This window comes from Zingiber officinale, chromosome 10A, assembly GCF_018446385.1.
Source record: "Zingiber officinale cultivar Zhangliang chromosome 10A, Zo_v1.1, whole genome shotgun sequence".
Lineage (NCBI taxonomy): Eukaryota > Viridiplantae > Streptophyta > Magnoliopsida > Zingiberales > Zingiberaceae > Zingiber > Zingiber officinale.
In genome coordinates, this window is record NC_056004.1 from 31,448,506 (window position 1) to 31,592,684 (window position 144,179).

A 144,179-nucleotide genomic window follows, 5' to 3' on the forward strand; every position below is an offset into this window, starting at 1 on the left:
CGGCTTCACTCACCGGGACTTGCTCCTAGCTTCACTCACTAGGATTTTCATCTGCCTAGCTTCACTCACCAGGACTTTCCACATAGACGATTGCACCTACAATCTCCACGACCTATCAGTCTCCATGTATTGTCTCAATGTATTGTCAAACATCGAAACCCAAACATCAAGACTCAAGCTTGAGCCAACTCAAGCTTAGTCAATCAGATCAACCTTGACCTAGGGAATATTGCACCAACAATCCACACAAACAACACAAAATGTTCAGAAGTGAATGTGGAAGAATGGTCTTGGATATACATTTATAAAGAAACTATGGATGTCTTGTCTATTCGAGATGGCAAGTTACTATAAGGAAAAGCTACCTTACCTCCTCGAAAACTTAAGCAAAATAGTGGAATGCTTTGTGATTCTTTGAATAAAGACATGACTCTTTGACGGATGATGTGAATTATAAAAATTATCATGTTCTATTATGTTTCTTTCTTCTCCCTCATTATATTATATTTATTGCATATATTTATTATTAATTGATAATTTTTTTTATAAAATATTATACAAAATGATTTACTATGACTATTCTGTAAATTTTATCATTTTTATAATAATACTCTCTCATTGTCATTTAAAATTTTACTAATCAAATTAATAATGTTATTGCTATGGGACCTAATTGATCAATGATTTTGAATTTTCGATTGTGAAAATATTATTTGACCACGTAAAAATTTATCCTTTTTTAATTTGTACTAATAAAATTACTTGTTAATTAATCCTGTCTGAAATCGGTAGAGATGGAGAATACTTTTACACTTGATTCCATCAGGAAGTTGAGTCGGATGGGGGGTCGGTGATGAGGGTGAAAACGTTGATAGGGAGAGGACCCGGGCTTTGGATCGGTCAAGAAAAGAGGGGTAATGATCGCAATTATTGACCTCCACGTCATCTAGATTATTGACCTTATGCTATCCTTGGGGTCACCCTTTATATGTCATATCACAAGCTTCCCCTCCAAGTCTAGTCGAAGGACGCTCGTGTCCGACTGACTAGATCATGTTCTGTGATGGCATGCCCCTTTGCCTTCTGCTGTTGCCATAAATATTGCTCCTTTCAAATACCACCATTTCTCTGTCTTAGCGATTCACCTACCCTGTGATCGCATGGTCCTGGGAGGCATCTCTTCTCCCAATAAGATCGTATGGTTTGTGTCTCCTGATTTCCCTTAAAAAAGGACCCTCCCCTTGCTCCTAACACCCTCCTCTCCTTTATCCTCACCATGCCTCTTGTCTTTCTTCGACAAATCCCTCAAGGTAATGGAGTCAGAATCTCATCCTCAATCCCTAATTCAAGAGATCCAATAGCTACAACTAGAGGCAAAATACCAAACTCAACTACTTGCGAAGAAGAAAGAATCCTTAGTAGAGGCGTTGCAAGCCCTGAATCTCTACCACTCGAACTAGAAGGAACTTAAGGTGCTTCTATTTGTTGCCCAGTCCAAAGTCTGAGCTAAGATTTCCATGAAGGAAAAAAACCTCTCTAGACTCAGCTCAAAGGACTATGGAACTATATGACCTAAGAATGAGGCATGCTTCTGCGATATCCTGCATGACTAGGGAGGCAAAGGCTAAGGCTAAGGATCTAATAATACTACAACAACAGCAGGACTTGGACCAACGAGAAATCGAGTTGAGCTTCATACAAACTGAATTAAAACAAACCAAATCTGAGCTAGCATCTTCTCAATTTGCTCGTAGGTCTACAAGGGTGAGTCAAACAAGCGTTTGAAGATAAGGCAAGCGGCCTAGTTCTATTTAGGTTGTAGTTCAACCACATGTTCGTACCTAGGGTTGGAGGAGCATTCGACACCCCCGCAAGGAAGGGCTCCTAATGACTAATCCACCTGATGAAATCATGAAAGAATTGTAGGAAAGGGACCAGAAGCTACTTTTTTGGGGTTTGATTAATCAAACTATCCTTGTATCGTGTGCTAGTTGAGGGCATATTGACTTCTGTGTCAGCTTATTATCCTTAATTGTTATTATGTTTACTCTTTCCTTCTCTATAGAAAAATGATTAACTCTAGTGTTCGAGTGTCACCACAATCATGCTCTGTGTAGCTTGGCTATGAGTGGAGCTACAAGTCTTTGCCCTTGACTTTGACCGCCTCCTCACCTTGATTTTGACCACCACGTCACACCTAGATCAACTCATAACATCCCATATCATTGATAATATTATTTGTTTTATTTTTAATTTTGCAAGAATAGCACTAACATGGTGTTGGTTTTGCAAGACTAGCACCAACGTGGTGTTGTTGTTAGAAGATCAACATCAGGGTCATTAATTTTGCACTCGATCCATTCATATACACTGAATCCATAATCTGACCCGTTAACTTCATAAAGAACAACACCAACGCATAGCTGTTCTTGAAGCATTTGTTATAGCACCAAAGTTTGGCGATCTTCATCTCCAGTGTCTCCTAACTCTCCTTCAACCTTGTACTATACTTTAGTTTGATTTCACCTCCTGGTCTATCCTACATTTTTCAATATATTTTCTAGTATTGGTGGATTAGAATTTATGTCGATATGAGAATAGGGTTTTATTGTTCATTGCCTAAATCTGTGTTTAGAGTTTACAAAGTCTTACATCAAAGCACTGAACTCTCCTATTCTATATACATCATATTCACTAGTTATTTATGGTTTAGGAAGTATCAACATCAATGCTTGGATTCTCCTGTTGTAAATACAACATATTCATTGGTCATTTATGGTTTTGCAGTTTGAGATGGATTCAGAATCATGTAGTGAGGATGTTGGTAGAACGAGTCAGCTAATGAAAGGGCGCATAAAGAGAATGGATTGGAAAAGCAAACATTTCCCACTTCAAAAAATTTATTGCATCAATGCCCCAACTACTGAACAAACAAAGCTGATTCAAAGCTCCCCCTTTGGTTAGGTGTTGGACGTCCTTGAGAAAATATATATTAGAAGTCTCATGCAAAATATGTTTGATAATTGGGATGTTGAGCAAAAGGGATTCATTTTCTATGAAAAAAAATTGAACATTAAAAGGTCTGATGTGGTAGTTATTCTTGGATTACTATACCAAGGAGTACCAATACCAATGGAATCAGATGATGCCTCCAACCCACTATATTTACAGCATTTCAAGGATATAGTTTGTATATACAATGAGCTGGAAAAACTTATTAGGAGTTCATGATACCCTGAAAATACAGTATCTGACAAGTTGTATTGCTAGCTCCTAATTTTGTATTTTTTTTGTATATGTATTTTTTTTTTCTACTACCACCATCATTCCTAAGTTACCCATGCTATTATTATTAGACTCCATAGATGATTTTAACAACCTAGGTAGGTATAGCTGGTGTCATGCGATATATAGTTATATGGCTCCTCAAATAGAGTCAATTGGGGTGATTTTTACGTTGAGGAAAAACCATAGCACGTTGGTACGAGGCCTAAACCTTTGCTAAAGGGTTTTTTGATTTTATTAACTATAAGTTAGAATGTGTTTTCATAGTACTAATGTTTATTATTTCCTTTACATATTATGATCACCTTGTAGATGTGGATGTATGAGCATTTCCCTACCACTAATCCACAAAAGTCGTATGTGTTTCCCAGGTTGCTGAGATGGATAAAGTGTGCCTCTCACGTTAGCAATGTCAAAAGGATGATAGATCGTCTATTCCTAGATCAAGTACTGATTTACCTGATTTCAATAGAGGCAGGGGCCTTTCTAGTATCAACAATTACAAAACCAACTCAACAATTTGGAGATGTGGTTGTATCAACCTCACACCAGTCCCCTACTACTTCACAGCATGACCTAAAAACTGTGTATTATGTCAGAAAAAGAACCTTACAATCTCGCAGAAGGAAAAAGAAATTGAAGATCTTGTTCAACACATAGATGCGGTTAAAAGAGAATGCTCCTTAATCATCATTGAGAAGGAAAGAGAAAATCAACTGCTTCTTAATCACATTGAAGAGGTGAAAAAAGATATGGAGAGTGCCATATCTGAAAAAGATAGTATCATAAATGAGCTCTAATTGTTAATTGCTAAAAAGGACTGTTTAATAACTTCTCAAGGCTTAGTAAATGATTCAAATGAGGGTGTAATAGGTCAACCACAAAAGGAAACAAATCAGTCCAAGTCACAGAACCTTGAGGGACTAGCACCAACACTCTGATAGTCTATCAGTATTGCTAAAAAAAGAAGGGGATGTGCTAAAAAAAATGTGTCTAGTTATTTATAATTTAGTGGAGAGGATCACTAAGTTAAAGTGAGATAACTTTAACTACCATTACTATTTTTGTTGTCCTAATTTGATTTGATTCTACTTTAATGCAAGACTGATTTATTCCTCATTTTTTATCTGGTGTAGATCGACAATACAGCCTGTATGATCCACAGATGTTGTCATATTATACATAAATTCATTGTTAATGATATTCGACTGGAATATATTGACTGATGGGGAATGCACTGATGCTTACCTTATAGTATTAATCGATGAGGGAAAGCATAGTGATCGTGCACACCACCCATCGATATTCTATGCACCTGACTTCCCTGTAGGTTGAGTTTCCTTTTCTTTTAACCATAAAACTTTCTTACATTTGAAAGCTCTGACTTTGTTTTTTACATAGGTTATGTACCCTGTCATGGGGAATGATGCATTTGTAAATACATTTCGAACCAATGTCAATAATGGCGTCAGATACATATTCTGTGCAATCCATCATGAACAAAATAAACAATCCCTTTATAGTGTTTGATTTAGAAAAACATGATATTATACATTATAATTATGTAACTAAAAAATAAGTATACATAGAGAACTCTATTGGTTTAATAAGTATTATGTTTCTTTTCTTTTACTACAACATTTTTTTTCTAGTTGATGACTTGTGTGTCTTTGATAGTTGTAGATTCAATTATTTTTAAGTATGGAGAAATCAACATATGGCAACTGGCACTCTACCCTCTATGCAACAATGCATGCTCACCCATTCACAGTCCGAGAAGTGTGTTCCCAAACAAATTTCATCGTAAGTAATTATATTACTTTTCATAGTTAATCATCTTGACCTAATTCTTTGACATCTTTCTTTACAAATATGACTATAATTTTTTGGTATTACGATTCATTAAATCTCTCTACTATGAAATTACTATAAATTTCATAGAAAAACATATGAAGAGTTACAGATTTTCAATTGGGAACAAGATAATGTGCCACTCAGCTTTCAAGTTTCCACCATAACAAATCTCATCCAGTGATTTAAGCTTGAACATTGTGGTATTTTTTGGGGGATAATAGTACACATTACTGGATATGTTACATTATCATGTAAATAAATCTTTTCAATCTAATTTATAAGCTATTCTTGAATGTGTGAAGAAATATTCTCAGTATGGATTGTCAAGGTCTTATAAGTTAGCATACAGTGCGTAAATTTGGATATTGAGTGTGTAGAATCTATTTATACCCTCTAAACTAGCTTTGTTGTGCCACCATACTTGTAAAACCAACACCACTATGTTAACAAAGCTTTAACCCATTTGGACCAACATTGAAAAAATAGTTAAATAGTAATTGAGGGTATATTCTGACATGTGTGAGCCATATGAATCCATATAATTTGGAATGGCTCTGATCTGACCCTTTTAGATCCATCAAAGAATTTTGACCGAACCCCATTGATTAACCTAGATGCATTGGATTTCTAAAATTCTTATATTAGATGGAAGGAGTGAGTGTGTAGAATCTATTTATGCCCTCTAAACCTGGTTCTGAGCCTCCAACCTGAATTTATGGTCACTTGCCAAGTGGCATGCGACTATGGCGTTGTTTTTCCAAAACTAGCTAAAAGTGGCATTGTTCTTGGAAAACCAACTTCACTGTGCCACTGTACTTGTAAAGCCAGCACCACTATATTAACAAAACTTTAACCCATTTTGACAAGCATTGGGAAGATAATTAAACAGTAATTGAGAGCATATTCTGACTTATGTGAGTCGTATAAACCCATATAATTTGGAATGGGTCTAATCTAACCTCTCTAGCTCCATCAATGAGTTTTGATCGAAATCCATTGATTGACCTAAAAGCATTGGATTTCTGAAATTCTTGTATTGGATGGAAGGGGTGAGTGTGTAGAATCTATTTATGCCCTCCAAACCAGGTTTTGAGTCTCTAACTTAAATTTATGTTCACATGCCAAGTGGCACACGACCATGGCGTTGTTTTTCCAAAACCAGCTAAAGAGTGCCATTGTTCTTGGAAAACCAGCTCCGCCGTGCCACTATACTTGTAAAACGAGCACCACTATGTTAACAAAGCTTTAACACGTTTGGACAAGTGTTGAGTGTTGGGATATGCCCAATGGAGGTGCGTGCTAGAATACGTTTCATAAACATATGTAGTGGAAAATAAAATAATAATAATTTCTAATTATTACATCACACACACCACACGCATACAAGGATACAACATGCCAAACATGATCGCATAATTAAAATTTTATAGGAAGTAAATTTACACTAGGTATACCTTACAGATGACCTGTAACGAGAAGGACATCAACCGTAGCGACGTTGTCAAACCTCACCTCTATTCGTATCCACGCCGAGCTCCTTAAGACAACTCCTTGAGTACAAGCTTCTCTTTCAGAAGTTACTAGCCACGAGTGAAGAAGAGGGATCAAGAGGAAGAAGAAGGAAACACACAAGGGAGAGTTTTTCTCCCTTGTGGTGGTCACGGCAACAAGAGGGAGCACCCTCTTGTTGGTGGCGGGAGAGAGAGGAGAGGGAGAGAGCGGAGAGGGAGAGGGGGATTGAGTTTTCAAAAGACAATCAACTAAATAATGAAATTTGTATATAATTCTCTCTCAATTATATCGATATATAATCCTCTTTAATGAGTTAATTAGAAAGCCCAAATCCAACCCATTATCTTAACCAAAAATTAGCCCATTAACCCCTTGGTTTGGTTCACAACTAAACCAAGTTAGTTCATGACTAATTCATAATTAAACTAAATATGGTTCAACTCTACCATAAGATATGTAGCTCATCCGTGTTTCCATCATAATAAATATTTTCATATTTATCTTATGTATGGTCCAACTAAACATTTATCTCTTAATCTAAGAATCCTATTGTTTAACTTGTTTTACGTCTTTTAGAGACTCGTTAGTGCATGTGACCCAATAAGTTCTCAGTTTATCTTGACCGTCCATAATTAACTACTTAATTATAGAACAATCATGAGTGGCACATAATCCCCAATTTGTCAAAAAATTATAGTTAATCTTAGAATTAATTCTAAATCCTTTAGCAGTTATAGTGAATCGTGCCTTGTTCCTTTCACTCGTCTTATACCCACTTGGTTCAGGACATGATCTATGTGTTTGTCTCCACTAGACTAACTACGTCACACCTAGTCCAAGTAATACTTCCTTGTTCTACGGATTCAAATTACTCATACATGTGTCTAAGAGTCTTGCACTCTTAACATGTGATGCTTTGGCCAAAGACTTCGAGTAATAATCCTAACGAGTGGTGATAGGGTATACATCTCCTCGCAAGGAGTGGTGAATCCTCTATGAGCTATCCAAACATTTTCAGGCATTTTGACTTATACCCAATCATTCTAGGTCTACACCTCAATGAAGTACTTGCTTAAGATGTCAAAGTATAAGTCTTCATGACCAAGATGACTTACATACCTCAAGTCAAAGGAAACTTACATTCGAGCTGCAGTAAGAGAGCCTCACAGACATAGTCATATATATAGATAATCATATGAAGTCTTACAGCGAGTCACTCCAATGAACTAGTTACCATAACTAGCATCCACATTTAAGTCTTGACATCCCAATGTCTCCAGCCAATGAGAAAATGGTTGCTTGGCGAACCGAGTATAACCCGTACTAGTCTTACAGAATTGATGATGTCTGAATACATCAATTCGATGACTAGGAAAATTTTAATACGTTCATAATTACACATGTAGAGATAATCACTAGTTGTGATCTAATCACAATTTCTCTCATGCTATGAATTATATTATAGATATTTAGTAAATGAGTTTAAGACAAATAAACATATAATATGCACTCAAATAGTGAATCTATATTTAGTAAAAATCGTAAGGCGCTTAGGGCATCTCTCAAAATCTAACATTGAGAAGATAATTAAACAGTAATTAAGGGTATATTTTAACTTGTGTGAGCTGTATGAACCTATATAATTTGGATTGGGTTCTATCTGACCCTTCTAGGGCCATTAATAGGTTTCAACCGAAGACCATTGATTGCCCTAGAGGCCTTAGATTTTTAAAATTCTGATATTAATAGGAAGGGGTGAGTGTGTAGAATATATTTATGTCATTTAAACCTAGTTCTGAGTCTTCAACCTAAATTTATGGTCGTGTGCCAAGTGCTACGCGACCATAAAGATGTTATTCCAAAACCAACTATAGAGTGGCGCTAATCTTGGAAAACCAACTCCCTCATGGCGCTATACTTGTAAAACCAACACCACTATATTAACAAAGCTTCAACCCATTTGGACCATTATTTGAAAGATATCTAAACAGTAATTGGCGGGCATATACTGACTTATGTGAGCCATATGAACCTATAAAATTTAGAATGAGTCTGATCCGACCCCTCTAGGGCCATCAATGGATTTTGACCTGAACTCATTAATTGACCTAGAGGCCTTAAATTTCTAAAATCCTAGTATTGATAGGAAAGAGTGAGTATGTAAAATCTATTATGCCCTCTAAACCTGGTTCTGAGTCTCCAACCTTAATTTATAGTCATGTGCCAAGTGGCACGTGATCATGGCTCTATTATTCCAAAACTAGCTATGCCATGGCACTGGTCTTGGAAAACCAGCTCCCTCGTGGCGCTGTACTTGTAAAACCACCACCACTATGTTACCAAAGTTTCCACCCATTTGGACAAGCATTGGGAAGATAGTTAAACCGTAATTGAGGGTATATTTTGATTGTGTGAGTTGTATGAACCCATATAATTTAGAATGGGTCTGATCGTACTCCTTTATGACCATTAATGGGTTTTGACCAAAACCCGTTGATTTACCTAGAGGCATTGGATTTATAAAATTCTTGTATTGGATGGAAGGGATAAGTGTGTAGAATCTATTTATGCCCTCCAAACTTGGTTCTGAGTCTCCAACCTGAATTTATGGTTGCGTGTCAAGTGGCACCCGATCATGGTGCTGTTATTCCAAAACCAGCTATAGATTGGAGTTGGTCTTGGAAAACTAGCTCCCTTGTGGCGTTGTACTTGTAAAACTAGCACCATTATGTTAATAAAGCTTCAACCCATTTGGACTATCATTTGTAAGATATCTAAACAATAATTAACAAGTATATTCTAACTTGTGTGAGCCGCGTGAACCCATATAATTTGACCGAAACTTATTGATTGACCTAGAGGTCATGGATTTCTGAAATCTTAGTATTGATAGGAAGGGGTAAGTGTGTAGAATCTATTTATGCCCTATAAACCTAATTCTAAGTCTCCAACCTAAATTTAAGGTCGCATGCCAAACCAGCTATGGCGTGGCACTAATCTTGGAAAACTAGCTCCCTTGTGACGTTGTACTTGTAAAACCAACACCACTATGTTAACAAAGCTTCAACCCGTTTGGATCATTATTAGGAAGATAGTTAAACAATAATTGAGGGCATATTCTAACTTGTGTGAGCCGTTTAAACCTATATAATTTGGAATGGGCCTGATCCAACCCCTTTAGGGCCATCAATGTATTTTGACCAAAATCCATTGATTAACCTACAGGCATTAGATTTATGAAATTCTGGTATTGATAGGAAGGGGAAAGTGTGTAGAATCTATTTATGCCCTTTAAACCTAGTTCTGGGTCTCTAACATAAATTTATGGTCGCATGCCACAACCTGAATTTATGGTAGTGACCATAGCGCTATTTTTCTAAAACCAACTAAAGAGTGGCGCTATTCTTGGAAAACTAGCTCTGTCATGGCACTGTACTTGTAAAACCCGCACCACTATGTTAACAAAGCTTCGACCCGTTTGGATCATCATTAGAAAGATAGCTAAACAGCAATTGAGGGCATATTCTGACTTGTGTGAGCCGTATGAATCCATCAAACTTGGAATGGGTCTGATCTAATATATCTAGCTTCATCAATGGATTTTGACTAAAACCTATTGATTGTCCTAGAGACCTTAGATTTATGAAATCATGGTATTGATAAGAAGGGGAGAGTGTGAAGAATCTATTTATGGCCTCCAAACCTAGTTCTGAGTCTCCGACTTGAATTTATGGTCACGTGCTAAGTGGCACACAACCATGGCACTATTTTTCCAAAACTAGCTAAAGAGTGGTACTGTTATTGAAAAACCAGCTCCGCCATGACGCTGTTCTTATAAAACCATCACTACTATGTTAACAAAACTTCAACTCATTTGGACCATTATTGGGAAGATAGTTAAATAGTAATTAAGGGCATATTCTAACTTGTGTGAGCCATATGAATCCATCGAACTTGAAATGAGTCTGATCTGACCCCTCTAACTCCATTAATAGGTTTTGACCGAAATTCATTGATTGACCTAGAAGCATTGAATTTCTAAAATTCTTATATTCGATAGAAGGGGTGAGTGTGTATAATCTATTTATGCCCTCCAAATCTAGTTCTAAGACACCACACTAAATTTATGGTCGAGTGTTAAGTAGCACATACCTTGGCACTATTTTTCCAAAACTAGCTACAGAGTGACACTGTTCTTGGAAAACCAGCTCCCACGTGGCGCAAGTCTTGGAAAACTAGCACCACTATGTTAAAAAATCAATTATATAACAACTATTTCATTAAAATTGGAATGAGGCAACCTTTACTAATATTGTTACAAATACAATATAGAAATATCACAATACTAATGAAACCATAACTCTTCTATATTTTACAAAACCAGATATACAAGTAACAAAAGTACACAATATTATCTTTACAATCCCTACCCAAGTAATCAAGTTACAACACAATATATAATTATATTGAAAATATTGAGAACTTGCCCCTCATTATTGATACTGATACATCTATTTTAAATCTTTTCATGTCTGCTTGTTTGAATTCCATCTTCAGATCATATAGTAGACATCTAAGGTATTGTATCACAAAGAAGCTATAATCATTACTATAAATAACATGAGCAATTAGTATTTTAAATTTAAGATAAATTTACATATTCACACTGACTCTTATACTGACCTAGCTTTTTGTTGTGGATAATCAACTGTGACACTCATCCATTTGGCAAAGGGATAGTGATATTCTAAACCAGGATGAATAGAAGTAAGTTGCTCACAAGAAAAATCTTTTATTTGAGATACTTATTAGAATAAAAAGCAAAAACTAATATCAACTATAATTTATATTGTAATAGTATCATAAATAGGATTATTGTTTTCTCACCAATGCTTTAAAATATGATGATAATTTACAAGTATGTGTAAGAGAGTTGTAATGATTGAAAGTCATAACTTTTGTATCCATAGACAGCAAGTGAAAGTGTGCATCACCTTTGGTAATAAGTATAAAAAAAATACTTAACCTCTCCCCCTACCATTTCAGTTTTTTTTTTATTTGTGTCATGACAGTCTTCCATAGATATTTCAATATTGACTACAATTGTAAAAAGAGAGATATATATATAAGTAACCAATTAATACAACATATTCAACCATTATATATTATTTGATAAATTAAATTCCTTACAGTGAAACTGGTTGAAAATATATAAAATTGTTATTTGACGTACTAGATAAGAAGGCCCCCTAAATAGAATCAAACAATATGTATCAATTAACTCCCATCTTGTAAACACATTGACATTTACACCCGTGAATAAGGAAGTCATAGTTAAACAAAAAGGTGGTTCATCTTAAATATGTTCTGTAGTAGGCTTGAAAAGAAAAGCATTTACTTTCAATTAGGTAAATAAATATTATAATCTATGAATTTTTATATTTGTTACTAAATTAAAATAGTTGTATAATAAAGGGTTGAAATTAGCATATTTTAGTTTTTCTAATGCATTTAACAGATAGGTCACATCTTAATCTTATTTTTTCTTCTTGGGAGGTTTAAATTGTTTCATCAAATGCTACCATAAAAAAAATTATAATTAGTGATTGAAATCAAAGAACTATAACTAAATGATGTGTACATATAGACTTACTATAATGACTTCCATTATTATTTTGTTAAATATGCCAATTCTTTCAATCTCCTTCTTGACATCTTCTTCATAATTTACTTCTAGAATTAATATAAACTGTCTCTCATCTTCTTTATCATCCATATCAATTTTTTCTTTTTCCTGGTTAAGACCGGCTATATGTTGGTGCGGGAAGCATTCGACGATCGAACCTGTGTTTTGATTATGTCAAAGGGTCTAAAGTTAAGTTGTCTTATGGTCTAACGAGTTTGAATGAGATTGCAGGAAAGTCCTAAGTGTACTTAGGCAAAAGTCCTAGCTGTGGTTAGGCAGGTGGAAAACCCTAAGGGGTGGTAACCCTAGGTCCTAGGAGGTGGTAACCCTAGGTGAGGAGATATCCTAGCTGAGGTTAGGCAGGTGGAAAACCCTAGGGGGCAGTAACCCTAGGTTTTAGGGGGTGGTAACCCTAGGTGGAAAGACTTGTCGGGTTGAAGGCTTTGGGAAAAAATCCTAGAGTCGGGGGGACTCTAGGTTGAAATCCTGGTGTCGCGGACTGGGTAGAAGACTGGATGGGTCGTGGAGCGAATGTCCAGTAGAAAGTCCTGGAGATTCAGATGCTGAGCAAAAGTCTAGTTGGTCTGGAGGATCAATCTGGCAAACATGTAAACTCTCCTGAGTGGAGTAGGTGAGGACAGGTTCCTCGGTGAGGGAACAACAGGCGTCGATTCGACCTAGGGTTTCCGAAGGTGAAATCCGAAATCAGAACTGGACAGTCCGGAGACTGTCAAAATTACTTTTTATCTTATTTTATTGTGCTAACCTTATTTTGCAGGGTATACTTTGTTTGTAGACTAACATGCCTTGCAGGATGGAAATTACACAAGGAAACCTCAGATGAATAGTCCCGAGGCGCCCTCCATAGAGCTTGGAGGCACCTCGGGTGACTTGGTTGACAGCCCCGCAGCAAGGCGCGAGGGCACCCTCCATGGAGTTTAGAGGTGCTTTGGACGCTGATGGAGGGCGCCCTCCATGGAGCTTGAAGGCGCCCTAGGGCGGATAAGCAACGAAGATGCAAGAGCCTATCAACGCTACGGATTCGGCGGGATTAGAGGTGCCCTCCATGAGGTTGGAGGCACCCTCAACGGGCTATATAAGCTTGATTCGACCAGCAGTAAACACAACACTCCAAATTGCGATCCTTCTTCCGTGTGTTGCTCAAAAAATGATCCGATAAAGATGTAACTCGACTCCGACGACAAGAAGCTTCAAGTTTACTAATTTTTGTTGTTGGTATAATTTTCTATTCTTACTTTAATGTTGTATTTCAAATTGTAATTTTCTGAATTGATAGTGATTGCCCAAAGTAAACACTCAACGAGTATGGACCTTGGAGTAGGAGTCGTCATATGCTCCGAACCAAGTAAAACCTTAGTGTTCGTGTGTTGTTTTGTTTTTCCGTTACGTATTTTACTCTTAACAAATGAAATAGTCACGAGCGTTATTCACCCCCCCCCCCCTCTAGCGCTTTTTATCCTACAATTGGTATTAGAGTGGGGTCGCTCTGAATCAGTACAACTACGGTTCGAGCATTCTTATTCGTCACTTTTTTGTCCATTTTTGTTAAACTATTTTTATTTTTTCCCACCAAAACTATTTTTAAAAAAATCATTTTCATCTTTTCACAATTGGTCAATATTAGCGAAATATCCCATTTTCAAAATTTTGTAATAATATATTGTTTTAAATATTTTTATTAATATTTTATTATTTTTTTAGTAAATTGCTATTTTTATTTTTCTCCCGCACTACTAATCCAAAACCAAGTCTTGGAACATTTGTTATTGTTTATTTTATATGAGAGATTCTTTTTTAAATGGCCTACCAAGATGGGTATAGCACTGCATGTCTACCACTTTTGTCCAACGAGAATTTCGGATACTGGAAAGACCAGATGGAGCACCAACTAAAGACCCAAGTGGAAATATGGACCATAGTCTAGATCAGATTTATACTCCCCACCGAAGATGGTGTGCCCATCGCCTATGACAAGTGGGATGCACAAACAAGAAGAAAAATCGAGGCAAATGCAAAAGCAACCTGTACTCTCCTACACGGACTAACAAATTCAGAGCTTGATCAAGTTGGAAAGTTCAACAATGCTAAGGAGCTTTGGGAGAAGTTGATCAAGCTTCATGAGATTCCTTCAAAGCTAGAAGACCAAGTTGAACATGAGTTCGAATTTGAGTATGAATCTCTAGAGTCAAACTCCGAACCATACTTAGAAGAATCATATCAGATCAATTTCTTAGCACTGATGGCCAAGGAAGAGATAGCTGAATCTGAGTCTGAATTCGAGATGGCAACAGTCAAGAGGGAGAATCCTATCATAGATCTAAAAGATAAAAGTGTAAATTCAAATTGTAAATTTTACATAACTTGTTTTAAGTGTATGGAGAGAGGGCACTATAGAAATAAGTGCCCTACTCATAAGGTTCGGCCGGCACAACCGGAGGAGAAGGAGAAATCCGTCCGGAAAGAGAAGAAGCACATTGAATGCTCCAAGTGTAAATGAGTAGGTCACTACAAAGGTAAATGTCCAGAAAGAAGACCCAAGAATCTAGGGGGAGAAATCAAGATAAGTAAATTTACATTACATAAAAATCTAATTTTTGCAACGCATGTTTGTCCCCTAACTAATTATGCTTACTCTTGTATAGATTTCTCTAGAAAATTAGATATACATGCTAATAATACAATGAATAAATTTGATGCAAATATAAATAAGAATAACTCAAAATTATTTAATAAACATAAGAAATTAACTTTTAGAAAATTAGATAAACAAAGTAATATTTTAAAAGATAAAATAGATAAGTTAGAAAAGATTATTAATAATTTAACTAACCCACAAAATCTAGACTTGGGTTACAAGTCTAAGGTAAAACTTAAACCCTACAAACCAAGTTATAATCAAGTACCTTATAATTATAAAACAAACTTAAATTAAATCTAACCTAAACTAAAGTAAATCTAACTTAAATCTAAACTTAAATTAAATCTAACCTAATCTAACTTATATCTAACCTTAAATTCAATTAACTTAGATCTAAACTAAATCAAATTAAAACTCAACTTAAAAGTTAATTTAAACTTATTAACTTAACTAATAAATTGCTTGACTTGGTTGATCCATGCAAATTACCATGACCATGCATATGCTAAATTGATAAATGTCAATCATGATTGTATAATCTAGAATGGTTAGATAAGGACTTAGGATTGATCTATACTTGACTAGTTAGACCTAGGATTTTCAGAAAGAAAATTAAATATTCAATTTCTTTGAAATGCTTTGTCTAGAAGTGGTGGATAATCTCATACCCAAGAATGCCTAGTGCCTCGCTACAGCCTGGAAGCCAATCATTGAAATAAATATTTAATTGACAAACTGTAAAAGCTCAGTCTAACTCAATTATAAATTAATCCTTAGATTGGAATTTAAATTGAAGATTAAATTAACCATCTCACAAAAACTATTAAGGTTCCCTAATTGAAAATCTAGAAAAGGCTGAGATGGACCTAAATTTAAAATACTTAACCAAACTTAAATTAATTAAATTAAAGCTAACTCAATTAAAATTCATAATTAATTTCTAATCATAATTAATTTCAAAAGCTTAATTAATTTTGAAATCTAATTAATTTTAAAATCATAATCAACTACACAAGTATAATTAATCTACAAAATCTTAATTATTTTCAAATGTTCAATTAATCTTAAAATTTTAATTATATTTCAAAATTATATTTTAAAATCTCAATTTTAGTATTTTCAAAATCTAAATTTAACTTAAATTATTTTTGAAATATACTTTAAGATCATAAATATTTTTTAAAGTTAAAAATAAAATTAACTTAATGTCATCCCACACACACCCATAAGTTGAACATGTTTGATAACCTAGAATGGGTGAGCTGAAAAATCAGGAAAGTAAATAATAACTTTTATGTTTTTTACATGCTTCGACTCTACGACTCTAAAAAAAATTTTTAATTAAGGAGGACTGCAAAGAAGTTTAAGAAATTATTTTTTATTTTGTTAAAGCATTATTTTTCAAAGTTAAACTTTTCAAAAAGAGGAAGTTCAATTTTTTTCTATTTTTGAAAAGAAAAATAAAAAAAATTGAAAAGACAGAAATCAAGTATTTGATAAAGTATATTTAAGTATTTTTCAAAAAAAAATCATTTACATAGCTAAGTATTTTTACAAAAAAATTATTTTTTTAAAAAAAAAGCTAAGTGTTTAAGCAAAAGTTTTTAAAAAAAAAGCTAAGTTCTTATCAACTTCTTTTGAAAGCTAAGTATTTGACAAAATAATTATTTTTAAAATTAAAAATTAGCTAAGTTTTTTTTAAAAAAAAAGCTAAGTATTTTTCAAGTATTACTAAATTAGCTAAATATGTTTCAAAGCACTAATGTTCAAAACCTAAGTTCAGCTAAGTTTTTTTTAGCTAAGTTTTCAAGTGCTACCTTCAAGGGGAGCTTAAAGTTAATAGAATAAATATTTTTTATGTAAAACAACATTCTCTCTGTGTATTATTTTTTTATTTATATCAAAGGGGGAGAGAAAAGTCAAAATTAAGAAAAAAAAGTTAAGAATTTAAACATAATTTTTATGAAAGGGAGAGCATAAGGAGATTTTTTATGAATTATTTTATTTATGCTCATGCTTAAATTTCTTTATTATTTTGTTATGTTTTACTTAACTTTGAACCATGTTGCCATAATCAAAAAGGGGGAGATTGTTAGTGCCGGAAGCATCCGACGACCAAATCTGTGTTTTGATTATGTCAAAAGGTCCAAAGTTAAGTTGTCTTGTGGTCTAACGAGTTTGAATGAGATTGCAGGAAAGTCCGAAGTGTACTTACGTAAAAGTCCTAGCTGCGGTTAGGCAGGTGAAAAACCCTAGGGGGTGGTAACCCTGGGTGAGGAGAAGTCCTAGCTGAGGTTAGGCAGGTGGAAAACCCTAGGGGTGGTAACCCTAAGTCATAGGGGGTGGTGACCCTAGGCGGAAAGACTTGACGGACTGAAGGCTTCGGGCAAAAACCCTAGAGTCGAGGGGACTCTAGGTTAAAATCCTGGTGTCGTGAATTGGGTGGAAGACTGGACGGGTCATGGAGCGAATGTCCAGCAGAAAGTCCTAGAGATTTGGATGCTAAGCAAAAGTCCAGTTGGTCTGGAGGATTAATCTGGCAAATAGGCAAACTCTTCTAAGTGGAGTAGGTGAGGATGGGTTCCTCGGTGAGGGAACAGTAGGTGTCGGTTCGACCTAGGATTTTCGGAGGTGAAATCCGAAGTCTGAACCGGACAGTCCAGAGACTGTCAAAATTACTTTTTGTCTTATTTTATTGTGCTAACTTTGTTTTGCAAGGTATACTTTGTTTGTAGACTAACAAGACTTGCAGGACGGAAATTGCACAAGAAAGCTTTATATGAACACCCCGAGGCCCCCTCCATGGAGCTTGGAGGCACCCTGGACGCTGATGGAGGGTGCCCTCCATGGAGCTTGGAGGCGCCCTTGGGCAGATAAGCAGTGAAGATGGAGGAGCCTATTAACTCTGTGGATTCAGCGGGATTGGAGGCGCCCTCCATGAGGTTGGAGGCGCCCTCAATAGGCTATATGTTGGTGTGAGAAGCATCCGATGATCGATCCTGGATTTTGATAATGACAAAGGATTCAAAGTTAAGATTATTGGTGATCTAATGTGTTGAATGAGTTGCAGGAAAAAGTCCTAAGGTATCTTAGGCAAAAGTCCTAGCTGTAGTTAGGCAGGCAAGAAAACCCTAGAGGGTGGTAACCCTAGGTCCTAGGGGGTGATAACCCTAGGCGGAAAGCCTTAGCGGGTTGAGGTCTTCGGGTAAAAGTCCTAGAGTCGGAGACTTTAGGTGGAAAGTCCTGGTGTCGCGAACCAGGTGAAAGACTGGGCGGGTTATGGAGCGGGCGTCCAGCGGAAAGACCTGAAGACTCAGGCGCTGAGCAAAAGTCCAGCGGTCTGGAGAACCGATCTGGCAACATGTATACTCTCCTGAGTGGAGTAGGTGAGGACGCGTTTCCCGAAGAGGGAACAGTAGGCATCGGTTCGACCTAGGGTTTCCGGTCAGAAATTCAAAGTCAGAACAGGACAATCCGGTAATTGTCAAATATCTTTGTTTACCTTATTATTATGTGCTAACTTTGTGTTGCAGAGTATTTTTAGGACTAACATATCTTACAGGGGCAAAGGAGCAAGCTTTGCTTCGAATGAATAGTACTCAAGGCGCCCTCCATGGAGCTTGGAGGCACCTCGGGTGCAAAGGTTGAGGGGTGCGCGCAACGGAGCTAGAGACGCCCTCATGGAGTGCTGAAGCGCCTCAGACGGCATTGAAGGCGCCTTCCAAGAGGTTGGAGGCACCCTCAAGTGGATGAGCAACGAAGAAGTCAGGCCTTATCCACGCGCGGTTGACCCAGTGATTGGAGGCGCCCTCAACAACTTTTATAAGGCAGTCTCGACCGGCAGTTTGCATTAATCACAATTTGACAACCCTTCTTCCGTGTGCTGCTCAAGAGACGTTCCGGCAAAGCTATAACAAGACTCCGACAACCAGAAGTTTCAGTTCACTATTTTTCATTGTCGGTATAATTGTTATTTCAGTTTTAATATTATATTTTTAAAGTTGTACCTTTTTCGAGCTTATAATGATTGCCCGAAGTAAACGATCAACGAGCATGAGCCTTGGAGTAGGAGTTGCCCAAGGCTCCGAACCAAGTAAAAACACTTGGGTCTTTCTGTGTTGTGTTTTAATTTCCGCTGCATTTACTCGTTGATTCTTCCAATACATTAAGTGCAAGCCACGAGCCTATTCACACCCCCCCTCTAGTGCGTCTCAATCCAACAATTGGTATCAGAGCGGGGTCACTTCGATTTGGTGCAACCACCAGTCAAGCATATTTTTCGTGATGATTTTTAGTTTTTCGGAGTCGATCGAAATCGGTATTCTTGCCGCCCTCTGATTTTTTTCATAATCGAATTTTTCTCGAAGTTGGTACAACACCACTCGAGATCACATGTTAGTTTTTCTGTTAACCCACACTACTAATCCAGGATCAAGTCCTGGGACAAGTTTCTTTTGTTGTTTTTCTTGTGCTAGTTCTATGGCTCTTCAAGAAGGCTACAATACAGCCCGACCTCCACTCTTCACCGGAGAAGACTTCGGCTACTGGAAGGGTTGAATGGAGTCGTACCTTCAAACACATTTTGAATTCTGGATGAATGTCAAAATTGGTCTTGAACTCCCAACTGACAACGACGACAAGCTGATATCGTACGAGAACTGGGATGCATCTCTGATAAAGAAGGTAGAAGTAAATGCCAAAGCAACCTGTACACTTCAGTGCGACTTAACCAAGGAGGAACTGAACCGCGTTGGCCCCTTCTCGAGCGCCAAAGAACTATGGCAAAAACTAATTGAGCTACACGAGGGTACATCAGATACGAAGGTAAGTAAGAGGGATCTCATTCTTAATAAATTATATAATATAAAGTTGCAGGAAGGTGAAACGGCAAGCCAACTGCATGCACACATCCAAGACCTCCTCAACGGTCTCCATGCAATCGAAAAAAAGGTAGAAAATAGAGACATAATCAGGTATTCACTTAATGCTTTCCCGAGGAATACTTTGTGGGCATCAATGGTAGATGTTTACAAGGTATCCAAGGATCTCTCTTCAATTAAATTAGATGAATTATTTGCTGAATTTGAATTGCATGAACAAATTAACACTCGATCGGCTGAGAAAGGTATTGCTTTAATTGCAGGTACAAGTAGAACCCACGAACCAAAAGCAAGATGCAGAACCGAATCGGAGTCAGAAGAAGAACCAGACTCGGACGATGACGATGACGAGATCACAGCCAAACTCGTCAGTCTGGTAAGAAAGCTCTACAAATGGAAGAAGGGCTTCAACAAGAAAGACATCAAGAAGGTGATCCAGTCCAAGGAGGCTCAACCAAGTTCCAAGATGAAGTTCGAAGTAACCTTCTACAGCTGCAAACAAAAGGGGCATATCAAAGCCAACTGTCCAAATCAAAAGGAGTCAAAGAAGCAAAGAAAGAAGAAAGCTTTAAAGGCAACTTGGGACGAGTCTTCTTCAGAAGAGTTCGATGATGAGCTCAAACAGACGAGTTTCCTTGCATTGACGGCCCAGGACCAAATCAACGAATCCGAAAGCGAGGACGAATCAGAAGCTAAGTCCGAGAGAAGCCACGTATCCGTATCCGTTTCCGAAGAGCCTAACCCCTCTGTAAGTATCTCTCGGTTGTATAACTTAGTTAATTATCTTATGCATAAATTAGCTAAGTCCAACATTTGGATCAAATCACTTCTAAAGGAGATAACATCCCTTAAAGAAGTGACTAACTCTGAATCCTTAACTGACCCTATTCAGACTGAAACCTTAACTCAAGTCCAAAAGATTGAGGAAGATAATTCTAGCCTGAAAACTTAAGTCAAGGATTTGAAGATCACATTAGAACGGTTTACACTGGGTTCCAAGAATCTTGATTTGATTCTTGGAAAACAGAAGGTTGTATACAATAGATCCGGACTAGGATTTAAGACTAAAAAGAAATATCGTTCATATCTATCACTTGTTAACATACCAAATAGAAAGATAGTCCAAGCATGGGTACCTAAATCCAACTTGGTCAATCAAATTGGACTAGGTCATTATTGGGTCCCCAAGGATCAGATACATTACCTTCATAGATCATATCAAGGCTATGATCTAGGGGGAGCCAATAGAAAAACTATCTTTATAAATAAATAGAATTGTTTGATGATTGTTATTTTCTTTCTTTATAATATGCATGCTTAGATTATGCTAGATTAAGGACCTAGGCGTAATTTACACTTGATGGTTAGTCCTAGAAATTTTTAAAATAAAATTAAATATATAATTTCTTTGAAAAACTCTGTCTAGAAGTGGTGGATGATCTCATACCCAAGAAGGGCTAGTGCCTCGCCACAGCCTGAGAGCCGGTCCTTGAAATGTGTATTTAATTGACTAATTGAAAAACCTAAGTCTAAATCAAATGTAAATTAATCCTTAGATATAATCTAAATTAAAGTTAATCATCTCACAAAAATACATAAGGTTTCCTAATTGATAACTTAGAAATTGGTGAGATGGACCTAGGATGAACTTAGTCGAATTTAATCAAACCTAATTATTTTAATTAACTTAATCAAATTAACATAATTAATTAACCTACCCAAATTAATTAACTTAACTATTAACTTAATCAAATTAACTTACCCAAATTAATTAACTTAACTTAATTAATTTAACTAACAAAAAAAATATTTGCTTCTGATTTACTATTTAAAAAAATATCTTTAAAAATTCTAGGAAAAATAGTTTCCAAAAATCCCAATTTTGTTAGTTTTCAAAAATTTGGACTTAGCCTAGAAATTTACCCCCTAGAAATCATGTACCCCTAGTTTCAGCCAGAGTATCTCACAAGCACACTAGGTTTAACTTGTTTGTGTATGAAAATACTTAGAATGGTGTGAGATGCATAGGGTACTGCCTGGACTTAAGAATGCTTATGTCTGTGCATCGACATAAGTCTAGGCAATAAATACCATATTTACATTAATCAAGTTAAGTTATCTTATCTCAGTCAAATCTAACTAGATCACTGACTTAATTTGACTAACCAAGTGAAAATTATTGCCTTTTAGGTAAGCAGCTAGTAGCTAATTGTTAGACATTTGGCTAAGGAAATTAAGTATTTAGTTTTAATACTTTTTTCTCATGCTTGGACTTTAGGATTTTTGGAAAAGAGAGCTAACTTTTCTTTAAAATTGACTTACTCTTCTAAGTGAAAGTGGACTTAGCTAAAATTTTACAAGTTGATACTACTTAAGCTAAGTATTTTTCAAATTTAACTAAGTAAAATTAATTTTTGAATCTCTAAAATTTTTTTAAGTTTTATCATAGATTTTTGTTCGTTCTTTTTACACTAATTTTTTTTTCTAAGTTACTTTTCAAAGTCAACAAACTTAGATAAAAACTTCTTTCCAAACTTAGTTTCTGGAATTTTTTTTAAGGAAAAAGTTTTGTTAATCTAAGTACTTTCTCAAAAAAAAAAAAAAAGGGAAAAACAGATTATTTTTAAACTAAGCTCCCTGCTTAACTTTTGATTAAGGTTTTTTTTAATTCACTTAGCTAAAAAGTCTACAAGAAAATTTATTCTAAAAGCTAAGTGTTTATCAAAATATTTTCAACCTCCTATTTAAGCTACGTTAGTTTTAACTAAAATACTTACTCTTTAAGGTTTTAAAAATCTTTCTAAAGCTAAAATTTTTACAATTCATCTATCTTTCTAAAGCTAAGTTTTTTTATAGCTAAGTTTTGGTTCTTCAAACCTACTAAAAAGCTAAGAAAATTTTCCTCTTCTCTATTCTTATTTACTTTACTTTCTTTTTGTTGTTTCTTTTGATATATGGTAAAGGGGGAGAGTATAAGAAAATTCAAATCTAAAAATTTATATAAAGAAAATTAGTATAAGAAAATTCAAATATAAAAATCTATATAAAGAAAATTTAGAGGAGCTTTGTGCTTAAATTTATTTATGCAATTATGTTGCCATAATCAAATGCTTGTATTGTTCAGTTATGCTTGCACTGTCATTGAAATTCTTTACAACATTATTTCTTTATTTCTTTATGTCTTTTTACTTAACCTTGAATTTCTGTTGCCATAATAAAAAAGGAGGAGATTGTTGGTGCGGGAAACATTCGACGATCAAACCTGGATTTTGATAATGGCAAAGGATTCAAAGTTAAGATTATTGGTGATTTAATGTGTTGAATGAGCTTGCAGGAAAAAGTCCTAAGGTATCTTAGGCAAAAGTCCTAGCTACGGTTAGGCAGACAGGAAAACCCTAGGGGGTGGTAACCCTAGGTCCTAGGGGGTGGTAACCCTAGGCGGAAAGCCTTGGCGGGTCAAGGTCTTCAGGCAAAAATCCAGAGTCGGGGACTCTAGGTGGAAAGTCCTGGAGTCGCGAACCAAGTGAAAGACTGGGCGGGTCGTGGAGCGAACGTCCAGCGGAAAGACCTAAAGACTCGGGCGCTAAACAAAAGTCCAGTCGGTCTGGAAGACCAGTCTGGCAATAGATATACTCTCCTGAGTGGAGTAGGTGAGGGTGCGTTCCCCGAAGAGGGAACAGTAGGCGTCGGTTCGACCTAGGATTTTCAGTCGGAAATTCGAAGTCAAACAGGACAGTCCGGTGACTGTCAAATATCTTTGTTTACTTTATTATTATGTGATAACTTTGTGTTGTAGGGTATTTTTGGGACTAACATATCTTGCAAGGATAAAGGAGCAAGTTTTGCCTCGGATGAACAGTACCCGAGGCACCCTCCATGGAGCTTGGAGGCGCCTCGGGTGCAAAGGTTGAGGGGTGCACGCAGCGAAGCTGGAGGCACCCTTATGGAGTGCTGAGGCACCTCAGACGGCATTGAAGGCACCCTCCAAGAGGTTGGAGGCGCCCTCAAGTGGATGAGCGACGAAGAAGTCAGGCCTTATCCACGCGCGGTTGACCTGGTGATTGGAGGCGCCCTCAAGGGACTTGAAGGCGCCCTTAACAGCCTTTATAAGGCAGTCTTGATCAACATTTGCATTAATCACAATTTGACAACCCTTCTTCCGTGTGCTGCTCAAGAGACATTCCAGTAAAGTTATAACAAGACTCTGACAACCAGAAGTTTCAGTTCGCTATTTTTCATTGTCAGTATAATTGTTATTTCAGTTTTAATATTGTACTTTAAAGTTGTACCTTTTCCGAGCTTATAGTGATTGCTCGAAGTAAACGCTCAACGAGTGTGGGCCTTGGAGTAGGAGTCGCCCAAGGATTCGAACCAAGTAAAAACACTTGGGTCTTTTTGTGTTGTGTTTTAATTTCCACTGCATTTACTCATTGATTCTTCGAATACATTAAGTGAAAGCCATGAGCGCTATTCACCCCTCCTCCTCCTCTAGCGCATCTCGATCCAATACTATATAAGTCTGATTCGACCAGCAACAAACACAACACTCCAAATTACGATCCTTCTTCCGTGTGTTGCTCAAAGAACGATCCTATAAAGCTGTAACTCGACTCCGACGACCAGAAGCTTCAACTTTTCTGATTTTTGTTGTCGGTATAATTTTCTGTTATTACTTTAATCTTGTATTTCAAATTGTAATTTTCTGAATTGATAGTGATTGCCCAAAGTAAACACTCAACGAGTATGAGTCTTGGAGTAGGAGTTGCCACAGGCTCCAAACCAAGTAAAACCTTGGTGTTCGTGTGTTGTTTTATTTTCCCACTGCGTATTTTACTCTTAACAAACGAAATAGCCATGACATTATTCACCCCCCCCCCCTTCTAGCACTTTTGATCCTACATTATAGATATTGTAATGTTCTCCGAAGGCTTGCTAATTTCTATCTTACTTCTCTTCTTCAGAGGTACCAACTTTAACCATGTAGGACTATCAATAGGAGTATCCCTGTAATCATAGTAACTTCAATCACGACCTCTAATATTCCTTGTTCTAGAAGCAACAGGTTCAAGATGAGGATCCACTATAGGGTCGCTTGATTCAGCCAAGATGCCCTAATTTTCTATTATTCTAAGTAATTATTTTACCCTTTCATTTAGCTAATTGTTCTTCATTTTTAGCTCCTTGATTCGGTTATGATGAATAATACATTTAGGGCATTCACTGTCAGTTCAGCAACTGCCTTCTATATCATGTACTGGTAATGGCTCTAATGAATGTGGAGTAACATCGAGTTGAGGGAGATTTTCTACTAATGCTTTTTCACAAGGGGTAGGGACTAGTTCACTAATAACCTATCAAATTAGAAATAATTATTTAACAATTGCAAAAATGAAATTAGGTGATAGCCGTAGATATTTACTTGGTTAGGTGATACTTGCTCCAATAAAGCTCTCACCTTATGATAATCCCAGTTAGCCTCATTAACTATCTTTGGAGATGACCGATCCGACCTCACGGAAGTTTTCCACTGGTCACTAGGGTAAATCGGGAAGCACACGCGATGGCCAGCCCAAAACCCAGCATCCTTTGGTTACACCCTCCATTTGGAGGAAAAAAATCCTATAAATATATGGCAGTTGGGGTTCGAACCATGGGTGCCTATGTGACAACCTAGATATCATATCGTGGCACCATGGCCTCGGGGACACATATCTTCCGAAAATATCTCACCTTACTAATATGAGAATGAGTAGACCTCTACTTATTTATTCATGCGCCTTAAGTATTATATGGTTTTTGGATTGAGACATGCTCTAAAAATCATGCCTATAACATTAGACGCAATCTTACATATATAATAATGTCCATATAAAAAAAATCACATTTTCCATTGAAACAAACTTACAACTAAAAGACCAGCAAATCCCTTGAGGTATGAAACTAAAGTACTCGTATGGGATGTCAGACTTGATGCAAAAAGATCCTTGATGGTAGGTAATTGGAGAACAATAAATTGATGAATCACTTCAACCCAATTGAATCTACCTAGATTTTCAAAATCATCTACAATATCTACAAGATCTAATGGAACTTTATATGTACTAGATGAAAATAAAACACAAATAAATATATACAAAATATATAATTTACAAAATAATAAAACATCATGATCTATTTGAACTCTATAAGAATAGAGTTTCAGCAACTCCTCAATTCTTGATCTAGTAGGTTCTTTTTTATTAGAGAAGTAAGGAAGAAAGAAGTCACCTGATACATTAGTTTAGTTCATAGGAACAGATGCACCTCTATCTGAAATACCCAACAATAACAATTGAGATACATCTCTTCTAGTGAAAGCTACTGGGACACTTAAAAATTTAAATTGATTAGCTTTCTATTATGCACTTCTAACTTTCAATGCTAGAAAATGTACCTGAATATATAAAGGTTTGAGGTGTTGAATCCCAACTAAAATATATTCATGAGTAGACTACGAATTTGTTGAATATCTTGTATGTCAAAAAAACAAAGGGGGATTGTTTAATGATCATTTTATATCGATCATATAAACGAACAGAACCACGATCTTATCTTTTCATTGTTGGGCGGCCAAAAAATTATTAAAGTGACCTAAAATACTATTTCATTAGAATTTATGATTAAGATCAACTAATGATTAGAATCCCATGGCAAAATATCAATTATTAACATAAATAAACAAATATATATATACAAAACATTATTTCTATGATTAAGGAAAACCATTACATGCTGTGCTGGTTTTTATAAACCATCATAATGTTGTAGCTAGTATTGAAAAAACAACATCACATTGTAGCTGGTTTGTAAACATCAACATCAAGGTTGGTGCTAATTTGCAAAAACCAGTGCTGGTGTTTGCAAACCAACTACAATAATGGGTAAAAGAAAAACACTCAACATACATTTTGCAACTCCCGTAGAATGTGCTATTAGAAACACAAGTAGAAAAGGGGGAAGGGGGATGAGTAGTACAGGTTGAATGAAAACCCTATCCCACACTCCACACGATCTGGTCACTAAAGAAGATGGCCTGCGACTAGGATCTAACGCGGGGAAAGAGAGGATCGAGATGAGAGAGAAAGAGGGTTTAGAGCTTTGGTTTTGAAGACAAGCGATTGGAAACGAATGGAAGGTAAGAGAGAGAGCCAAAATATGTCTGTACATTTTGAAGAGGGGGAGAAAATGTTAGATTTTTGTCTATATCAACTAGCCACGTTGGCTGTCATCCATAATCGCTCGTATAAGAGTATGCAAGATAATAAGCTTGTACATATAGCAAAAGGCACTTATATGATGTCCAGCCCGTTTTTAGATTATATAAAATTTTAATTAATATATGATATTTAATTTATATCGATTAATTATGATAAATTTATTCGGAATAGTTAAATTCAAAGAATAGAAAATTTAGGTGATATATTTATGGTACTAACCTTTGATATAATTTTTAATTATTTTTGCAAAATCGATGTTTATCTAGAGCCTTCAAAATATTTAAATATTTTATAGATTTTTAAAACTATTTTTTATATATCAATTTCATTAGATTCATCTTAATTACTTTTCGACAATATTATGTCCTCAGAATTTATACTGTCACGATAACATATCCAAATTATGATCTAGATATTCATGATTAAATTTTCAATTATAAAATATTTATAAAATTTTTTCTTCCAAATAAAAACGTAATAAAAAAATGTCAGAATCTAACTAGCTAAAATGATTTTTTTAAAATTCTTTTTAAAGCTATTATTAAGGATGTTTAATTAATATCATATTTTATAAATAAATTATATTCTTTCTCACTTATTTTCATATTTAATTTTTAAAAATATTATCTAATTAATTTTTATTAATAAATTTTAATTAATTTTTTAACTAACTTAATTAATTTTTTAATTAAATAAATTTATTTTCTAACTTACCAGATTCTACAAGCCATTAAAATTTACCGATTACTTTTTCCCGTTAACTTATAAATTATTTTTAAAAATATTAAGTTATCCAAGCGGATAACTGATGTTATTTTTAAAATTTAAAATTTTTAGGATATTTAAAAGAATTAATAATCTTTTTGGGGGGCAAAACTAGAATTTACCAATAAAAACAGGATAATTCTATAAATCGCCGCTCTATCTGAAGTTTGCCCTTCTCTGCCGCTTCAGTCGTCCGTCTTGATTCCAGTTGCAGTCGAAAGCCCGCTTCATGGTTCGGAACAAGAACCCCCTCTCTCGATCTCGATCTCGATCTCGATCTCGAATAATCTTCGGTTTTGGACGCAGGATGCGGCCAAGGCGGCGTTGGTAACGGTGGAGGAGGAAGAAGAGTTCGAGCCTCTCTTCAATTACAACCGCGTCGAGCCCGTGGATCTCCTCTCCTTCCAGGGTTAGTTCCTGTTTTCTTCTCGCTTCACTCGAAGTCCATTTCTTGGCCGGCAAGTGATTTCTGTATTCCGCACAGATGACGCCTTCGATTCTTCCCCTATTGTCACCTTTGTCGAGCGCAAGAAAGCGTCGGATGCCTCCGTCAGTGCAAATAAGGTTCTTTCTTCACCGGTGGATCATTCTGGGGGAAATTGTCTTTGACAGTTCTAGTGGTTGTGTAGGAGGGGAACGTGAAAGGTAATTACGGAGCCACTGTGGTTGTCCTTGACGATGACGAGGAAGTAGATGGGAAAGGGAAGAAAGGCGGGGGTCAGGTGCCGCCTCGTAAGCCTCCGAATTCGGTAAAGGGATTAGGTGAGAAGGCTAACAATGATGAGGATTGGCTGCCTCCGCCGCCCCCTAGGGTTCCAAACCCCAGATTAAAATCACGAGAGGAGAAGACTCTCCAAGAGTTGCGGTATGATCTAATCCTTGTTTACCTGAGATTTTAGATATTACTCTTCTTTTCTTCTTCTTCTTCTTCTTCTTCTTCTCTTGTATGAAGAATTGAATGCTAAAATTGGCAATCGAACATTTATGCTGTGCTTACTTCGAATTAGGGGAAATGTAAGATTGTGTTTACTTTGAAGCAAAGAAACATGAAGGAAAGGCAGGAGGAAATGGGAAAGTTCATTACAGAGACTAAAACTTAAGAATGATTATAAAGCTTATAAGTTTAAATTAAACATAATATAAAAGGACCTAAAAGTAATTAACTACCAGTTGAACAAGATATTAAATAAATTGAAAAATTATGCACAACCTAAACTTGATCAAAGCTAAGTAACAAAGTTATATTTAATCTCCATTCATAAAAATATAGGAAACCTTCAAGTTGACCAGGGTTGGTTTGGCTGACTTTGGATAGGATAGAAGGGAGCAGGTTGTGAAGGTGGCCTCGTTACCCACACATCCGGCCGGATGAATGGAGCACGGGTTTGTTTGAATGAGCCTTGGCAGGTCCTAGAATGCCTGTCAAGGGCGTGAGCACATACCTCAGAGTAATCATCACCACCTGGACCTCACATCTCGGCACAGTGGTATGTGTAACCTGCCTGCTGTCCAAGTTAACCACAATATTTCCTTTAATTCATAATGCCTAACAGAACGTTGCAGCAAGGGAATCTCTGAAAAAATTTGGATATACAAAACTTAAAATGAAAGTAACTGTTAAGTATTTTAAAAAAGTCTTGAAAAATCTAATAATAATTAATCATATCAAAAATTGAATGTAATCATCACTTAAATAAAATCGATCTGGAAGATGTGAACCAGACAATAATTGAAAATCTTCAATGGATTAATAGGCATTTGGATCAAAACTCAGAAAGTCTAGAAGCAATCATTCAAAACTAATTAAAACTAAACTAAGTCGGTAATGTAATTCAAACTCCCTTTAATATCTGACTCACTTGTACAAGTGATTATGCAAAATAGTTAATTGAATCCCCAACCTAATAAGAATTAAGCCATTGTACAAAAAATGTGAAAAGAACCATAATATATGGCTCTCTTCTTGCCCCTTGAATCAACTATCTTATTTCCTATAAGTTGCTTCAAAACTTTATATGAATGCGGTATGTCACACCATCCTTTATAGATCAAAATCTTTTGGCTTTTATATAGCAACATCTACAAAATGTTAATGTAGATGAAATGAGAATACTAAGATGGATGTGTGAAGTTTAGAAATCAAAAAATAAAATTACTAATAAGTGAAAAAGGTAGAGATGGTATGGGCATATTCAAACAGGCAATAGATTCTCTAGTTAGTAGAGTTAAATCTATTAAAGTGATAGGGTAGAGTGAGACCAAAGAAAAAAAAAGTAATGTAATAAAAAAAAGTAATATGAATACTACTAATGATATAGCTTTGTATAGAGTAAATTTGATGTTAAAATTAATGCAGTCAACCCCAAATAGAGGGGATAAACATGGTTGGATGGCAATGGCTCAAAGTTTGACTACTTAAACTGACATTTGAATCACAATAAAGAACTGATATTGAAAATCCTATCTATCCAATCAACAAAGAAACAAATAGTTAATGAACACATGACTAGCCCAAAAGAAAGAAACATAGTATAGCTTGAAATGGCAACATATTGTATCACGTATCACAGTCATTTGAAAGCACAATGCTAAATTGACAGTCCTATATAGCACACATACGTAGTTATCAGTTGGTGCCCTCGGAAAAGCTATTGCCTTTTTTTTATACTGATCAGGAGGGGGAACTAAGAAGGGGAAGGAGATTTTTCTGTCTGTGCATAAGTGTATCGTTCGTAGAGGAAGATGAGAAAGAAATCATCAATGCTGGTTGATACTGTGTTGTAGCTAGGGCTTGCCATTTTAGAATGGAAATTGGGTGTCATGTCAATTGTGTATTAGTTCTGGTATTTTACTGGACTGCTTGCAAGCAATGTTTAAACATAGCCTTTGTAAAGAATTAATATACATTTGTGTCTTTAATTCACTCCAGGCTATGTTTTCTTGGCTCATCTTCACTTGACGTTTGTTTACTTGCAGGAGATTTAGAAACATGAAAGATAAAATTATCAAAAGAAAATATAACATATGTAATTTATAGAATTTTACAGTATTATTCAAGCAACCCAATTAAGGAAATAATAAAATAAAATCCAAGCATGGAACTTGATATGCGAACCATTTTCCTCCACTAAGAAAATTGCCAGTCCATGTGATAGAAATCAGATTGATATACCATAGATCTATAATCTGATTGAAATTTCATAGAAATTGATTATTAATCAGCAAATTTATTTCTTTTCCATTTCTTTCCTCTTATGTTTGTCCAAATAAACATACAAGTAACTGCAAAGACACACAAGCGCTGTTCGAACTGTGCTATTTTTGTTGATCTCACAAATGTTGAAATTCTTTTGAGCTAAAGTCTAACAGACCTCAAATTGCTTCATCATTATTCTTTGTGGCACTCTGCTGTGTACCTTTTGCAATGTGTAAGGCTTGTTTAACTTCATGATTCCATTTAGCTTTGTAACTTTGTTGCCTAATCATTTTTGATTGGATTGGAAGGGTAGTGTGTTTCCTGTTTTCAGTGGACAAGACTTCTGGAAGCTATGCAAATCTAATGTTGACTACCTTCTGCAGAAGCTGTATTCTTTCCTTTCCTTTCCTTTCCTCCATGTTTATGTAACTTAACTGTTAGACACACAGCATCCGATGGTCCCTTCATGTCAGCTACTAAGTCTTTCGCTCTTTCATAATTTATAGCACACATAGGTACTTATCAAATGGTGCCGCGGAAAAGCTATTGCTTTATTTTATACTGATCAGGAGGGGGAAATAAGAAGGGTAAGGAGATTTTTCTGTCTGCGCATAAGTGTATCGTTCGTAGAGGAAGATCAGGAAGAAATCATCATTGCTGGTTGATACTGTGTTGTAGCTAGGGCTTGCCCTCGTAGAATGGAAATTGGGTATTAGTACTGGTATTTTACTGGACTGCTTGCAAGCAATGTTTAAACATAGCCTTTCTAAAGAATTAATATACATTTGTGTCTTTAATTCACTCCAGGCTATGTTTTCTTGGCTCGTCTTCACTTGACCTTTGTTTACTTGCAGGAGATTTAGAAACATAAAAGATAAAATTATCAAAAGAAAATATAACATATGCAATTTATAGAATTTTACAGTATTATTCAAGCAACCTAATTAAACAAATAAAAAAAAAATCCAAGCATGAAACTTGATATGTGAGCCATGTTCCTCCGCTATAAGAAAATTGCCAGTCCATGTGATAGAAATCAGGTTGATATACCATAGATTTATAATCTGATTGTTTGATGATCTAAAAAATTCACAGAAATTGATTATTAATCATCAAATTTATTTCTTTCCTTTTCTTTCCTCTTATGTTTGTCCAAATAAACATACAAGTAACTGCAAAGACATGCAAGTGCTGTTGGAACTGTGCTATTTTTGTTGATCTCACAAATGTTTGAAATTCTTGAGCTAAAGTCTAACAGACCTCAAATTGCTTCATCATTATTCTTTGTGGCACTCTGCTGTGTACTTTGTAACAGACCTCACAAATGTGTAAGGCTTGTTTAACTTCATGACTCCATTGAGCTTTGTAACTTATTGCCTAATCAATTTTGATTGGATTGGAAGGGTAGTGTGTTTCCTGTTTTCAGTGGACAAGACTTCTGGAAGCTATACAAATCTAATGTTGACTGCCTCCTGTAGAAGCTTTATTCTTTCCTTTCCTTTCTTCCATGTTTATGTAACTTAACTGTTAGACACACAGCATCCGATGGTCCCTTCATCTCAGTTACTAAGTCTTTCACTCTTTGATAATTTGAATGGAAAGCATTAGTCATTCACTTGTTTGCTAACATATATGAAAATTTCGTCGCTGTGTATATGGTACAACACTTAGTTATATTTTGCAAGTGGCCTTCTAGCACTGTGCAGACAAATAAATGGTTCTTAAAGAAGGAAAACCATCTACATTTTTGGAGTTTATGAAATATAATATTAAAAAAATATATTTTCTAAGTAGCCTTGTAGCACTGGGCAGACAGATAAATAAATGGTTCTTAAAGAGGAAAAGTCATATGCATTTTTGGAGTTTATGTAATATAATATTAAAAAAATTAGCGCACACCATGAATTGTGTCATTTAGTTTGCTTAATACAAGTTCGTCAAATGCTAATTTTCTTTTATTAATTTCAACCGTTTGATTTATTTCTTCTAAATTTAAGACTATCATTCTGACATCTCAAGGAATTAGTGATTACTTCTAGGATTGAGTGTTTCTGTAAATCAACTATGATATAATTGGTCAGTATTCTTTCGCTTTGGGTCATTGAAAAGCCATTTTAAGCAACTCATGCCAATATACTATAATGCACTATAATATTTTGGTTTATTAAGCTCAAAGACTAAGAAGATCTGGCTTTTATATGCGTGATATGAAATTTTTCTTTGATAGAAGGAATTAGCAGACATGGGCATCACATCCACATTTAACCAAACTCAGTTCTAAAATTGATCTATAAACCAGCGATCAAGCTTCAGTTTACAGTTACTCACTGTAAATATTCACTAATCAATGTGGCAGGGGCTGGATTTTTAAACTTTTTTGGTTGAAATGCAGTGTTTAATTATGTTTAGCACCCACATCAATGCTTTCTCAACATTAAACTACTGTCATTTGATGCTTTTTTTTTTCCACTCGAGCTCTATTTTAAGTTTATCTGGATAAGGAAAGTGCAAAAGTTTTATGTAATTTTTTTATGTCCAGAGCTTATCATTTTATTGTTATATTGTTCCCAGTTGATGAATGCAGTCATTCCTGCCATTCAACCGACTTTAATACTTACAACTGTATGTGGTTATGTAATTTGATGTGTTTTTCTCTCTAATTTGTAGATTACATAAGCAAAATCTAGCTTCGATTGCTCAGTCAGTGCAAGATGTACTGCATCATGTAGAGGAAGCTGAGATAGAGCAGCATAACAGATCAAGAAAACCCGTTGAGCAACCATCAAAAGAACAAATCCTAAGACAAAAGATAGTAATATCAATCCAAGACAAACTAGGACAAATGCAGTTTCGTGTCTATTTGGTAATGTTTCTTGCTCATGTTTTACTTTCTTCAAATGTTGCTATCTTATTATGGGTTACAGGTTGATCGAGGTTATATTGGCATATATTTTACTGTACCATACTGGATTTTAAAGGAATGCTATATTATGTATGAGTAAGTAGTAACCAAGGTTTATTTTTTATCCTAAGGAAAGTTCAGTATTTGTGGAGTACAGTGCTTAGAGGTCTGTGTCAATATTTTGGGTCTATATGTATTACAGTGTATTCTAAGCATGATTTTTCCTTCAACAATATCGTATTATGAATATTGGGATAATAATATTGGATTATTATTTGATAAAATCTCCTTTTATAATTCTAAATAATATTAGATTATTGTATCTCATTAGGTTATTAGTAATTAATAAATCACATTTTTCATATAGAATTAATAAATATTACTAAAACTACATTATGATGTGATAAAATCATATTTATTGATATAATATTATCTTATATATTATTATTTGATAGCATCAGCTCCATTTATAGGTGGGACTTGCCATCTCAGTTAAATCCAAATCGGGTTTTATATGAAAGTGATTTTAAGTGATCAAGAGAAATATATTGTCTCCTCCATGGCTCCATCAACTATAATCTTTTTTGAGAGACATTGATAAGAGTAAGGCAGTTTCAAGGCTACTATTAAGGATCTAGATCTAGCTTGTGAAAGATCATGAGCAGTGACAAGATTGAACGATTATCCCTTAACCTTGCATAAATCTTGAGGTTGTGAGATTGTGTTTTGAGTTAGAATTGATGTGAATGACTAAAATTGTCACTCCCTCGCCCATGTGTTTATTAGAATTTAAAAAATTCAAGCTGAAATCAGTGAAAAGTCAGCTATATTGGTCCAGTTTTCTCCCCTCAAAATTTAACTAATTTGACCGTATCTCAATAATATTCTTTTTTTTTATTTTGATTTAACCTTGAACAAATTGCAGCTTATTTGCATTGGAATCAAATTTATTTCCTAGCTAATTTCTTCCTAATTGTATTTTTTTTTAAAAATCTTTTGATTAGGCTTTGTAAGATGACCAATTTCTCAATAAATATTGAAAGGGCCTTTGCTAATGCCAATATGATACCTTTATTGCTAACTACCCTTTTTGGTACATCAATTGCAGACTTATTCATGTAGTGGATAGGATTCTAGGCCCAGATAACTTTATTGGTTTTGGGTTGTTTTTGTCTTAGACTTTTAAGTAATAAAAATATATATTTTTAAAATGTGATAAAATACTCAAAAAGATAAACCCAATGGGTTGATGTGTGACATGGTCTTTCAGTGTGGCTCCCAAGTTGCAATAATTTTATCAGTTTGAAATAATTGTAACCAAATACAACCCCTTATTATACTTAAGGTTTACCTCCATTTGCTGCTTCCTTATTTGTTCTTCATCAAATGTCTCCATGTAATTGTAAATCAGACAAATTTGTAATGTCATCATTCGTGCTAAGTACTTTGCATTGGACTTTATATTGATACTTGATAGCGTCCTAGGAGTGTCAGAGTAGATTGGATGTCCTTCTATGATGAAAGAACTTATCAACAACCTGAAGATCCTTTTCAATTTCCATCACTAGTTATTTTATGGATGAGCCTATTGAATGGATGTTTTGATGCCTCATTGAACCAGATGGCGGCATTGCTTTCTTGCTGCTACTTGCTAGCAGCAAAATAGATGGATTGGGCTCTCTAGATTGACCTTGGAATATCTAATTTTCCCAGTTATTATCAGATGCTGAAAACATCCAACACAGAAAGACTGGATTATCTTAATGGAAAAGAGGTAGGAAAAGTGGGAGGACAGCTCCCTTTCCTAGTTTACTTTGAATTTAAAGGGTGCAAAATCAAGAGAGTGAAAGATCGTTAATTTTCCAACATGTCCTTTCTGTTTATAAATGTCCATTGGACACAGAAGGAGAGAAAAACGAAGGGGGGAAAAGAAAGAAAAATCATTTAGACAAGTGATTCATTAACAAATGCGATTGGCTTACTGACGCAGTCTCTGTTATTAAAATATTATTAAAGTCAAGGTTTGAAGTGCCGTTCTGTGCCGTCCCGCACGGACGGTTTTTACCGTTCCGCCGGGCGGCCGAAACCGGCACGGGAGGCGTCCCCGTCTCGGCGGCGCCGGAGGAGACGCGGGACGCCTCCTTCGGCGCTAGAGGAGACGCGGGACGTCTCCGGCGGCGTCCCGCGGCACATTTGGCAGCGAAGGCGTCGCGCGCGACGCCTTCTGGGGCGCCAAAATCGTCCAGCAGGGTCGCCGGACGCTTCTGGCGACCCTTCCGGCGCCGCCGGAGGCGTCCGGCGACGCTTCCAGCGTCGCCGGACGCCCCCCGCGAGATCGCGATGATCGATCGCGATCTCGGGTACGCGTTTTTTTTTTTTTTCTGTTTTTAATAATTATTTATTTTATTTTATTAATTTAAACAATTCCTAAGGAGGATGGGTAGAGGATGTGTGATATTTCGAAGAGGCTTTTATAAACCTAGTTAAATTAACCTAATAAAATATATAAAAAAATATATTTAAAATTAAAATAAATTAAATAAATTTTATTAATTAATATACTGATAATATTTTAAATTTCATTTAAAAATTTTAAAAAATATATAATAATTCTTATTTATATTCTAATATATTTTTATTATTTTAAATTTCATTTAAATTTTTTAAAAAATTCTAAAAAAAATTAAAAAATTCTAATAAATTATATTTATATTCTGATTTTTTTTAATTTTTTACTTGATATTTTTTACTATTTAAAATATATATTATTTAATTAATAATTAATTAAATAAATAAATAGTTAATTTATATAATTATTATTAATATAAAATAATATCTTGTATTATTATTATTATTATTATTATTATAGATACTTCCATTTTAATCTGAATTATTGATATATCAATTCTATTTAAATAAAATTATTTTTAATTATTTTTTTTAACAATATTAAATTATTCAATAATTGAGAACTTATAATAAATCAATATACAACTTATTTTTATATACACAATAAACATATTTATCTTATCATTATTATAGATAAATAAAAAATACCGAAACTATATCGGCGCGGCACGATACGATACCGAAACCGTATCGTTCCGGCCTGAGACCGAAACCTCGGCACGGGTCGAAATTTTAAACCATGATTAAAGTATTTACCTTTATCTGGATTTCTTGTCTCTTGTCTAAGTTTGACATTTCTTACCTAAAAGAAATTTGATCTTTCTCTCAAATGATAGTCCATCTGATTTTTATTCGAACTTCACAATCCATGAGTTTTTTTTTTTTTCAAATTAACTTTGATTTCCAATACACTTGGGCCATTCATTTCAAATTTATCTATTTGATATATAATTGATCTTTGAAGTATGTGAGAGAATATTTTCCTATTGTATAAATCTAATCTTGGTAGTATTACTTGGTTCACCCAATAGTTGCAAGTAAAGCCTGGAACAACCTGTGAGAAAATTTCAATCTCACTAACTGACTTTATTTCAGCAAATCAAGTTTGCTCATGCCCATCATGTCATATCACCCAAAATTCCCTCCGATGTGGCAATCAAAGTGAAAAATAGTTTAGGATTTAAATATTTTATGATGTCCTTGAGTCACTTAGATTTGTGATTTTGACTATAATGTACTCACATAATATTGGGAGAGACTGGCATGAACCTTCTCCCACATAATCCTATTTTTATTAGTGAAGATATATGTTAGACATTGGTGATATTCTTGACGAGTTGACACAGATAGGGTTGTGATTACTCAGTGCAGGACTCTTGATTTTGTTAATTCAGATAGTAACTAATCAAGAGGGATTTTTGGTGTTAAGATGTGATCAAATGAAATTGTGGTTTGTTGAGACAAAAGTTTGATGGAAGGAGTTTTGGGGGAAATAAATTATTGAAAATGAATTTAAATTATCAATAAAATTAGATAGTAGTAATATCTTTGAATGATTGTGATTGTGATTGTATTGTATTGATGGGAGCAATTCTGCTATTGAGATTACAATCTGTTCTGTTCTTGACCAATCTAATGAAATTTGTACTTTATAGATCTGAAATTTGTACTTTTATAGTATTTTACAATTTGCTTTAAGGAATCAAATGAATTGGATTCCAATGTTTCTTTTTTCTATCACGACCTTCTCAAGTGCTATTGCATTTTTCTAATCAACACACTCAGTTACATTGAGGATGCAAGGATTGAGTCTTTAATGGTCACTTCGACACAATTGTTTTGGGATGGTGGAGGGGGCGAGATAAGGCTAGCCAGTCCCTACTGTAGTATTGGTGTGGTCTCTTAGCGAGAGACTTGGAATTTTGTGGTGGCTGTTTTGGCTAACAAACTACAGAGATGGGCAACTGGAGATGATGACAATAGGACATATAGGCTGTAACTACCACTACTTGTTTGAGGACAAATTAGTCCTTGTGACAGCGTGTCATAAGATTGGGTCAAATGATGTTGTCATCTGAATTTCATGGGGTGTTGAGGTGGAGAGTGAATTTGCAGATGGGGCACGTGCTGCTCAGGTAATCTGTGATGTTCTTCCTGTTGATGAGCACCAAATGCATTCTGAGGGTGAATGAACACTATGGAATTCTTTTATGGAATCACAAGAGGGAATGAGATGTGTATTGGGGTTAGCAAGCATAATGTGGCCTACTATCATTTGATATACAAGGTTTTGCCCGAGTTGGCATTCTCATGCCTAGGGAAGATAGGAGGAAGTAGACAACTTATCCAACACTCAATTTGTCTTAATGGCAGATCTAAGATTTTTTTAGGGTTTCTAAACCTAAAATGAAAGGGCAGTCTGGTGCATAATGCTCCCGTCAATACGGAGTCTCGGGAAGGGTCTATTATACGTAGCCTTACTCTACTTTGCAATTGACAGTTTTCAAGATTCTAACTTGTAACCTCTAAGTCACACGGCACTACCATTGCGCTAAGGCTCCTCAACTTTCTATAACCTAAATAATATAATAAATCTATATGAGTTATAGATGCTCAGAGGAATAGGAGCAACTTGGCCATTACTTTAATTTGAAAAATTAAAGAGAAAGACATGATATTTATCAGGTTTGCTGAATTGTTGCAAGTGTAACTGTTCTTCTAATCATTGTTTTTTTCCCCACTTTGTCTAAGCCTAACTAATCCTTGAATGGCTTTTATCCTTTTTGTCTTTTGACACTCAGTTGTGTTTTTGTTGATAAAGTAATTGTTTAGAACTTAAAGAGGGGCAATCATGTACATTGCAGGATGAAAATTTTGATAGGCTTTTCAAATTGTATGCTGAAAAGGTACAAGTCAAGCTGGACAAGTTAGTATTCTCTTTCGACGGAGAGAAAGTTAGTTCAAATGCGACACCTGAAGCCCTTGGCATGGAGAATGACGATATCATTGAAGTTTATGATAAATCATAGAACCGTTTTGAATCAATGGATGGCAGAAGTGTAAATCAAGAGTGCTGAACTATGATCCCAATATTTTGCTAGTTGAATTCTGCAATAATATGCAGATTTTTTTGTGGTGGCTGTCAATTTGACGCCAAGGCCAACGATGGAGTGATATGATGGTACAGTAGAAAAAATCTCTTGATTGTGGCAGAAAGTGATGCGTGTTCTTATAGCGTAACATAAAGCTCATCTGTCGTGTTTCTTTGCACAATTCTTGATAGATAATTTTTAGGTTAAAAATTACTGTTTATGATGGTGAAACGATGACAGTCATGGCCAATCTACAATAGCGAAAAGCTCTCATGCGTTTAATTAGTTATTTGTTCGCTTCCAAAATGAGCATGAAGTAGCATGAGAGCTTGAGATCTAATTTTTTGAGGTTCATTCCCCGTCGGGCTTATTCCCTCGTGTGATTAAATGCCCACCCAACTAGAAGGCGGTTTGGAATATGATTAACTTTCATTCACGTCGCCGTGGGATCGGCGGGAGGAACGAAACCAATTTTTTTTTTCATTAAGATCTATTTTTTTCAAAAAAAAAAATAATTACTAGAAAGAAAGATAGTAAAATAAAAGTAAAGAAAATATTTAAATATTAATTTAGAAGGTCAAAAGTAAAATATTGCTGTACGATCTTTTGCTTGGAGAGAATTTTAATTTTCACAAATATATTTGTTAAATAGATTTGAAAAAGATAATAATTTCGAATTATTTTGAGTTTGATTAAAATTGAGTTTATTTGGATCTGTATTTTATTCCATAATAAAAATTCTATACGGCCTAGACCGTCGTGACCATCTGGAACGATTGTTTCAAACGGGTGGACAATGAGTAGCTCCAGAAGTAGTTTTTACCATTGATGAATCTATAAAAATTTTCATAGAGCACCTCGGCAATTTGGAAAATTAGACCGTTGGCTCAAAACCAAACAAAGGAAATTAGAATTCTATTTATAATGTAGAAATTTCTTATCTTAAAATTTGATGAAATTAAAAACCATTTTTCAAAAATTTGAGATTTTAAAACGTTGGCGTTTGTATTTTTTTTTCCCTTCAGAAAAGAGAACTACATAATTCAACAATGTCATGCCAAATATATTTATATCCTCTAATTCCAAACATGCAAAAAGAGCAACTAAAGGATGTGCAGGGACAATTGTAACCGTGTTGAGCACCCTCGACGTCCACAATTTGGTTCTTAGGTTGTGACGAAGAGCTTGCCCCGAGAATAGTACCTTTGGCATAACTTCTTCAGTGACGCAACAGAATGCTGCATTCGATTTAACGTCGTATCCCTGAACATGGCCTGCAGGTTATGTTTTCTCAGCTATGAACCAGGGCATCAGGAAACAGAAACATATTGACAAAACACTATTAACTAATTTCAGAGTGCATAAAGGATACCTGATAATCATCACCATATTTTTCAATTAACTTCCCAACATGAACGCGTTGCATAAAAGTCAGTGGTTGAGTAGGTGCTACTTTTCCATCCCTACGCATCTTCCCAAGCGCAGACTTCAATTCTGCATTGTTTGAAATCAAGTCGAAGGTAAATAATGGAAACGCAATAAAATTATCTGGAAACGAGTTGATTTCCGTGAAAGAATAGTTTGCTCTGACTATATGCAGCATGAATCTACACAACCCACTAAACATTTCCTAACACTGAAAAAAAGAGAGATGAATTAGTAACAAGATACAGCAAACAACAATCAAGTCTTTTCCCCCTAGAAAGCGTAGTTTCGTTTCCTAAACAATAAACTTATGTCTTTGAAACTAATATCTCTCGGTTGATTAAGTTGGTTGTGTGCAGTTCATATTGGGGTAACTGGGACGTAACAATTAGTGTGCAGGACGATGCAGAGAGGCCATGCTCTAGTTTACAGTGAATATATGCTCAATTTACACTTGAATCAAACTGTTTCCTGCCTTTACAAGTCCCAAGCCTTCCTCTCCTTCCAAAGAGCTCTAAATCCTACTAACACAGTAAAATCTTAATCCAGAAGGCATTAACAGTTAATCACCACAGCAACATCTCTAGAACTGTGGAACTAGAGTCAGGCACATTAAAGATTTGGTAACTTAAATGCTAGAATCCCGCGATAATCAAGAACAAAATAGCTCCTTTCCTGACTACTTGAGTCCTTAGTCAAGTACATCAAATCATCACGATGGTGGAACAATCTCATAGTAGTTCAAGAGGGTAAAGATGTGGTTCCATCATCTCAAAAACAGGAGGTCATGATGACAAAATTGTACAGATCCAAGTTCCCATACTACAAGAAATAAGAGAATCCTTCTGCGAATTAAGCTGAAGCAAGCACTTCTTTTACCAGCCACAAACACCAGATCACGAGAACATTCTCCACGAGAACATTCTGTAGCTTCACCTAGTGGAAAAGTGACCTAATTAAGCTGATGAAAGAACTTTTACCAGCCACAAACACCAGATCATGAGAATGTGGCTGTAGCTTCACCTAGTGGAAAGGATGTGACTTTGGTTTATAAAATTTGTAGCAGATGTGTCAGACAAAGGGGAGATTTACAAAAGCTCCCATTGTTGTTTCAGACCCTCCATTCAAATCACAAAAATGTGGTAAACTATTGACACTACAACAGATTGGAACCACCCAAGCTTACCAACAGAAGTTTGAGCACTTGATCAGTCGATTAGAGCAGTTCCTTAAATTTTGAACAAGAAGTTGACATTTTTGTATGTGGTTTCTTCCCCTAATTTCTGCAGAAGTGCAACCAACAGGCCCCAAAATCTCACTGAAGCTACGAACTCAGCAAGTCTATAACAAAACAAGGGCTGGCACCAAATAATCGAGTGGGAACAGTAGAACCACATAAATAACACAATGGCCATCTGTGATAGCACAATCAACAGTAAAAGTGGCTACTCGTACAAAAACTATTGAAAGGAGTGTAAAGGGGTTGTGCATTTCCTGTAATGGCCAGTTCAGTCACACCCAATTATACAAGAAACTATTTTTGCTAGGACAGCCAACTTGGACCAACAAGTATGGATATTTCTTGTTGTTTTCATGGTTGTCACTAGTGCTAAGTTGATCTTTGATAGCATTTTTCAAGTTGCATGGCTTACTCAAAACAAATGTATGATTGGGACCTAACTTCACCAACATCTAGATGTTATTGTTCAAATTAAGTGGGACCACTCTCAAGTTCAGCTCCATAACTCACATATTAATGATAGGTAAAACAGGTTACCAGGCTAAGAATTGGTATGTATCTCATATGCTTTCTAGGAGGTCAACTTTTCATTGCCTATGTTGGACAGAAGCACTATATTGGACACTTGGACATATTGTGGACCAAGCAGCTTTCATTACATGAGGCTCACTTCCAATGGAGGCTTCTGCTTGCTTCCCTTTGTTGTTGAAGATGATCACAGTGCAAAGGGGAACATGGTGATACCCCCACCCTTCCAGCCAGGGAGCTCAATCTCATATTTTGTCCAGTGGAAGATGTACGTGCCCATGTTCTAATCAGTAGGTAATTTTCTGAATTGGGATATCTGACTGAAATCTCATATTTTGTCCAGTGGAAGATGTATGTGCCCATGTTCTAATCAGTAGGTAATTTTCTGAATTGGGATATCTGACTGAAATATTGTGAATTTATATATTCTATCTGGAACCGCCACATCAACGGCCCGGCCCCCCTAGAGCCGGTCCCACGGATATGGAGGGAGATAAATACAGGTACACAACTGAAAGCGCATAATCGGGATGATAACCCCAGGCAATGACACCCCGAGGATCGAACCCTGGATCTCTCGGCCATGAAACCATGCGCCCCCAGCTGTGCTACGCCCTGGGGACATGAATTTATATATTCTAGGAGTTACAGAACATGGTTTTTAGTTATTGAGAACCACGACAACTGTATCTAAGTAGCTAACCGTTCTCTAATTTGTTTCCAGAAGAGGGATTGTACCAGTTATCGAATCATCTTTTGAGTCAACCTAACACATCAGTTATAGCAAAGTACCATTGATTAGTCATAATAGAGAAAGTCAGAAATAGTTCCAATGATAAAAACTAGATACTCTATTGCACCAAAGCTGCAATAGATGCATTTAGTATGTGCGGGCATCTTCACCAGGTAACAAAAGGATAAATGCTTAGAACAAGGTTGTCAAATCTTACTACAGTTAGAAACCAGAACGGAGAAAATACGAGGTGGTTCAACCTTTATGCATTAAAGAAATTTAAAATCTACGTACAAAGGGACCGTGTAAAGGCACAACAATATACCTAATTTCCTAACTACAATAAAAAGCTAGAACTTGTAAATGACATAACCAAGGACATTAGTGTTTGAAAATACGAAATCATGTTTAACTGTAAAACAATTGAACTTTTAAAAGCAATCTAGCAGTCCAATCAAAGGGGGAAAAAATCTGTGAAACGTAAAAGCAAAATGTAAACGAAAAGCATGTGTTATATCAACTAACCATCGGATTCAAGATCGCTGCCGCTGTCAATTGAGTCGAACTCCGAAACAGGAGCAGATTCACGGTCAGGGAGCTGGAGAGCGGGGCACTCTGCGATCTGATGAGAGAGCGACACGGCGCTACGGATATTGGGGTTGGAGACTACGCCAAACGTCCTGTAGTTACGGATGACGCTTCCCTTGGCGTCCCACTCCCTCGTCCCTTCCTCTCCGGCATCCGCGTCCCCGTCGGGGGCAGCTAGAGCCTTCGGGATGATGCATACGGGCTTGAAGAGACCGGGTTTCTTGCGCGGAAGCCCGACGCGAACTTTAGCATGGGATTTCTTGATCTTCCTCCGTGATCTACCCATTGCTGCCTCTGGCTGCCGGCCGCGTCAGGCTCTGCTTTTTATAGCGGGCTGTCGCTAGGGTTTCTTGCCTTTATAATTGGTTATTTCATGTAATGACCATTAATATATATATATATAAACCAAATTATGAATTTTTTAATTCTCCCGACGATTACTATTTTTATTTATTTATTTATTTTTTAAGTTGATATCATTTATCTAATTTAAGTCATTAATTGCTGGGATGATCCATCTGAACTTATCAAAACACAGCGGACTGAGGGGGTAACGACCTTGGCCTCATCTCACAGCAGGTTAAGGGTGACGGGTTCGGCTTTTTATTCTCATTCGTTACTAAAATAAATTAAGAAACGCTAACCAATGATCAATTTGATCTCACACGAATTTTTTAGTTGACATCGGACATAGATTAATATTGAGGAATGTAAATGAGTCAAACTACTCGTGAACTATTCGAAGCTCGATTCGATAAAAATTTATTTGAGATCGTTTAATGAGACTCATTAAGATAAACAAATCAAAGTTAAACTTCACAATATTCGAGTTGTTAACTTGTGAACATATTCGTTAAGCTCATGAATTATTTTTTAAATAATAAAAATAATAATTTTGATATTGAATTTATAAATTTTATATTCTACTTATGAAAAATATAGATAAATATATTAAATTTATTTATTATAATAAAATTATAAATTTTAATAAGAATATTATAATTTTTTTAAAAATATATAATTTAATTTTTAATGAATATTTAAATTTATAATTTATATTTATTAAGCTCGTTTAGACTCGATAAAAACTCGAATAAACTCGTGAGTCATGAATATATTCGTTAAATAAAGATCGAGCTCGACTCGATTATAAATAAGTTAAACTCAAATATCCAAAAATTCAAGTTGACTCTATTACACCCCTAAATAATATTAGGATAATCAACCTCCCACTAATTTTTCACCGATCATCAAAACCGTTAAAAGCAATTGATCGGTTAATTCGCAGTTACGACAATGGAACAATATGAATGAGAGGCATGAGATACGGAGGAGCCCTTCCTCTTCCTCTCAACTATCGCCATGCCAATGCGTGTCTCAGTTCTCTCGTCTCCCTCTGCGGCAGAGAGAGGAACTATCGTCTCGGGACATCGTTTCATGCTGCTATTCTCAAAATTCTCGACCCTTTCGCCCTCCACGCTCGTAGCCACCCTATCCACGTCTGGAATGCGCTCGTCTCCATGTACTCCAAATGCGGCCAAATGGTCGCCGCGGCCAAGGTGTTCGATGAAATGAGGCTGAAAGACTCCGTCTCGTGGAATTCCGTCATTTCAGGTTGCTTGATCGGGAATGACTGGGAAAGAGGGATTGGCTACTTCAAGCGAATGCATCAGTCGGGGATCAGCCTTCCCGATCATGCTACCTATTCCACAGTTTTGTCAGTCTATGTCGAAATGGAGCTCTTCCTGGGGATCACCATGATCCATGCTTGCACAATTGTTAGCGGATATCTCGTAGTGGTTCCAGTAGGCAATGCCCTCGTGACAGCTTACTTTAGGTCCGGGTCTCCGAGTTGTGCCCGAAAGGTGTTCGACGGAATGCGGTGCAGAAATGTTGTTACTTGGACCGCCATGGTTTCTGGGCTCGCTCAAAACCTTCTGCCAGAGGATAGCTTAGCTATGTTTCACAACATGCGATTTGCGGAGGAAGCAAACTCTCTTACCTACACAAGTGCCCTCCTCGCTTGTTCTGGACTGCGGGCTCTTCCCGTAGGACGACAGATTCATGGTCTCATTCTAAAGACTGGGTTTCATATGGACCTCCATGTTCAAAGTGCTCTAATGGATGTGTACTCAAAATGTGGCATGATGGAAGAAGCACTTGAACTCTTTCAGGCCTGTAAAAAGACTGATGAGGTATGTGTTACACTGATTTTAGTGGGTTTGTCACATAATGGATTCGAGGAAAAGGCATTCAAACTGTTTGCTGAGATTGTCAGATCAGGGAAAGAATTTGACGAAAACATGTTCTCTGCTGTTTTGGGTGCATTTGGTCCCTCAGCACACCTCTCTCTAGGCAAGCAAATACACTCAATGGTCATTAAGAAGTCACTGGGATCAAATATTTTTGTTTCTAATGGGCTGATCAACATGTATGCTAAATGTGGTGAACTGTGGGATTCATCCAAAATTTTTACGCGGATGGAGGTTAAGAACTCGGTGTCGTGGAACTCGATCATAGCAGCCTTTGCCTGTCATGGATACGGTGGGGAAACACTCAAGCTATATGAGCATATGAAAGCCGAAGGCATGGAACCAACAGATGTCACCTTCTTGTCTTTGCTTCATGCTTGTAGCCATATAGGTTCTATCGAGAAAGGCATTGAGTATTTAAAATCAATGCACTTGCATCACGGGATCGTACCGAGGATGGAGCATTATGCTTGTGTCGTGGACATGTTGGGTCGAGCAGGGCTTTTGAACAATGCAAAGAACTTCATTGAAGATCTTTGTGCAGTTGCCGGCCCTAATGCTCAAGTTTGGCAGGCATTGCTTGGTGCTTCTAGCATTCATGTTGATTTGGAGATAGGAAGATATGCTGCAAAACGTTTGCTTGAAATTTCACCAGAATGCCCTGCAGGTTATGTTTTGTTGGCAAACATATGTTCATCGAAGGGAAGATTGGTCGAGAGAGCTAGAATCCTCAAGCAGATGAAGAAGAAAGGAGTGAAGAAGGATACAGGAGCAAGTTGGATTGAAGTGGAGAAGGAGGTGCATGTTTTCGTCGTCGAAGATAGGGTTCATCCTCAAGGCAAGGTGATTTATGAAGTATTGAACAACTTGGTTGCTGTTGTTAGGGACCAGGAGCATGAGGCGCGCAAAAGGTCTGTGTTGTATGATTTGGAAATAACCACCATGAAATGATTTTTAATGTACCATTTTGTATCAAAATCTTAGAATAAATTACTAGAAGAAATGATCATAATTCCCATTTCATTTTATTTTGTTTCACCCCGCCAAATCTCCATAAACCTATGTAAAACTAATAATATCGATGTTATCCTTGGAATCACATATAAATAATCTGAATGGTCTATATTTTGATTAAGATTTGATTAATAGGATAAAATTGAAATACCTGTATGTATATTAATAAAGATTTATAATTTTTAAAATGATAATTTTAAATTTAATGACTTTTAATATCTTACTATCTTACTATTTTATTAAAAATTTCTCCCCTTTACTAACTAACTTTGGTGAAGCCTAAAATGAATTTACGTTACTGTCTTTTTTTCTATTTACACTAAAAATAATTCCAAGGTTTATTAGTAATTTGACAAGCGAAACAATCAGTAATCTAGAGTTTGAGATTCAGCTACGACGTATTATTATGAATTTTTCTCATCATTAATTTTCTTTAGTTATTTTATATAAAAAAAATAAAATTCTCTTTAGTCCCACATCTTAGAATTGATAACACTATAATCAAAGAAGTTTCTATAAATATTTTAAGCCGACGATGTTAAAAAATATATTTTTCTTAATTTCTTTTACTAAGATAAGTATAATATTAAATTAAAATAATTTTTTTCATAGGAAAGCTCATTACAGTAGTTTATTGCTGGGTCCAAATAATTTATATATTATTATATTACACACGCAATGTGTGTGCACGATCATACTAGTATATAGAAATGTTCTTCTGATAAGGACCATGCAGTTTTTTTTTAAAGTTCAATAAAATTTTACCTTTAAAATTTATAGATTAGATTATAGTATTAAATATTTTTTAAAAATCTTTATTATGTTAATAAAATTTTATCTTTATAATTTAAGAGTTGGGTTATAATATTAAATATTAAAAAAATTAATTGGGCACAGAGTATGCAACATAAAGTCCTTAAAGTATCATTTATGATCAAATTTTAAGGGGAAACAAATTAGGACATCTCATCTTATTCAAATTATCAAAAGGATGTCCTCCATCAACCTCTTGTAAAATGGGAGGATACTCTCTCAATACATTGTTCGATATTATTATCTTCTATTAATATTCTATTAATCACTTGTATGAACCAAATAAGTCCATATTATAATAACTAGGGTTTACTTGTTTAACATGACAAATTCGAGTTGTAGCAATTATTTTATAGCTACTATAACATGAATATTATAGAACAAAATAAATTTGAATGGTAGTAGCTACGAAATCGTAGCTACTATAATGTGAATGTTAGATCAATAAGTCTTGAGTTGTAATAGTTACAGTTTCGTACCTGTTACAATATGAATGATCTGGTGGTTAGGTGGGATCCGCTCGACAGGAGGTCAAAGTGATCAACGTCTTAGGCAGGCGTCCGATCGGGCGAACTACCCTCGCGATCGGCAGGAAGAGTAGCCGGTTCAACACTTCTATAGCTCGGTCAGACATCGAGCTTCCGACGTTCATAAAGCTCGAAGCAAGGAGAGACGAAGGCCGAGCGGTCATCCCGCTCGGCTAGGCAGTAGACACAGCCTCGACCCGGCAGGCAGGGCTCCTTCGTCCGACAGGGTACTGGAGCTAGATAGCAACTCATTGGCCGAGTGTCCACTCGGCCCAGCAGTTGCATCACCCGAACGGCAGACTGGCTGAGTGGCTCTCCCGCCCGGCCAAATAAAAGACAAAAAGAGGCAGTTGACGATATCTTCCTAAGGGCTAGTGTCATCGACAGGCAGCATGGTTGACGGCATGATCAGACAGAGAATCGTATAGTGGAAGCTTCCACTGTCACGTCAGGGATATGCTCGGGCTGTTAAGGTAGGGCGTCAGACACGCTTTTCTGACATGTCCTTTCCAGATATACTTTGAGAAGCGTGCGCGCCTCGGGAAGCATGCACGTGTCTCCTGGGAGCCCTATATAAGGACTCCTAAGATTTCAGCGGAGATATGTTCACTACTGTAGCTACAGTTACGTTGTCGTTCCTTTCTTCTCCACTTCATTTGTTTGCCGTCGGTGACTGACTTAAGCGTCGGAGGGCCATCGCCGGGGAACCCCTCCCTGGCTCGACACTAACGACTTATGGTTACAAGCTCAGCTCATTGGAGGTCCACGTCATCTTCAATCGACATCCAGTCAACGTGAGCGCCACCTCCCCAGCGTCCGTCGACTCACTCTCGGACAGGATCAAATTTGGCTCCATCTGTGGGAACGCACCTGAATCCGAGCTGAGAAGATGGAGGAAGTTGGATGCCTCCACATCGTGACGCTCACTCCAGATGAGCTCGATGCGCTCATTCAAGTACGAGCGGCAAAGATAGTCGAGCAACAGTATCAAAAGGCACTAGCCGATTGGCTGGCGCAACAAGCGACCTCCGCCTCGGGAGGCCGGGCGGCGCACGAAGACCGGCCGGAGTAACTCTCCGTATTGGGATAGAACAAGATGTCGACTGGCACTCCAGGAGAGGTTCTACTGGCACCCATTCTGTTTCACCGGGCGTTATTTCAAATGCCCTCAGAGATTGCTCAGGCCAACCAGGACAGGAGCTCTTCTTCAGACGAGGCTCCCGTGCGGGACGCAGGAAAGGGCAAAGCGCCCCGAGCTGACTCGTCGCCCGAGCGGATCAACCGACAATTCTCCGAAGTCATTCTGCAGGATCCGCTGCCAAGGCACTATGCTCTCTTGGCGATCAGAGAATATAACGGGTCGACTGACCCAGACGACCATCTCGGCAAGTTTGATAACGCCGCTACTCTTCATCGGTACATAGATGGAGTCAAGTGCCGAGTTTTCCTCATCCACCCCCCTCTCTGGCTCGACACTAATGACTTATGGTTGCAGACTCAGCTCATTATAGGTCCATGTCATCTTCAGTCGACATCCAGTCAACGTGAGCGTCATCTCCTCAGCGTTCGTCGACTCACTCTCGGACAGGATCAATGAATATTAAATGAATATGTCAAATCTATATTGTATAGTAATTGTAAAATCATAACTATTACAATAATTAATACAATATAAATATTTTTTAATATATTAACCATGCGTCAGCTACAAAATTATAATGGTTATAATCATTATAACTGTTATGATTTCGTAATTATTATAATATAATATGGGTTATATGCAGTGGCATGGAAAAGAAAAAACTGAAAAAAAAAATCCGTTCTTCATGTCAATCTGAGTTTGGTTGGTTTGATGTAACTCCATGCTCGAACTGGAATCAAATCAGGATTAAAATAGGGATTTCAGGGTTAAACCAATTTAGAACCTGAGTGAACCGAACCAGAGGCCGATCGGAATATCTCGAAGGCCCGTCTCACCCGCGAGTTCTCTCCCCCCTTGATCGAACGCGTTGCCGCCGGAAAGCCCTAGCGCTTCTGTTCGTCGCTCTTCGCGGTTAGGTATTGCCGGCGAAGTCGTCGCTCGCAGCGGCCGCTGCCTGCGGAATCTTTTTCTTGGTTAGTACACGAAACCTTCCTTCCCTCCCTTTGTCTCGGTTTCGGCAGGACCTTCCCTTGAGCTTGTGGTCGTCATTCCTCTGCCTGTACATTGTCGTCGACCCGACCTTGCTTCTCACATGACCCGCCGTCGCACACTAACCCTACTGCTGCCATGTGATCCCTTCGCTTGCATCTAATCGTATGATCATTTGTTGACACCTTATAGACGCCATGTTGCAACCCATCCATCTTATCAGATCGTGTTCTGATAGTGATATGGTTCCAAAACTTTAATTTAGGATTTGTTTTGGCGTTTTAGATGGCGGGATAATAGTGATATCATCCATTAGGATGTTTCTTGGAGGAAATCAGATAAAGTAAGCAAATGCATCGGGAATCATCTATTTGGATTGCGGTAGATTCACACCCTATGAGGCGAATCTAATTATTGTGTTGCCATGCAGTATTGATGGTTTGTCATTGATACTTGTGGGGTAGGAAATAAGGTTTGAAGCATGACTTTTTGACAAAGTTTGGGATTGCATCCTGCCGACACTTGGCTTATTTACCTTTAACCATAAACTTTGATAATTAGAAAGCCAATTAAATTAAGATTTTTGAGAAACCAGTTAAAATAAGAACACTATCTTGACCAATGATTATATCATATACCAAAATGAGTAGCATGCTTTCGATAAGAGCATGCATTCTTACTCCTTTTGTTTGGGTAGTGCTCTCTCAGGTTCCCTCTTTTCTGTTTCTCTATTTTTACGGTTTCATTTCCATAGGATCAGTCATAGGGAGCAAATTCTTTCCTATCTTGATTTATTTGAGACTGTACTGGCCAATCGAGCCTTATCTCAGCTGGGACCATCAAATCAGGCCTATCGACATGAATGACAAAGTAGTGTACCCATGTTGACACTATAATGGTATTGGTCGGCAACCCTAACAATATGTTTCTATGTGTTGACTGATATCGATAATGTTTGAAGCTATGGTACGAAAAACATAAAAGTTTGAGCTTAAAGAAGAAAGAGAATCTAGGAGAGCTTTAAGGAGATTGAGAAAGATCAAAGAATGTTTTCAGAGAATTGATTGTTTAGAGATTAGAGAGTGAATCTGATGGAAATAGGTGTTATGAGGCTTGCATAAGTGTATAACAACGTTAGAATGGCTGTCAATGCCTAAAATAAGCATTGGAGATGTAGGAGAAACATAAAAGTTTGAGCTTTGAGGAGAAAGAGAATCTAGGAGACTTTTATGGAGACTTGAGAAAGATCAAAGAAAGTTTTCAAAGAATTTAATGTTTTGGAGACCGGAGAGTGAATCTGATGGAAGTAGGTGCTGTGAGGCTTGCATAAGTGTACAATAACATTAGAATGCCTCTCAATGTCTAAAATAAGCATAGGAGATGTTGGAGGTAACACACAACAACTAAACCCACTACACGAGCTAATAGGGATTTCACTGGGAGGTTGCACCCAATTTTACTTGTACAACTTATGTCTCTACCAATCATTTATTGAATCATTACATGTTAGCCCTTATTTGACTAATAAAAACCTCTTCTATGCATCAGCGCATTCCAAGAAATGAAATTTTTTATGTAATGGTTTAACATGCAGTTGAATTGACACAACCAAAATTAGGAACAAAAGGGGCAGAAAGGATGTTACTACGAGTCAGTTGGGACCTGGCTAAAGCTGGCTTTGGTAGCAGAAATCTCACACTGTGGAATATGGCTTCCAAGCTTGGACTCTTGTCACTGAAGCTCTCCACTACTGCTGTCAGCAGCAACAAAGTTGTAGATGTAGCTGCTCAAGAAGGTGAATTTAGGGTGTTCATAGTGGCTGGAGAGGTCTCTGGAGATTCTATTGCTTCTCGCCTAATGGTATCCCTCAAGAAGCTGTCTCCATTACCAGTCCGATTTGCTGGAGTTGGGGGGTCAGCTCATTTACTTCTCTTTAATTCTTCTTCAGCATTGATTATATGTATGTTTGAGAGTGATTATTTTTTTTTAAATTTCTATCTCAGCACTTCATTCTAGTTCAACCATTATGTTGAATCTGATTTTGATTATCATGCTAGGTTCTTGATGTCTAAGGAAGGTTTACAAACCCTGTTTCCTATGGAAGAAATTTCAGTAATGGGCTTATGGGAATTGTTACCACATCTAAATACATTTAGGGTGAACTCTTCAGTTGTACTTTATATGTTGTATTTACTGAATGAAATATTTGATCAATGTTTTAAGGTTTATGTTTCAGAAGAAGTTGAAAGAAACCACAGAAGCTGCTCTTCTTTTTCGACCACATGTTGTAATTACTGTTGACTCAAAGGGATTTTCTTTCCGCTTACTAAAGCAGCTGAAAGGTGCATAATTCTGATAATATCTTTCATATAACTTAATTTAAAATTGTCAAGTTGATAATGTTTTTTTAACAGCAAAATATTTGCTGGAAGACACGTGTCCTGTTCATGTTCACTATGTTGCACCATCCTTTTGGGCATGGAAAGGTGGTGAAGCTAGGCTTCAAAATTTATGTAAATTTGTGGACCATATGTTGTGCATTATTCCCTTTGAAGAAGAAATTTGCAGGTTGAATGGATTAGCTGCTACGTATGTTGGCCATCCATTGTTGGAAGATGCTCTAATGCTTAACTTGGTAAGGATTGTTTATTCAAATTTTTTTCCTAATTTGCATAACTTTTACAATTTAGCACTTGCTATTCATATGTTGCCTCTGTGTGACCTAGAGGTCACAAGTTCGAGTCTCAAAAACATCCTCTAAAGAAAGGTAAGGCTGCATACAATAGACCCTTCAACCCCGCATTGGCGGGTTTAGTGCATCGGGCTGCCCTTTTGGGCAGTCAAACTGATGAATTGCTGAGTTTGATTAATATCCACAAAGATGGATTTGACATTGAGTTAGAAATCATTTCTCATGAAGATCAATGAAAAAAATTGGAGATTTGAATTAGTTAGCTAGAAAAGTTCTAGACCCACTACAAAATAGATGAAACAATTTAACTTCAATCAAATCAAGTGTGAAAAGGATGGAAGTAGTTAAAAGTTTAATCAAATTAGGTTTGATAGGAAACATGCTTGATCTGCAATTTTTTTTAATCTTTGCTTAAGTCCTAGCTTAAGCAAAGATTAAAAAAAATTGCAGATCAAGCATCGTGCACCGGGCTGCCCTTTGCTTAAGTCCTAGCAAACACATAATTGGTCACAGAATCTTCATTGTTTGCTTGCTAGCTTAAATTATTTAGCCTCACCATGATTTGAGATATACTGTGACTTAAGATCAATCGTTCAACTACAAAGTAGATGAAACAATTGAACTTCAATCAAATCAAGAGTGAAAAGGATTAAATTAGTTAAAATTAAATCAAATTAGGTTTGCTTTAGAAAACATGCAGACTTTTTTTATTACCTTTTCATATCTTAGCAAACACTCGTGGTATGAGGGAGACGGTCTTCAACTGTTGTTTGCTAGCTTAAATTATCGAGCCTCGCTGCTACATGAGATTTATTGTGAGCTTAAGGTGGATCATTCAACCTTCTCACTGGCAATTTACCACTAGCTAAAGCTAGACTAGTGCTTCATCTACCTCTATCATGCTCAATGTTGATTGAGAGAGAATATGCCTTTTTTGATCAACACTGATTGTAATGCACCTTATGAATTCGATTTGGAAAGGATTGAAGTCTCAACTAAGTCCTCTAGATATAACAAAGCATAATAATCTAATGAAAATAATTTAATGTGATAATTTTATTATTCATTATGATATTCTTGATAAATCGTCTAATAGATATACATGTATATTAATAATCTAATATCGTGTAATATCTATATTATAAGCAAATAGTAATACTAATATGATGTAACCCATCTAATAATGCTAATAATATGATATTGTCAATATTATGGTAATATATTATATGTTACTATTACTGATTTAATTTTAATAAATTCTACTATTAGTTATATACACATATTATATGTCAGTAAAAACATAATATGCATCTTTTGTTGTCTCTTATCTGACAATATGTTATTTTTCTCTTTTGATGGCCTTCATGGAAGCTCACTTAATATGATGTTTGCCCAATGCCCTTGAACGTCAAAGTGAAGAAATTCAACCAATTGTGGGTAATTGGTGTGAGTAATTATGACTTTCTTAAGGTAGTCAAACTCCCTCATCTAATTAATGACATATCTGAATAGATTAATTAAATTTCCACTATGTTTGTCTACTGTCCAACAAAACCACAGCCAAGCCTGGCAAAATCAGCAGGGAAAGAGGACTCTGTTGAGCTCGACGCTAGTCCAACTTTGTCAAACAAGTCTCTGCTGATCTTGACCCCAGTCCAACTTTGTTAAATGATTTGAGAGGTGTAGAATAAGTGGGAGCTGGCTCGCCAAATCACTAACTAAACTTTATTTGAACAAAGGAGTTCTGAAGCAAGGTTTTAGAGCTACTGACCCCCACAATGGATCGGTGCCTTGGAGGCTGTTGAAAAGGTAAAATTTCCTTCATAGCTCCACTACCAAAAATACTGATCAGATGCAAATTTACCTCCAATGCTTGATTCTATTATAGTGCTTTATCAGAGTATCTTTAGCCACTGGTCAAGAGAACTTGAGCCTCTACAATGGCTGCCAGTATTGGATACCCACTACAATCATCTTTGAGCCACAGGAGACAAACATATCCTGAGACTGATTGCAGAACACCCTTTTATCCATCACATACACCAGAAGAGCTCTTGACTCAAGACACTTGCTTCAACTGGTATATTAGAGTAGCAGAAGTCCCATGCCTGCATGAATCCCTGCCATAAATGAGACCATTTGCCATCAGCTGATATTACCATCCAATAGCCATTTTGTAGATATGTGACTTAGTAGTTGAAACCAAGGCAGCAATGGCTTAATCAGCCATTTCGACCACCACCAACACAATAAGGCTAGATTGAACTCAACAACCCTATTCCACTATAGTCTTGGCCAACAAAGAAATTTCTATGATGCCAAATGCCAAACTTTAGAGCTTTTCATTGTATTCTGTTGTCCAAAAAAGTTCCTCAGCATCTGCTTCAGTTGCTTCGTAATCCTTTGTGGCAAGACATAAACTAGTAAAGAAGATAGGTGCTATATCCTTCTCTTAGGAAGCTATCTCATCTTGATTATGTTTAGCGTGTCAATCAGTCCATACACCAACTAATAAAGTATGATTTTGTTTTTCATTTGCTGTGCTATTAATAGTCGTGTATCATCATGATAATTTGTTATTACTAATCTGACTGTATTTGTTTTTTAATAATTTGTTTGTTTGTTTATTACTATTTGATCTCATTGATCTTACACATAGATCTTATGATTCTCGCCCAACAAAGTTACATTATCAATGGATTTTACCTACTCAATTCTCCTATAGGAAGAGTGACAACCTTTCCCTCAATCACCCTGAAATCATGATCACTTCAGCGATCAAAATTCCTTTGCGGTCGTCACTCAATGCCTCTTTAATCATCCACTGTTCTACCTCCACTTCCACCTTGCTTTAGCTTAACCGGAATGAACTCCTCTTCTATGAAATCTAATGCTTTTTATCCATTTTTTAGATCTATTCTCATCTACGTTTTCTTCTTTTTACCATGTCTATCCTTAGTTGTATACATTAAAAGACTATTGATTGAATGAAACAAGAGATCTTGATCGATTCATCCAACTTGTGTCCAATTACAGTCAATATTTCTAGTTTCCTCATGGTGTGTGATCAATTGATCAAGAAATTGGGAAAGCACAGCCTTGGTTATTTTCCTATTTTCAATCTATGGTTGGTGTTTTCATCCGACAAGTATTAATGATATATGGCTGACATGTTAAATATGTTATTATAGTTAAAGGTGGCCGACAGGAACTTATGAAATATTCACATATTGCCAAGTAGATACAACATGCAACCTTATGTGCAGATTCATAAAGAATATACCAGATTAGTTATATTCACAAGTAGTCTAATTTAATACCACTAATAATTTAGTCAAGATAACCTATCTCATATCCAAATTAAGGAAATGCTAATAGGATCTATTTTTGCAATAACCTAAAAATGTGTTGCCATCATTGCTTAATGCCATCATCATGATAATCACCGTTGAATTCTTCACAGTCATCATGCTTAGAGAGTCTATTAGCTCATAAGGAAACCATATCTCCCTTAGAAGTAAGTCTATCTTTGGTCTCTTATTGCTCTAAGCCATCAATCTCTTGTTCCTTTGCATTTGTCTTGTCTTTGTACTCTAACCTAATGATCTATTTGGTTTTGATCAACCCATGTCTGAGATAATCAAGCCATTCCGACTCAGCATTTTTTGACATCTTGTGTTGTTTATTCAAGCTGAAGATGAGTTTTCTGATTATTCTATATTTTATTGCACATAGCATCAATTAAACCTTGAGCCATTTGTATGTTTGATACTGTCATGCTCATTGGAACTGGTTTATTAGGAATCTGCTTTTATGTCAAATAATTTGAAGGTGCATAAGTCTGGTGATGTTTTTCGTCGTGAACATGGGATACCTCCTGGTAAGATTACTTTCCTTTGATAATCATTTTATTACTGTTTCCTCGAGATTAATATTTCTTGATTATAGATGGGAAAAAAATTCAAATCTGTTGTACACTTCTCTATTTTTATACTGTGGGGGTCCAGGGCTTGTACATGGCTCAGATTTTAATAAGTTAGAGATTGGTTATCCTTGGTAATGCTTATGTGACAATATGCAGTAGTATGGTTTCTCACTCAATAAAAGCAACTATTTTGAGGCTTTTATTACCAATCTCAATTTCAATCGTCATGCAAATCTGAAGAATAAATTATTTAGTTTTTACTTCAGTAGAGGTCATCTAAGTATGTTTTTCTGCTGTTCATTAGCCTTGATTTGTGGGAATTAGTTTACCTAACCTGAATTTACCTGGCAGGAGCAACAGTTATTACTTTACTTCCTGGAAGCCGACTCCAAGAAGTTAAACGTATTCTTCCAATATTCTTGAGAACAATAGAAATAATAAGAAACTCATTCTCAGAGTTATCAGTTATCATTCTTGTTGCACCAAATAATCATGTGAAGGACTTGGTGGACAAGATAATCAAGTCATCATCACTGCCAGCCATACTTGTCCCTGGTGCATCATTAGACCAGAAATATGAGGCATTCAGTGTATGCTTTATTATCTTTCCTTGGTGAATCTAGTTTTATTGATTTGCTGGGCCTACCATTTTTGAACAATTTTCCAGGTGCTCTTATTCTTGTTTAGTTTATCCACCTTCATTCTGTAGTTAGATATGGATATAGAGATTGATTGGAATTTAAAATTAAAGCTTTTTACAAATTTAATCAGTAAAAAAAAATTTAATTATATATTCCAGCTTCATATCTACAAAATTATTTTGAAATGAAATATTTCTCCCGGGCTGCACATTTTTTCCAGCCTCATGTACATAAAATGTTCTTGAAGTGAAATATTTATTCATATATCTGAAATAAAATAGTTTGACTAGAACTTCAATTTGGAACTTGGTTTTCAAGTTATTTAACCTCATATATGCATATTGTTCAACGTGTGCATAATAAGCTGTTCTGCACGTGTACCAACGCCAAAACCCATTCACTATAAAAAGTATCATTTTTAGTGACCGAATTTTCGTTTAGCGACCGAAATTCGATGTCGGTAATTTTTTAGTCGTAATTAAATTTAGCGATTGGATCTAAATGTCGGTCGCTATATTTAGCGACTGAATATTTTCGGACGCTAATATTAGCCATCGAAATTACCCTCGGTCGCAAATTAAGTAACTGTATTTTTTCAGTTTCACAAAATAGCGACCGCCATTTAAATTCGGTCGTTAATATAGTGACCGACTAATTTGCGGTCTGACAGTATTGTGATTGGTGAGCGCAAAACATAGCGACCGACACTTAAATAGCGGTTGCAAATTAACTACCGATATTTAATATTCGGTCGTTATTTAGCGACCGCTATTTAAATATCGGTCGCTATTTAGCTACTGAATTTTAAACATCAGTGGCTAAATAGCGACCGAGTTTTAAATAGCGGTCACCAAATAACGACCGAATATTAAATATCGGTAGTTAATTTGTGACCGCTATTTAAATATCGGTCGTTATTTAGTGACAGATTTTTAAAATTCGGTAGCTATTGTGCGACCGGTATTTAAATGTCGGTCGCTAAATAACGACCTGTATTTAAATTTTTAACTCCTAATTTTTATTGGTGAGATGGCACCATCGATCGAAATTTATAATTCGGTCGTTAAACAGTGACTGAATTATATAATTCGGTCACTAAACAGCAATCGAAATCACTAAACAACAGCCTAAATATAATTACATGCAATTGATGTTTTCGAAAATTTTACCCTGTTTACAACAAAATATCACACGTAAACAATACAATAACTTTTGTAAAATTTCACATATCGCAACCATATCCAACATCATATAAATATATCCAAATATATCAAATATCTAATATTAAACAGTAAAGTGCACGATAACATAATATCCACATGTCTACCGTCCAATCTCTCATATCCATATTAGAACCATATCAAAATGTTGATCACCAAAATGTCAACCTGCACAATAGAACCATAACAACATTTAGTGTTCAATCCTGTATAAAATAAAACACGATATATTATTAAATAAAACAAGCATATGAAACTTCATCATAAATATCAACAACTTCACCGTAAATAAACAACTCAAGCGTTATCTATTAAACAAATAGTAAACATTGTCATAAGAGTGGCTAAATGAATAATCCTTTTATCACACAAGTAATGTCGCATTCTAGCATTTTCTCATCACTACCTTGACCATAAATTTACTTTCCAACTATAATCTACAAAAGACCAGCACAGATAATAGTTAGAAACCAACCACCAAATATAATTGCATATATAATTCAAATGACTCACATATAAAGGACATCGGATTAATAAGATAATAAATGTAAGAAGGCATTGCAAAAATGAAGTTGGATACCTTAGAAAAGAGAGAAGCAACCCTACACATGTAGTCAAGAGCCATGCAACGAAACCACCATACTGAAGAAGCGAAAGGATATGCTAGCAAGATAACAAATGAGAAAATACACTTGATTAACAAGTATTTCAACTTCATAATTATGGAAAACAAAATTGTATACATTCTATAGAATGAATAACAGAATATAAATTTGCACATTAAGTGAAGAGGAGACGTAAAGGATCAATTGCAAATAAAAAATTAAAGTAACAAAAGAATGAATGAATAAACATGTTCTGGTAAGTAAAATTACAAAAAATATTAGAACCAAGATCAATGTAGGGAATGATAAATATATAAACAAAGTTAAATGTCTAACACACCTCAGAATTTCTACTTATCAGAATTGTTTGGGTCCTAAGTCTCTTGTGAATCAAAATGATGTGGTGTTGGAAAAGCAGGACTCTTAACTGAATAGCGATAAAAAAATTCTTTCATTTGTCGCTCAACTGTCGCTTTGACCCGATCTTCTATCAATCGCTCAGACTCTTGTACTGCAGACCTGACCCGATCATCTATCGACGACTCTACTGCTGTGACCCGATCCCTCAATGCTTGATTTTCTAGGCGTAAATCTTGCATACCAGTGGAAGAACTAGGTCGACCCCTAGCCCTAGGAGCCATCTCATGATCATATGCAACTCGTGCATGAGAGCCAAGGCTGTAGAGGGCGTTTTTTTTACTTCCACCAACAACATGCACAATCGAACATGTAGAAAGCAAAAATATTCTTAATATAAACAATCGAACAATTTTGAACCCTATTGTTTAATCATCATTACAATCATAATCAGTAACATTAACAATCATTTCTATTTCTTCATCACTAAATTCTATTAAATCTTCACTGCTCGATATCTCTCCATCATCTATATCCTCGAAAGTGACATTCACATCTATAAGTAAATGGGAAGTGCATTGAATCTCTGAATCAACTGCATGTATCTCCACTTCCTCATTCTGAAATGCATCTTGGTTTTGGGCCGTGATGGAGTTTGGCATTTCAATATTTGATCGTGGCTTGATTCGACAAACTGATAACCATTCACTAGGTCTTATTCTCTTCGTCGGATATTCAAGGTAGAAAACTTGGCTAGCTTGTACCACAAAAATAAATGGTTCAAACTTGTTGAATCTTTTGTTTGCATTCACCTCAACTAAATTGTAATTTGCATGTATTCTAGTACCTGTTCTTGGAGTTGGATCATATCATGAACATTTAAATAACACATCTTTTTATGGGTAAAGCAGGAAATTCGACCTCAATGATTTCTTCAAGTCTGCCATAGTAATCAAATTCAGTACCCGTGTTGGTGGTATATCCCTTTACACAAACACCTGAATTAGAGGTTATTGTATGTGAATCGCGTTGTGCAATGTGAAATTTGAAGCCATTTACATAGTAACCAGAAAAAGACTCTTATGTTACGAAGAGGTCCTGATGCCAGATTCTTTATCCTTTCATCTTGTACATTTGAAATTCTACGATCTTTTACCTAAGAAAATAGGTATGATATAACCAAAAAGTAATATACATACTATCAAAATAAATTATACCCTAACTTACATAGATTTCAAACCAAAGTTGAAATTCCGTCTCTATCTTCTTCTCCACCTCGTTTGCACCTATTGATGGATTTTCTAGTTGTAGTTGTTGTTCGTACAAGCTGTCAAGGAAAATAATTATAAATTGCATTTGGTATAACCAACATTACATAATGGGAAAAATGTATCATATAACTTAACTCACTTTAAATAGGGTTTGACGTCGTCACAATTTAGGAGTATATATGTCCTTGCTGCATGATATTCATTTGGATTTAACCATCTACAACTGGATGCACCCATTGTTTTACCAGACAATTTAAAAATAGAAAGCATCTCTGTGTCTATTGGTTGAGAATCATCAAAATTTCGATGACATTTACGATGCCTGGTTTTCACATTATCAGGAAAATAATATGAGCAGAAAGAAGATGCTTCTTCAACTAAATAAGCATTACATATTGACCCCTCAACTCTTGCTTTGTTACGAACATTATTCTTTAATTTTCTTAAAAATCGTTCAAATGGATACATCCATCTATATTGCACAGGACCAGCTAGTCGTGCCTCATATGGTAAATGAACAGGTAGATGTTCCATTGAATCAAAAAAGCTGGGTGGAAATATGCGTTCAAGTTTACATAGAATCAAAGGTATTTCTATTTCTAGCCGAAGCATTTCCGCTGTCATAATAACCCTCGATGTCAAATCTTTGAAAAATAGACTCAATTCTGTGAGTGCTTGCCAAACATTATTTGGAAGTAAGTCATGGAAAGCTATTGGAATAAGTCTTTGCATGAACACATGACAGTCATGACTCTTCATTCCAAACATTTTCAATTTGTTCATATCCACACATCGAGCCATATTCGAGGCATACCCATCAGGGAATTTAACTTCTTTCAACCAACTGCACAATATTTGCTTACTTTCTTTGTCCAATGTATAACAAGCCTTTGGAAATTTACCGGTAGTTTCATTCTGATGCAACTCAGGTCTGTTAACTAATTATTTCAATTCCTCACGTGATTTTATTGTATCCTTAGTTTTGCCCATAACATTCATCACAGTGTTAAAATTATTATCAAAAAAATTCTTCTCAATGTGCATCACATCTAAATTATGTCGAATGAGCAAGTACTTCCAATATGGTAACTCCCAAAATATGTTTCTTTTCTTCCAACTACACTTGCAATGCCTAATAATGTACTTATTTAATTCATCAGAACCAGCCTGAGTTACTTGTACAAATCCATAGTTATCTATGTCCTCAATGATTTCTTCACCTGACTTAATGGATGGCGGAAGTTTTCTGACAATTTTATTTTTGATGAAATCTTTCTTATTTCGCCTAAAAGGGTGCTCAACTGGTAAAAATTTACGATGATTATCAAACCATGATACTTTCCCACTGCAAGGTAATGAAATTGCATCAGACTCTGTCATGCAATGCGGACATGCTAATTTACCAGCAGTGCTCCATCCTGACAACATTGAGTATACAGGAAAATCACTAATTGTCCATAATAAAGCAGCATGCAGGGTAAAATTAGTTTTACTTGCAATATCATAAGTCTCTGATCCTACATTCCATAATTCATTCAGCTCAGCAATCAGAGGTTGTAAGAAAATATCTATTTTATCCTTCGGATTCGTTGGACCTGGAATAAGTACCGTAAGAAACATGAATTCGTTTTTCATACACACCCATGGCGGCAAGTTATATGGTGTTAATATGACTAGCCAAGATGAATATTGTTGTCCAGATTGACCAAATGGCTGAAATCCATCTGCTGAAAGTCCCAATCTTACATTACGTGGTTCCATTGCAAAGGAGGGAAATACTGTATCAAGATGTTTCCATGCAGGTGAGTCAGATGGATGACACATTATATCTCCTTCATGTACATGCTCATAATGCCACCTCATGTGGCTTGCTGTTGCGGCAGATGCATACAAGCGGTGCAATCTAGCGGTTAACGGGAAGTAGTACATACATTTCCATGGTAACTTCTTGTTCTTCTTACCTGATATGCGACCGCGCTGCTTATAACGAGGGTGATTACACATTCTGCATTCATTCAGCTCACTGTCTTCATTCCAAAATATCTTGCAGTTATTTATACAACAATCAATCTTTTGTAAACCCAATCCCCTAACCAATTTCTTGGTACTGTAGAAACTATCAGTCGTTATATTATCAAAAGGGAGCAACTCTGACATTAATTGGCAAATATCATCATAACATCGTTCTGAGAAATGATGTTCTGCCTTAATGTTCAACAACTTTGCAATAGCTGATAGTTGGGAATGACCAGAAGGAATGTCTTCTCACATTTCTCTTTCATTAGCTTTTAACATGTCATATAGATGTTGTACTGGTGTTGGTATTTCATCAACATTGCTATGATCAAACATATTCATCGTATCGTAAACCATTGATTGTATTGTGTTGTCATTAAGTGATGATTGTTGTTGAGCAATAGGAGCAGATGACGAAGCATCAGAATGTCCAATTGGCTCAAACACATAAGGTTCTCCATGACAATACCAGTTATAATAATTTGGAACAAATCCTTTTTTACATAAATGTACTTTCACAGTATCTGCATCACGGAAAGTCGTATTTCTACATTTGCAATGGTTACATAGACATTTTAACTTGTCTCCATCCAAACATTCTGGATGACGTTTAGCAAAGTTCACAAACTGTTCAACTCCGATAAAAAATTCATCATTAATAAACCCATTTGACAACCTATTATACATCCAATCCTTATTCATATACATTATAACCTAAAAAACAAAAATTTACAATATTAATTAAACATGTAAAACTAATCACGCATATAGTCATAAGATGAACTCAATTACATAATTAAAATATAATGAAATTATTCTATCAATAGCAATCAGTAAAAACCTAAATTCAAGATACCTGATTGCACAGGGTTGGAAATAAGAGTTCGGAAAAATCAATATACCTGAAATAACAGAAAAAAAATAGAAATTAGCTGAAAACCAGTCACCATATTATAAATATCATATCCAATATAATTCATCCATCAATTCCTGAAATTATGTCTGCCCAAGTAAGGGTTCTTTATAAGTTAAATGAATCCTAGCTTGCATAGAATTCCCAAATCAAAAACCATGTAATATTAATTAATTAATTAATGCATTATTTTCTGCAGAAGATCGTGTTAAAGGGTAGCATCATTGGCAGCAAGTGCGCAGTGTGCGTGATGAGCACCATCGCCAAGTTCGACGGCATGACGTCGATGGCTTTGGACAAGAAAAAGGCGGCCAATCACTGGTCGGTCAATTTCAGGCCGACCAAGCTCAAGCTAACCAAACTCAGGCCGACCGAGCTTAGCCGGCCACACAAGCCGAAACTGTTGACGACGCCTAAGGAAAAGCTTGGCTAAGTTGAGGTAGGCCAAAGATTGCCAAGGAAGGAAATGCCGGGCAAGTTGAGTCTGTCAAGACCGCAGCCAACCTCACGGCTAGAGCAGGCAGTCGAAATCATCGAAGAGGAGCGAAAGAGAAGTGAAAGAAGAGAATATTACCTGTGCGGGAGAGGATCTCACGCTCAAAGGCATCTCCGCCGCCTTTGGAGAGAAGGGATCGCGTCGGAGAAAGGGATCACGATCACGTCGGAAGAGAGGGGGTCGGCCACGATTTGGGATTTAGGGATAGCGTGCGAGGGGAGGGGGTCGACCACTGTTTGGGGTTTAGGGATCGCTTGGGAGGGTTTATGAGGTGGAATTTTAACGACCGATTTAATAAATTCGGTCACTACATGTTTATAAATACAATACAAAAAATATTAAGTTAAATGACAAATGAAGAATTAACGACTGAGGTTATTACGGTCGCTAAACAGCGATTGATTTATAAACACGGTCGTTATTTAGCGACTAAATTATAAATGTAGTCGTTAAATTTTTGGAACGAAATTTTTTCAATTCTTGATTTAGCGACGGAACTTAATTTCAACCGCTAATTTTAACAGCCGTAATTAATTTCGGCCGCTAATTTAGCGACCGCAATTAATTTCGGCCGCTAATTTAGCGACCGCAATTAATTTCGGTCGCTATTTAACGACCGATATTAATTACGGTCGCTAATTAGCGGCCGAAATGAATTACGGTCGCTAAAGTATCGACTGAAAAAAAATTCGGGCCCAAATTAGCGGCCGAAAATTATTATGGCCGCTAAAATAGTGACCGAAATTAATTGCGGTCGCAATTTTGGTCGTAATTTAGCCTTTCTTTTGTAGTGATTGAAACATGAACTCTCAGGGGAACATTGGCACATAGCCAGGACCACATTAAAGGGTGTCCGTTGAGTCGATCTTAGTGGGGGAGCATGCAGGAGAAGGTTTGTGGGTGGGCAAGTTATCTTCTCCCAGAAACAACTAAGGTAAAGTTTCACTTACCAATGCACCTCTCAACTGAATTTAAACTCCATCTCCTAGCATCCCTTAGAACCCTAAAGATAAATGAATTATCAACTTCATACTCATTCATTTGGTATTAATTGCTTGCACCTCAATCAACATCAACCTATATCGATCATCTTCTTTATAGTTAGTCAACTTAAGTTTAACCCGTATTCAACTCGGTGAGCTCTTCCCATGTTGTATAGAATTCAGGCCAGACTTTGGTTATCCTAATAATTTGTACCAGTGTGTTAGTTGAATTAACCTGCAATTCATGCTTTATTTATGGGGAAATTGTTGAAGCTAGAATGTCATTGGCATGATTTCTAGTACACCCAACCAATCATGAGATTCTGGGTTGTGGCCTGGATCAGAAGGACATCCTGGTTACATAGCTAGGTTATAGAGATTTATTTAATGTTGAATGCCTCAGTTGTTCACATTTGTGTGTCTTTATCATGACTTTGGAGTTGGTTGTTTTTGACATTCGTCTCATAAATATTAATGATTCAGGATGCTAATACCTTATTTTTCCATGAGGGATTGAACTTGACTGCAACTGTCACTGAAAGTTAAATCCAGAGTGTGTTTATTATAACTTCTGATGTGTTCAAGCGATTCTTATTGGGACCTGCAACTTGGTTTGTACTTTGCTGCAGGCAAGTACGGCTGCTTTATGTGCTTCAGGATCAGCTGTTATTGAGTTGCAACTAGCAAGGCTACCTTGTATTGTTGCATACCAAACTCATATTTTGACAGAATTGGTAATTCATTATAGAACAAAGTTGAAGTATATATCACTTCCAAACATTCTTATGAATACATCCATTATTCCAGAGGTCCTTTTCCGAGATTGTACACCTGGGAATCTAGCCACAATCTTAAGGTAATTTATCTTGTTTGCCAATTCTGTACTTTGCTGTTTCTTGCTTATTTTTATGTATTTTAGTTTTCTGAAATATAGCTATGCTGTGATTAGAATTCTTGCTCTGTAAGGACCTTATTCTCACAGTAACTACAAGCTACTGGTAAAACCAATCTTTTTTTTTAATCTAGTTGTATTTGCAGTTGTGAATTGGAGCCTTGGTGCAACAGTAAAGGTGTTGCTTTGTGACCTAAAGGTCATGGGTTCGAATCCTGAAAACAACCTCTTGCAAGAAAGCAGAGTAAAACTGCATACAATTGATCCTTCTCCGGAACCCCACATGGCGGGAGCTTCGTGCACCGCGCTGCCTTTAGTTGTATTTGCAGTTCTTAATACCATAAATAAGAAGCTAGGCTGATCTTTTCAGTACAGGAGAAAACAGAACTTTAAGGTGTTTAGCATAAAGGGAATGGAAATAGAATGATAAATTCATTATGTTTGGTTGAACTATAGAATGGAAGTGTGGGGTCACAAGGTGCACATTCACCCATTGTTTTAGAGCCCGTTGTTCCACAAAAGCATCACATGCAGAAGAGCAGAAGAAAATGAAAATTTGTTCCTAGTGCCATGATCTTGTAAAGGTTGAGATTGAGATCTGCTAGAAGCCTCCGCAATAATGAGGAAAACCGGGTGGACTTGTGAGCTAGCTCGAAATATAGCATCATGGCCTTGCCAACAACCACTAATGGTGAAGAGGAAGAGTTGAATTCCAAAGCATTGTTGCTACTTGGGCTAGAGTGATTCAACACAAGAACAAAGTTCGAACATGGGAAATTGCCTTGTGGCTGTGGAACCAGCATGTGGCGTTTTCATAGGCACATGCTGCCTCCACTGCAGTGCCAAAGGTGCCCGGCCACACAGCTCCGTTACATGGTGTCACAGCACCATGTATCAACCCACAGTAACTTCCTAACACCATGGAATGCTAGACCAAAATAAGTTCCCATATCTTCTGGTCTAAAAAAGGCATTATGATTAGCACAGATGTGATGTTTCATATCCCTAAGATTTATTATTTTGCTTACATGGTGCTGGAATCATCATCATGAACCCTTGTTGATCTCTATTTCTATTGTAGTTCTAAAGTGAACAAGAGATCCTCTCTTTATTCACACATTGCGAAGACTCCTTGGACATACTTAAATATTAAAGAGTTCTAATGACAACACCTTCTACTTTCTTAATTCCTGGGGAACTTAATTAGTAAGGATGATAACAAGAAGGATTTTCTTGTAGTATGAAGCAAATCAATCATGTATAGATCAAACACTGAAGAGTTTCATCAAGACAAGCACTAGTATCCTATCTCAGTTCTCAATCGTTCTAAATTGTTCTTTTGAAGGGGAGTCTTTGCGCAACAATAAAGTTGTTGCTTTGTGACCAAAAGGTCACGAGTTTGAATTATGGAAATAGTTTCTTGCAAAAATTAGGGTAAGACTGTGTACAATGAATCCTTCCCCGGACCCTGTATAGCGGGAGCTTTGTGCACCGTGTTGTCCTTTTTTTTTTTCTAAATTGTTCTTTTATTATTGAGAACCTCTTGTATTCCTCATGATTATGAAAGATGAAACCCCTAGTCTCCTCATGTTATGCTACCCTACATTATAACCTTTCTTAAAGACATCCAATTGCACTAAACCCCCTCTAATCGAATGGTTTTAACTCATTCCTTTTAATTTGTTGATTATATTAGGTCTATATTGGGCTAGATCCAACTAAATCCTACCCCTACAAAATCATAGCTAGGTCCTCAAATTTAAGGCATCCAGCCAAGTACAGTCAAAGTAAAACAAAAAAAAAAATCTCTAAAAAGTTCAGAAAACATTTGATATAGGTACCTAGGTAATTGATTTGATTTTGATCCTCATTTGGATTAACTTTAGGGGTGGCAAGGGAATTCATTGCTCCTCATTGTTATTGTTTTGATTACAACAATCTCACATGGACTTCCACCTATATTGACATGTTGACCATCTGTATTAGTAGGTAATTGATTTGGACCTTTAATGTTAATTGTTTTGATTATTCCAAATTTTTACTCCACTTGCCATTTGAAAAGTGATCTCAAATACAGTTTCAACTGAATCATGCATAAATCTTCCGTTCTTTTTTTCTTAGTAATGAAAGTATCTGAATGCAAATATGGATTACCCATAGAAATGAGCATCTGTAGGTTTGTGTAAAGTTTTTATCCATTAAGCAGTGTCTTGTTAGCTTGTAAATCCTAAAGACAGCCCCTTTGTTTGTGTAAGGTGATATGCCAAATCCTTCAATAACTTCATAGTTTTAGCCACCCTAGTGTCAAGGTCTACTTCTACTTTAATAAACCATTGCAAAATCATTTAACAGCAGTGGGAAGGAAAAATGAATGCATATTATTCTGTAGAAATTGTGACATTCAGATTTTAGGGTGAATGCTTTCTGTTGCTGAATCATTTAACACTAATTGAAAGGCAAAATGAATGTATATTATTCTCTAGAACAACCATTCTTTGGATCATCTATTTGAGCTGATGACCTACTTGGTATTACACGTTTATTTTGATATCCATATTGCTTGTTGATCTTTTCTGCTCTCCTCTTGAACGGATTATAGTGTTTTGATTTTGGTTCTGGTCTGGACTGTTATGCTGGATAGAAATTGTGTATTTTGGACTTCTTGCAATATAAGAATTTGTAGGAAGTTATGCAAGTCGTTGCCTTTTTTTATTCCTTCCTTTCCGGTGTAAGTTGTCTGACATAAATCTTCCATGCTGCTGAAACTGCAGTGAATTGATTCTTGATAAGAAAATCCAAGAACAACAAACTTCAACTGCTGAAAAGTTCCTAGGGCTTCTCTGTCCTCCCAGTAAAAATGTGAACATGTTGCGTGGAAATTTGTCATCTGGAATCATTTGGTGCCCTAGCATGATTGCAGCCTCAACCATATTATCCATTCAGAAACAAAAGCGAGACTAGAATCAAGTTTGTTTCAATACTGTTGTTACATTCTTTGTTGTTGTTTCGATGTGCCGACCTAGCCCAAGAGATTCACCCTTTAGCCTAGGGTCTTTGAACAAGTGTGATCAATAAATTTACATATATTTTAGAAATCAAAAGAAGTCTCAATCAAATTCAACCCAAAGGTGCCACTAATTTAATGCCGCTTGAATAATAATTTTTTTATGCAGCACTCAGAAATTAAACTTTATATTTTATACTCATTTATCCAAAAATCCAAAAAAAATTATTAGTCAAAGGGAGTTTCATTATGAACTTCAAGTTTCTTCTTTCCCATATGGCACTCCATAGAATATCATGTTAGTTCCATAAAAAGAATTGTGTTGCTGGGATTACTAACCAATTAGACTAGAACACATTTATATTCACATTTAATTATTTAATAATTAATTAATAGTTTTATTTAATAACTATATATATATCTAGATAAAGAAGAGTAAAAAAATTCCTTGCGATTTAAAAGTTATAGGGAAATAAAATAAATTCTCATCATGGTGAGGGAGAAGGGGAGGATATATTTTCAACGGTTTAAATTATTTAATATTTTTTTATCATGACAATGTTTATTATTCTCCAAATTTTATAAATAACAAATTAATTTTATTATTTCCACACTATCTTTATTATTTCCATCTTTCAATTTTAAAACTTTAATCATTTTTTACTTCAATTTTTTAATTATAATGAAAAAAAGAGGTTCATTATCTCCATATTCAACTTATTGATAATAAACTCGGGCAAATTTTGACACTCAGGTAAAAAAACATAATGATAATGATATTCCTAAGGTTCAGACTACTCCTTTGAAATTATAGGGATATATAGATAATTGCAAGTCATTTTTTATATTTTGTTATAAATTTATAATTTACATATTTTTTAAAATAATAATAATTTTGAACTAATGATCAACTGTAAATCGATAGATTTCAAATTATAACTATCTTAGATGATTAAAATTAAAGATTATCAAATCTACAATTTCAAAATGTCAATTTTAAAATTTCAAATTCCAATAGTGGTCAGATGTAGTGTCATTCCGCGTTATTGTAGCCTCCACTTCAAATTTGTATCGTTAAACATTAAAATATCATATTTAATCAGTAGCTACAGTAGTGTTTCAAACATCGTGTTTTTATAAATTTTTTAAAAATAATAGTTTGTAATGCGATTTTTTTTTTTCAGATTTACAGTCATATCATGGAATAATAATATATATATAGCTATATCTTAATTAAAATACAATTTAAAATTTTAATGTTTAGAAAAATAACTATAAGATATAATTATGCCTACGTACAAGCATATAAGTTATAAAAGATTTCTTAAACAATATCCTAAAAAAATATAAAAATATTTATCAGTAAAAGTCTATTATTTGAAGGAGAGTTTTAATGCAAAATAAAATTATTGCTTGACTTAAAGTCACGGATTTAAATTGTAAAAATTACCTCTGGTAAAAACTAAATTAAGCCTAGATAGTTGGCCCGTCCCTTTTTCGGGATCACGGGAACTACGTGTATCCATCAAATAGATACTTTTATAATTAAACAAATTTAATTAAGAGGTTGAATAAAATCTCAAGCCATAAATGTTGCAGTGATTCAATTAATTTTAGATTCTAAATGGCTTCCTTAAACAAAATGTGGAACCGTCTCATTTTAACAATAAGTGTCAGAGTGACACGATATAATAAGGAATTTCATATCAAAGGGACAAAAAGTATATATTTATGTTGAGGGGAAGTGATCGTATTATTACATTTCATTTGTCGTTCTTTCACCTCCTATTCTTATATCCCATACAATACACCTCTAACACTCGCCCCGGCTGTCCCTTGCAGTCAACGGAGTTTAGATTCTTAGTTGAGTTTTAACTCTCATAATTTTTATCCTAAATACTTACTACTAAATTATACCTTTGAGAGAACTCCGTATATGATTAACTCAATTGAGATCGGATCCTTGATTTCAAAAAATTCTCTATCCCAGTGTTCCATTCAATTTATTTTTTTAAGTTTCTAATTGTGTCAATGAGATTTTAACATTAAAATTTAAAGATTAATTTATAGTATTAAGCACATAAAAATTCTCAAATTTTTTATATATACAGAGTATACTGCATCCTTAAGGTATCATTTTTCATATGATTTTTTATTTAAAATATTTTATATATTTAATATTGTAATCCAACCTTTAAAACCTGAGATAAAATATCAAATCAGATCCTCCGTCCCAAGATTCCTGTGTCTTCGAGTCCCCTCGTCGATCGAACGGTCATAATATTTTCGTGATGTGCACTGCATCTTTGAGATGTGATCTACCCCATCCGATCAGTGAGAGTGTTAGGGTCAAAATATGCTGGGGGGGTTGAATAGCTCTTTGCGCTTGTTAATGTGCTTCTACGATGATGTGCAACGGAATAAACAACAAGAAACACACTCATAACGCTAACACTAAGGATTTACTTGGCATCCACATCAAGAAGAGGTGACTTACTCACTTATCCACTATGAAAACACTTTTTTACGGTAACTACCGAAGACGGAGAAGCCTTGTACAAGCTCACATACAAAGATATACAAGAAGAGCAAACTACAAGTTAATATAATATCAAATCTTACAAGATTTACACGACAGAAACCCTAGCTTGCTTTCCTTTTTACTTGAATACACCTCTTAACTTATTTGGACGTACAACAACACTCCTCTCTAAGCCTCCAAGATTTAGTGTGGGTCAATGAGCTCAGTGGAGAACAGATCGTGATGATCAGAGAGAAAGTGCTCGAAGCCGTGTCAAAGAAATCGCTCGCAACAGCTTTAAACTTACGCAACGGTCGGATCTTAATCGATTGAACGACTCTCAATCGATTGTGGATGTTTTGAATTGATCGGTCGATCGATTCAGAGCGCCTCTGTGCTCTCTGGAAAATGGCTGAATCGATCGACCAATTAATCCAGCCTTTCTCGTGTCTACGCGCGAGAAATACAATATCCAATCGATTGGCCGATCGATTGGAGATGCCCAATCGATCGGTTGATCGATTAGGAAAGGTTCTGTGCTCGCGACAATTGCTCTCAATCGACCGACTGATTGATTGGGTCAAACCTTCTTTGCAGCACACATCCAATCGATTGAACTACGGTTCAATCGATCGGTCGATTGATTGACTCACCTTTGACTTGCCTAAATCAAGTCCAAGGTTCCCAAACCCAACATCCAGACAATCGTGACATGTTGTAACCTCATGCCTAGCATCCGGTCAACTTTGACTTGCTAGGTCTCCTTCACCAAGTGTCTGGTCAAATCCTTTGACCCACTTGAACTTTTCTCTTTGCACCAAGTGTCCGGTCAACCTTGACCCACTTGGACTTCCACTAGATGTTCGGTCACCGTTGACCCATCTGAATTTTCTCGTTCTAAGTATCCGGTCAATCCTTTGACCTACTTGGACTTCCACCAAATATCCGGTCACACTTGACCCATCTGGATTTCCTCGTGCCAAGTATCTGGTCAATCTTTTGACCTACTTGGACTTCCACCAAATGTCCGGTCACACTTGACCCATTTAGATTTCCTCGTGCCAAGTATCCGGTCAATCCTTTGACCTACTTGGACTTCCACCAGATGTCCGGTCACACTTGACCCATCTGGATTTCCTCGTGTCTGGTTTCACTCACCAGGATTTCTCATCTGCCTAGCTTCACTCACTAGGACTGCCCATCTGCCTGACTTCACTCACCAGGACTTTCACCTAACTTCACTCACTAGGGTTTTCATCTGGTTTCACTCACCATGATTTTCCCACTGTTCGACTTCACTCACTGGGACTTTCACTTGCCTGACTTCACTCACCAGGACTTTCATCTAACTTCGCTTACTAGGATTTTCCAATTGTCTAGCTTCACTCACTTGGTCTTTCACCCTTGGTCTTTCACCTGACTTCACTCGCCAGGATTTTCCAACTGCCTGACTTCACTCACCAGAACTTTCAACTGCCTAACCTCCAGTTAAGACTTTCCCAGTCAAGTATCCGGTCAACCCTTTGACCTACTTGACTCTTCTTCACATCTAATCGGTCAACCTTGACCAGAGGGGAATTGTATCAATAATCTCTCCAAACGAACGATTGCATCTGCAATCTTCATGTATTGTCAAACATCAAAACTCAAATATCAAGACTCATACTTGAGCCAATTCAAACCTAGTCAACTTGATCAACTTTAACCAAGAGATATTGCATCAACAGAAAGAACACAAAAATATGAGAATCTTATGACAGAGGATTTGATATCGACAAAATACATAATCAGAAATAAATAAAAAAAAAACTAAATGGGACAGAGATCGGATATCAACTCAATTACCTTACTTACACAAAATTTAATTCGACTCTGGTCGTCGAAGGGGTATTAATTAAAATTGAGGGTCTCTTGAACAATTGAGCTCCCTCCCGTCCCCCGGCGGCTCACCGCCGATGGTTGTTTGATTTCCGGCGGAGAGCGCACCCAGTCGCGGTGCGAAGCGAGTACAGGCGAGGGACAGGGAGGACTCCGACCTGAATCGATGCATGTCATTCTTCTGGGATGCTCTGTTGAGATCATATTTTATCGCCATCACACCCGCCCAACAAATCACCCCCGCGTCTCGGCCCAAACCCTATCTTCGTTACGTCGTCCTCTCTTTCTCGCTTTAGGTCTAGGGATTTGAGGTTCCCTGTGTATGGAGGATTCGGGACAACTGAAGCGAGCCTTGGTCGATTCTTCAGCGGGAGCGATCGCTGGTGGAATCTCACGGACAGTGACGTCACCCATGGATGTGATCAAGATTAGGTTTCAGGTCCTATCTTTGTTTCTCTGGATTTAAGATTTGTTTTCTTTTTTTTTTCTTTTCATGATCAGTCTCTGAATGGTAATCTCGATATTCCATTTCTATGTTTAGCTACTGGTTCTTCATGTATCATTGTAGAAAAAACATGAGTAAGTTGTTTGTGATTTTCTTTAGTTTTTTGTTTCTCATTTTAAAGTTTAAGGAACTGTAAGATGATTAACTGTTGCTGTCATGGTTTTATAACCAATCAGTTTACACTAAATCCGTCATTAACTTTCCCCTAAAGAGTGGATCGTTCTATTGGAAAGGTTGCATTGGAGAATATTTATATTCATTTGGGAATGGATTAACACACGCCTGAGTGTAGCGGGGCGCCCGGATACCAATTTTTAAGGGGCTCCGTTGGAGTTTGGTGTGTTTTTGAAGTATTTTCTAATGTTTTTGGTGTTTTTACTAAAACCAATCTTTGTTTTTGATGTTCTTAGGTGTGTAGATGAGTCTAGGTACTTGAAAAGTCAAGTAGGGTTGATTCTGGGTTGGTTTGGGTCATTTTGGAGATGTTTTAGTCTTGTCTTTGGGAAAACTAGATCAATAAAGAGGATACCTTGTTTTCTTACTTAGAACACTTAGTTATTGTCCTCTAGTGAGCCTCACCTTTAAAGGGCCTCACAGTTGAATCGTTGCCTCAACTATTTTCAAGGTTTCAGGCTGTTTGCCTTCCGTACTTAGCACAGGACTTATCTGGCCGTTCTGTTTATCCCTTTTACAATTATTGTTCACATCTAGGTTACTTAGAAAAGGATTGAGGAGTTTTTTCCCAAGTGTTTTTCAGAAAGAAAAAGAAGGCAGAGCCAAGGTTTAAAATTTTGACCTGTGCCGATGTTTCGACCTTGGACCGAAACGATATGATTTCGGTACCGTATCGTGTCTTGCCGATATAATTTTGGTATTTTTAAAATATAAAATGTATTAATTAAAAAATAAATTATTTAACATAAATATTTTAAAAAATAAATAAAATAAAAAATAATCTTTAAAAAAAGAAAAGATATGAAAATAGATAAATAAATAAATAAAAATTTTATTATAATTTTTAAATTAAAATAAATGAAATATAAAATTAATTAGATAATTTTATTAGGGTTTAATAAAGTCTCTTTAGATTATCTCCATCATAGCTAAGAGTTGATTAAAATAATTAGCCTAAGTTTAATTTTAAAAAAATTTGAAATCCGACACCACTCGCGAGCTCGCGCGACTTCGGGCTGCCGTGGGGTTGCGCGACCCCTCAGCCATGGCCACGGGGATTGCATGACTCCTCCGACGCGACCGTGGTGGTCATGCGACCCCTTTGCAGCGGTCGCAGGGTCGCACGACGCCTCCGTGGCGGCAGCGGAAGGGTTATGCGACCCCTCTGTTGCAACCACGGGGTCGCGCAACACGTTGCAGCTGTTGCGGGTCTAATGCCGGGGTTGTGCCGGTACCAGTCGCCAAGCGGAACGAGACGTTTCGACTGTCTCGGTATGCCACTTTAAACCATGGGCAGAGCCCTATATGATCTAGTAGAGGTGTTAGTTCATAAAAAAAAACTTCTTATTAAGCAGAGAGTACGCACATGGAGAAAGGAAATTACAAAAAGGAACTTAAAGACTAGGAACTTAGAGTAAGGAATTTGCAAAGGAAATTACATAAGAAACTTACCTAAGGAAGATTTGCAGAAAGAAACTTGCACACACTTGCACTTACACACACTTGCTCTCTCAAACTCTACATGTTAAACTATGAGACTGAGGTTGTATTTATAGAGTGGGATGGCTTGAGAGTTTGCTTTGTCCCGTAGTAACTTGGTGATGAGGTGTCCTTCAACAGGGTGGAGGATGAGATGGTAAAGTAGTTGTCCTTTTGCTGAGTGGAGATGTCCACTGAATAAAGTAGGGGACAGTGGAGTAGGTGAAGAATCCATCGAGTTCTGCTTAGTGAGTTATGACATCACGGCTTACGTTTCTTTTGTTGTGATGTCATTGCTTACGTAGTTGGGAAGTTAGGGTTCCATTCTGTTGTCTAAATTGTGTTCACCGACAGAGTCCAAAGAGGGGGCTCTGGAGCTAGAGTTGCTCTTGCTTGGTCATCTGTTCTGGTGTGATCATTAGCTTAATGGATTCTTCATATTTTGAAGTTTTTCTAAATAAGACTCCTCTCCATCCCGACTCACAGCCATTTGTTTCCATTACCATGTAGTATGTGTCTAATAGAAGAGTCAGAACTAGACTGGTTTTTACCATTGCTTTGATTTGTCTTACTAGGTTAATATCTCGTTGATTAAAATATCTTTGAAGTTTTATTATATAGAGGTCCACTTATTTTTCCAATATTTTTTAAGTAATGTCTGACATAGTAAGAAGCCCAAGAAAACTCTTTAAGGCTTTTGTGTCTTCCATTTTATCTAGAAACACTAGTAATTTGGCGTGATTTGTGGTTGAAGGGTCATTTTCCTTGTCCTATTTCAGTTCTTAGAAATTTTATGTGTTTTGTTGCCCGTGTTATTTTCTTTTTGTAGACTGAGTCCATGTTTCTCGAAAAGGTTGAAAATAGTATGCAGATGAGCAAAATGTTCATCTTTTGTTTTAGAGAATACTAGGACATTGTTAATGTAGACATATGTAAACAGATAGTCGTTTCTAAAAATGTCATCCATCTTTCTTTGAAAGATCTGGGGTGCTACTTTAAGTTTGAATGATATTACTAATCATTCAAAATGTCCTTCTGGACATGAAAAGGTTGTCCATTCGATAGAATCAGGATGTATCTTTACTTGTCAAAATCCTGATTTTATATCAAACTCAGAGTTCCATTTCGAGTTTTGTATTTTGTTTAGAAGTTGGTCTTTATTAGGTATTTTATACTCGTGTTCTTGACAATTATCATTTAATCTTTTGTAATTAAAGACCATTCTTGATTGTTTGTGTTTTTGTTCAGATTTTTTATTTACTATAAAGGTCGGGCTTCTATGTCTGGACGTAGATCATTGGATTGCTCCAGGTTTATTAATTGTTTAATGTCCATAGTACATTCTTTTGTCTCCCTAGTGTACTTGAAGTCTTGTACTAAGATATGGATTTATTATGAATAGTTTACAATATACCTCATCTCTTTCCCAATATTTAGTAGGGTTTTTCTCTATGATTTCTATTTTCTCTGGTCTAGAAATTAGGGCGTCTAAGCTGAGTTGGGTATTTAGTAATTGAAGTAAATACGATGGAGAATGTAAATTTGTAGGGATGTCTAAGTCTTTAGGATTCTTTGTTACTATTTCTAGATAAGGATCTAGATAAGGGCTAATGCAACCAAGTGTTTCTAGTTTTCCTGATATTCTTGGATAGCTAAGGAGCTATTAAAGTTCTGAGTATTTATCAAACCGGGACAATTTTTGTTTGTACAGTTGCAATTTTCTTTGTTTACTCTGATGGCTAGGGCATAGCCCATTGAGGTAAAAGGAATATTGGAAGGATTAGTAGTGGTAGGAGTATTAGAAGGGGCATCACCACGCTTACACATGGTGGAAGGATAGTCGGAGACTATGGGGAAACAACGGGAGTGGAAAGGAAAATAGCATAGTCTTTGATAATGAGGACGACTCTCTTAGGAGCAATAAAGTTAAGTCCCAAGATTAAGTGTATATTCTGGTGCAATAAAGACATAGCTTAGAAAGGGATGGGGGAGCACTAAAAAGATCGCAATTATTATAAAACTGTAAGTGTATATTGGTAACAAACTTAGTACATGACAGTTTTTGGCCATCAGATTAAGTACTAACCAAAGGTTGTGTAACAATTTTGATAAGAGCAAGTAGTAAAATACCTAAAATAGTAGCTTCATCGATCATGGAGTTTGTTGCTCCATTGTCAAGGAAGGCATGAAGTGTAAATTCATGGCCATGGATGTTTACTAAACATCTAACCCATATATCTCAGGTTCTACCCGTATTACAAATACTTGGTGTTTTGATAAAAACCAGATCCATATCTTGTTCAGTAATCATGACACCTTTTCCTTTGTTAGTGTGTCAAGTGACGATTATCGGGGGCTTGAGACTAGCGAGCTCATCTTCTATAAGGTTAAGTTGGGTTTCTAAGACTTTCAAGAAGTGTGTTTCTAGTACTGCTACGTGAGTTGTTATGGGTATGGAAATAGCAAAAGTTTATTCGAGGCATAGGTTACAAATTTTACGTCTACAAAGTTTGCATGTGCCTCGTTTATCGATGGCAAGGTAAAAGCCATATAGAAAACATGGAACATTACTTGTCCCAGTTTTTAAGGTCCAATCATGAAGGCATTCAGTGTGGTTGTATAGGTGAGGTGTTTAGAGGTGAGACATTGGACAGGTCCATCTTAGTGCTCTTCTAAGTCATCAAAGCCATTTGTAGGGTTATTACTATTGTCATGATACCAGCCATATTTCTCAGTTATCCTAGAAGGGGTATATAGGAAGGAATTGACTAATTTGTAATTTGAAGAAGATGAGATTTCTTCTATATTAGTTACTGACACAATGGAGTAGTAGATAGACGAAGTGTCTTATATGTCTGATTGGACTTCTACTAAATCTAAATTGGTACAAGTTACTAGTTTTGCTTCCCTACTATATAAGTTTTTCTTAGTTGGGCAAGTGGATGGCATGTGTCTAGGTTTATTACATGCGAAACAAGTAATGATATTCACATATGTTTTCTTCGGCTTAAACCGTCAGACATGTTTATCTTTATTTAGATATAGTTTATTTTCTCTACTCTTTCTTAAATAATACGTTTTCTTAGGCCTGACTTTGGGTTTGGTAGGCCTATTGGGCCTTTTTCTTCGTCTGTATTGTCGGTGTTGGTTTTCTCTGTATTGTTGGGAGATTTGGCTAAAAATTAGTATTGTTGATTTTTAAGTTGTTTTTGTATCTATATGTAAGTACATTTCTCTTTTAGTATTGAGATGATGTGTTGTATTCACACTCCTATATTATCATATTGGGGGTGCTACCTTTATGTTTGTCCATGCCTTATGAATTTCCTTACCTAAGTCTTCTAGTAATTTACTAAACAATCGTTTGCCTAAATTGCCTAGGAAGTCATTGCAAAATGGTTTTATCAAGTTCCAACTAAAAAGTTGGAGTTGTTATAGATCTCTCATGACTTCCCTTTGCCGTAGATCTAGTTCTGTATTAGCATCTCTGGCGGTTAATAGTATGTGGATAGTATAACAAAATTTAAGATGTTATTTCCTTGTGATGCTATGCGAGCTATTTCTAGCTCTTGCTACTATTCTCATCATAACTTCTTCAGTTTCTATGTCAAGTTCATGTTTAGCTTGATTATCTTTTTGAACTGAGCCAATCCATTGTTCTAAGTAGATATCATATAGTCGAGGGTCATCACATTCTCCTATGTTTAAAAGTACAAAAATTTTCCCGAAATAAGTAATTTTTGGTAGTCTTTGTTTTTCTATGGTTCTAAGTAACATATTATTATTTGTATAAGGAGTATTTTTGTTCTGGGAGGATGACCTTATCCATAATCCCTTGTAACCATTAAACTTTTGGGATACTAAATCACTAATGGGGGAGTTGTTACTAGTGGTCTTGGGGTAGATGTCGCAGTAGATTCTTTTGGGTTCATGAGGTTTACTTCTTCAGGCTGTTTTCTAGCGATAATATTTTGATCTTCATCAAATCTAGTTTTTTTGTTGTTTCTCAAATTGTTCCAGTTCTATTAATTCTTCTGAAGCTATGTATGTTATTATTTCAGCGGTAAATATACGTATTCGTCTAAATCATCAAAAAAACTTGTGCTGTAGTTCTTGTTGAAACATACAGTTTATGTTGTCTTGTTGATGTACAAGTTGGTTAACTAATTGAAGGTGTTGGTTACTTAGTTGTTGTAATGTTTGTCTTGCATTCTTTAAGGTTTCTTCTGTAATTTTTTATGTAAGTATTTCAACATGCATTAAGTTATAGTTTTCTGTTTCTTCACCTTCCTTTGTTTGTGAAATAAAAGGTTTATAATCATTAAACCTAACCGTCAAGCTGCCATGTTCGTCTTTATACATGATTGACTCTGTAGGTTGAAGAGTTTGGGTTTGAGTTATGAGATTCATATTCTGGCTAGTCCTACTAGGTCTCCTGACAAGAACTCCTTTGGTTTTAGGCTGTAAATACCTTTTGATGTAAGAGCTTATAGTCTTTCCTAAGAAAATTATTTCTATTTGAACCTTATGTATTTGAAAGTTTCCATATCCTTTGGCTTAGACTAGAATTTTAATGTGTTTGATAAAGTCTAGAGTGATCATATTAAAGTTTGGGAAAAAATATATAATACCTATGTTGCTATTTATATCTACTTCAATAAGTCCAATGACAGCCTTTTCATCATCTGAAAATCTGGTGCCATATAGAACTAGGAATACTTTTGCTCTTATGTTTTTCCTAGTTAATCCTCTAAAACTAAATATAATTAGTCTTAGGTGAATATAATTATGTCTTTGTTGTAAAATTGTTCTTACTGATTCTTAAGTCATAAGATTCAATCTTTCTTCTCCTCCATCAGGGAGATGGAGAGGTTGTGTCCTATGATGGCGATAAAGTGATTTAGAAAAAGATAGTATCCCTTGGTTATATAGTCTTCTTGGATTAAGTGAGTTTAATTCTTCATTGGAAAAGATCGTTAAGTTCCTTTCTACGTCTATAAGATCTGCCAATTGATAAGTTGAGGTACTCTTATGTCCTTTGATTATGATATTATCTAACCAGGAAGTTGTATGTGTTTCCGTTTGTCCTCTCACTATTTGTGAGGAACTTGTGAAGGTCCAGTTTGATTTCTTGTTACTCATTGCAACTGTGTGGTATAAGGACTAAGTTTTAGGTTGTCGTCTGGGGATGATTTTTCATGTAGATAGTTTGCTTAAGTCATTTGTTAAATTATCTATACTTTCTCTCCACTCGGTGACCTTGTTTGTTTTTTGAGTTTGTGTTTCAACTTGAAGTAGTTTGTTTTCTAATATTGTGAGTTGGTGGAGTAATGATACTAGTAGTGCTATTATAATATTGTTTTGTTGGATTAAAACTTGATATCCTTTCCCAGTAACTTCAAGATTACAAATAGCCGTTATCTTGGATTTTTGAAAATTGTCTGGAAAAGTCTAAGGCTTCTTCGTTATATGTATTTTTAAAATTCAGTTTGTTCATTTATATGTAATGTCTTCAAGTGCATTATGTAAATTCTTAAGGTCATCTGCTATCTGTGTTGTAATTAAGTCTTTAATTTGTAGTAGAATAGTTCTTGACTGAAGTTCAAAGTGTTTAGACTAAAGTTCAAAGTTCTTAGGTTTATTTTCTTCAATAAGTTTCAAAAGACTTAGGATTTCTTTCTTGGTAGCAATAAGTAGATTTAGTTGACAAAACTCTTTGTTTAACGAGTCTTGTGCGTCTTTTAAGAAGTCTATGTTTTTTTTTTAAGTCACTTATTATTTGTCTGTTGAATTAAAGTGATAGATACTTGTTCTAATATGTGTCTAGTCTATTTTTGTTGTGATTCTAAGGTCGTGCCTATACTGAGAAGTAGGTTAGTAATAGTGTTTAGATGTGGATCATCACCATGTAAACAATGAACATATTTCCAAGATCTAATATAACAATGATGTTTGTGTTGGTCCGAAGTAATAATTTTTCTGGCCGGAAATTGTGATTCTCTCTCACTCTCTCTCTGCGCGCACTTCATTTCCTTCTTCACTTGATAGATAATCATTGTTTTTCATATTTCTAGACATTTTTATGCACCTGATGGTATATGAGAAACTGTTTTACTGGCCAATTCAGGTTCAGCTAGAGCCAACATCTTCATGGGCCCTACGCCAAAGAGACCTGAATAAGTCTTCAAAATATACTGGAATTTTGCAAGCTACTAAAGATATTTATCGAGAAGAAGGTTTGCGGGTATGAACGATGTTAGATATTTTTGTCTTATGCTTCTATTGCCATCAAATGTTCCTTATTTATGGCTTAATGTATGATTTTGATCAGGAAAATGCATGATAAATGTATTGGCTTCAAGAGCTAATTCCTTTTGCTATTAAGTAATCAATATTATGCTAACCAAGTTTGACGTCTTTGTCAAGTCCTAGTCTCGGTGTCTTTCCAACCTCAACTATAGAGAAGAAGAATGAGTAAAGGTTTGTCTCAACTAGGATGGTGATGTATTTCCGCTGCCTTCTGTTCTGCTTGATCTGAAGTAGAAGATGATTTTGTTGCAGTTGATCTTAAGGTTTCATTTGTTTCTCGGCCTTGAGAACCCTTGTTGCCTTTTCCTTTGGTTATTCAACTACATTTGGTGTATCTATATGGGTTCTGGTTGCCATGAGAAACCTCGTCTTGGCCTTGGTGGCCTCGTCATCATATTCCCATATTCCCATTGTGTTCTTGACACCACTCATGACTTGCAAATGCTGACGTTGGGATTGGCGGCAATGAGATCTAGATCAGTCGCAAATTATAGATAAAATAAAGGACACTCTCACCAGAGTCCTCCTTTGAGCTCACATGGCCGATTCCTTAATGACCCAAAGAGATGAGATCTTCTCCACCTTGTCTGCTGGTTGAAGATCTATCAATCTTCATTAGTTGTTTCCTTAACTTCCTCAACAATCATTTTTGTAGCCTCTTTGCGCTCCTTTGTCTCCTCCCCATGATTGACTGCAAGAATTATATTGTTTATGGTTTGAAATCCCTCGGATTCTGTTGATCTCCACTTGTACTAGCCAAAACCCTCTGGAACGAACCTATGTGATAGCCCAATGGTATGCTTGCTACCTTGTTGCATGAGTATACAAGGGAAATTTCTGATTCTTAATGTTGTGTTTTGGAACTCCAACGGAAAAATCTTGGTTGTTCAGAGGGTGTATGACTCAGAATTTCAATTCATAGAATAGATTATAAAAAAAAATTTTGTACGCTCTGAAACTCCATGTGGATTGCAGATGCATTGGTCATTGAAGAGATGCATGCATAGGAAGGAAATTTATCACTCTTATTCTTGCAGATGCATTGGGCATTGGGAAGGTGTATGCATTAAATGGGTACTGTTTTTTCGTTTTTAATTCTTGCAGATGCATTAGGCATTGAGGAGATGCATGCATAGGAAGAATACAGGAACTTGAACAGATATATGCCTCATGGAATTTTGTCAAAAATAGATAAAATTAAGAAAAATGTGGGAGCTCCATTTTCTTATGTTTTACTATGAAGGATAGGTAACTGCCAATGTCACTGTTGCTGAAATAGAACTGCTGAACCTTATTTAGCCTTTGATGAACTTCTTATGGTTCTATACGGGATTGGCTAGTGGCTGGCTATATCTTTCTTCAAACTGGATGAACCATATTCTAAGTTGGATATTTAGTTTAGAGAAGTTTTAGTCAAGATGCAAAATCTTGAGCCATATCAGAGTTTCGATCTTTGACTTTCGGTACTGTGCCAATGTTCCGGTGCATGATACCAGTGATAGGTTGGAGATTGAAAGAGGAAGGAGAACAAACACAAGAAGGGGACATTGTTTGTGCCGAGTTGTATGGAGTTTCGATAATTTACCGGAATGATACATTTCAACCGTTTCACCTGACACGATATGAGATTCAAACCATGGTCTTAGTGAGAGGATCTTTTAACCCTTTATTTCTATCTTTCTTAGAAAATTGGTTGTAAATTGGTTGTACCTAGAAAATAGAATAAAAAAATTTAGAATGTTGCAGATGTTTGTTTTTTGAATGAATTATTGCCAAGTTGATTTTGTTTCACCTAGAGTCTAAACAAAACAGGGATTTTGGAGAGGGAATGTTCCAGCTCTACTATTGTACATGCCTTATGCAGCTATACAATTTACGACTCTGCACTACTTAAAGACTCTTGCAGCAGGTTCATCCAAAACTGGTATGCTTTTATTTGGAGCCTGTGAATTTTCTATTTGAAAATTAATTGTACTAGCTTTCACATTTAATTGAATGTGCTTTTTACATAGTTAGTTACAGGATGGCTAGTTCTCTTATGTTTTGTCTACTTTATGCATCTAAAAAGCTTGAATAAGCAGTACTGCTACTTTTTTTTAATCAATTTATTCCCCCTTAAATTGCTTTATTTCTCTCCTACTTCCCTCCAAGTAAACATGGTGCAGGTCTTGGTAGGATTATTTTTTCCAGCTAAACTTCTTGATGCTTCAGTTTCTACAAAATTGATTAATGGAATAGGATCTAAATTAATCATAATAAAATTAGAATGCTTTGATGTCTTCAAAATTAGTTTACATATGATGATGAGTTAATGACAGTGTATATCTATATCTATATATAGGATACGTTTGTTTATCATCTCAACACCTGCTTTGATTGGTTTACTTTTCTAGTATTCTATTCTATATTTTACTGGGTTGGTAATTCCTAGCACAGTTAGGTTATCTCCACCTGCAATCTGTTCTCAGCAAATTTGTTTTCCTTTCAACATCCTTGACAGATCTGATAAGTTGTTATTTCGCAGAGGATCATATGAAGTTGAGTCCTCACTTATCTTTTTTTAGTGGGGCATTAGCAGGATGTGCTGCTACAATAGGATCATATCCTTTTGATCTTCTCCGAACAATTTTAGCATCACAGGGTGAGCCAAAGGTATTTTTTGTTTATTGTCAATGCACTTTTTAATGCAGGGAATTAAGTCAATCGACCATATGCTCCAAACCTATCATCATTCTCATATATACTCTATCATCTCTTAAAATCCTTTGGTTTTCCAAGGTACTCACAATTCACAAGAATGCTATATGGTCCTGACACTTCCATCCTTGGAAAAATTTTCTATTTGTAACAAATACATGATTATATAATTCATATAAGATGAGAATTTTATGACTTGCATCTCTCTCTCTCTCTCTCTCTCTCTATATATATATATACATATATATATAATACCAATATCGAAATTCAGTTTCCTAAGATAATCAATATGAAGACAACAATTGAGAGGAAAACTTTGTTACTAAAATTGATGCTAGAACCTTCAGTATTGAACGCAGAGTTACAGCCATGTTCTGAAGTACCAGATTCTCCATGCAAAGGCAATAGCAATCAGAACTTATAAGTCATTTGAGAACAGCTCTTTCTCTATCAGAGGGTTCTGGAAAATCAGACTGATTGTTTGCTGGGTTGTAGACCCGTGAAATAATGAATATGCAATTAAAGTTTGTAACAATTTCACATTCCAAAGATATATCAGATGATGTTTCTTCTGCCAATCCACAAAGAGACTATGTAACGTTTGAGTGTACTCTTTTCTTTCCAGATGAGGTTTAGGGGTACGCCTATTCTTAAGAATCAACCAGTAGGAAATATTATTTTGGATGAAAATCTTATGTGCCAAATAAAATTCCCCCAAAAGATGATACACCAGGGTCGATTAACAAACTGTATATGCATTCAACATTAAAAAACTTCTGAAGCTTCTTGTTGCCATTCAAATAAATCTTTTGTTTGTGGGATACGGAGAGATCCCTCAAAGAGTCCTCGATCTACCATTGTGAATTTGATATTGATAGTGAATTGAAATATTGATTGATTGTTAGTTCACTGTACCTATAAGATTTAGAACATTTAGAATTGTTGTATATTGTTAGTTCAAAAGTCATATAATTCTGTATTTCAAGATTAGGAATTTGTCCCATGGCTCATTCCAAAAATTGATAATCATGTTCATTTCCAATTTTGTAGGAGACGTTGAGGGTTGGTGCAATCATGCCTTAAGTCGTCAAGTTCGACCTTGAATTTTGATGTTTAAAAGAGTTTCCTTGAGCGAGGATCGATCTCAAATTAGGTGTTATGATAATCATAGTTGGGATTCCAGTTGATTGACAATCAATCGGTGAGCAAAGTCAACTTAGGCAGATCAATTCACTGGCGAAGGGAATGTTTCTGTTAGTTGTTAAATCAACTGGGCAATTGACTAATTTGTTGTCAGTTGACTGATGCTACAGTAGGATAGTTGGAAGGACGCTGATAATGCAGTGCTGCAATGGTTGGATGACCTAAGGGTTCTAGTGGAGCAATTGATTGATAGTGTCTCCAGTTGATTCAAGTAGCTGTTGGCAAATTCAGGGTAAAGCGATTAGAAAACCAGTTGATTGATGGTGGATCTAGTCAACTGATTGATGATAGATGAGTAGAACAACAAGGGAAGCATTGAGGGACTGAAGGCTATATAAGGGGAGCAAGGTGGACGTTTGAATGGTAGCAAAATAGAGATCCAATAAATCTTATTTAGCTTCTCTTGTATTCTCTTTAAGCCTTCCTCTAACCTTCATTCTATGCTATTGTTGTAAGAGGTTTCTCTACCTCTAGAGGCTATCATCAAATAAGAAGATCGTGAGCTTTCTAAGAGTGACTTATTAGCTAGTCATAGGCCATGAAGTGGCAACGAGGGCGCCGAACCATGTTATATGATCATGTCAGCGATTGTGGTATGTGCAAATTTATTTATTTTTATTTCGTTGCACCAACTCTTGTTTGACCTTGCTAAGCTTGTAGCAAGAGTAGATAAATTGGTATTTGCAGAAATAATTGCTATTTCACCGCCTCTATCTTACCCAACCATCCATACACACTGGTCCAAATACTCATCCTCTTAAGCATAGGAATATATCTCCACATCTGAACAGATTTTTTGTTTTATGTGACCATTTGCTCCTTCAGAACTAGGAGAGTTGCATGGTTGGCATTTGGCACCAAATGCAGTCCTTAACTAACACACATCAAAGCTATTTGACCATGTTGTTTTTGTCCAAGTGTCTTTGATGAAATCATCAACATCATCACCACCACCGAGCTTTATGCAAGACGATGCAAACATAACTAGTAACATTGGCATCAGTTCAATCACTTTTGTTACATTAACCAGAGTTTCATTTGGTACCCTCTCCCTTCACCTCTTACAACCATAACGCTAAATCTCTTAATTCACTATTTATATAGATTCCATTGGCTGTCTTTGAATGTGTGCACATCATCTCTATTCTTTCTCATTTTTTCTACACCTAATTGCTCATCATTGTATTTTTTAAAAATTATATTCTTTCCTAGTAAGCCCCAACATTCATTTTAGCATTTTTATCCTGCTACATTATTTATTTATTTATTTCAAATTGTTTCCTAGTTGCCCAATGAATGATCTATGAAGTGGGGTTGGTCGTACTATAATTTATAAAATTTACCTTTTAGCTGAAATGATACATGGGTTACCATTTTGACCACCTAACTTTTATCCTGTTAATAATATCTTTGTTATTATTTCCTTCTGAATAATATATTCAGTTTTAGATGTCTAAGACTTTGTCATGTTCATTCATCTTAATTGTTTTTTTTTATTCTTATTTTATTATTGAAATCACATTAAGATTTTCCAAACATTCTGCAGCAAAGAATTGTAAGATGATCAAAGAGGACAACAAATATTTTAAATGTTGACCATGAGACTAATTCGTATGAAGTGAGAAATATCGGTTATTCCTCCTATCTTGGGAATTAATGCAATGAAGCCTTTGTGAATATGCAACAAGTCAATACCATGTTCAAATATCCTAGAAAGGCATGCAACATTTCCTCTAATCATATTCCAACGCATTGTAAAAAATTGCTTGTTCTAACCTTCAAAGACTGAATATAATATTCTTTCCTAATCACATAATTGCCTAAAAGTTTTCCAAAATAAGGTTGGCCAGAGCACTCAAATATGGAGTCTGATGGTCAATGCTTCAGAGCTTAACACATACCGAAGGAAAGTTTCATTTTTGTGAATGTCGATCATTTAATTACTTCATATGGACTTTTTCTCTGCATAGATAAGCCATTTGATTTTCATTATGTTCTATTATGACACCATTTAAAGTATTAGTGGTATTATTGCATGTAAAAGAGAAAATTTCACCCATCTAATACATAAGCAATCTCAACATCTTAACTCATGGTTGAATTACAATGCGGGTCTAAACATCTCAATCTAATACTAACAAACTAGAGAATGTGGATTGGTGCTATATATTGGCTAGTATGGTCTACTACTTAATTTGAGCAAAGATCGAGAGGGGAATCTCTGTTTTCTAGGTGGTCCATACTGAATAATAATATTAACGTTCATACGGGCAGTTCCAAATACAATCATACGTCCTTACATGAATAGAAGAATTATTTCAGTTTTTTTTTCTTCTAGACATATTGGTGTTAGGGTATTTGATGCGTATCATTCCAATAAATTTTTGAGATTGACATCAGGTCTTAACTTTGCAGCTGCAAATAGAAAACAGGAAAATTTCAGTCTAGCTATTTGTTGAAGATATGGACGTCATGCTTAAGAACGTGCTGCTATATTGGTGCAGCGATTGGGATTTTCTGGCATTGCAATTGTCAACTTGATCTGTTCTTAAAAAATATAATCTTCTTCTTTACTCCCTTCTAGCTTAAAGTGAAGATATTCCAAGGATCTAAAGATTCTGATGAAAGAGAAAATCAAAGAATTCCAAGAAAGCTTATGGTTCAAGTATCTACTTGAAAAAATTGAGCAAAATTTTGTTTTTAGTTCTAGAAAAATGGGAGTAAAATTTTGCTTTTGTCTTTACCTGTAATCTTGCCACTAATGAAGAGAATTGAAGATGTAATTTAACGTGTAGCATATACATAGAGAGAAAGGAGTGAATTTTGGGTAATTTCTCCTATAATGAAGAATGGGACATGTCAGAAAAGTGAAATTAAAATTCTAATGATGACTTTGCGAGGAAAGGATGAAGATGTTGGAGCAGAAAGAACATAACTAATCTGAGGAAAAGAGATGGATGAAAGAAAACTGGTGATGGTCCTTTATTTTGAGGCCGGAGAGAGGGATACTTTTCCTGTTTCTGACACTGCTTGAGGAATTCACTTCAACTATCCTTTTTCTTTAAAGCCTACTAGCCTTATTTATATAAAAAGGGAAAACTTTTCTGGTCTTATGCTGCTTCTTGGTCTGGGCTTGCTGTGCTCATTCTTCGATTCAGTCATTTTGCATTGTGCCAGAAAGACTACTGTCACATTGCAAGTCATACACCATTCACTCATCTCTTGTTTCTGTTGATTCTTTGTCATAGCCATCTTTTATTTTGAGCAGGTGGAGGTTGCCTTCTCATTTGCAAGCATAAGCTCTCCTAACAGTGCTGCATTTTTTTGATCTCTCCTAAATTGTCGAGGGGCAATGATAGATAGTTCCATTCCAACTATCCTAGACCTCTCTTAGTGTTACTATGCACCTTTTGAATCTTTTTAAAAAATTCTCTTTATGCCTTACTATGCTGTATTTGCATGCCTATATTTCTTAAATGCTTGGTTGGAGTCAATTGGCTCTGCACCTTTCTTTAAATCCTAGTTTTTTTTCTTTCTTTTTTTGATGACAAGTCTTGATTGCTCTGCCATTTTTGGTGGCATACACTATTTTGCAAGAGCAAAAAAATTGTATTTAAAAAATACTCATATACCGGGAGGAAGTGTATTTTTGCTTGGTTCATCCATCCATAATATTTACTCCAGAAGCTCAATGATATGGAAAGGATGTGAGATTTTGAAAACAGCTGCAATCTAATCATTGAATGGATTATGTGGGCAATGACTGAAGTCGTGTATTAATATGTAGGTTTATCCTACCATGAGGTCTGCTTTTTATGATATCATTAAGACTCGTGGTATTCGAGGACTATATGCTGGATTATCGCCTACGCTCGTCGAAATAATTCCTTATGCTGGTCTTCAGTTTGGATCTTATGACACTTTCAAGCGAGGGATGATGGTAAAAGTTATTACAGTTTTCCATTTTCTTGAAGTTGTATGAAGCTTGATATTGTTAGTGATTTATCAATTGTTTCTTTCGGATACTATGTGCCATCTTTCAACATTCTTAAGATTGCCAGTTTCAAAACACAACTAACATGATTTATCATTATAATTCATGTGATTTTTCTTTTATTTTCTCTATTCTAAAATCTCTCTTTCCTTGTTTTTATATATCAAGCAGTTTATATCTGTCATAGTGGTGGATATGATTGATGGTATTTTTCCAATTGGCATCCACGTACCTGTAGTTTAAATTAAATGGTGAGTATTCCTTGATATACAATACTTTGGATAGTGCCTTGCCAACAATGCAACCTAGGGAGTTCTATAAGTTACTATTTGGTCAATGTTTCACTTTCTTATCTGTGACACGAGGCAAGCCTAAAATGTGTTGTTGCTGGGTGTGGCATGCAAGTAACCAATTGGAACTTCATTTGTTGTGGTTTCGTAAGATGTCAACATACCATCAATTCATTAGAGAGTTTGTTATGCTCTCCAGGCGTAGCGCAGACGATGGGCACATGACATCTCTGGCGTAATGGCCAAGGTCGATTCTCAAGACTGATGAACTGATGTCTTCGAGTTTATTCCATCATGCGCTTAACACCTGTGTACATGTATTTACCTCCCTCCATATTGATAAACTCAATTTTGTCGTGAAGTGTAGAATTGTATGAAGAGAAAAAGAACAAACATATTTTCATCTTCGTCATAATTTACAAAGAGTCCAACTAAAATAGGAGGATGCAGGAAACACTAGAAAAGGAAGGTTATAAAGAAAAGGAAAATAAAAATCTCTCTCAATCACAGATTGACCTATCCTTTTCCTCTATGTTACTTCCCTAATCTATCGAATCATATCAAATCAAATCAAATCAAATCAAATCAAAATATTCTTTAATACTGTCAATACTACCCCTCAAGTTGGTGCAAAGATATCTATCATGCCCAACTTGTTGACTTGAAATTCAAATGCCTGTTTCAACAAGCCCTTGGTCAACATATTTGCCACTTGCTGTGAAGTTGGCTCTAATGGAATACAAATTATTCTCTCATTGAGTTTTTCCTTTATAAAATGTCAGTTAATCTCAACATGCTTTGTTCTATCATGTTGAACTGGATTTTGAGAAATGCTGATTGCTGCCTTGTTATCACAGTATAGCCTCATAGGAAGGTTAATTGCCTTAGATGTCCTAGGACCTTCTTAATCCAAAGAATCTCACAAACACCTTGAGCCATAGATCTAAACTCTACCTCGGCACTGCTTCTAGCAACTACACTTTGTTTCTTGCTTCTCCAAGAAATTAAATTGTAAAGAAATGTACAATACCTTGAAGTTGATCTCCTATCAGTGATTGATCCTGCCCAATCAGCATCAATATACACCTCAATCCCTCTCTTGTCATTTTTTTTCTAAAGAAGAGTCCTTTTCCTGGATTCCCTTTCAAATATCGGATATGCAACTTCAAGGTGCTCTTTAAATGGAAAGTGCATAAATTGACTCACCATACTCACAACAAAGGCAATATCAGGACGTGTGTGTGACAAGTAAATCAACCTTCCAACCAATCTTTGGTACCTTTCTACATCTGCAGGAGTTCCCTGCTTGACTTCTCGCTTAACATTAACATCTATTGGAGTTTCTAATGGTTTGCCTCCACTCATTCCAGTTTCTTTTAAAAGATTCAGAATATACTTCTGTTGTGAAACCACAATACCCTTCTTGGATCTTGCAACTTCCATTCCAAGAAAATATTTTAGCTGACCCAAGTCTTTAATCTCAAGCTCTTTGGCTAAGCTTTGCTTCAATTTGCTCATTTCTTCAACATCATCACCGGTCAATATTATGTCCACATAGATAATCAACACTGAAATCTTATTCTTGGTGGATCTTTTAGTAAATAAAGTATGATCAGATTGACCCTGAGTGTATCCTTGACCTTTAACAAACCTTGTAAGCCTGTCAAACCAAGTTCTGGGTAACTGTTTAAGTCCATATATAGACCTTCTCAGCTTCATACCATACTTCCAAATTTCTGTAAATACAGGTGGAGGTTCTATATAAACTCCCTCTTCTAGGTTCCCATTTAAGAATGCATTCTTCACATCTAGTTGATTCAATGGCCAATCAAGGTTAGCACCTATAGATAGAAGTATTCGTATTGTGTTTAACTTAGTAACTGGAGAAAAAGTTTCCGAGTAATCTACTCCATAAGTCTGAGTGAACCCTTTAGCTACTAGGTGAGCCTTGTGCCTCTCCAAGGATCCATCTGAGTTGTATTTCACATAAATACCCACTTACAACCAACAACTGTCTTCCCATTAGGTAGGTCCACTTTCTCCCAAGTAGAATTCTTTTCCAAAGTTCTCATCTCCTCAAAAATAGCTTCTCTTCACTCAGAAACATTCAGGGCTTCTTGGATGTTGTTAGGAATGAATACACTAGACAATTGTGAAACAAATGTACAATAGGAAGGTGAAATATTTTCATAAGACACAAAATTTGACCGTGGATATTTTGTACAAGATCTATCACCTTTCTTAAGAGCTATGGGAAGATCTAGTTGACTAGAAGAGTTGGACTCAGAGTTACCCGGAAGATCAAGGTCTTGTGAATCATGAATTTTATGATTGAACCTTTGATTAGATTCATGGTGATGCTGGGGACTAGGGCCTTCCTTTTTCTTTGAATAGACAAGACCTTGATATCGTTTCACGTCCATTTATGTTGTTTCAGCTTATTCATTTTAAGATGACATTTTTATAAAGTGTTCTTGTTTGTCGGTAGATTCAATATTTTTCATATTTTCTACCTCATTTACTTTTAGTGATTGAGCATCATTAGGAACAAGTGCAAATGTTAAGTCAGATTTATCAACACATTCATCTTCATTAGTTTTGTTCTCCCCCTGAAAATGAGAATTCTTGTATGGAGTTCCTTCAAGGAAGGTGACATCCATAGAGACAAATATCTTTTTCAAAACTCGATCAAAGCATTTGTAACCCTTTTGATTGGTGGGGTATCCCACAAAAATGCATTTATGTGCTTTTGGATCAAGTTTTGATTTTCTAGGATCAAAATTATGAGAAAATGCAACACTTCCAAAGATTTTCAAAGGGATGTTTGTCACTAACCGACAATCGAGAAAGCATTTTGTGAAAATTTGGAGTGGAGTTTTAAATGCCAAATTTCGGGTTGACATTCGATTAATCAAATAGGTTGCTATCAGAACTGCTTTCCCCCAAAGATACTTAAGGATCTTAGTTGTAAAACTCAAGGCTCTAGCAACTTCAAGGAGATGCTTGTTTTTTCTTTCAGTAATCCCATTTTGTTGGGGTGTATAATTACATGAACTTTGGTGCACAGTTCCTTTCTCAGCAAAAAAAATTCCCCAATACATTGTTAAAGAATTCCGTTCCATTATCACATTGAAAAATTTTAATCTGAATCTGAAATTGAGTTTGAACCATGGTTTAGAAAATTTTAAATATCATTGCAGCTTCAGATTTTTCTTTTAGCAAAAAAAACTCGTGTGACCTTAGTATGATCATCAATAAAAGTAATGTACCAACATTTTCTAGAAAGGGTGGTCACTCTAGAAGGACCCCAAATATCAATGTGAATCATAGCAAAAGGTGCTGATTTTTTATACGGCTAGGATTGAAAAATAGATCGATGATGTTTTGCTAATTCACATAAGTCACATTGAAAAACTGACTTCTATTCATAAACAACTTGGGAAACAACTTCTCTAAATATTGGAAACTAGGATGCCCCAATCTATAATGCCATAACAAAATTTCACTATTATTTGGAATAGAAATAGAGCTGAAACAAGTTTTATGGTCTTGCCTTCAAATAATTGATCCTTCATTAAGGAGGTAAAACCCACCATCCCGTTTAGCATTCCAATTATCTTTCCCGAGGTTAAATCTTGAAATTCACAATGCGAGGAACAAAAATTAGCTCTACAATTATGATCATGGGTGAATTTACTGATGGATAGAAGATTGTATGAAAGGGTAGGAACATGTAGAACATCTTCAACATTATAGTTTGAGAAATAGGTATTGGTCCTTTTCCTGCAACAGTAGCAAAGGAACCATCTGTAATTTTGATCTTTTTATTCCATGCACTTGGTGTATATGAAGAGAATATTGCGAAATACCAATTATATGATCAGTGACACCTGAATCTAAAGATCCAGAAGCCATTAGATTTGGTACATGCAATGGTATCGATGGAAACAAAAAAATTTGTTTGATCCAACCATCTTGACCTTCTATGGGGATTTGTTTGATCTGGACCATCCATTTGGATTGCATCTGATCCGTGAGCTCAGACAAATTTTTTTGTTGTTTGCTGCTTAGTATGCATAAGTGTTATTTTATTTATAGTTTTTAACTCCCATTTTTCCTTCACACAGGCATGGAATCAATACAGATTTTCTGTTACGAGACCAGCTACTCCTGATGATTATTCTCTTTCTAGTTTCCAATTGTTTGTATGTGGGCTTGCAGCTGGAACATGCGCTAAAGCCATATGTCACCCTCTAGATGTTGTAAAGAAGAGATTCCAGGTAACATGAATATCTTTGTGCTGGATGACTGAAAAATCCTGCTAGAATATATCTAAATGCTATAGTGTCAATGGATGCTCTAGCCTTTCTATTTTGCATAGTCCTATGCTCAAAACTTTGGAAGGAGCCTCAATATGTGTCTTTCATTTGCTCGTTGGGCTTGTGCTGAGACTAATTACAGAGTTTCTTGCACAATCCTTTTACTCAAGTAGTAGGACATGTACAAAATCCGTGTTCATATATTCCTTCTATGACCATCTATATCATTTTGGGCTATGAATTTAGTTGAATTGAGAATATTCATTTACTTGTGGAATATTATGCTAGTTAGTATTTAATTTGCCATAAAAAAGATGCATCTAAATCAGATACACTATTCAAATTGTCACTTTTAGTGTGTTCAGGAGTTGTCTAATTTTTTTTGCTTGCTTCAAAACACACGGCTGCTTCTAACGGGCAGGATTAATCTTAAGGCCATGTATGGAGGTTTCCACAAAATTTTCTTGCTAACATTATCTAATTCGTGCTACATTTTGACAGTCATTTCCAATTTGCCTATCAATACCAAAATGAGTTCAAACTTTTTCGAAAAAATTACAACCCCAAGCTCGATCAATATCTTCTGGAACGAAACCAAATCAAACTATGCCTTCTTTGTCTGTAGTTCAATTTTGCCTGGTTTAACTCCTACATTGCTTAATCTGCTTTTGGTTTTTGCAGGTTGAAGGTCTACCAAGGCATCCAAGGTATGGCGCAAGAGTAGAGAGCTATATGTACAGAAACATGTACCACGCCCTATTACAGATATATCATACAGAGGGGTGGCATGGACTCTACAAAGGCATTTTCCCATCACTGCTCAAGTCTGCTCCAGCTGGTGCAATCACATTTATATCATATGAGTATACTTCCGATTGGCTGGAATCTCGACTCGCATGAAGAACATGAATAGTTCGTTTCTCATTGGTTTACTGCAGTCACACATCTGTGGCCATTTTTTTAACCTTTATTCCGAGTCACCATTTATGCCATTTTCATTTTATTATTTAGATTTATAAGAGCTATTTTACCACATCAGTTTCAGTGCATCGCCATCTGATGGCTCAAGGTTGTAAATCTTAATGCGAGAGAACATGTTCGACTAACATGAACAGGCAACTGAAGAGCCAAAAGCACATGAATTTGTACATGTCTATAATTATGATTCAAGGGGAACAAGTAGGTCAATAATAAGCAAATGAATATACACTGTTAGTTACTTGCATAGTTACAATAGTGTTGTGCTTTGCCCTTTATTTTCCCTTTGCCTTCTAGCTGGCCTCTTTTCTAACCCTGCCCTGCCCGTCTTTGTGGTTTATTTGTCTCAGATGAACAAGGCATTATTATTTGTGCCAACTATTTGATACTGACCATATGAATCTTTTCATTTAGCATGAAAATAGGTAAAATTAACTCTTACATGTGAATTTATATAGATTATCGTTCACTCTTAGTCATTTGATAGTCAGTTATAAATTAATTTCATGATTTATCTTAACATAATTTAAGGAGGGACTGTGAGAGATATCTGAGGGGACATAATCATCTTCACTGTTCATTGCAATTGCAATCATTCAAGTGAGTCATCAATATACGATAACAGGGATGGATTACCATGTAATAATTCGCATTTGATCGACTGGACAAAGACAATGCACTCAAAGGAACTAAGTGAGACAAGGTTAATCAGTTAGGACAGACGAACCTTAGAAATCTACATTGAGAATAATAAAAAGGCTGTGTGCTTTTGTTTTCTCTTCTTTAACTTCTAACAACATTGCTAATATGCTATTGGATAGTACTTTGTATGAGTGAATCTAGAGGATGTTTAATCCACTATTTTGCTTCATTTTTTTTTTAATAAAATTTACATTCCTAGAATCAAGTGTGATACGGGATATTATGAGTAGATCTAGACATGACATGACAGTCAGAGTCAGGTAATGAGGCAATTAAAGTTAAGAAAATATGACAGTCAGAATGTCACTTTTAATCGGGCTTGGCTCCTTCTCAGAGGTAAGACTCTCAATATAAGGACGGTTGGCCTATGTGGCGGTTAGATTGAAAGAGGTCTATTGCTCTCTGCCTTTATTAAGACATCTAGCGTACATTCGATCAACCATTATTCATTCGGGTTTAAGAATAGACCGGCTTGCCATAAGGTCGTCCGAGAATATATGCGTCCGAGTCTTAATGATCCAACATTCCACTCAGAGTACAACTTACAGCTGGTCAGACACATGGACTTTCATTGGTCATTTCCTTCTCCTCCTACGTATGGACGGATGGGTATAAAGATGGTCGGAGTTACAGGGTTTCATATTCTCCTTGTAAGGTAAATACGTCTCAGAAGAAACCCGACCGAGTTCATAAAAGTCAGGACATTGCTTCAGCGATCAGGGATGAGCCTCTAGATATAAGGATGATCATATGAAAACACCAATCAGGTCTTGGGGGCTTCAACCCTCCATTATTTAGGAATAATATCCTTACATAAGGCTAGTTAGTCATATAACCGCTTGGACCTAGGGGACTCGATTTTCTATTTTACTTCACAATTAGACCACCTACGTCACGCAATATATATCAGGGCATTCTTAAAAGCCGAGCGCCCCTATGGGACCCAATAGCTCGCCTACATATTGAATCGATCGGACCTAAGGGACTTATCTTCATAATTGATTCACTATCAGAAAGGCTAGTGCGATGAAATACATGGTCATCCGGCTTATTGACTGGACGATCCTACTATACTGAGGACTATTCGTTCACCACTTTATTGATATACATCGGCAAGCTAAGTGTTCGACAAAGATATACTCAGGAGACAATAGTGTCAGAGAATCATAACAATTGTTAGAGAAGAATAATCATTTATTAGAGAATATTCTCCTATATAATATAAGAATTCATTGGGATATTCTTCGAAGGTGATTATACCTCTTCCAACAGCCAGTAGTATATTCCTGGAATCGTCTCATTAATGGCATTGGTTAGAAAAAGGGTGCACACGGGTAATGGAGAATTCCTCGGATGATGGCTACTCGCCTCCCAGGCTGTACATATTCTTTTACCCAGCAGCTTCTGACACCCGATATTCTTTGGCATCTCATGACTATGAAGATTATGAGAGATGATATATAAAAGGATCCTCTCCTTTGACAAGGTACACTTTGAGCACATATTTCACTACGCGCAAACTCTCGTTATTCGACCACTATTCCTCTTCTCGCTCGAGCACTATACTGACTTGAGTGTCAGAGGGCTTTCGCTAGGGATCCCTCCCTAGTTTTTGACACTAATGTTTGTCTACTCGATTTAGTGTGTAGAGAGGATTTTTTATTCCAGTGAGAAGGATATCCTGTTTAATTTAAAGTTTTCTGCTAGTTAACCTTCAAACCATCTACCCAGCGCGCCATCTCCAACTTTCAGACAGGATTAAATTTGACGTCGTCTATGGAAATTTTGTTTGAATATAAAACTCAGATATGGAAGAAGCTAGATGACTCACCACAGTTACATTGACACAAGAGGAATTGGATATATTAATCAACACGAGCGTAAAATTGGTGCAGCAATAGCAACAAGTAGCGAGGACCGGCGGTACCCTGTCGCACGACCCCGCTACATTAGCAACAGGCCCTCATACTGAGCGAAGAGCCCGGGTGGGAGGTCCAACAGAGCGCCAACCAATTCCTCCGGTGGTTGGCTTGGTGCCTCCATATGTTCCACCAATCCATTTACCGTCTGCGCCCTAATTGCCTGTATATCATCAGGCATTATTTCGCATGCCGCCCGAGCATATGGGACAAAATGAGTGACTTCAAGGATCATCCTCGAGGGGTGCGCCTGCTCGAGATCTACGCAAAGGGAAAGCCCTGATTGTTGGAAGCTCTCCTGATTGGATTAGCACGCTGTTCTGCCACGGGGTATAGGATGACAAGCTACCCAAACATTACTGTCCCCTAGCGATAGGGGAATATGTAGGGTCTATAAACCCAGAAGATCATCTTCTGAAGTTTCAAAATGCTGCTCTTCTTTACCAATATATAGACGACATAAAGTGTCGAGTGTTTCTCACCACACTCTTTGGCCCGGCACAGAGGCGCTTCAATTGATTGCTAGTTGAATCCATCCGTAGTTTCAAGGATTTCTACAAGGCTTTCCTTTATCACTTCGCTAGTAGTCATCACTACCATAAGACTTCCTTGAGCCTCTTTTCGCTCAAGCAAGGGTCTAAAGAAATGCTCCAGGCTTACATCAAGAAATTCAATTAGGTGGTCATGAATGTTCTCTCGGCCACCCTAGATGTTTTAGTGAGCGCCTTTTCCCAAGGGCTCACCAACAATGATTTTTTTTACTCTCTCATTAGGAGGCCACCCAGAGACTTTGATCATTTACTTAGCCAGACAACTGAGTGCATTAATGCGAAAGAAGCACAATCCGCTCGGAAGAAGGTGTCTGTGTTAGAGTGTATACTAAAAGTCTAGTTTTTTGTATAAATATTTATTTTGAAATAAGAATCACATTGGTCAAATGTCTACATTTATGCTAAGTGTAGTTGTCCATTTAATTTATATTATAGATAACATGGTGTGAGAAGACACACAGAAGATCATGTTATCAGTTCCTTATAAATTATAAATAGTAGCTCACAACCAAGATGGAATGAGACAAACCATTGGAGTGGTTGTAGTGTAATTTGGTATTAGTTTATCTTGACTATAAAATTACACTAGTACACTATGAGTATATTGAGCAGGATCATTTGAGGTAGTTTTTTTTATACTGACTATATAAAAGAACAAAACCTATGTTATTATGGAAGTATGCACTTTTAATCATAATATAATAACAAGCACGTATACTTAATATTTATATCATTAATTTACCAAAGGGTACAATTTAGTTTGTTAAATCAATAGGCCCGATAAGTTGGGAAATGATATTATTTATATGGTGTGTTGTTGATTATAGAATGAAACTGTGCCCTAGTAATCTAGGTTAATGATGTCCCCATGAGGAGCTCATAAGGATTGTCATGTAAACCATGCAGGTGGACTTAGTCTGACATGATAATAAGGATGAGTGGTACTACTCTTGAAGCTAGATATTAATTAAGTGAGTTGTCAGTAACTCATTTAATTAGTGGGCATTCAATATCTTAAATACAGGGAGACTAACACACTCATGATAAGAAGAAGCATATATTGTAATATGGGATTGATGCGGTAGTGCAATAATAACTCTTTAGTGGTATGAGTTATTATTGATGAACTTGAGTTGTGTGTTTGGGGCGAACACGGGAAGCTCAAGCTTATTGGGAGACCAAAACCAATTCCTCCTCTCGGTCCTTATTGTAACCTCTTATTTATAAAGCTTTATATCCACTTAGAGCCAAACTTCTTACCCATCTTATTGTGGCCGGCCAAGCCAAGCTTGGAGCCCAAGCTAAGGTCGGCCAAGCCAAAGATTGGAGCCAAGATTGTGGCCGACCAAGCTTGGAGCCCAAGCAAGGTGGCCGACCACATTAAAATAAAAGGGTGTTTTAATTTTTAAAATCTTTGCTTTTGTGGAAGCCATGGTTTTAAAAGAGTGTTTTAAATTTTAAAATATTTTCTTTTATAGCTTTCTACAAAGGATTAAGAGAAATGTTTGATATCTTTTCTTTTTTGTAGTTAAAAGGAATATTTTAATTTTTGATAAAACTTTCCTTTTATTAACCATCCACATGTTTTAAAAGAGAGATTTTAATTTATAAAATTTTCCTTTTATAACCAACAAGGGATTTAAAAGAGAATTTTTTTTAAAATTTTTTTTACTGAAAATAAATAAGGAAGTTTTAATTTTATGTTTAAAACTTTCCTTGTTTGGAGCACAAGTAGGTGGCCGACTATGACAAGTAAAAAAGGAAGTTTAAATTTTTTTATTTTAAAACTTTCCTTTTTAGTCATTGGTAAAGAATAAAAGAAAGTTTTAATTATGTTAAAAATGTTCTTTTTTTGCCAAGACCAAGGATTATAAAAGAGATTGTAAGATATCGGAAAATTAAAATAGATAGGGTTATTTGGGAAATAGCCTTATAGAATTTTTCCGAAATTTTTAGAAATTTTCTGGGATTTTTCCAGAGCTCGTAAGAAGGGTTTTGAGGGGATCAATTTCGGGTACAGATAAGGCCTGTTTGGGATACCCGTTTGGGTGAGGAAATGTTTATAATTATAAATTATTTTCTTTTCCTTTAATTCCCTTCCCAAGCACCGTTTCCCCAAACCCGACGCCGATCCCTCCTCTCCTCCCTTCCCCGACCTCCCTTCCTTCTCCGATCTCCCTCGCAGACGAGCGACGCCGATGAGAGTGAGGCTCTAGCTCCGGCGATCTCCCTCTGTAGTCATCGACCCTCAAGCTCAAATCCAGCCGAAGCTTTTCTTCTCGCTCTGATCTCTCTGTTCTTCACGGGGACGAACCGACACCGACGATCGCCGGAGTAGATCTATTGCCAGGGCATCAAGGGTGAGCTATCTTGTTCTTCCTTGATTTCCCGTGAGCCTCAGCGCCAAATCTTCCCTTGATTCCTCCTCTTCCTTTGGTGGCGTTGTGCCCTAGCGGGATCTTGAAGGTAAGAGATCTACCTAGGTTATGATTCGAGTAGGTGTTCTTCTTCTTGGATTGATTTGGGTGGTCTTCTAAGAAGCTGAGATTGTATTTTGGTTCCAGCCACCTCAACTCTGTTGGGGATTGTTTTCTCCATCGAAGCTGTGATCCTCTCCGGTGATTGAAGTCTCGGTGAAGAGGTGTAGTGTTTGAGGTGATGCATGACAGGTGTTTGATGAAATGCTTTGTGCTCTTGTCTCCTTTGTTTGTGCCGGTGTCGCCCTATCCTCTGCCCTAGCTCATTGCCGCAGCGACAACCTGATTCCATCTAGGAGAGATCTTGGATATGGTATACGGGTAAGTCAAGCTCAATATTGATTAACACGGATTGATTTCATACTTTGATGTTGAGATTAACTATGCGACTGATCAGTGTTGCTCCGATGAGGATTAAATATGGGAGGTTAGCTGATCAGAGATAGAGTTTCAGTGTAGGGATCTATTTGAGGTGAGTGTTGTTATGGTTGTTGGATTCTAGTAGATACATTGCTGTACAAATTGCTTCTTGGACTGATCTTTGGAAGTATTGATGTATAGGTGTCCTTTGTAGCTTTTAGACAATGGGTGCAGAGCTGTGATGTACTAGATTGGTTGCTACATCTCCAGGTAAGTGAATTTCTATGGATGTATCTCTGTTATTTCCATCAGTAGGTTGCTAGATTGGGTTTTCTAAGGAATCTAGGGTGTTATGCTTGCTTAGATTTATTAGTGGTGAGTAGATGTATTGATTTAACCCATATTGATATTAGATTTGGGATTGGAAACTATGGATATGGGTGAGAATTTAAAGGTGAATCATGGAAGGTTGAAAGAAGGATTATGTTTGGATATAGAAAGAGTTTAATTTAAGGATGGGTCTATCATCTACTTTGGTTTGGATCATTGGGTGGAAACTAAATAGGGTTACCTAATCGACGTAGGATTAGGTTTTGAGTTTAGTTTGTTGTTGATTATGTGAGTAGCTAAATATATTATGTGATCGCAGGACTTGGATTCGGGACGAGCGTCTCGACGTGGGATTTCCGGACACGATCTACAAATTAAGGCGGGTATTTCTTCCTTTGCCTCTATGTAGTTTTTCTTGTACTTAGTGCATGGTTATTATTGGATGAATTAGGCTGCTTTATCTTATATCATGATCGGTTGTTGTTTTTCCTGCATGATACTTATGCTTGACCCTTGTGATGATCTCTTTAATTCTGATACAGTCTCCACTCTTGATATCTACTCTGTTGTGATGACCGTGTAGAGTATGTCTTATAGGGATTGTTGGGCTGTTAGTATTACCACGCTGATTGGGTATATAATGTGGATTGTGTGTAGCTTGGTAGGTGTTTTAGGAGTCATCATGTTGACCCTACTTTTGCATATTGTATGTACACACGGGTTTGACTATGTACTTTTGGAGGAGTTGTGTTGATTGTGTGTTTATGATTTATACACGGGTCTGAGGTGTTTTATTGGAGGATACATGTTGATTGTACTTATATTTTTGTGTACATGTGTCTGGTGGGATTGTTGGAGATTTTTGGTTGATTATACATGTGTAGCGGGTACATATGTTTGGTGGGATACGGGGAGGTATCATGACGATTATACTCATGTTGGAGGTATTTATGAGGTTTGGGGTTGTTGCATGGATGATGATTATATATATATATCATGTTCATCATTCATTGCATCTGATGACCATTGTCTCCCTTGTGGTGAGAGAGTCATCAGTTGGTTTGGTTTAGCACCGCCCACTCGGCCACTCATGGGTAGTGGTAGTTGGAGCAGTTGCTGCTTGCCACCCGGCCACGAGGTTTAGTGAGATCCGGCTCAAGGACCCCGATGCTATGTAGTTAGACAACTACTAGCGGACTGTTCGCCTCGACCACTATATAGTGGGTTGGAGGGTAGTACAGTTGTCACAGACCTATAGGGGTCGTGGTGTCCGGAGAGGTGGCGGGGTGACCATGGAGCATGCATCTGTGCATTATTATTTATTTGATGCATCCTCAGAAGATTTGCATACATGCCTAGTAGATACTAGTTGCATGTGATTGTCGTTGTTGCACTTGATTGAGATATGGTTGTTGCATTTGGTTGCCATACTGCATACATGTCATTTATTTTATATGTATATGCAGTCGTACTTATATTGCACAGGTGTCACGGGTATATCTGTTGCAGATCCAGTGAGTTTACTGATCATTGTACCATGTGTCGATTCCAGATTGGGTATGTATCGGTCATTGTGTTAGCTGTGGTTTGTACAGTTTATGTCAGGTTATTATGTCAGGTATGTTCAGATGCATTGATTATGATAGTATGATCATGTTCTTATTCCCTACTGAGACTGTATACTTGTGATCTCCATGTTTTATGTATAGACCATGCACTATCTTTTCTATTACCCGCTGAGTTACCTATACTCACCACCGCATGTATACATTTATGTTTTCAGGTAGATGGTTGGGGTGTCGCTCGGAGTATCCTGTCTGCCGGGTCCTACGTCACATTCGAAGACTGTGTTCGTTTTCTATTGTATATTCTTTTCTTATTCGTGGCATTGTATTTGTGCTTAGCCATGTGGCTATCTTATTCTTTTGGTGTTGTATTTGTTGTATAAGCCTAGCCGGCTAGCAGTGTGTTGATTGTGTTGTATTGGGCTTTCCGTTTTCGTTTTTCCGCTGTGTTGGTTTTTAGTACAGCCGTGTGGGCTGTTTTATATATAACTGCGTGGTTGTGATTGTTTCATTCCAGCCGTGTGGGCTGTTATTATAACTGCGTGGTTGTGTATATAAATATTCCAGCCGCATGTGGCTGATGTATTTTGCTTGTAGTGATGCTTCAGATTGTCACCGGTACAGGGGAGGTTCTGCCGGATTTTTGTCTGACAGGAACTCCTTTGGGGGCGTGACAGAGATGGAGGGAGGGGTGCCTCATGAGACAACACATCTTCTATTCCTCTCTTCCAATCCCTTGGTGGCCGACCTTATTCCTTTTCTCTTCTCCTTTTGTTTTCTTCCTTGGTGGCCGGCGGCATCTAGTTGGTGATCTCTTGGTGGTCGGTTGCTTGAAGGAAAAGAAAAAGAGAAGGAAGCTCTCTTGTCTAGCATCCCTTGGAGGTTAGTTAGTTGTCGGATCTTGGAAGCCTTGGAAGAAGCTTGAGTGGATTTCATCTTGGAAGATCGTCGCCCATATGACGCCCAAGAGAAGGAGGGGAATACAACAGAAGATCAAGAAGTCTATAAGCTACAAAAGGTATAACTAGTTATTAGTTTCCACATCATAGCTAGTTCATCTTTTGTATAGATCTTGAAAAACCAAACACAAGAGGTTATCAATTTTAAGTTATCGTTTTTGTTATCGATTTTATTTTCCGATTTCATGTTTCGATAATGTCTTTCTATTGAGGTCTCTATAGTTAAACCTAGTTTACTGTAAAAAGTTAAATATCTAATTTCTTTGAGAGGCTTTGTCTAGGAAGTGGTGGATGATCTCATACCCAAGAAGGCCTAGTGCCTCACCATGTTTAACCTGGAAGCTGATCTTTGAAATAGATATTTGATAACTTCTGTAATATGGTTTAACTTAGGAAGATCACATCGGTTAAACTTGGAGTAAAAATGTTAAGTATCGTTTCCAATCCAAGTTTAACTTCTGAAGGACAATTTGGATTAATAATGTTAAGCATCGTTTGCAATCTAAATTTAACTTCAACAGAGCACATGGGTAGTTAGGATAGTTCTATGCTTGTACAAATTTTTGTACAGGGGAACTTGGACGGTATTCCGAGTAGCAACCAACAATTAGTATCAAAGCTAAGTTTTAACCTCCGTGCGTTTAGTTTTTAGTTTAATTATGCACATATCATACATAATTTAGGCAGGATAATAGTAGGATGTGCAAATAGATTAACTCTGTGGTTGCAGGCTCCAACTATTATGGCCTATTGTGATTGTGTGTGATTGGACTCTCGGACATGTCGATGACATTTTATGTGTGTGCATGATTGTATTTATTAAATACAGCAGGAGCTGTATTAGTTTTAGGATTTTACATTTTGTTCGATCTAGACTTTATGTACATTCCTTTGTGGAATATAGGATCGATATTTGCAAAATTTTATTTTTATCGCAGATCGTATCCTTGCGAGGCGTGGTGTTATTGTTGGTGCGGTTAGCACTAACGATTTAACCCAAGTTTTGATGAATGACAAATCAGGTTAAGTTACTTTGTTGTTGTCTAACACTTTGATCGAGTGTGTAGGAGAAGTCCAGACAGGTCGACGGGCTGACCGGATGTCTGGCACGAAGCCCAGCTAGGTCGACGGGCTGACCAGATAGCTGGCACAAAGTCCAAGCGGGTCGACGGGCTGACCGGACGCTTAGGCACGAAGTCCAGCTAGGTCGACGGGCTGACCGGATAGTTGGCACGAAGTCCAGACGGGTCGACGGGTTGACCGGACGTCTGGCAGGTAAGTGAGGTAAGTCACTGGAGGGGAGTGACTGCGAGGACGCGTTTCCGGGAAGGGAACATTAGGCGTCGATTCGGCTTAGATCCATTTCGGATATCTAAGTCGAGATCGTGACTAGATTCCGGTCTCGGAAAGACGGAATCTAAGTCATACTCTGTTTTGCTAATTAGTACTCAATTTGCTTATCTATAAAACTGTGCTAACAATCTTTGTTGCAGGGTATATTTGCCTCGGACTAACCTTTTCTTGCAAGAGAAGGACTTTCTGGAGAAGAGGGGTCCGGGCGCACGGAGGCGAATTTTATCCAAGCCGAGTCGTCGTCACATGGAGTTCGCTGATTAGACTTGCCACGTCGCACCAGGGCGCCCGGAGCAGCATATAAAAGAAGCCCCAGGGGTGGAGCTTCAACATCAACTTAGAACTCTTAGACTGCTTGCTCTGCTGCTTAGCGCTCCAACGACGCTAACGAAGCTCCGACAACGCGCTCTTTTCCTTGTAGCTTTCCTTCTGTCGGTATAGCTTTGTTTTACTGTTTATTAGCATTTCTTGTACTGCCTTTGTAATTATCATTTCGAATTGCTAGTAAATTGCCCAACGAAAGTACTCACGGAGTACGGGCCTTCGAGTAGGAGTCGTCACATTCTCCGAACGAAGTAAAAACACCGTGTTCATTTGTCTATTGTTTTTAATTCCGCTGCGTTTATACTCGTTGTTTTTTGAATCGATATTCACCCCCCCTCTATTGACGTTTCACGATCCAACAAGTGGTATCAGAGCAGGTACCGCTCTGATTTGGTGCAACCACCAATCAGACAGGGGGTAAAAAATTAACCTTTATTTTTTTTCGATTTTCAGTTTTACGCTTAATTCCAATCTGGTATTATTACCTGTTTTTGGAATTTTTTTGTTGCAATTAAATCTAAATTGGTGCAACACCAATTTAGATACTTTTATTATTTTTTTTTCCGCACTACTAATCCAAGACCAAGTCTTGGGATATTTTTTTTGTCGTTGTTTACTTGTGTGCAGGATGTCTCAACTAGAAGGGTTCAGCACAGTACGTCCTCCCCTATTCAACGGGGATGACTTCTCGTACTGGAAGAAAAGAATGGAGGTGTACCTAAAGATGGACTACGATCAATGGTTCAGCGTCATAAAGGCCTACCGAGCTCCAGCCGACAACTCCGGAAATCCACTAGACACGGAACAGTGGACTCCGGATATGAGGAAAAAGGCGTCGATGGAAAATAAAGCGATCAACACGCTACACTGAGGTCTAACACGAGAAGAGCTGAACCGGGTCGGACCGCATTAGAACGCTAAAGAATTATGGGACAAACTGATCGAGCTGCACGAAGGAACGAGCGACGCAAAGGTAACAAAAAGAGACTTACTTTTAAATAAAATATTTAATATAAAAATGCAGGAAGGGGAAACGGCAAGTCAACTGCACGCGAGGATCAAGGACATCCTCAACGGACTCCACGCGATAGGCCACCAGATGGAAAACAGAGACTTAATAAGGTACGCACTAAATGTTTTTCCACGTAATAGTTTGTGGGCATCGATCGTAGATGCCTACAAAATTTCTAAAAATTTATCTAAATTAAAGTTAGACGAGCTTTTTTGTGAGTTAGAACTGCATGAATAAACTAATGCTGGAGCCGAGAAAGGTGTTGCTTTATTTGCAGGCTCCTCCAAAGAAAAGAAGAGCAAGTCTGAATCTGAAGAAGATTCCGATCAAGATTCCGAAGATGAAGAATACCTGGTGAACCTGGTAAGAAAAATGTTCACCAGGAGAAAAAGGAGCTTCAGCAAGAAGGACCTTCAAAAGATCAGTTCTCCCGCGGAACAAAAGAACATGACTTGCTTCGGATGCAATAAAAAGGGGCACTACAAGAACGAATGCCCAAGACTGAAGTTCGACAAACCGAAGCCGACCAAAAAGAAGGCCCTCAAAGCAACGTGGGACGAGTCCTCGGACGAATCAGAGGTAGAAGAACAGAAACACCAGAGCCACCTCACGCTGATGGCCCGCGAAGCTGAAACGGAAGACGAATCGGAAGACAGGTCCGAACCCGAATCGAGCCACGAGTCCGTACTCGTTTCCGAAGGCCCGGATGAGGTATATTTTAATTTAAACAATTTTTTTTTAAAAATATTTCCTGCTTAAATAGTAAATTAGTTAAAATAGAAAATGAAAACAAATCACTCCTTGAGGAAAATCAAGACCTCAAGGAACAAATCAAAAATTCAAATCCAACTCAAGATGTAACACTTGAGGAGAATTCATCATTAAAATCAGAAATTAATAAGTTAAAAGAAATGCTAGAAAAATTCACTACAAGATCAAAAAATCTGGACTTAATCCTGAACAATCAAAAGGCGTGTTATAATAAAACCGGACTCGGATACAAGTCAAACTCAAATAAAACTTTTAAATCATTAATAACTCAATACAAATTAACTAATCAAGCTTGGGTTCCGAAAGCGTGTTTGACCACGCAAGTAGGACTTAATCAATATTATATACCCAAAGAAAAAATATATTATATAAACTCGAATAAACCAAATCAAAAACCAAAATACAAACCTAAGTCAAAAGATTCAAAATTTAAAGATTTTAAAACTCAACAAAATATAAATTATCACCAAGTTAATTATAACTATAAAAGAAATAGACACAAACCTAAAACTAAAATTTAAGGCCAATAATTCAGGGGGAGGCTCCAGAATAGCTGACACATCCAAAACTAACTTACCCGACAGGGTAACCCAAATAAACTAACCCGGCAGGGTAATTAGGATTAGTTAAAAAGGGACCCAGTTTAACTTGAATCATGGTACTGGTGAAGTTTTTTGATGATAGTACGTTGGGGAAGCTTGGGCATCGCATGTCTAGAAAGATATGGCTTCAATCTGGTGCATTTGGCCAAGTGGAACCGACCGAAGCTACCTTTAAACGGATCCTAACTAGTTAGACCAAGGTTTAGTACTAAGCTCCGTGGATAGGACTATTCGGAAAACCTCGAAAGGTTGGTTACTTCTAATGACGTCCAAGTGACTCACCAAGCTTAGAAGTTTATCCGAAGAATGCCTATTTGTTGAGACCAAAGCTAAACCTGAATCTAACACAAGTTAAACCAAACTCTATAATTAAGTCTAATTCATCTCACAAAATCATAGGATTCCCTGATTGAAAACTTAGATCGGGTGAGATGACTAAGGATTAAATTAATTAATTTTCAAATTAAAATTAAACTTTGAATTTCAAATTTAAAATTAAATTTCGAATTTCAAATTAAAATAAAATTAATTAAAATTAAATTTCGAATTAATTAAAAATTAAATTTCGAATTAATTAAAAATTAAATTTCCAATTAAAACTAAATTATTTTAAAAATTAACTTAACTTTAAAAATTATTTTAAATGAAATTAACTTTAAAAATTATTTTAAAAATGAAATTAACTTTAAAAAATTATTTTAAAAATCAAATTTAAAAAATTAAATTAACTTTAAAAATTATTTTAAAAATTAAATTAACTTTAAAAATTATTTTAAAAATTATTAAATTAACTTTAAAAATTATTCTAAAAATTATTAAATTAACTTTAAAAAATTATTTTAAAAATGAAATTATCTTTAAAAAATTATTTTAAAAATCAAATTAACTTTAAAAATTATTTTAAATGAAATTAACTTTAAAAATTATTTTAAAAATGAAATTAACTTTAAAAAAATTATTTTAAAAATGAAATTTTAAAAAATTATTAACTTAACTTTAAAAATTATTTTAGAAATTAAATTAACTTTAAAAATTATTTTAAAAAATAAATTAAAAATTTATAAAAGACCAACCTTAATTCCTACTCATTGTAGGAAACCAAGTAGATTTTGGACAGTGGTTGATCCAAATACATGACTGGAGATCACACCAAGTTCACTCAACTCACTTACAAAAACTTAGGAACAGTTGCCTTTGGAAACAATGGCAAACTCAAGGTAATTGGTATAGGTAATATTGAATTAAAAATAGATTTCATAATTACAAATGTTCTACTTGTCGAGAATTTTAAATACAATCTCCTGAGTATAAGTCAATTGTGTGATACTAGGTATAAGGTTAAATTTCTATCCACAGAGTGTTTAATTAAACATCTAGATAATCCTACTATAAGCCTAAAAGGTTTTAGAAAAGACAACATCTATGCTATCAACTTAATCACTTCTTCAATTAAGTGTTATTTAACACAAAAAGAAGAAACTTGGTTATGGCATAGAAGAATGTCTCACACCAACTTTAGAAATATAAGCAAACTAAATGGACTAGTGAGAGGCTTACCAAAACTACCTAACCTAGATTCAACCATATGTAATGCTTGTCAACAAGGTAAACAAACAAAATTCACTCACAAACCAACCAATTAGCCACAAACCAACTCGATATTAGAACTTCTACATTTAGACCTTTTCGACTCCCATGGAGTCAAATCCATAAATGGAAACTTATATTGTTTAGTAATAATAGATGATTATTCTAGGTTTACTTGGGTAAAATTCTTAAAACATAAAGACGTAACTTTTGAAATCTTTACAAACTTCTGTAAACAAATTGAAAACGAAAAAGATCTTAAAATTAAAAGAATTAGGAGTGACAACGGGGGAGAATTTAAAAATCATAATTTTAACAAATTCTGTCTTGAAAATGACTATCATCACGAATTTTCGTATCCTAAAACCCCCCAACAAAATGGAATTGTAGAAAGAAAAAATAGAACCTTACTGGAAGCCTCTAGAACTATGTTAAATGAATATAACTTACCTAAATATTTTTGGGCAGAAGCTGTTAGTACAACCTGCTATGTGCAAAATAGAACAACATTAAATAACATAATAAAACCTTCTTTGAAATATTTTATAACAAACAACCCAACATAAAATATTTTAAAGTATTTGGATGTCCAGCCTTCATCTTAAATACTAGAGAACACTTAGGAAAATTTACCTCTAAAGTAGAAAATGGACTTTTTGTAGGATATTCTCTAAACAGTAGGGGTTACAGAATATATAATAAAATTATGTTAAAAATCGAGGAAACCACAAATGTAAAGTTTGAAGAAACCCAAGGGCAAACTCAACTTCAACCTATTGAAATTAATAATTCTGAAGAAACCAATCAATCCCTAGACCATGAAGAAGATGAACACACTCAAGTAAATCAACCCCCTAGAACTATAAGAGTCAACCCTAACCATCCAACTGATCAAATAATTGGTGACCCAGATCTAAGGGTTCAGACCAGATCATCCTTTAGGAACCTAAGTCAAATTTCCCTGATTTCAAAAATTGAACCCAAAACTATAGCTGAATCCTTACTTGATCCAGATTGGATCATAGCCATGCAAGAAGAACTAGCTCAATTTGAGCGTAATGAAGTTTGGGATCTAGTACCACCACCTAAAGATAAGAAAGTAATAGAAACAAAATGGGTATTTAGAAACAAATTAAGTGAAACTGGCGAAATTACTAGGAATAAGGCTAGGCTAGTTGCCAAAGGATTTAGTCAAGTTGAAGGACTTGACTACGATGAGACCTATGCCTCAGTAGCTAGATTAGAATCCATTAGAATGTTACTAAGTTATGCAACCCATAAGGGATTCAAGCTATATCAAATGGATGTTAAGTCAGCCTTTCTCAATGGACTAATAAAAGAAGAAGTTTATGTAGGTCAGCCTCCTGAGTTTGAGAATCTAGAACACCCTGATTATGTCTTTAAGTTAAAGAAATCATTATATGGCCTTAAACAAGCACCCAGGGCATGGTATGAAAGGCTAACATCTTACTTAACATCCAAATGATTCAATCAATGTCAAATTGACCCAACCTTGTTTGTTAAATTACTAAATAACGACATATTTATAGCACAAATATATGTAGATGATATAATATTTGGTTCAACTAACTCAGACTTTTTAGAAGAATTTATTAACCTAATGGAACAAGAATTTGAAATGAGCTTAATAGGAAAATTGACCTATTTCCTAGGATTACAAATCAAACAAACAAATGAAGGAAATTACATTTATCAACACAAATACACTAAAGAATTACTTAAAAAATTCGGAATGGAAAATATAAAAGAAATAAAAACACCTATGGCAGTAAACACAATCTTAGACAATGACCCAAAAGGAAAACCAGTGGATCTAAGGTATTATAGAAGTGCAATAGGTAGTCTACTTTACTTAACTGCAAGCCGACCTGATATTTTATTTGCAGTTAGTATGTAGTAAAATTCTCAAAACTATTTTAGAAATATTCTATGTTTTTTCTGGAATTTTAGGATATTTTTACAGAATTTTTAGAGTAGCGGAAGTAGCAAAAACAAATAGAAAACGAAAACGGCCTAAGCGGGAATTGAACCCGAGACCTATTGGGTCCTACGACTTATAGATAGCTCTAGTAACCAAGTGAACCCAGAAGAGCCGTGCTGAAAAGAAAGGGAATCAATTATATTTATATTGAGTTGGGACGAATTACCCACTTAATATAAATAAAGATTTAAGTGAGGAATTGTTATTTTTCTTAAAGGAGAAAAACCTTTCCCTCACCCTAGTCACGCCGCCCTCTCCTTTTCTCCCTCACCTCTCGGCGCCAACCTCAAGAAACCTAGGGTTTCCGTCCCAAGGGCAAGGGGAACACCTTCCGGCGATATCTCGGCTACGAGAACGTTCCTCCCCGCGAGAAGAGCACGTGGACATGAGGAAATCGACGGAGGAATCTTCTTCTCCGGAAATCTAGCGATTAGATTTGTAAGAAAATCTGAACAGGAGGTAAGAAACCCCTCACTTGCAGTATAAGTAGCTTCCGTGTGAATTCCATGATTTAGTTAGTAGTATATAGCTTTTCGGCACAAAGGATGCGAATTAGCGCATACCAAGTGTTCGATTAAATTACTAGCACAGCTAAAATGCAACTTAGGCATTGTGATAGCTTAGTTAAATGCAATAGGAGCATTTCACAGCTCATATAGTCTTGCTACAGCTTTTACAGGACTAGACGTCCAATGGGTGGGCTCCCACAGTCGCCTCTAGGTTTAGATAACCTAGTTCCGGGTTTAGACAACCTAGTAAAAGCAAGACAAGAATTTATTAGCTTATGTTCAGTATTTTACTTTCTCAGTGGCACTGTACTGGATTAGATATCCATTGGGTTGGACTCCCATAGTCGTCCCTAGGTTCAGCTAACCTAGTAACCCTACTAAATTCGGGACTTGCAAACCCGGGTCTTGTTGGGGATGCGCGCACAGCAAAGTACAGTTGCCGGGCCCAAACAGCAGCTTGATTATTATTTTAATCTATTTATGAATATAGTTTTCAAACATCACAAATTAGTCATGTGAGTTCAATCAGCTTTAGCATCAGATTAGTATTAGCTTAGCTCAGTTTTATATCAGTTTAGTTTTCTGTTGATACAACATGATAGTTTATGATTAGTTCTATTGCTATGATCAGTTTTATTTCTATGTGTTGTATGCCATGCCATGTTTAGCATATTCAGTATGTTCTCTTCAAATAGCATGTTTTCAAAGCATGATTTGCATCGATTGCATGTTTTAGTGAGGTAGATGGTTTCTTACTAAGCGAAAGCTTACAGATACTTTCTTTTCCTTATACTGCAGATAAAAGTAAAGGAAAAATGGACTAGCGGAGGCTGGAGGGCAATGCTACGAAGATGTGTGTGGATGGAACTTGGAATAGAGATCTTAGGGAATTTCAGCAAGCTTGTTTTAAGCATTAGAACCTTTTAGCATTTTATTATTTTGCATCTTAGTATGTTAATTGCTATGAATTAGTTAGTCATGCACCCTATCATGCTTAAAATACTATTTGTGTGATGTTAGAATGTTTTACATGTAGTTTAGGATTGACATGGGAAGTTTTGGCACGAACAAGTGCTGAAATCAGACTTCTGGTACGAAATTAGAAACCCCAATCGATCGGCTGATCGATTGGAGGCTTTTCAATCGATCAGCCGATCGATTGAGAAGTTCGTACCGCGAACAGTAGGCCTTTGGATCGATCAGCCGATCGATCCAGCAAATTCTGTTGTGAACAGAAGGCTCTGGGATCGATCACTGGATCGATTGGCCAGTCTGGATCGATCAGCCGATCGATCCAGAATATTGGCCGAGCACAGTAGCGTGCTGGATCGATCACTGGATCGATCCAACCTGACTTCCGCATACAGTAGCCACCTGGATCGATCAACGGATCGATCCAGCCATTCCAATCAATCCGTGGATCGATTGGGAGGCCTGATATCAGCAAGAAACTCTTAGTTAAGTTCCTTGACCATTGGGGAATGTAATATATGTCATGAATAGTTTAGATTACATCCCTTAGCACATGTAGAACTAAGAAATGGTAATAGTTTAGCAAAACTTTAATTAGTACAGTTTCCGCACTCAGACTTAATGATGGTCAGGGAATAGTTAGCACAGCATAATGTAACGATTGGCCTCACAGCCTAGTCAGTAGAAGGCGGGTCGTTACAGAGTGGTATCAGAGCAGTTTCCATACTTCCTACACACACATCAGCATTGAACCTGCAGCTTCCAAGTAAGAACATCTCTCACTCTCTTTATGTTTCTTGTTTCATGTTTAGATATAACTAAAGCATGCTTGTTCATGATAGTAGTTGACATGATAACAATAGTTACTCCCTTATGATTGTGTTAGTCATGTATGTCCTCCATGTCTCTAGAGATGGCACGAGGACGCCCAGCTAGGAGGGCACCAGCCACTGAGCCCCAGCATGAGGCAGGCAGTTCAGTGCCTCCCCCAGACCTGACAACATTAGTGGCTCAGTTACCGCAGCAGGAGATAGCCACCTTAAAGGCTAATCAGCAGAATACTCCCACAGTCACCCCGGAACCAAACGTAGCAACGCCAGTAGTCTTAGAGGTTCCACCAGTCCAGCCTACAGCACCAGTAGCCCCAGCAGCAGTAGAGGCAAAGAGAGAAGCCTATCTGATCCAGTGGCAGAGAGTCAAGCCCGAGAGCTTCTTAGGCACTAGTGAACCATGGGATGCCCAAGCTTGGTTCAAAACACTAGAGAGTACGATGGAGCTTCTGGACTGGCCAGAACATGAGAAGGTGAAGTGCGCCTCCTTCTGCCTGACAGGAGATGCACGCATGTGGTAGGAGAGAATCAGAGCGAAGCACCCAGTAAACCAGATGACATGGGCAGACTTCGAGAAGGAGTTCTTTGAAGAATTCTTTCACATGCAGGTCACAAACCGCCACTACGACGAGTTCACTGAGTTTCGTCAGGGCAACCTATCAGTTGAGGAAGCCGTGAAGAAATTCAATCGATTGGCTCGTCTATGCCCTGAACTAGTCAGCACAGAGAAAGAAAGAGTCCAGTTGATGCTCAAGATGCTGAGGCTGGAAATAGTAATGAACGTGGCTGGCGGTGTTCACAGGCCGCAAACCACCGAAGAACTAGTCAGCAGTGCTCTGACCACCGAGCACTACCAGAACAATATCAAGCAGCAGAAGCAAGTTCTCACAGAATCTAAAGGTCAAGGAGGTTCAGGTACTCAGAAACAACAGGGCCACAACTCCAACTGGAAAGGGAACTCCAGCAATAAGCGCAAACCAGGGAGTTACCCAAAAGGAGGGCCAGCTAGCAAACAGCCCAGTTATCCAAAGTGTGCTACTTGTGGGAAATTCCACCCTGGAGTTTGTCGTAAAGGCACACGAGGATGCTTTGAGTGTGGACAGGAAGGGCATATGGTTAAGCAGTGCCCGCACAAGACTAGTCTTCCTCCACCACAGCCGATTCAGTATGGAGGCCAGCCAGCTCAGTTACATCAGATGTAGGCCGCTCTAGATGGTCCACACATCAGCCAGGGCAGACTAGAAGCCCCTCTAGCTATGACGAATGCGAGAATCTACTCCTTAACCAGAGAAGACGTAGCGAATGCCTTGACAGTTGTTACAGGTCAGATTAGTATTTTACAGCAAAGTATAACTGTCTTATTCGATACTGGGGCAACCCATTCTTATATATCCAGGGCATTTGCAAAGAAATTAGCGATACCTCCAGAGGTACTCAGTAGTCAGTTTCTGACGACGTTACCTTCAGGAGAAATTATGGCATCCACGCACTGGCTCAGAGCAGTGCCAGTCATTATAGCAGACAGAGAGCTCTTTTGTGATCTGATAGTGCTAAATATGACTGACTACGATGTCATCCTTGGAATGGACTTCTTGATCAGATACGGCGCCTCCATCGAGTGCCGTAAGCAGAAAGTTGTATTCCAACCTGAAGCAGAAACACAGTTCGAGTTCGTCGGAGAACCAAAGAGAAATCCCAAGAAATTTCTCTCAGCTATGAAGGCACAGAGATTAATGGATTCAGGATGTACGGGATTTTTAGCACACGTAGTCAGTACCAGCCGGGACAAGGACCAACAGCTAGCAGAGGTCCGAGTCGTATGTGACTACCCAGCAGTCTTCCCTGAAGAATTACCAGGCCTAGCACCAGACAGGGAAATTGAATTCGAAATAGAGCTCATTCCCGGTACAAACCCTATTTCCAAAGCACCTTACCGCATGGCTTCAGCAGAACTGAAAGAACTTCATGAGCAACTACAGGAGCTGCTTGACAAGGGCTTCATACGTCCTAGTCACTCACCATGGGGAGCGCCTGTATTGTTCGTGAAGAAGAAGGACGGGAGCATGCGCCTATGCATAGATTACAGAGCACTGAACCAAGTCACGATTAAGAACAGGTATCCTCTTCCCAGAATAGATGACCTGTTCGATCAGCTAAAGGGAGCAGCAGTGTTCTCTAAGATAGACCTCAGGTCAGGTTATCATCAGGTGAAAGTCAAGGAAGGGGATATACCCAAGACAACATTCAGAACCAGATACGGACATTACGAGTTCGTAGTCATGCCCTTTGGCGTGACAAATGCTCTAGCTACCTTCATGGACCTCATGAACAGGGTATTCAGAGAATACTTAGATAAGTTCGTTATCGTGTTCATCGATGACATTCTTATCTATTCAAGAACTTAGGAAGAACACGCAGAGCACCTGAGAATAGTACTGCAGACCCTCCAGCAGAACCAGTTGTACGCCAAGTTCACGAAATGTGAATTTTGGTTAGATCAGGTGTCCTTCCTGGGTCACATCATCTCAAGGGATGGTATCATGGTAGACCCCAGTAAAATAGAAGCTGTGAGTAACTGGAAAAGACCCAAGAATGCCAGTGAGATCAGGAGTTTTCTGGGATTAGCAGGTTATTACAGAAAGTTCGTAGAGGACTTCTCCAGGATAGCCTCCCCACTGACAGCTCTTACCAGAAAGAACAGAAAATTTCAGTGGACAGAGGACTGCGAGAACAGCTTCAGCGAGCTAAAAAGAAGATTGACCAGTGCACCTATTCTGACTCTACCAGAGAACGCAGATAGCTTTGATATATATAGTGATGCCTCTAAGTTGGGACTAGGAGCAGTGCTGATGCAAGATGGCAAGGTAATCGCCTACGCCTCCAGACAACTCAAGGATTATGAGAAGAATTACCCCACTCATGACCTTGAGCTTGCAGCAGTGGTGTTCGCCCTCAAAATTTGGAGACATTACTTGTATGGAGCTCAGTGCAGAATGTATACAGATCATCAGAGTCTGAAGTACTTCTTCACTCAGAAGGATCTGAATATGCGACAGCGCAGATGGCTAGAACTGGTCAAGGACTACGATATAGACATCCTCTACCACCCAGGAAAGGCGAATAGGGTAGCAGATGCACTTAGCAGAAAGTCCAGTGCTGCTCTATTATCTCTAGCAACCATGTCACCGCCCCTACAGAAGGAGATCACAGACTTCGGTCTTGAACTCATAGTTGGACAGCTCTCTACTATGACGTTAGAGTCTACTTTGCTTGGTGATCTTCAGACATCTCAGGAACAGGATCCTGAAATTCAGAAAATCAAGCAAGGAGTAGCGGAATCAAACAGTGGGGAATTCAGAGTGTCTGGTAGTGGGGTATTGTACTTTGGTGACAGATTATGCGTTCCAGATCAGGAGGAACTCAGAAGGAAGATTTTAGATGAGGCTCACAAGACTCCCTATGCGATGCATCCAGGCTCCATTAAAATGTACCAGGACTTGAAGAAACGTTTTTGGTGGCCTGGGATGAAGAGAGACATCGCTCGATATGTCAGCACCTGCCTAACCTGTCAGAGGGTTAAGGCAGAACATCAGAGACCAGGAGGAGTTTTGCAGCCTATTCAGATCCCAGAATGGAAGTGGGAAGATATTTCTATGGATTTCATAGTGGGACTGCCCAGAACCACGAATGATTTTGATACCATCTGGGTAATAGTCGATAGGTTGACTAAATCAGCCCACTTCTTAGCTATCAAGATATCCTACTCCATGGAACAGCTAGCACAGTTGTATCTCAAGGAGATCGTTAGACTACATGGAGTCCCACGAACCATTATTTCAGACAGAGACAGTAGGTTCACATCACACTTCTGGGAGTGTGTACAGTCAGCTTTGGGCATGAAGTTAAAATTCAGCACAGCCTTCCATCCTCAGACAGATGGTCAGACGGAGCGAGTAAATCAGGTACTCGAAGATATGCTCCGCGCATGTGCCCTAGATTTCAGAGGAAGTTGGTGCAAATATCTGAGTCTAGCGGAATTTGCATACAACAACAGCTATCAGGCCACCATCGGCATGACACCTTACGAGGCTCTCTATGGGCGGAGGTGTAGATCTCCAATCTGCTGGTATGAGAGTGGTGAACAGAAAGAACTAGAACTTCAGACAAATCTAGTGGCAGATACCACAGCAGCTATACAGCAGATCCGCCAGAGGATAGAGACAGCTCAGAGCCGCCAGAAAAGCTATGCTGATACACGGCGCAGACCTTTAGAGTTTTCAGTTGGGGATTCAGTGTTCCTCAGAGTAGCTCCCATGAAGGGAGTAATACGTTTTGGGAAGAAGGGTAAACTAAGTCCCAGATATGTGGGACCATACCTTATCACTAGAAGAGTTGGCAAGGTAGCATATGAGCTAGAGCTATCACAGGATATGTCAGCCATCCATAATGTATTTCATGTCTCTATGCTGAAGAAGCATATCCCAGACGCCACCCAGGTGATTGAGCCTCAGTCGGTACCAGTCCGCGAAGACCTTAGCTATGATAGTCGGCCTATTCAGATAATAGACCGAGCAGTTAAAAAATTACGGAACAAGGAGGTACCATTAGTAAAAGTCATTTGGCAAAGTCACACAGCAGAAGAGGCAACATGGGAGACAGAAGCCAGCATGAGACAGAAGTACCCAGAGTTATTCTAAGTTCGAGGACGAACTTTTTATAAGGTATGGGGGATTGTAGTGCCCGAAAATTCTCAAAACTATTTTAGAAATATTCTATGATTTTTCTGGAATTTTAGGATATTTTTACAAAATTTTTAGAGTAGCGGAAGTAGCAAAAACAAATAGAAAACGAAAACGGCCTAAGCGGGAATTGAACCCGAGACCTATTGGGTCCTACGACTTATAGATAGCTCTAGTAACCAAGTGAACCCAGCAGGGCCGTGCTGAAAATAAAGGGAATCAATTATATTTATATTGAGTTGGGCCGAATTACCCACTTAATATAAATAAAGATTTAAGTGAGGAATTGTTATTTTTCTTAAAGGAGAAAAACCTTTCCCTCACCCTAGTCACGCCGCCCTCTCCTTTTCTCCCTCACCTCTCGGCGCCAACCTCAAGAAACCTAGGGTTTCCGTCCCAAGGGCAAGGGGAACACCTTCCGGCGATATCTCGGCTACAAGAACGTTCCTCCCCGCGAGAAGAGCACGTGGACGTGAGGAAATCGACGGAGGAATCTTCTTCTCCGGAAATCTAGCGATTAGATTTGTAAGAAAATCTGAACAGGAGGTAAGAAACCCCTCACTTGCAGTATAAGTAGCTTCCGTGTGAATTCCATGATTTAGTTAGTAGTATATAGCTTTTCGGCACAAAGGATGCGAATTAGCGCATACCAAGTGTTCGATTAAATTACTAGCACAACTAAAATGCAACTTAGGCATTGTGATAGCTTAGTTAAATGCAATAGGAGCATTTCACAGCTCATATAGTCTTGCTACAGCTTTTACAGGACTAGACGTCCAATGGGTGGGCTCCCACAGTCGCCTCTAGGTTTAGATAACCTAGTTCCGGGTTTAGACAACCTAGTAAAAGCAAGACAAGAATTTATTAGCTTATGTTCAGTATTTTACTTTCTAAGTGGCACTGTACTAGATTAGATATCCATTGGGTTGGACTCCCATAGTCGTCCCTAGGTTCAGCTAACCTAGTAACCCTACTAAATTCGGGACTTGCAAACCCGGGTCTAGTTGGGGATGCGCGCACAGCAAAGTACAGTTGCCGGGCCCAAACAGCAGCTTGATTATTATTTTAATCTATTTATGAATATAGTTTTCAAACATCACAAATTAGTCATGTGAGTTCAGTCAGCTTTAGCATCAGATTAGTATTAGCTTAGCTCAGTTTTATATCAGTTTAGTTTTCTGTTGATACAACATGATAGTTTATGATTAGTTCTATTGCTATGATCAGTTTTATTTCTATGTGTTGTATGCCATGCCATGTTTTGCATATTCAGTATGTTCTTTTCAAATAGCATGTTTTCAAAGCATGATTTGCATCGATTGCATGTTTTAGTGAGGTAGATGGTTTCTTACTAAGCGAAAGCTTACAGATACTTTCTTTTCCTTATACTGCAGATAAAGGTAAAGGAAAAATGGACTAGCGGAGGCTGGAGGGCAATGCTACGAAGATGTGTGTGGATGGAACTTGGAATAGAGATCTTAGGGAATTTCAACAAGCTTGTTTTAAGCATCAGAACCTTTTAGCATTTTATTATTTTGCACCTTAGTATGTTAATTGCTATGAATTAGTTAGTCATGCACCCTATCATGCTTAAAATACTATTTGTGTGATGTTAGAATGTTTTACATGCAGTTTAGGATTGACATGGGAAGTTTTGGCACGAACAAGTGCTGAAATCAGACTTCTGGTACGAAATCAGAAACCCCAATCGATCGGATGATCGATTGGAGGCTTCTCAATCGATCAGCCGATCGATTGAGAAGTTCGTACAGCGAACAGTAGGCCTCTGGATCGATCAGCCGATCGATCCAACAAATTCTGTCGCAAACAGAAGGCTCTGGGATCGATCACTGGATCGATTGGCCAGTCTGGATCGATCAGCCGATCGATCCAGAATATTGGCCCGAGCACAGTAGCGTGCTGGATCGATCACTGGATCGATCCAACCTGACTTCCGCATACAGTAGCCACCTGGATCGATCAACGGATCGATCCGGCCATTCCAATCGATCCGTGGATCGATTGGGAGACCTGATATCAGCAAGAAACTCTTAGTTAAGTTTCTTGACCATTGGGGAATGTAATATATGTCATGAATAGTTTAGATTACATCATTTAGCACATGTAGAACCAAGAAATGGTAATAGTTTAGCAAAATTTTAATTAGTACAGTTTCCGTACTCAGACTTAATGATGGTCAGGGAATAGTTAGCACAGCATAATGTAACAATTGACCTCACAGCTTAGTCAGTAGAAGGCGGGTCGTTACATAGTATGTGTGCTAGATACCAAACCTGTGCTAAAAAATCCCATTTGACTCAAGTCAAAAGAATTTTTAGATATCTTAAGGGAACAACAAATGTAGGAATTTGGTATCCTAGGACCAATAACTTTGAATTAATAGGATATTCTGACTCAGATTATGCTGGGTGCAAATTAGACCGCAAAAGAACAAGTGGTGGATGCCAACTACTAGGCTCATCACTTGTTAGCTGGTTTAGTAGAAAGCAACACTGTGTTGCACTATCTACAACTGAGTCAGAATACATAGCCATAGGAGAATGTGTAGCTCAATTATTATGGATGATGCACACCTTAAAAGATTTCAACTTAAAAATCACAAATGTAAAAGTCTTAATTGACAATATTAGCTCAATCAATTTAACAAAAAAATCCAGTGCATCATTCAAAAACCAAACACATTGAAATCAGGCACCACTTTATCAGGGATCATGTTACTAAGGGTGACATTGAGCTCAAATACATTGAGTCCAAGTCAAACTTAGCTGACATATTCACCAAACCACTCCCAGAAAGTGAATTTAGCAATTTGCGTAGAAAACTAGGAATGCGCCTAATAGACTAGGAGTTTCGAATTTCAAAAATATTTTCAAAATGATTGTTCTCAAATTATAGGTTAAACATGGTTCATTTTCAAAACTTTCCTATTTTTAGATTTTAAAAAATACTTTTAGCCTTAGACTAGTTCAACATCCTTAGAAAGCATGTACCCATAGGACTAGTTTGTGAGCATCTCACCGACACCCTAGGCTTACCTTGCTTGTGTTTGACGAACATAGAAAGGGGTGAGATGCATAGGCCACTTGCATAAGACTTAAGATGTTTATCTCAGTGCATCGTTATAAGTCTGGGCGTTAAATACAAAATATACATTAATCAAGTTAAGGTTGAACTTAACTTGACAAACCAAGTGAAAGCTGCTATCTTCTGATAAGTCAGTCAGTAACAAACTGGTTAGACATTTGATTTAATGTCAGGTTCAGGGGGAGAAATAAAACTACTTTAGTTTTCCAAATTGAATTTTAAACTTAATTTTGAAAATCAAAGTTTAAAAACAACTTGTTTAAAATTGTGAAAATTTTTTTAATCATAAACTTTTTATCCTTTTTATTTAATCTTTGAAAACTAAACTTTTCAAGTATTTTAAACCATAGTTTTGAAACTAGTACTTTTGAACTTTGAAAATTTGATTTTGGAAAAAGAATTTTACAAAATTATTTTAAAAACTCCTTCATTTTACTTTACCAAAATTCAAAATCACTTTTCTTAATTGTAACGACCCGACTCCTGGGTACTAAACTGTGAGCCGGATCGCTACATTAACTACTGAAGCTACTGTGCGGAAACTGGGTAAAATAAAAATTTCACTAACTGACTCGGTTAATCTGACAACTGATACACCCATGCTGTTATAAGGAAGGATTCAAGACCCTTTCTGGTTGGTGTACATGTGCTAAGGAGGATACTTGACCTCCCATCTGAGCTAGGAACTCAGAACTAACTTCCCAGCTAGCTGCTGATCGATCCACGGATCGATCAAACCTGTCGCGATTCTGTACCCTGCTGGATCAGTCTGCGGACCGATCCAGCAAAGGCTGGATCGGTCTACAGACCGATCCAGGCACCTGGAAACGCTGGATGCCTTCTGTTCGACGCTGGACCGGTCGGCTGACCGATCCAGTGACACAGCCAGGCCCTGATCGGTCGGGAGACCGATCAGAGTCTGATTTCACCCGGGGAACTCTGATTTCCAGCACTCTGGTGTGCCAAAACACCCCATAACAACTATCTAATGCATGATAAACTATTCTAATAACACGTAGTAACAATTCTAAACTTAAACCAAAGCAAGGTTTACTGGTTCATGGCATTTTGACAACTTAAAGTGCATGAAGGTATGAATTTCCAAAAGTTCTAACTGCTTAAACTTGCTAAGGTTCAAAAGTGCCCAAAACATGAAAACTAAACTAATAAACTGTAAAGTGTTAAAGTAAATGCTAAATCCTCAGAGGGTCTTTCATTCCAGTTCCTGCCACACACATCCTCATCTGCATTGACCTCCAGCCTCCACTGCTAGTCCACTTTTCCTTTACCTTTATCTGCAGTATAAGAAAAGTAGTATCTGTAAGCTAACAAGCTTAGTAAGAAACCATCTACCTCACAAAAACATGCGACGATGCAATATGATTTTTAAAGCATGCCATTTGAAATAAACTGACTAGGCTAAACATGTAAACATGACATATGATCATACAAGCATAGCAATCAAGAACTGAACAGAAGCTATCATAATGTATAAGCAAGGAAGGGCTAAACTGAAGCTAAACTGGTACTGAAATCAAACTCAACTAACATATCTGATTTTTATGAGTTTTGAAAACTAATACATAGTAAGTGAAAATACATAATCATGCTGTTTGGGCCCGACAACTGTACTTGCTGTGCGCGCGTCCCTAACTAGACCCGAGTTTGCAAGTCCCGAATTTAGTAGGGTTAACTAGGTTATCTAAACCTAGGGATGACTGTGGGAGTCCTGCCCAATGGATATTTGATCCAGTACAGTGCCACTGAAAATAAAATACTGAATATAGCTAACTGTTTTAACTTGCTATTTCTAGGTCATCTGAACCTAGAGATAGGTTATCTGAACCTAGAGGCGACTGTGGGAGCCCACCCATTGGACCGTAGTCCCATAAAACTGAACTAAACTAATGTGCTGTTTTCAATGCTTCTAATGCATTTAACTGAGCTATTAAACATAACTGAGGTGGTATTTAGCTACACTAACATTTTACCGAACACTTGGTGTGCTCCAACTCTCTCCTCTAATAGGGAGATCACCTCTAGGCACCCGACAACGTCTAGCATCTCCAACTAAAGGAGAACAACGTGTCCGGCCCGTCTACAGGTGCTCATCTAGATCCCTAATCCTCGAGGAGGGTTTAAACACACCCTATGTGCCGAAAAACCTGCATATAGATAAAACTAATGCATAGGAAACCAAACGGAGCTATTATACCGCAGGTGAGGGGTTTCTTACCTCGTACGCTAAATTCCTTACAATTCTATTCGCTAGAATTCCGGTGGAGATGACCTTCTCGACGACCCGCTCACGTCTTCGCGTTCCTCTCGCGGAGAAGAACCTCTTTCGTGTTGGAGTCGTCGCCGGAAGATGAGCCGAGAGTCCTTGGGTTTGGGCGCCGAGAGAGGAGGAGGAAGAGGTGTGGGCGGCGGTGAGGTTTTTGGAAGAGGGATAGGTCACGGTGAAAAAGAATGTGCCGAACCAAAACAAAATAACCCAACTCCCACTTAACCTTCCTATTTATACTAAAGACTTAATTCGCCCAACTCCAATATAAATTTTATTGGTTCCCTTTCCTTTCAGCACGGCCCTGCTGGGTTCAACTGGTTCCCAACATTATCCCTAAGTCATAGGTCTCGGGTTCGATTCCCGCCTAAGCTATTTTGCGGTTCTAATTATTTTTGCTACTTCCGTTACTTGGAAAGTTCCGGAAAAATATCTAAAAATTCCAGAAAAATAACAGAATATTTCTAAAATAGTTTTGAGAATTTTTCGGGCGTTACAATCTCCCATACCTTATAAAAAGTTCGTCCTCGAACTTAGAACAATTCTGGGTACTTCTGTCTCCCAAGTTGCCTCTTCTGCTGTGTGACTGTGCCAAATAACTTTGACTAATGGTACTTCCTTGTTCCGCAATTTCTTAACTGCTCGGTCTATTATCTGAATAGGCCGACTATCATAGCTGAGGTCTTCGCGGATCTGTACCGACTGGGGCTCAATCACCTGAGTGGCATCTGGGGTATGCTTCTTCAGCATAGAGACATGAAATACATTGTGGACAGCCGACATTTCTGGGGTAGCTCTAGCTCATATGCTACCTTGCCCACTCTTCCGATAATAAGGTATGGTCCCATATATCTGGGACTAAGCTTGCCCTTCTTCCCAAAACGCATCACTCCCTTCATGGGAGCTACTCGAGGAACACCTGTATCCCCGACTAAAAACTCTAAGGGTCTGCGCCATGGCGGCTCTGAGCGGTCTCTATCCTCTGGCGGATCTGTATATGCTGTGGTATCTGCAACTAGATCTGTAAGCTCTAGTTCTTCTGCTCACCACTCTCATACCAGATTGGAGATCTACACCTCCGCCCATAGAGAGCCTCGTAAGGTGCCATGCCGATAGTGGCCTGATAGCTGTTGTTGTATGCAAATTCTGCTAAGCTCAGATATTTGCACCAACTTCCCTTGAAGTCTAGGGCACACGCTCGGAGCATGTCTTCGAGTACCTGATTTACTCGCTCCGTCTGACCATCTGTCTGAGGGTGGAATGCTGTGCTGAACTTTAACTTAGTGCCCAACGCTGACTGTACACACTCCCATCTGAAATAATGGTACGTGGGACTCTATGAAGTCTGACGATCTCCTGGAGATACAACTGAGCTAGCTTCTCCATGGAGTAGGATATCTTGATAGCTAAAAAGTGGGCTGACTTAGTCAACCTGTCGACTATTACCCAGATGGCATCAAAACCATTCGTGGTTCTGGGTAGTCCCACTATGAAGTCCATAGAGATATCCTCCCACTTCCATTCTGGAATCCGTATAGGCTGCAGAACTCCTCCTGGTCGCTGATGTTCTGCCTTGACCCTCTGACAGGTGAGGCAGATGCTAACATATCTGGCGATGTCTCGCTTCATCCAGGGCCACCAAAAATAGTTCTTCAGGTCTTGATACATTTTGGTGGAACCTGGATGCATCGCATAGGGAGTCCTGTGAGCCTCATCTAAAATCTGTCTCCGTAGCTCCTCCTGATCTGGAACACAGAGTCTGTCACCAAAATACAACACCCCGCTATCGGACACCCTGAATTCTCCACTTCCTGATTTTGCTAGCCCTTTCTTGATTTTCTGAATTTCAGGGTTCTGCTCCTGAGCTGATTGAATATCACCAAGCAAGGTGGACTCTAAGGTCATAGTAGAGAGCTGTCCAACGATGAGTTCAAGACCGAAATCTACGATCTCCCTCTGTAGGGGCAGTGACATGGCTGTAAGAGATAATAAGGTAGCACTGGATTTTCTGCTAAGTGCGTCGGCTACCTTATTGGCTTTCCCTGGGTGGTAGAGGATGTCTACATCATAGTCCTTGACCAGCTCAAGCCATCTGCATTGTCGCATATTCAGATCCTTCTGAGTGAAGAAGTACTTCAGACTCTGATGATCTGTATACACTCTGCACTGAGCTCCATATAAGTAATGTCTCCAAATTTTGAGAGCGAACACTACTGCTGCAAGTTCAAGGTCATGAGTAGGGTAATTCTTCTCATAATCCTTGAGTTGTCTGGAGGCATAGGTGATCACCTTGCCATTTTGCATCAGTACTGCTCCTAATCCCAACTTAGAGGCATCACTATAGATGTCAAAGCTGCTGGTGTCGTCTGGTAGAGCCAAAATGGGAGCACTGGTCAATCTCCTTTTTAGCTCGCTGAAGCTGTTCTCACAGTCCTCTGTCCACTGAAATTTTCTGTTCTTTCTGGTAAGAGCCGTCATTGGGGAGGCTATCCTGGAGAAGTCCTCTATAAACTTCCTGTAATATCCTGCTAATCCCAGAAAGCTCTTGATCTCGCTGGCGTTCTTGGGTCTCTTCCAGTTACTTACTGCTTCTATCTTGCTGGGATCTACCATAATACCATCCTTTGAGATGATGTGACCCAGGAAGGACACCTGATCTAGCCCAAAATTCATATTTCATGAATTTGGCGTATAGCTGGTTCTGCTGAAGGGTCTGCAATACTAGTTTCAGGTGCTCTGAGTGTTCTTCCTGAGTTCCTGAGTAGATAAGAATGTCATCGATAAACACAATAACAAACTGATCTAAATACTCCCTGAATACTCTGTTCATGAGATCCATGAATGTAGCTGGAGCATTTGTCACGCCAAAAGGCATGACTACGAACTCGTAATGTCCGTATCTGGTCCTGAATGCTGTCTTCGGTATATCACCCTCCTTGACTCTGACTTGGTGATATCCTGATCTGAGGTCAATCTTAGAGAACACTGCTGCTCCCTTTAACTGGTCGAACAGGTCATCTATTCTGGGAAGAGGATACCTGTTCTTGATCGTGACCTGATTCAGTGCTCTGTAGTCTATGCATAGCCGCATACTTCCATCCTTCTTCTTCACGAACAATACAGGCGCTCCCCATGGTGAGTGACTAGGGTGTATGAAGCCCTTGTCAAGCAGCTCCTGTAGTTGCTCATGAAGTTTCTTCAGTTCTGCTGGAGCCATACGGTAAGGCGCTTTGGAAATAGGATTGGTGCCGGGGAAGAGCTCTATCTCAAATTCAATCTCCCTGACTGGTGCTAGGCCTGGTAACTCTTCAGGGAAGACTGCTGGGTAGTCACATACAACTCGGACCTCTGCTGGTCCTTGTCCTGGCTGGTATTGACTACTTGTGCTAGGTACCCGTACATCCGAATCCATCAACCACGTGCCTTCATAGTGAGAGAAATTTTACGGCTTTTCTCTTTGGTTCTCGATGTACTCGAGCGTATACCTTGGTTGGAATACGACTTTACATTTACGGCACTCTATGGAAGCACCGTATCGATCGGGAAGTCCATTCCGAGGATGAGCGTCGTAGTCGATCATTTCCGATGGGATCGGATCACAAAAGAGTTCGATGCTGCTATAATGGTAGCCTTTGCTACGAGCCGGGCGTTGATGCCATGACCTCTCCTGAAGGTAGTCTGTCGAACCGACCACTGAGTCTCTGGGGGTATTTCTAATTTCTCGGAGAACATCCACGGCTATATATGAATGGGTTGCCCCGGTATCGAATAAGTGCTGAAAAATGCTAATCTGACCTGTGACGACGGTCGAGGCATTTGCTACGTCCTCTCTGGTGAGTGAGTAGATCCTCGCATTTTCCATAGCTGGAGGGGCTTCTAATCTGCCCTGGCTGATAAGTGGACCTTCTAGAGCGGCCTGCATCTGATGTAACTGAGCTGGCTGGCCTGCATACTGAATCTGCTATGGATGAGGAAGACCGGTCTTGTTCGGGCACTGCTTGGTCATGTGCCCTTCTTGTCCACATTTAAAGCATCCTCGTGTGCCCTTGCGACAAACCCCTGGGTGGAATTTCCCACAAGTGGCACACTTTGGATAACTAGGTCGCTTGCTAGATGATCCTCCTTTTGAGTCACTCCCTGATTTGCGCTTGCTGTTGGAGTTCTCTTTCCAGTTGGAGCTGTGACCTTGCTGTTTTTGAGTGTGAGAGTTTCCTTGGCCCTTGGACTCTGAGGAGACTTGCCTCTGCTGCTTTATGCTATTCTGGTAATGCTCTGTGGTCAAGGCACTGCTCACTAACTCCTCTGTGGTTTGTGGCCTATGTATGCCACCAGCCACGTTCACTGCTATCTCTGGCCTCAGCATCTTGAGCATCAACCGGACTTGTTCCTTTTCTGTGCTGACTAGCTCTGGGCATAGACGAGTCAACCTGTTGAATTTCTTCACGGCTTCCTCAACTGATAGGTTGCCCTGGCGAAACTCAGTGAACTCGTCATAGTGGCGGTTGGTAACCCGCATATGAAAGAACTCCTCAAAGAATTCCTTCTCCAAGTCAGCCCATGTCATCTGGTTCACTGGGCGCTTCGTTCTGATTCTTTCCCACCACATGCGTGCATCTCCTGTCAGGCAGAAGGAGGCACACTTCACCTTCTCGTGCTCCGGCCAGTCCAGAAGCTCCATCGTGCTCTCCAGTGTTTTGAACCATGCTTGTGCATCCCATGGTTCACTAGTGCCTGAGAAGTTCTCTGGCTTGACTCGCTGCCACTGGATCAGATAGGCTTCCTTTCTTGGCTCATTCTTTGGGACTCTTGGGTCTTGGTCTTTGGGGTTGGAAAGGTGGAACCTCTAAGACTTGGAGTCGTCGAGTCGGTTCAGGGGTATGTGGGGTACTCTGGATTAACCTTTAAGGTGGCTATTTCTGTTCTGTTATGGCGAGCCACTAATCTTTGTAAGTCCGGAGGAGGCACCGCCGCCTCTTCTTTGGGCTCGATGGCTAGTGCCCTTCTAGTGGGCGTCCTCGTGCCATTTCTAAAGACATAGAGAACATATGTATAACTAATACTATCACGGTTATATAATTACGATATCATGTTCAAAGACTATCTCATACTAACAGGAGTAGGCATATAAACATGAGCTGTAACTAAGCAAGAACAATAAAGAGAGGGAGGTATTCTTACTTGGAAGCTGCGGTACAATGTTGATGTGTGTGTGGAAGTATGGAACATCGCTCGATACCACTCTGAACGACCCGACTCGGTACTAAGCGTGAGCCGGATCGCTACATTAACTAATGACTGGGTAAAATAAAATTTCACTAATCGACTCGGTTAATCTGGCAACCGATACACCCATGCTGTTATAAGGAAGGATTCAAGACCCTTTCCGGTTGGTGTACATGTGCTAAGGAGGATACTTGACCTCCCATCCGAGCTAGGAACTCGGAACTAACTTTCCAGCTAGCTGCTGATCGATCCACGGATCGATCAAACCTGTCGTGATTCTGTACCCTGCTGGATCGGTCTACGGATCGATCCGGCAAAGTGATGGTCGGCACCGATCCAGTGGGTCTGATCGATGCGACCGATCCGGGCACCTCAAAGCTGGATGCCTTACATTCGGACGGTCGGTGGCGATCGAGGAGGATCTGATAGCATCTTGTATCTGGTGGATCGGTCGGTGGCCGATCCGACCGACCACGATCGGTCGGAGACCGATCGAGTCTGTTCACGGGGAACTCGATTTCGACACTACGGTGTGCCAAAACACCCCATAACAACTATCTAATGCATGATAAACTATTCTAATAACACGTAGTAACAATTCTAAACTTAAACCAAAGCAAGGTTTACTGGTTCATGACATTTTGACAACTTAAAGTGCATGAAGGTATGAATTTCCAAAAGTTCTAACTGCTTAAACTTGCTAAGGTTCAAAAGTGCCCAAAACATGAAAACTAAACTAATAAACTGTAAAGTGTTAAAGTAAATGCTAAATCCTCAGAGGGTCTTTCATTCCAGTTCCTGCCACACACATCCTCATCTGCATTGACCTCCAGCCTCCACTGCTAGTCCACTTTTTCTTTACCTTTATCTGCAGTATAAGAAAAGTAGTATCTGTAAGCTAACAAGCTTAGTAAGAAACCATCTACCTCACAAAAACATGCGACGATGCAACATGATTTTTAAAGCATGCCATTTGAAATAAACTGACTAGGCTAAACATGTAAACATGGCATATGATCATACAAGCATAGCAATCAAGAACTGAACAGAAGCTATCATAATGTATAAGCAAGGAAGGGCTAAACTGAAGCTAAACTGGTACTGAATTCAAACTCAACTAACATATCTGATTTTTATGAGTTTTGAAAACTAATACATAGTAAGTGAAAATACATAATCATGCTGTTTGGGCCCGGCAACTGTACTTGCTGTGCGCGCGTCCCTAACTAGACCCGGGTTTGCAAGTCCCGAATTTAGTAGGGTTAACTAGGTTATCTAAACTTAGGGACGACTGTGGGAGTCCAACCCAATGGATATCTGATCCAGTACAGTGCCACTGAAAATAAAATACTGAATATAGCTAACTATTTTAACTTGCTGTTTCTAGGTCATCTGAACCTAGAGGTAGGTTATCTGAACCTAGAGGCGACTGTGGGAGCCCACCCATTGGACCGTAGTCCCATAAAACTGAACTAAACTAATGTGCTGTTTTCAATGCTTCTAATGCATTTAACTGAGCTATTAAACATAACTGAGGTGGTATTTAGCTACACTAACATTTTACCGAACACTTGGTGTGCTCCAACTCTCTCCTCTAATAGGGAGATCACCTCTTGGCACCCGACAACGTCTAGCATCTCCAACTAAAGGAGAACAACGTGTCCGGCCCATCTACAGGTGCTCATCTAGATCCCTAATCCTCGAGGAGGGTTTAAACACACCCTATGTGCCGAAAAACCTGCATATAGCTAAAACTAATGCGTAGGAAACCAAACGGAGCTATTATACCGCAGGTGAGGGGTTTCTTACCTCGTACGCTAAATTCCTTACAATTCTATTCGCTAGAATTCCGGTGGAGATGACCTTCTCGACAACCCGCTCACGTCTTCGCGTTCCTCTCGCGGAGAAGAACCTCTTTCGTGTTGGAGTCGTCGCCGGAAGATGAGCCGAGAGTCCTTGGGTTTGGGCGCCGAGAGAGGAGGAGGAAGAGGTGTGGGCGGCGGTGAGGTTTTTGGAAGAGGGATAGGTCACGGTGAAAAAGAATGTGCCGAACCAAAACAAAATAACCCAACTCCCACTTAACCTTCCTATTTATACTAAAGACTTAATTCGCCCAACTCCAATATAAATTTTATTGGTTTCCTTTCCTTTCAGCACGGCCCTGCTGGGTTCAACTGGTTCCCAACATTATCCCTAAGCCATAGGTCTCGGGTTCGATTCCCGCCTAAGCTATTTTGCGGTTCTAATTATTTTTGCTACTTCCGTTACTTGGAAAATTCCGGAAAAATATCTAAAAATTCCAGAAAAATAACAGAATATTTCTAAAATAGTTTTTAGAATTTTTCGGGCGTTACATTAATGTTTAAACTTAATTTAACTTCACTTTGAAAATTATCCTGAATCCAGTTCTGAAAAATTAGGTTTAACTTAATTTTGATAATTTAATTTGCAAAAACTTAGTGTTGAAATTACCTTTTGAAAGTGGTGTTTGCAAACTTAAAATTTTTACTAAGTTATAAATCAGCTATTTTTCAAGACTTAGTTTTTTTTCAAGGATTTAAGAAGTAAAGGTACAAGTATCTTTTAATTTTAACTCCCCTAGGTTAACTTGACATGATTTTGTCTAAAGTCTGTATTTATGCTTACTTGACATTAGTTCTTTTGATGAATGTCAAAGGGGGGGTTAGGTGGTTAAGTTAGCTAAAACCAAACTGAAAATACAAACTAACTTAAAAATCCACATAAATGCATGTTGTTCTTTTCTTGCATATGTTTTCACTAACTTAACCAGGTTGTCATTCCATCAAAAAGAGGGAGATTGTTGGTGCGGTTAGCACTAACGATTTAACCCAGGTTTTGATGAATGACAAATCAGGTTAAGTTAGTTTGTTGTTGTCTAACACTTTGATCGAGTGTGTAGGAGAAGTCCAGACAGGTTGACGGGCTGATCGGATGTCTGGCACGAAGCCCAGCTAGGTCGACGGGCTGACCGGATAGCTGACACAAAGTCCAAGCGGGTCGACGGGCTGATCGGACGCTTAGGCACGAAGTCCAGCTAGGTCGACGGGCTGACCGGATAGCTGGCACGAAGTTCAGACGGGTCGACGGGCTGACCGGACGTCTGGCAGGTAAGTGAGGTAAGTCACTGGAGGGGAGTGACAGCGAGGACGCGTTTTCGGGAAGGGAACATTAGGCGTCGATCCGTCTTAGATCCATTTCGGATATCTAAGTCAAGATCGTGACTAGATTCCGGTCTTGGAAAGACGGAATCTAAGTCATACTCTGTTTTGCTAATTAGTACTCAATTTGCTTATCTATAAAACTATGCTAACAATCTTTGTTGCAGGGTATATTTACCTCGGACTAACCTTTTCTTGCAGGAGAAGGACTTTCTGGAGAAGAGGGGTCCGGGCGCCCAGAGGCGAATTTTATCCAAGCCGAGTCGTCGTCACGTGGAGTTCACTGATTAGACTTGCCACGTCGCACCAGGGCGTCCGGAAGGGATCCAGGCGCCCGGAGCAGCATATAAAAGAAGCCCCAGGGGTGGAGCTTCAACATCAACTTAGAACTCTTAGACTGCTTGCTCTGCTGCTCAGCGCTCCAACGACGCTAACGAAGCTCCGACAACGCTCTCTTTTCCTTGTAGCTTTCCTTCTGTCGGTATAGCTTTGTTTTACTGTTTATTAGCATTTCTTGTACTGCCTTTGTAATTATCATTTCGAATTTCTAGTAAATTGCCTAACGAAAGTACTCACGGAGTACGGGCCTTCGAGTAGGAGTCGTCACAGGCTCCGAACGAAGTAAAAACACCGTGTTCATTTGTCTATTGTTTTTAATTCCGCTGCGTTTATACTCGTTATTTTTTGAATCGATATTCACCCCCCTCTATCGATGTTTCACAATCCAACAGTTATTTGAGGAATAGACACTACAAGAAAAAAGCTAATAGACAACGCTTTTAAAGCGTTGTGTTTGTGTCTGAAAAAGCGTTGTTAAAGGCACTGTTGTTAAAAGTCTGCTCAACAACAACGCTTTTAAAGCGTTATCATTTGTAGCGAAGACAACGCTTTTGCAACACAATTACAACGCTTAAAAAGCGTTGTTGTTTTTTTACAAAGACAACACTTTTTGCAACGCTTTAAAAGCGTTGTCGTTTTAAAGGAAAAAAAATTTATTTAAAAATCATTATTTTTATATTTACGAAACTATTAATTTTCTTTTATCATGTCTAGATTCGAATTTTACATATAATCAACTCAGCTAATGATTTCAAACTCATACCAAAATAATAGAATTATGACATTATAAAAGTATTCCTAAACGAAGTGTATAAATACAACACTACTTGCTTTTACAAAATGCTAGTAGTAGTACACTGCAAAGTTTGAGGAGAAATATAGGCATTAAATAGCAAGAACAGCCATTTGATAGCCAGCAGATAATGGTTACATGTTTAAAAACACTCGATCTAAAGCCTTTTAAAGCTCTTTTATACTCGGCCTCATGGTTGGATCAAGTACCTAAAAGAACTCGAACATCAAAATCAGTACATAAGCTGAAAAATAGTACCATGAACAAAAAACCATCAACGTAACTTGAATTGAGTCCATAAATGACACATGGAGTACTGAGAATTTCTTAATTTCATGGAATAAATTCATCACATCAATAGGAAACTAAGCGCGATAAGCTACAGAGATTAAACTCTTAGTTGTGATAATTCTACTTTGTCTTCCTCTTTGATCACACCACTCTCATAACTTTAGAATCAACCTAAAATGGAGCCATTATTAATGTGATACCAAACAGTAATTTCAGGACTATCATAAATTATTAATTGAACTTGAACTGGATTATATAATGCATTGCATCACAGAAATAGGATGAAACTCGTAGGAATTCTTAGTAGTTAATATCACAGCAGCTCTATGGGCAAACATATGAACTAATCTAGACTAACCAAAATATATCTTAAAGAGCACATCTCAGACTAGTGAATGAAACCAAAAAATATTGTTGGTTGACTAATATCTACTGAGAAGACTAAAAATAACATATAGCATAAAACACCCTAGTACATTCACCAGCCATGCTCACCAGGCATCCATCAATACAAATTGTTCTAAACATATGGTAAGGTCTCACAATGCATAAAAAAGCGTTGTTTTCTTAGTAGAAGATAACAAAGAATATATGAACAAAGAAAATTCAAGTATAAGATAATAGACATGAAATATGAAATAGGAGAAAAAATAAGATTCAAAATATAAACCAATTCAGCATGATTACACAACTTCTAGAAAAATAAAAGAACTAACAGATTCAAGATAAGAAGAATTTGAGCAGACTGAATTCTTAAAAGAATTATTACAGATGAGATAATCATCCAATGACAAACTATCAACAATTTGCAAGGAAAAGTAGGAAACTCACTTGTTCGTAGTCTGGATTTTTGATCCAATCTAACCTAGAGCTTGGAAAGTAAAAACACATCAAGTAAACATCTAGTGAAACAAAAACTAGAGCATGTAACAAAACCTAAACTAATTGCATTCAAATAAAGAACAAACATCATAAGAACATAAATCACTAAACTAACAAGCATTACATGGAATTAAACTAAAGAAAATGTATCAACTAAAATCTATATAATGGAAGAGACATTTAATCAAACACTTGATGGGCATGAGTCAATGAAATCATAATGTGTGCAAATTGAAACATAGGATGTCAAATTAATACAAGCACTTAACATTCACATAAAACATTACTCAATATGAAAGACAACATGAAGAAAAACATAGAACGAAACCTAAAGCATGAAATGAAATCTACATGAAGCTCTAAAATAGCAAAGACTCAATCAGCTAACCTATCAGCATCCAAAGGGTTTTCCTATGACCGATAGCAATTACAGCAACAAGTAGGAAGAGGAAAATGATTCTTTCAGTGAAATGAAGAACATTACATTGTATGGTGTTTTGGAACATTTTTCCTTGCAGAAGAACAGGGAGATGAAATGAATAAAAAGAATAGCAATCTTATTAATTGTCACAACTTGAACTGTTGGTTCTGGGAATGTTCCTTGTAAAACAATTTCTTATCTTGTGATCATATTGTTGGAGTTTATGTTATCGCATACTCATTGTTAGTTGCATGGCTAGAGTTCTCTTCTGTTTGCATTTATGTTATGATATATCAAGATTAGGTCGATGCATGTTTTTAAATTTCAAGAAACATGATAGGTATGAACATTACTTACTAGCCCAACAAGGGATCGTATGTATTGGTCAATCCTTTATGAATGCTAAATGATGCATGACAAACAGATTGATCTTACCCTATAACCTCTATATGCTGCTTGGATTTTGATTGCTGAAATGTGGGCATAGATGGGAACAGTCCTTGGTTTTCTTGCAGGCGATTTCGATTGTTGAGCCTTCTTGGGGAGCACTTGCTGTACTCTATGTTGTTGGTGTTACTCATTTTGAACATCCTCCAGTATTCGCTCAATTATGTTTTGTTGTCTATGCATTTGAATAAAGGAACCCTTGTCATCATGGTTGGATTTGCTAAATCCCCACTTTTTCTTCTCTCTTTTTTGCTTGTCCTGTGAGTACTGCAGTCACAAAGATCACATTTAGGAACTGTCTGAATCTAAGGGCACCTTTAGTTCGACTTACTTGGATTGGGGTACTTGTCTGGACCAATTTATCCTTAGAGCTCGAAGTGAAGGCTCTTTTGATGAGCGTAAACCAACCCGATGTCTTGCCCATCTCTAGCGATCACTTGATTCAACAGAAATAAACGAAACAATTAAACTTTTAGACACTTGTCACCACGCACAGCTCTCTTGTTCTCTTGAAGCTCGATAATGCAAAGTGAGTATTCAATCTTTCGTGGGTCTGGACGAGGCGGCTGCTGTGCGCGGGCTGCTCGAAGCCCGGCACCGTCGCCACGCCGAGCGGCACGCCGTGGTACATCACATCGAGAGCCGTCGAGGTAGCAGCAGCAACCCTTGAAGGAGGCGGCGGAGGAAGAGGAGGAGGAAGGGGTGGCGATGGGCGTGCCAAGGTAGTGGCGCTGCCTCCGAGGGTCGGGCGGAGGGTGTGGGCACTGGTGGTGGCCGCCGTTGGGAAGGTTGTTGGGCGTCATCATCATCGGCGAAATCCACCACCGCACTTCCCGATTCTTGAGAGGGGTCTGTGCGGCAGTGAAGAGAAGAAAGAGCTACCGGCCGGTGGTGAGGAAGAAGAGATGACCGGCGGTGGGAGGTCGCGTGCCCTAGCCGCGCGAGAGGAGATGTCGCGAACAGAAAGGAATCACCAGCACTGTGTCGTCGCATGGGTAAAAGGAAACGAAGTTTTCTCCTCCTTTAATTTGGGCCGTCCATATTGTGATGAAGATGGATGAAGATCCAGCTGTCAGATCTTGAGATAAGCGGTCTAGATCACTTAAGATTGAGATGATAACTTGACAGTAGACAACGCTTTTTAAAAATCGTTATCGTAGACACTAAAAAAAAGGCTAATAGACAACGCTTTTTACGAAGCATTGTCTTTGACCCGTAAAAATCACTAATAGACAACGCTTTTTAAAAAATTATTATCTATTAATAAGAAAATAATGAAATAGACAACGCTTTTCACTAAAAGCGTTGTTAAAAAAAAATAGACAACGCTTGTTATAAAATGCGTTGTCGTTTAAGTGTTGTAGAATCCCAATTTTCTTGTAGTGAGAGGCGCAGTAAAAAAAGGAAGCTCGATGGATGCGACGATATGAGCCCTAGGGCTGGCGGCTAGTTTTGACGATTGCTAGGGCTGGCAGCACACGGAGGACAGTGATGGAAGAGACCATAATAGTTGGAAATTGTTTTTCCATATTTATTGCTTTATTTGCTGTGATGTGTGTGTGTGCATGTTAAAATCCTCATCTTAAATAACTAAGTGAGAGAGGGATTTATAGATAAATTCCACGGTCTCCATTACTAGTTTGTAAGTGATGCATTCAAACTTGCGCGTTGGCTCTGAGTGCCTTCCCCCACATCGGATGAGTTTGTTTACGGATCACTAGATCAAACTTATTTTATGGATGATTATAGGAAATTATTTAGGAGCGTGTGATCTTCTCCATCTGAAGGGGCACAATCCTATTTAATGGACTAAGTATCAAGTAATGGTATACACTTAGGCTCATTTAATAATATCCTCTCTATCGGAGTCACTGCTATTATTTGTTTGACCGAAGGAATACCAACTATTAATTTTATTTATCATAAAGTTAGGTTGACAAGAATAAAATTAATGGGTAAAACCTCCTCTTACAAATGTTTGAATTTGTATACGTTCATACTATCGTGGCATACAAAATTCACGGTGTTTTGAGGTGTTGGTGAATTTAAATAATATTGTTTGAGGACTCAATATTATTCTAAATTCTAAAGTTTTGACCAAAACTTATTTTATGATTCTTAGGATTATTTTCAACCCACTGGCTATTATTCTGAAAGAGAACAAACTTACTAGTCCCAATTACATAGATTGGAAAAGAAACTTGGGCATTGTCCTAACTTCTGATGGCTATAAGTTTGTACTGTTAGAGGTCTGTCCTAATGAGCCTAATAGTGATTCTAGTGAAGAGGAGATTGAGTATCATAAGAAATGAGTCAAGGCAGATGAGATGACGCGATGTTACATTTTGGCTTCTATGTCAAATGTGCTGCAACATCAACATCAGTCCATGCCTACTGCCTATAACATGATGTACAATCTCAAGGAACTCTTCGGACACCAGAATCGGGCTGCTAGGCAAGAGGCTATGAGAAACTTAATGACAACGATGTCAGAGGGCACACCTGTAAGGGATCATATCCTCAAAATGATGGCTTACTTGAACGAGATACAAATCCTTGGAGCTTAAATCGATGGGGAAACCCAAGTCGATATTATTCTCCAAACGCTACCCAAAAGTTTTGAGCAGTTCCGCTTGAAGTACAATATGAATAAAAGGATTTATTCATTGGAAGAACTATTGACAGAACTTCAGGCAACAGAAGGGCTATTTCATCATAATTCTCAAATTCAGTTTGCTGAAAATGTTTCTACTTCTAAGTCGAAAGGCAAGAAGGAGAAGAAGAAACAAGCTGGCTCGACAAAGAAAGTGAATCGATCTTTAGGTACTGGACTAAAAGCAGGAATAAAGAAGCCGAAGGGCAAGTGCTTTATTTGTAAGCAGTCTGGACGTTGGAAGGCGGACTGCCCTCGTAGGAAAGAGAACAATAAAGGTATATCTTATTCTCTAGTAGTTGAAACATGTTTAGCGGTGTTATCTACCAGTACCTAGTGTGTAGATACAGGAGCCACTGATTATGTCTGCAATTCATTGCAGGGGTTCTAGGAAACTCGACGACTATATGAGGGAGAGATAACTGTCTACATGGGCAATGCTATGAAAGTGGCGGCTATTGCAGTGGGAGATGTCTACTTATCATTTGATAGGAATAGAACTTTGATTTTGAGAAATTATCTTTATGTACCATGTTTTAGAAAGAATTTAATTTCAGTTTTTAAACTATTTTTGGATGGATATGCTTTTTCTTTTGATGACAAAGTGGTTATTAAGAAAAATAGGGTTATTATCTATTTTGGTACATTAGTTGACAATTTGTATACTCTAAATCCAATAACTCTTGCAAAGTAACAAATGAAAATTAATAACACATCCTCTAATTCTAATAAGAGAAAGGAACCTTTGAAAATGAACCAAACATATCTTTGGCATATAAAACTTGGTCATATTAACTTCAGTAAAATTCAAAGGCTTATAGCCGACAGACTCTTGGATTCATTAGTGTTGGAAAACTTTTCAACCTGTGAATCTTGCTTGGAAGGAAAAATGACCAAGAGACATTTTAAGGCCAAGGGGTATAGAGCAAAAGATGTGTTGGAATTTGTTCATTCTGATTTATGTGGACCTATGACTATCCAGGCGAGAGGTGATTTTGAATATTTTATCTCTTTTTTAGATGATTATTCGAGATATGGGTACATTTACTTGATGCGCCACAAGTCTGAGTGCTTTGATAAGTTCAAAGAGTACAAGGCTGATGTGGAGAAACGTCATGGTAAAAGTATCAATACACTACGGTCTGATCGTGGTGGCGAGTATCTCTCAGGAGAGTTAGGAATTACTTATCAGAGGTTGGGATTCAATCCCAATTATCTACACCTGGTACACCCCAACAGAATGGTGTGGCAGAACGAAGGAATATGACTCTTATGGAAATAGTTAGATCGATGATGAGTTATTCAAAATTACCAAATTTGTTCTGGGGATATGCTTTAGAAATGACAGTGTACATTATTAACTTGGTACCTTTTAAATCAGTACCCTCTACTCCCACGAAATTGTGGAATAGGCATAAGCCTAGTCTGAGTCATGTCCGGATTTGGGGTAGTCTAGCATATGTGCTGAAGGGAGATGCTGATAAGTTGAAATCTCGTACAAAAGTTTGCCTGTTTATAGGTTATCCTAAAGGAACGAAAGGTGGTTTGTTTTATAGTCCTAAAGATCCGAAGGTCATTGTTAGCACTAATGTCCGATTTTTAGAAGAGGACTATGTAATAAACCACAAGCCCATGAGTGAAATTGTTCTAGAATAAATGAGAGAGGACATGCCTACTTTAGTACCAAGATTGCAAGATGAAATATCACAAGAAACTGTAACACGTATCACAAATGATACACAACTACAGACAGTGCCTCGTCGTAGTGGGAGGGTTGTGAGGCAACCTGAAAGATTAATGTTTTTAGGAGAGTCTTCGGACTTGATCCCAGGTAAACATGAACCTGATCCCCGAACATATGACGAAGCACTCCAAGATAAAGATGCAACATCTTGGAAAAGAGCAATGAATTCAGAAATATAATCTATGTATTCTAACAAAGTCTGGGAGCTAGTAGAGCCATTAAATAATGTAAAAGCTATTGGATGTAAATGGATCTACAAAAGGAAAAAAGGGACAGATGGGAAGGTGGAAACCTTCAAAGCAAGGCTTGTTACGAAGGGGTATACTCAGAAAGAGGAAATCAATTATGAGGAAACCTTTTCGCCAGTAGGTATGCTTAAGTCTATCCGGATACTCTTATCTATTGCTGCTCATATGAATTATGAGGTTTGGCAAATGGATGTCAAGACAGCTTTCCTTAATGGAAGTCTTGAAGAAAACATCCATATGAAGCAACCAGAGGGGTTTATTGCAAAGGGTAAAGAGCATCTTGTATGTAAGCTCAATCGGTCTATTTATGGACTGAAGCAAGCTTCAAGGTCTTAGAACATGCGATTTAATGAAGTAATTCAGTCTTATGGATTTATTCAGTGTCCGGATGAGTCTTGTGTATACAAGAAGTGTGATGAAAATGTGGTGGTATTTCTTGTACTATATGTAGATGACATTTTGTTAGTTGGCAACAATATTAAAATGTTGTCAGAAGTAAGGGTATGGTTGTCCAAGCAATTCGATATGAAGGACTTGGGAGAATGCGCACATATTCTCGGGATCAAAGTAATAAGGATTCGCAAGAAAAGAATGTTGTGCTTATCCCAAGCTTCATATATCGATACAATCCTAGCTCATTTTAACATGCAAGACTCCAAGAAAGGTTTTCTACCTTTTCGGTATGGAGTGTCTTTATCTAAAGAGATGTCTCCTAAAACATCAAAAGAGATAGAGGAAATGAAGGCAGTTCCTTATGCTTCAGCTGTAGGAAGCCTAATGTATGTAATGTTATGCACGAGATCGGATATCTGTTTTACCGTGGGCATGATTAGCAAATATCAAAGTAATCTAGGATAGGGACATTGGACTGCCGTAAAGCATATATTAAAGTACCTGAGAAGGACTAGAGATTATATGCTGGTTTATCAAGCAGATAATTTGCTCTATGTGGGTTACACGGATTCTGACTTCCAATCAGATAGGGACAATAGTAAGTCTACCTCAAGTTATTTGTTTACTTTAGGAGGTGGAGTCATAGCATGGGGGAGTGTTAAGCAGAAATATGTTTCAGACTCAACTATGGAAGCTGAGTATGTGGCAGCCTCTGAGGCAGCTAAAGAAGCTATATGACTCAGGAACTTTTTAATGGACTTCGATATGATTCCTAGTTTTCCCAAAATCATCACAATTTATTGTGATAATAGTGGTGCAATAGCAAACTCGAAGGAACCACGAGCCCATAAGGCGAGTAAACACATTGAGCACAAGTACCACCTTATACGAGACATTGTAAAGCGTGGAGAAGTTGTTGTCGTCAAGATTGCATCAGCAAATAACCTGGCAAATCCTTTCACTAAGGCCCTTTCGGTGAAAACTTTTGATCAACATGTTGAGGGGATGAGAGTCAGATGTATGACAACATTTATGGCAGTATAGTCTTTTAGTATAAGTGGGAGATTGTTAGAGTGTATACTAAAAGTCTAGCTTTTTGTATAAACATTTATTTTGAAATAAAAATCACATTGGTCAAATATCTACATTTATGCTAAGTGTAGTTGTCCATTTAATTTATATTGTAGATAGCATGATGTGAGGAGACACACAGAAGATCATATTATTAGTTCCTTATAAATTATAAATAGTAGCTCACAACCAAGATAGAATGAGACAAACCATTGGAGTGGTTATAGTGTAATTTGGTATTAGTTTATCTTGACATTAAAATTACACTAGTACACTATGAGTGTATTGAACAGGACCATTTCAAGTAGTTTCTTTTTATACTGACTACATAAAAGAACAAAACCTCTGTTATTATGGAAGTGCGTATTCTTAATCATAATATAATAACAAGCACGTATACTTAATATTTATTTCTTTAATTTATCAAAGGGTGCGATTTAGTTCGTTAAATCAATAGGTCCGATAAGTTGGGAAATGATATTATTTATATGGTGTGTTATTGATTATAGAATGAAACTATGTCCAAGTAATCTAGGTTGATGATGTCCCCATGAGGAGCTCATAAGGATTGCCATGTAAACCCTGCAGGTGGACTTAGTCCGACATGACGATAAGGATGAGTGGTACTACTCTTGGAGCTAGATATTAATTAAGTGAGCTGTCAGTAACTAATTTAATTAGTGGACATTCAATATCTTAAACACAGGGAGACTAACACACTCATGATAAGAAGGAGCCTATATTGTAATATGGGATTGGTGAGGTAGTGCAATAATAACTCTTTAGTGTTATGAGTTATTATTGATGAACTTAAGTTGGGTGTTCGGGGCGAACATGGGAAGCTCAAGCTCATCGGGAGACCAAAACCAATTCCTCCTCTCGGTCCCTGTTGTAGCCTTTTATTTATAAAGCCTTATATCCATTTAGAGCTAAGCTTCTTACCCATCTCATTGTGGCCGGCCATGCCAAGCTTGGAGCCCAAGCTAGGGCCGACCAAGCCAAAGATTGGAGCCAAGATTGTGGCCGACCAAGCTTGGAGCCCAAGCAAGGTGGTCGGCCACATTAAAATAAATGGGTGTTTTAATTTTTAAAATCTTTGCTTTTGTGGAAGTCATGGTTTTAAAAGAGAGTTTTTAAATTTTAAAATCTTTTCTTTCATAGCTTTCTACAAATGATTAAGAGAAATATTTGATATCTTTCCTTATTTGTAGTTAAAAGGAAGATTTTAATTTTTGATAAAACTTTCTTTTTTTGTAACCATTCACATGTTTTAAAAGAGAGATTTTAATTTATAAAATTTCTTTTTATAACCAACAAGGGATTTAAAAGAGAATTTTTTTGGAGCAAATAAGGAAGTTTTAATTTTATGTTTAAAACTTTCCTTTTTTGGAGCACAAGTAGTTGGCCGACCATGACAAGTATAAAAGGAAGTT

General features: G+C 37.4%; 5 protein-coding genes and 1 long non-coding RNA gene across 17 annotated transcripts; 5 read left to right on the forward strand and 1 right to left on the reverse strand.

Moving 5' to 3' along the window:
• Positions 1–28,050: 28,050 nt before the first annotated feature.
• LOC122027349 lies at positions 28,051–39,677 on the forward strand. Its single transcript, XM_042586297.1, has 6 exons — positions 28,051–28,129; positions 28,204–28,306; positions 28,382–28,461; positions 28,527–28,762; positions 33,761–33,956; positions 39,269–39,677. The coding sequence occupies exons 1-6, from the start codon at positions 28,127–28,129 to the stop codon at positions 39,431–39,433; spliced, it is 783 nt and encodes a 260-aa protein (XP_042442231.1). The 5' UTR covers positions 28,051–28,126; the 3' UTR covers positions 39,434–39,677.
• An 805-nt stretch (positions 39,678–40,482) lies between these two features.
• Positions 40,483–44,371, reverse strand: LOC122028231. Its single transcript, XM_042587260.1, has 3 exons — positions 43,948–44,371; positions 40,869–40,990; positions 40,483–40,770 (listed from the first exon to the last, which is right to left on the reverse strand). Exons 1-3 carry the CDS (start codon positions 44,294–44,296, stop codon positions 40,663–40,665), a joined length of 579 nt encoding a protein of 192 aa, XP_042443194.1. The 5' UTR covers positions 44,297–44,371; the 3' UTR covers positions 40,483–40,662.
• An 874-nt stretch (positions 44,372–45,245) lies between these two features.
• LOC122028282 (pentatricopeptide repeat-containing protein At3g05340-like) lies at positions 45,246–47,336 on the forward strand. The gene has a single exon (XM_042587326.1). The coding sequence runs from the start codon at positions 45,321–45,323 to the stop codon at positions 47,211–47,213; it is 1,893 nt and encodes a 630-aa protein (XP_042443260.1). The 5' UTR covers positions 45,246–45,320; the 3' UTR covers positions 47,214–47,336.
• Positions 47,337–50,535: 3,199 nt separating this feature from the next.
• On the forward strand, positions 50,536–69,874 carry LOC122026384 (probable lipid-A-disaccharide synthase, mitochondrial). Of its 11 annotated transcripts, none has more exons than XR_006124136.1 (10): positions 50,536–50,731; positions 52,342–52,660; positions 52,805–52,904; positions 52,984–53,089; positions 53,162–53,382; positions 54,811–54,909; positions 55,000–57,954; positions 66,496–66,600; positions 66,674–66,722; positions 69,530–69,874. XR_006124136.1 is itself a non-coding variant. In XM_042585083.1 (10 exons), the coding sequence occupies exons 2-9, from the start codon at positions 52,386–52,388 to the stop codon at positions 66,707–66,709; spliced, it is 1,161 nt and encodes a 386-aa protein (XP_042441017.1). In that variant the 5' UTR covers positions 50,536–50,731; positions 52,342–52,385; the 3' UTR covers positions 66,710–66,722; positions 69,530–69,747. The 11 variants fall into 11 exon arrangements, 8 of the variants coding, with proteins under 8 accessions (XP_042441017.1, XP_042441012.1, XP_042441015.1 ...); XR_006124135.1 differs by lacking the exons at positions 54,811–54,909; positions 69,530–69,874 and adding an exon at positions 65,697–65,817 and having other exon boundaries at positions 57,241–57,319; positions 57,716–57,954; positions 66,674–66,689; XM_042585083.1 differs by lacking the exon at positions 54,811–54,909 and having other exon boundaries at positions 57,241–57,319; positions 57,716–57,954; positions 69,530–69,747.
• Positions 69,875–74,151: 4,277 nt separating this feature from the next.
• Positions 74,152–96,387, forward strand: LOC122026385 (mitochondrial thiamine diphosphate carrier 2-like). Its single transcript, XM_042585087.1, has 7 exons — positions 74,152–74,600; positions 82,447–82,563; positions 84,441–84,552; positions 85,153–85,280; positions 90,316–90,468; positions 94,940–95,092; positions 95,813–96,387. The coding sequence occupies exons 1-7, from the start codon at positions 74,484–74,486 to the stop codon at positions 96,029–96,031; spliced, it is 999 nt and encodes a 332-aa protein (XP_042441021.1). The 5' UTR covers positions 74,152–74,483; the 3' UTR covers positions 96,032–96,387.
• A 5,039-nt stretch (positions 96,388–101,426) lies between these two features.
• LOC122027777 lies at positions 101,427–102,234 on the forward strand. 2 transcript variants are annotated; one of them, XR_006124514.1, is made up of 3 exons: positions 101,427–101,747; positions 101,846–102,079; positions 102,156–102,234. It is a non-coding gene; the product is annotated as an uncharacterized LOC122027777 (long non-coding RNA). The 2 variants fall into 2 exon arrangements; XR_006124516.1 differs by having other exon boundaries at positions 101,427–101,641.
• Positions 102,235–144,179: the final 41,945 nt, after the last annotated feature.

Coding starts and splice junctions, on each gene's coding strand:
- LOC122026385 (XM_042585087.1), top strand. CDS start 74,484: ATGGAGGATTCGGGACAACTGAAGCGAGCCTTGGTCGATTCTTCAGCG. Junction 74,601..82,446: donor TGATCAAGATTAGGTTTCAG/GTCCTATCTTTG, acceptor TGGCCAATTCAG/GTTCAGCTAGAGCCAACATC. Junction 90,469..94,939: donor CTTTCAAGCGAGGGATGATG/GTAAAAGTTATT, acceptor TCCTTCACACAG/GCATGGAATCAATACAGATT.
- LOC122028282 (XM_042587326.1), top strand. CDS start 45,321: ATGAGAGGCATGAGATACGGAGGAGCCCTTCCTCTTCCTCTCAACTAT.
- LOC122026384 (XM_042585078.1), top strand. CDS start 52,386: ATGTTACTACGAGTCAGTTGGGACCTGGCTAAAGCTGGCTTTGGTAGC. Junction 52,661..52,804: donor CGATTTGCTGGAGTTGGGGG/GTCAGCTCATTT, acceptor TTATCATGCTAG/GTTCTTGATGTCTAAGGAAG. Junction 53,090..53,161: donor CTTACTAAAGCAGCTGAAAG/GTGCATAATTCT, acceptor TTTTTTTAACAG/CAAAATATTTGCTGGAAGAC.
- LOC122027349 (XM_042586297.1), top strand. Junction 28,763..33,760: donor AAGACTCTCCAAGAGTTGCG/GTATGATCTAAT, acceptor TCTAATTTGTAG/ATTACATAAGCAAAATCTAG. Junction 33,957..39,268: donor TGCAGTTTCGTGTCTATTTG/GTAATGTTTCTT, acceptor TGTACATTGCAG/GATGAAAATTTTGATAGGCT.
- LOC122028231 (XM_042587260.1), bottom strand. CDS start 44,296: ATGGGTAGATCACGGAGGAAGATCAAGAAATCCCATGCTAAAGTTCGC. Junction 40,991..43,947: donor CAGCGATCTTGAATCCGATG/GTTAGTTGATAT, acceptor CAAACAATGCAG/AATTGAAGTCTGCGCTTGGG. Junction 40,771..40,868: donor AATATGGTGATGATTATCAG/GTATCCTTTATG, acceptor CATAACCTGCAG/GCCATGTTCAGGGATACGAC.